The 115,897-nt window shown below is 46.8% G+C and overlaps 2 protein-coding genes and 1 non-coding gene across 3 annotated transcripts; all 3 read left to right on the top strand.

Annotated features, from left to right (window-relative positions):
- Positions 1-14,138: 14,138 nt before the first annotated feature.
- Positions 14,139-14,245, top strand: LOC126929966 (U6 spliceosomal RNA). Its single transcript, XR_007717392.1, has one exon. It is a non-coding gene; the product is annotated as a U6 spliceosomal RNA (small nuclear RNA).
- Positions 14,246-16,921: 2,676 nt separating this feature from the next.
- BPI (bactericidal permeability increasing protein) lies at positions 16,922-51,108 on the top strand. The gene is made up of 15 exons (XM_050807138.1): positions 16,922-17,145; positions 20,373-20,487; positions 21,735-21,863; positions 23,284-23,445; positions 24,364-24,427; positions 30,975-31,038; positions 32,785-32,876; positions 37,318-37,494; positions 38,228-38,287; positions 39,733-39,900; positions 41,075-41,142; positions 44,685-44,727; positions 48,035-48,098; positions 49,206-49,282; positions 50,757-51,108. The coding sequence occupies exons 1-15, from the start codon at positions 16,932-16,934 to the stop codon at positions 50,793-50,795; spliced, it is 1,536 nt and encodes a 511-aa protein (XP_050663095.1). The 5' UTR covers positions 16,922-16,931; the 3' UTR covers positions 50,796-51,108.
- A 9,175-nt stretch (positions 51,109-60,283) lies between these two features.
- Positions 60,284-98,786, top strand: LBP (lipopolysaccharide binding protein). Its single transcript, XM_050807151.1, has 15 exons — positions 60,284-60,562; positions 63,779-63,893; positions 65,061-65,189; positions 68,763-68,918; positions 69,827-69,890; positions 76,138-76,201; positions 79,104-79,195; positions 79,703-79,879; positions 81,885-81,944; positions 84,080-84,247; positions 85,807-85,874; positions 86,348-86,390; positions 88,151-88,214; positions 89,020-89,096; positions 91,757-98,786. The coding sequence occupies exons 1-15, from the start codon at positions 60,439-60,441 to the stop codon at positions 91,799-91,801; spliced, it is 1,446 nt and encodes a 481-aa protein (XP_050663108.1). The 5' UTR covers positions 60,284-60,438; the 3' UTR covers positions 91,802-98,786.
- The last annotated feature ends 17,111 nt before the right edge of the window (positions 98,787-115,897 follow it).

Genomic DNA, 115,897 nt, shown 5'->3' with positions numbered 1-115,897 from the left:
TCCAGGGACCCCCGACTGCTCAGAGAACAAAACCCAGACACTTTAAAGTGACCTCCAAGGCTCTGCATGCTTCAGCTTCTGCATTGCTTTGTAGCAACTTTTTATCTTGAAATAATTTTAGATTGACAGAAGAGTTGCAAAGACAGTATGAAAAATTCCAGTATACCTTTTCTCCGGTTCCCCTCATGTTAACATCTTACAACACCATTAGCACATTTATCAAAACTAAGACATTAACATTGGTACAATGACGTGTTACTTTTGTAGGAAATGAAAGTAATTATGGATTTTTTTCGTTTTGATTGTGGAACATGCCATAGAGACAAAGGCACATATGTACAGTCTGAAGAAAAACAATAAATACCCTTGAACTCACTAATACATTTAAGAAATAGAATATTACTGTTACCCCTGACACTCTGCATGCTCCTTCCTGATCAAACCCCCCTGCCTCAGTGATTGAAGTAGGAATGTTAATTTATGGGGGTGACTGATGACATAGAGAGAAAGAAGAATTCATTACTTACAATTCCAAGACAAAGCATCACACAGTGCCACAGAGGGCCACGGGGGCAGCACCAGGAGGCCGTGCAGATGCCTGCGTCATGCTTCCTGTGCACCCTGTAGAGTGTACACCCTTGGGTGAGGAGGTAGAAGCAGGGGCAAAGACAGCACCAGGTCAGAGGCTTTATTGGAGTTTCCAGGAGAAAGGCAAGGCAAGGCAGACTAAACATCGTGCTCTCAGAACGGTGCACAATTTAAAACTTATGAATTGTTTATTTCTGGAACTTTTCATATATTTTCAGACCGAGGTTGACCGCGGGTAACTGAAACCACAGAAAGTGGAACTGCAGATAAGCAGGGCTGCTGTATAGTATATGATCGTCTTCATGTTACAATGTTTCTATTTTCTTTTTTGAGACAGAGTCTTGCTCTGTCGCCTAGGCTGGAGTGCAGTGGTGCAATCTCAGCTCACCTTAACCTCCGCCTCCTGGGTTCATGCGATTCTCCTGCCTCAGTCTCCTGAGTAGCTGGGATTACAGGTGTGAGCCACCAAACCCAGCTAATTTTTGTATTTTTAGTAGAGATGGGATTTCATCATGTTGGCCAGGCTGGTCTTGAACTCCTGACTTCAAATGATCCGCCGGCCTCGGCTTCCCAAAGTACTGGGATTACAGGCGTGAGCCACTGCGCCCAGCCAATGTTTCTATGTTCGATTGTTAATGGCTACCTGATTTCTCTCCAGGTGCACAATGCTTCTTTGAGTATCTCCGTATCTGTGGCTGATATCCAGATGCAAGGCTTCTTCTGGGCATCCCTGGGATTGGGAGTGCATAGACATGCATGGTCAAATTACAGCACAGCCTGTACACTTTTACTGAAGATGGTGAAGATGGAAAACTGTTTTCCAAAGTTTACATGTTCACCAGCTCCCTCCAGACCCTCATCTGCCTTTGGTGCTGTCTGGCTTTGTTTGTTTGTTTATTTATTTATAGAGATGGGACCTCCCTATGTTGCCCAGGCTGGTCTCAAACTCCTGGACCCAAGCCATCCTCCGAAAGTGCTGGGATTACAAGTGTGAGCCACCATGCCTAGCCTGACTTTAAAATTTTTGCCAATCCAGTGGGTATGTAATGATATCTCAGTGAGTCTTAATCTGCACTTCTTTGATTGATAATGAGATTGAGCATTTTTTTCATGTTTTTAAATCATTTATGCTTCTTTTGTGAAATTCCTGTTCTTTTGTTGCCCAATTTCTATTGTGTTATTTATTAATCTTTTTCTTATTGTTCATAGGCGTTTTTCTATATTATGGATGCTGCTCTTCGGTTAGTCACATGTGTTGCAAATCTTGCAAATTGTGACTCATCTTTTCATTTTCTGAATGGGGTCTTTTCATAACAGGGTCCTCTAAATTTTAATGTAGTCAAATTTGTCAACTATTTTCTTTATGGGTTAAACTTTTTAATCTCATGTTTTTTAAGTTTCATTAAAGAATCTTTTCATAAAGATGCTCTCCTATATTTTATTATAAAGTTGTAAAGTTTTACCATTTATATTTAAATCCTTAATCCATCTGGAATGGATTTTTAATGTGTGGGATGACATAAGGAATCATTTTCATTTTCTGCCATATGAATAGCGAGTTATTCTGGCACCATTTCCTGGGAAGACCATCCTTTTCTCCTGGATTTGTGATGCAGTCTGTGTTATCACCTTTTCGTATATGCATGAAAAAAAATGTTAAGGAAAAAGCCAAGCGAAATAAAATGGTAGAGGCAACACTTTGGCCCAGCAAGTCTATGTCTAAGTGCTTATCCTAAAGAAATAACTGTAAATGCAAAAAAAAAAAAAAAAAAAATTATCTCAAAGATGTGGTTTATAAGAGCCAAAAATTAGCAAACAATTTCATTGCATATGGAACAAAATAAATTGTTTAGATAAATTTTCTTACATCTATACAATGGAACATTATGCAGTAATCTAAAAAGATATGGTAGATTTTAAGGTGATGACATGGAAAGAAAAATTGAAAAGCACAGACTATGGAACCACATCCAGATACAGTATAATCCTCACTATGTAATCTAGAGGTATGTTCTTAGACAAATTACAAAAGAGGGAGGATATATACCAAACTGCAAGCGGTTTATCTGTATTATCTGGCTTTTAAAAAAGTTTGTCTTCTTAGCATCCCAGTATACTATATGAATTTTTATAGTGATATCAGGCAATTATAAATAAAACATAGTTCACTTTCTCCATGTTAAAAAAACATGATGTTGCATATGCTTAGGTTAATACCATAGGACCCAGCAACCCATTCCTAGGTATTTTCTTAAGAATCTAAGAACATTTATGTTGACACCAAAGCCAGTATGTGAAAATTCATCATAGCTCCATTCACCCAAAACTGGAGGCAACCCAGATGTCCTTCAACCAGTGTGTGATAAACAAGCTATGGTTCACCCACACAATGGAATGTTACTCAGCAACAAAAAGAAACACTATTGATGGATGCAATACCATGGATAAACTTCAGAGCACTGTGCTAAGTGAAAGGAGCCAGACCGAAAAGGCTACATACACTATAATTCCATTTGTTATATGGATATTCTGGAAGAGGCACACTTATAGGAAAACAAAACATCAGTGTTTGCCAGGGGCGGGGATGGTGGGAGAGATTTACTATAAAGGGGCACGGGGATGTTTTGGGGGTGAAGGAACTGTTCTGTATCTTGATTATGGTGATGATTACATGACTATGGGTTTGTCAAAACTCATAAACCTACTAACTAGAAACTACCCACTAGAAAGGATAAATTTTACAATATGTAAGTTACACCTCAATAAAGAATCGCAAGCTATAAAAGGTGCTGCAGGTAATACCTTTGTAAATTAAAATACAGCAACAATGTGAAAGCTAAAGAAAACATACGTGATGTAAGAACGTTTAATGATATGGAAAAACTTTCACAGTATCGTCAAATGAATATCCCTGTTGCATAACACTGTAATACACAAGTCTATGTACACAAAGGCACGCATACATGCACACACCGGTAGAAAGAAAAAAACTGCTGGATAAACACCGCAAATGGTGTCCACAGGTCTCTCTGAGTGGAGGCGTCACTGCTGGTCTTTATTTTCTTTTGCTCCCTGGGTTTGCTGTTTTCCCACGACGTTTCCCACATTGTGTTCCTGCTGGCGTCCATGGCTGGCTCGGGGAGGCTGGGAGGAGGTGGCCACTCCACAGCTGGGAAAACCGCAGCCTCCCGATGAACCCTGGCTGACAACCTGTCTATGTTTACTTTTCCATCCTGGGCAGACAAGGCGGGAGACTGGAAGAAGGGGCCAGAAATTCAGACTCAGAAGCCCCCTCCAGAGGCCACAAGGCAGCCTGGCCCTCCCTGAACCAGTGGCTCCCACTCACTGGCCCCTTGTCTCTGCCTGGACTCCTGTGGGTGAGTGGAAGGCCAAGAGGGCGCCCTCTGGTGCCCACCAGATAGAGTTAATCACTTAACTGTGTGACCCTGGGCCAACTATTCAACTTCTCTGTGCCTCGGGTCCTCCTCCAAACGTGGGGATAAAGACAGTGCTTGCCTCGTGGAGATGTTGTGTGTGTATACATGCATACACACATGTGCAAAGAGCTTAGAGCCCCACCTGGTACCATTTACACGCTCAGTAAATGCTTAGGAGGATTGTTGTGGCAACCCAGCAGCCTGATGTGTAAGCCTATGGTCCCATCTCAGGGCATGTGGGTGTCACAGGATCATAGTCCTAGCGGCCCAAAAATAATGTTAAAATGACTCAGGGACTTCACTTGTGCTTCTGAGCTTCCTGAAGGAAATAGGCACAGTCTATAGAACTACTTCCTAACACTCCCCTTAGTTCAACTGTCCACTTCTTCAGCACAGTCCCTGCCATGTCTTTGGAGGTCCCCCTGCTCCAGACTTCCTTCATTCAGCCAACAGTGTTTACTGGTCACGTGCTATGTGCCAGCTGCTGTTTTAGGCTCTTAGAATAAATCAGAAAACAAAATAGATGAAAAATGCCCATTGTCCACATGTAGATTCTAGAGGTCTCCCCAGAGTAAAGCCCAGACCCTTGGCCTTCCTCTGACCTGCCCCTTTCTTCCTCGTTCTGCACCCAGAACGCAAGAAAACCCTGCAGCCCTTCCTGGGAGGGCGGTGGAGAGGAAAGATCTGAGTTGGCCAAGCCAGGCTCTCCAGTAGGCAGGGCTCCAGCAGAGGCTGGGCACGTTCGGTCGTCAGCAACTGTGTCCCATTACCTGTGGAAAGCGCCAGCCCTGGCCTGGCAAACAGTAGGAGTTCATCAAGGGTGCCTTCGTTGTACAGTGGTTGCCTTGTACCCAGTTGGATTGGCAGCAGCTTCAGGGCACGAGGAGTGACTGTTCACTCCTTGGGGAACTTGCAGCACAGGGCAAGGTGCACAGTAGGCACGTGGTGGCCGGCAGGGCCCTCTGGGGCACCCTATAGGGGAATCTCTTGCTGAGTCCACGGAAGGCCCATGTCAGAATCCAGTAATGTGCTGGGGAGGCGAGCTGGGATTGGGTTGGAAGTGGCGCTCACCAGCCCAGTCAGGGTTCCTCTTAAAAAGCCAGCACAGTGCCTCACCTGTTTGTATGCCCTCTCCTGGCTCATCTCCCATCCATTAGTCCTCAAGGTACATCTGTGAGTCCCATGGGTCAGGTAGTGGGTACAATGGGAGGAGACGAGGGTGTGGACTTGTCTTCAGATCCACCTCTTAGTACCTGTGAGACGTCAGCAACCACCCTGACCCTCTGTGTCTTCATCTGTAAAATGCACGTATTAGTCTCTTCCTTGGTGGAAAGGATTAAATGAGATGCTGCATATGGAGACATGTTGGGGTTTTGTAAGTGCTCATGCTCCCTTTTCCCTCAGGAAGAAAGCCTCCACCTTCAGACTATCAGGCACTTGGGGACAGACCCCAGGATACTGCCTTTTGTGGCTCTTACCACCTATGGTCACCTCAGTTACTCAAGCCACACATGCATGTTCGTGTATCCCCCACGTATACACAGAAACTCATAGGCATTATATCAACCAGGGTTCCTAGTTGCAAGCAACAGAAAGAAACCATGACTGACTTAAGCAGAAAAGGAATTTCTCAAAAGGATATTATTTGATTTATGGAATCACAGGAAATTTTCCAGGTCTCCACCTGGAAGGCAGAATGAACCTTATTAAAATTAGTTGAGATGCACACTTAGCATTGTGCCTTGCACAGAGTAAGTGCTCAGTAACTCTTATCCAATAATAATGAAAGCACATCTTATGGTGTGACACCTCTGCTCAAAATCCTTTCATAGATCCAATTGTCTAACATGGAAACCCTGGCCTCTGGGCTGTGGATACTTGTGATGGGGGAGGAGGTGCAGGCTCCAAATTCTTTCCAAGAGCGTGCAAACCCGCAGACCCATGAAGCATTGTCTGTAGGCCAGCACTCATCCTCCACCCCTCTGCCTGCTTCTCCGCTCTCCTAGTTCCTTCTCCCTCCTGTAGGAATTCAGCATTGCCACTCTGATTGGCTGGATTTTGGGGCATTGATTGAGCCTTGTTTTCTAGTGGGCAGGAGGCTCTGTGGCTTAAAGGCCACGGGCCCAGCTGCCAATGAATCAGTACTTTGTTTCCCCAGGTAGAGTGGGGAAGAGGGGGCAGGGAACTGGCAGGGCAAGTTTGGGGCCTTCTGCTCCAAGATCCCTCTAGCCAAACTTTATCAATGTCATCCAACATGCCCCTGGCTCTCCATTTCAGATGTCTGTAAACTGGGGACTAAAAAATGCAAATGTGTTTAAAAGAGTTGCTAAAATTTCAGTGGCTTTTTCTCAGTGTTTTGCAAATCTAACTACTATCATAGGAGGACCTTTGTACTTGAAAAACTTGGAGTGTCACCCACCACCCAGAACAAGACCAAAGCATGGCTCTCAGTGCCTTTGCTTAAACAGTTCCCTCCACCTGGCCTGCCCTTCCTCCATGCCCCTCCTTCGCCATCACAGATGCCAGCTCAGAGAGGCAGTTCCTGCTGGCTGCATGGTGTCCCACCTGGACTGTGCCACCAGCCTCTTCACAGCCTCTAGCCTTCGGTGCTACCTACCTGATCCCACCCATACATCTAGCAGGCAGAGGGACTGGTCCAGAAATGCACACCTGGTCACCTTGATTGCACTGAGCCCTGCCCTGCAGCCAGTTACCTGGGTTTTCCACCAGGCATCCATTTAGCTTAGTCATCTTCCTCTGGGACACTGGCCGTTTGATGGTGACAGATTAGGCCCAGGTTTCTGAGAATCAGGAAGATGAAGCAACAGGCAAAGCAGGTTGAGCCTCACTTCCTTCCCCTTCCACAGGAGGCTCCTGCCCTGGCTGGCAGAGGAGGTGTGAGTCCTGCCATTTCCTGGCCTATAAGATGCCCCTCAAGGCTGGGCGCGATGGCTCACACCTGCAATCCCAGCACTTTGGGAGGCCAAGGTGGGCGGATCACCTGAGGTCAGAAGTTTGAGACCAGCCTAACCAATATGGTAAAATCCCATCTCTACCAAAAAAAAAAAAAAAAAAAAAATTAGCCGGGTGTGGTGGTATGTGCCTGTAATCCTCCTCAGGAGGCTAAGGTGGTAGAATAGCTTGAACCCGGGAGGCGGAGGTTGCAGTGAGCCAAGACTGCACCACTGCACTGCAGCCTGGGCAACAGAGGGAGACCCAGCCAAAAAAAAAAAAAATGCCCCTTAAGTTTCCCAGCCTGAATATATGCTGTCACCTGAGCCACTGAGAGGCTCCCCCATGGCTCCAGTTAGTGGGAGGAACTGGAGTCTCAAGAGAGAAGGAAAACGGAACCCAAACCTTTGCAGACACTCAGACCGGCTGCTAAGTGCCACGCACACATTTGATCACACTGACTCCTCTGGCAAGTCCTATAAGGCTGGTGTTACTATCCCATTTTACAGAGGAAGAAACTGAGGGTGGCTGAGGTAGCGACCCTTCCTAATGGGTGGAAGTGGGATTGAACTGAGCTGCACAGTCAGCATTTATCCCCTCGACAACGAGTAATAACTGCCCCCATGGTCCAGGCCTGGCTTGCCAAAGGCTGTACATTTTGTGTGGAATAAACCTAAGCTGCCGTGGGAGGGAGGGAGTTCAGGGAAGGCTTCCTGGAGGACGCAGTGTTGCATGCCAGGCGGTGAGAAATGCATCTTCGAAGGCGTGGAGGTGTGACAAAGGTTCACATGTTCAAGGTTATTTCTCTGTTAGTGTTTCTTGAGGGGTGGCATCAACTGGGAGCTTCCCAAGCCTTGTCGCCTACCCTGTACTTAGGATCAGGGTGTGGGACTTGCTTTTGAAAATCGGCATGGTCACAAGCTCCTGGGAGGTTGTACTTCAATGTGGCAGTGCGAGAACCCATGGGGTGGGATCTGGAGGGCCCTGTGGGCCTGTTAGGGAAGGGGGCCTTGCCCTGTGGTGACGCAGAGGGGGGCGGTGCTGGTGTCGGCTTCAGAGAGATCTCTTCGGCAGGTGTAGGTGACCAGCTTGGAGCCTGAGCACCTGAGACAAGGCCGGAGCGGCCATCAGGAGGCCAGACAGCAGGAATCAAGGTCTGGACTTCAGAGTGGTCAAGAGGATAGAAAGAATAGAGAAAGAGAGAAGGAGGGCTTGAAGAGGGCTTCCACGTTCCGGCTTTACGGAGGAGGTGACAGGGAGCTGGGTTTGGAGAACTGGTGGAGCCGAGCCAGCACTGCAGCCCTTACACCAGGGCAGGTCAGGACCCCACAGGCCCTATGCCTCAGGGTGCCCCACACCTTAGAGTGCCTTCCTCAGAACTTTCTAGGTCCCACCTGGCACCTAGAACCAGCTAAGGACAGCAGTGTCATCGGCGTGGGCACCCCAGGCCCGGAGTCAGGCCCCGATCTGCTGTCTCATTCCTCATTTATTCTCTATGGAGCACTTTCCAGCCCTGGACCCTGAGGATGGACCTGCCAGGTGCCCTGAGAGCTCTGGGACTCATCCTACGAGGTGTCCTGGGGCCCTGGGGCCAGGTCCCAGTTTCAGGAGGGTGCCTGGAGAGCTGATCATCGCTGCTGGCCAGCGCGATGTTACTTTGGTGGAGTCATGTGAAATTGGGCTGCCAGAATGGTCCTCACATGCTGATTTGAGATGACCCCAAACATTTGCCTGCCCAGGGCTCTGCCTAAGGACAGTCGTGGCTGCAGCCACACTTGCTGCTGGTTGGTACCTAGACACTGCCCTGAGATCCCTGGGTGCCTTCCTGCTACACCAGACGGGATGACTCAGGCGAGGTCCTTGGGGAGGCCACCCTGGCACCACTGACCAGTGACTCCCACCTGCTGGTCCCTCCTCATGTATTACACCTCCACCTTAATCAGAGAGTCAACGTCAATATCCCCAGCAACAGGACCGTTGAATGTCACATGACCTGAGGCACTGAGAAGAACGCAGCATCCCTTCTGTGGTTTCCTTGCTCAAAGGGCATGACCTGAGTCCAGTCCTGAGGAAACACAGCCAAACCCAAACTGACAGACATTCTGCAAAGTAGCTGGGTTGCCCTCTCCAAAAATGTAAGTCATGAAAACACCGAGAAACGGTTCCAGCTTAAAAGAGACCAAAAGCTGGGCGCGGTGGCTCACGCCTGTAATCCCAACACTTTGGGAGGCAGAGGCAGACAGATCATGAGGTCACGAGTTCCAGACCAGCCTGACCAACATGGTGAAACCCCATCTCTACCAAAAAGTACAAAAATTAGCCAGGCGTGGTGGCACATGCCTGTAATCTCAGTTACTCGGGAGGCTAAGGCAGGAGAATCGCTTGAACCCAGGAGGTGGGGGTTGCTGTGAGCCAAGATCACACCACTGTACTCCAGCCTGGGCAGTAAGAGTAAAACTCCATCTGAAAAAAAAGAAAAAAAAAGAGACCAAGAGACATGAGAAGAAACTGCAACAGGAGGTCCTGGATTGGAACCTAGACCCACTCACATCATTATTGGTACCACTGGTGAAATGGGAATGGGGTCTGTGGATTAGCTGGTAATACTGTATTAATGTTTGTGCTGTGATAGGCCAGGCATGGTGGCTCACACCTGTAATCCCAGCACTTTGGAGGCTGAGGCAGGCAGATCACAAGGTCAAGAAATCGAGACCATCCTGGCCAACGTGGTGAAACGCTGTTTTTACTAAAAATACAAAAAGTAGCTGGGTATGGTGGCACGTGCCTGTAATCCCAACTACTTGAGAGGCTGAGGCAGGAGAATCGCTTAAACCTGGGAGACAGAAATTGCAGTGAGCCGAGATTGTGCCACTACACTCCAGCCTGGTGACAGAGCGAGATTCTGTCTAAAAAAAAAAAAGAATGTGCTGTTTGTGCTGTGATTATGCAGGAAAGTGTCCTTGTTTTTAGGAAATACAAACTAAAATATTATGCATGCATTTACACCCAAATAATTCTGAAAAGATATTTACATATATACATCTATACACATATATATTCATATATAGATACACCTGTAAAGATAAGTTTAGTAAAACTTTACTAACTTGGACAATCTGTGTGAGGTAAATATAGGAATTTTTACTATTTTTGAAACTGTTCTGTAAGTTTGGTATTATTTCAAAATAAAAAATTGAAAGCAATTTTAGAGTCTTAACAACCACAAATGATAATAGACACGGCATAATTGAGCATCTCGTATGGACTCCAATGCGTTCGCTCGTTTAATCTAACATTAACAACACAAGGTAGATATTATTAATCCTGTTTTACAGAAAAGGAAAGAGTCTCAGAGTGGTTAGTGACTTTCCCGAGGTCACACAGCTTGAAAGCAACAGAGGCCAGAATTGAACCTAGGCCAAACTGGCCTAAGAACCCGTGCTCTCAATTTCTGAGAGGTGGAGAAATGGGCAAGTAAACAGATGACAATTACACAGGGTGGCAATTATGGAGACAGACTCTGAAGGGAGCCCAGAGAACCTGGAAGGCTCCATGTAGGAGGCGATATTTGAACTGGGCCTTGAAGCATGTATAGGAGTTTTCCAGTTATGGATAGAAAGTCTCCAGGTAGAAGAAATGGCATAGTCAATGGTGCAGAAGCTTGAAAGGATAGGTCCCTGGAGGTTGTTTTTCTGGGCCTCACCAATCTGTGGGTAAAAATGTGGTCACATTAAGTGTCACTGGATTTTGTCATTGCCTACAAAATACCCCTCATGCTTCTCCAGGAGTCCACAATCCACAGTCACCTCCATCACATAACGCAACAGGAGGCGCCCCCTCCCCTCATTTTGAAGTCTTCAACATCTCTTTCCCATTTTTCTGCTTGTGTGGCCTTAGGCAAGTTGCATAACTTCTCTGAGCCTCAGTGTTTTCATCTGTGAAATGGAGCCAATGATACCTACTTTCAGGGTTAGATAAGGATTAAAAGAGAATGTCAGCCAAGGGCTTGGCTTGGTTTCTGATATGGATTAAGCCCATCAAAGATGGTGGCTGTTCTTATGAATAAGGACCCTAGGTCCCAGAAAGGGGCAAAGACTGGTCCAGGTTCACACAGCCAAGCAGAGGCAAAACCAAGGCTCCACCCCAGGCCCTGGTCCTCACTAACCTCCCCCTAACCCCAGCCCGCCAGTATTCCCAGCTCGTGCTCTCCCCAGGATAAGGCAGAGCCAGGCAGCGAGCAGCTCTCTACCAGCTGCCGCCAGCAGCTCTCTCAGGGCTCAGCCGGTTGGGGCTTGGCTAATTTCCTCATGTGGCTGAGGGGAAACAGCCCCAAGTATCAGAGGCCGTTGCATATTTGGCAACAGCCAACTGCCTCTATTGCTTTTCTTCCCGTGATCCTCCCTCGGGCTGGAGGAGGCCAGGCCTGCCATGAGCCAACATTGTGACACAGGTGAAACACTCCAGTTTCCTGTGCAAAAGAAGCCGGAGAGGCACCCTCCCTTCCACCCACCCCTGAAGAGCTGCTCCATCTTGTCTTCCTTTCCCTCAGCCTTCAGCTCGTCCCAGAAACTGCCCTTTGTTCAGGGCTCAGGCCTTTAGTCTGAAAAACCACCCTCCTTCCATCAGCCCCCCGGCACCGAGGCAGACGCCCCCCACTGGAAGCCTTGGGGGTTTGCCAGGCCAGACTGAGCTTGTCCTTAGTCTCCAAGCACTTAGAGTCTGGAACTATGCTCTCACTCTTCTTTCAATGGATTCACTATTGAGAATATCTTGTGTCTCACTCTGGGATTGCTGTAATAATAATAATTAATGTTAGTATTAATAATAATGAAGAAGATCAGCCCCCACCCAGTGCCCCTTGGAGGCTCATATCCTTCTGACCAGATTACTCAAAGGAGCCCGTTTATGAGAAGTGAAGCTGGGAAGGAGACAGTGTTTTTTTCAGCATAACAAAGCAGGAGACACCCTCTTAAGAGTTTACGCCGTAATACAAAATGTACACAATGTTTGATTGTCTTTCTTTCTTTTTTTTTTTTTTTTTTTTTTTTTGAGATGGAGTCTCGCTCTGTCACCCAGGCTGGAGCACAGATCACAGCTCACTGCAACCTCTGCCTCCCAGGCTCAAATGATCCTCCCACCTCAACCTCCCAAGCAGCTGGGACTACAGGCGTGGGCCACCCTGCTGGCTAATTTTTGTATTTTTTGTAGTGACGGGATTTTGCCATGTTGCCCAGTCTGGTCTCAAACTCCTGGACTCAAGAGATCTGCCCACCTAGGCTTCCCACCATGCTGGCCTGATTGTCTTTTCCATACTGCACCTTGAGGCTGGATCTCCAGGAGGGCCTGCTCCTCTCCTCCCCTTCACCCTCCAGCATCTACCACAAGCTCCTCCTTCACCTGCAACCCCCACTCAGGATCAAAGAATGGCTGGCAGCAGAGCCTGGAAGCCAGACACACAGAGGAAGGGGGGACCCTGGTGGGTGAGGGAGGGAAAGGGCTAGAGAATCAGAGCTGAGGGGAGGGAGAGTACAGGGCCTCAGGTGACCACAGAGGTGACCTCTTGTTAAACCCGAGCAAGACCTGTGCCTGAGGATGGAGTGTGGGGACAAACGAGGAAACAGGTTCAGCAAGTTTAAGCAGCAAGCTCACAGTCACAGAGTGAGGAAGTGGCAGAGCTGGGATCTGGGCCCAGATTTGTCAGGTTCCAAACCACCCCTTAACAGCCTTGCTGTGCTACAGGGGCTCACCTAAGGCAGGCAATGGCTGCTGCTCCTCGCAGCCCCTGGCAGAGTGGAAGGCTCACAGAGGCAATGTCAGCCACAGATTCCTCTATCTTTGCACCTATCCAGTCCAAACCCAGAGGCCAGAGGGCCAAGAGCTCAGTTTCCAGTGCCCCCGGTGTGTTTTCCCGGGGAGTCTGAGGCTCTCCAGTCAGCTACTGATGAAGGTTGACTTATGATTATTTACTGAGCACCTTCTCTGTGTAAATCAGTTCACACCTATTAATCTCATTTCATCCTCAGGAACGACTTCCATGGGGAGCACTGTTTCCTCATCTTTAAACGAGGAACCCCAATTTCAGAAAGGTGGAGGAACTTGGCCAGGCTCACAGAGTAGGGTAGACTGGCTGGGACTATGAACCCAGGTCTGCCTGGCTCTAAACCCAATTCACTTTCTTCTGGAAAAAGTCGACAACCCAAGGACAGAAGAGCAGGAAAATAGACAGATCCAGCCCTTGAATTGACCAACTCTTGATCCACCCCATCTGTGAATTTCTACTGAGAAGAATATATTTTCCCTATGATTTAAGCTGCGTCAAATTGAAAGAGCAGGAGAGAGTTTTGGGGGACGACAGGATTCTTCTATATCCTGACTGTGGTCCTGGTTACAACACATAGCTATAGATGTATCAAAATTCCTAGAACTAAAAGGAACTCTAGGAAGCAAATATGGCAGAATGTTAAGGTATTATAAACCCAGGTGGTCTATTCTTGTCCACAGGTTTGAAATATTTTATAATAATTTTAACAAAAAGAAAAAACAAAAAGCAGGAGGAGGAGGAAGAGGAAAAGGATATTTGGGGGAAAGTCTGTTTAGATGGGACGGCTGGAGCTGCTGCAGCCATCTTGCAACCATGAAAGGAGCCAGTGTAACAGCAAATCTGACACAGGGGGATGGGAGAACAGAGAGATGGAAAGATGATCCTGTAGATGTCTGTCAGTTGCTGAATCAATCAGAATCTCAAGCCTGTCCTCCCTCTGGACTTCCTCTCTGCGGTCATAAATTTGTTTTATTGTTGAAGCAATGTGAGTTGGTGGTTTCTGATACTTGGGTTGAAGACACTGTCACTGATACAGGATACGGGGTCAGATCTGAAGCAGTGGGGCAGCTCCATGGCCAGCAGCAGTGCCGACAAGGAGGCGGTGGAAAGTCACTGATGGGCTCATCTAGATCTGCTGGGCATGAGACATCGGGGAAGCCAGTGGGTTGCTTGTTCAGAAACTTGCCAGCTGGTTTTTTTTGTTGTTGTTGTTGTTTTTGTTTTGGGGGTGGTGGTGGGGTGGGGAGCACAGGGTCTTGCTCTATCGCCCGGGCTGGAGTGCAATGGCATGATCTTGACTCACTGCAACCTCTGCCTCCTGGGTTCAAGAGATTCTCGTGGTGCTCGCTTTGGCAGCATATATACTAAAACTGGAACGATACAGAGAAGATTAGCATGGCCCCTGTGCAAGGATGACACACAAATTTGTGAAGCTTTCCATATTAAAAAAAAAAAAAAAAAGAGAGATTCTCGTGCCTCGGCCCCCTGAACAGCTGGGATTACAGATGCACACCACCACGCCTGGCTAATTTTTGTATTTTTAGTAGAGACGGGGTTTCACCGTGTTGGTCAGACTGGTCTCGAACTCGTGGCAATAAGTGATCCACCTGCCTTGGCTCCCCAAAGTGCTGAGATTACAGGTGTGAACCACCACCCCCAGCCGTCAGCTGGTTTTAAGATTCTAATTTTATAGCAATGTAGGTTGTTGTCCTGTGATTTCATCTTAACATTCCTTTCCTCCATCCTGGATAACACGGTGAAACCCCGTCTCTACTAAGAAATACAAAAAACTAGCCCTGCGAGGTGGCGGTCGCCTGTAGTCCCAGCTACTCGGGAGGCTGAGGCCGGAGAATGGCGTGAACCCGGGAGGCGGAGCTTGCAGTGAGCTGAGATCCGGCCACTGCACTCCAGCCTGGGCTACAGAGCGAGACTCCGTCTCAAAAAAAAAAAACAAAAAAAACAAAAAAAACATTCCTTTCCTAGCTGACACCCTCACTGATACCACATCTACCTGGGCCTTGGGGAACTCAGGAACTTCGAGCAACTAAGAACTGGAGGTGTTCAAAAATGTGCAAGATAATTTTTCAAAAATCTAATTTTTGTGACAAGTCATCAATCTATGTGTTCTCGCTGCTAATCTTCCCGGTACAGATGCAGACATCTGAGTCTGGGGGCTCAAATCACTTGGAAAAAGGGAGAGCCGGGGTGAGGGCCTACAGTCATAACTCCTCCTGGCACCTGCCTCAGGTAAGGGAAAATCTTCTCTCCATGAAAGGAGGAATGACCATGACAGTGATGTGATCGCTGCATCTCAGTTTCCTTGTCTCCAAAATGGGGAAGAGATCAGGCTCGGCCTTAATCCCAACACTTGGAGAGGCTGAGGCAGGTGGATTGCTTGAGCCCAGGAGTTCAAGACCAGTCAGGACACATAGTGAGACCCCCATCTCTACAATAATAATAATAATATTAAAACAAAGTGAGGAAGAATCATCCCTCTCTCAGGGTTGTTTTTTGGCTTGGAGATGATGCGTGTGAAGCATCTGGCACACAGTGGATGCTTCACACACGGCCACTGCTTTTATTCTGAAGCAAGCCAGAAGAATTCTAGCTGCTGCAGATGGAAGCAGGAGGGGAGACTCTTTTAGAACCAAACAAAGAGAGGAAGAAAAAAACTTTTAAGAAAAAGAGAAGAAAACTTCAGAAGGTCTCACGTCCTCCAGGCTCAGCGGACTTCATTAGACTTTCATAAAATCCAAAGTCGGGGAGACAGGGCACCAGGGGGCTGATGAGGACCCAGCGGGAGAGAAGCCGTCTGCCCCCTCTGCAGCCCCGCCCCTCCTCTCATCACCATGGAGACAGAGCAGGCTGCCCGGTGGGGTTCCTGCCCACCCAAGGCCTGAGGCTGCTGCAGAGGGAGGGGCAGGGGCTGAGCAGACAGGGACCTGTCTAGAAAGCTGGGTTGGCGGTGGGGAGTGTCTACATCCCCCCAACTCCCAAGGCGCTGAGCGATTCGGGCTGGTGTGGGATGCATCTGGAGGGCTGTGTTTTGATCCTCGCTCTGCTAGCAGCTTGCTGAGTGACTGTGGGAAGAACATTTCCCCTGGTGAAGCCTCAGGTTCTACATCTGCCAAAGGAATGAGTAAAAATGTACAAAAACAGAATGAGTAAAAATGTACAAAAACAGAAGCTTGGATAAGAAAGCTGTGGGATGAGGAAGCAATGAAATATTTAATGCTGGAGAAGAACATTCGCTACATATTGTTTATCAAAAAAAGGCAACTTTACCAAACTGACCAGGTGATCCCATATTCATTAACAAACATGGACCCTCTACCTATGCTTACCAACAAAAGAGGGAGAAAAGAAATGCCCTAAAATACACTTTGGCTTGTCTCTCGAAGAGGGAGTTACATGTAATTTGTATTCTCTTGTTTCTTTCTCAAATTTTGGCCGATAAACATGGATTACTTTTGAAATCAGGGTAACATTAACATTAAGTATTTGGATATTTATTTTGCACGGGCACTGTGCTAAATGCTTTACGTGGTTTTAAGCTCATTTTACCTTCTCCACAATCCAGAGAGGGAGCAGTACTATATATTTCTCTTCTACAAAGAGAAAACTGAGGTTCAGAGAGGTTAAAGGGTTTGCCTGAGGTCAGACCACTAGAGAAATAGACAGGGCTAAGATGTAAAACCACAGCCAAGATACTAGACTCTAAAATGTGAGCATTTAATCATTACCACTACTGCCTTTCAGGACAAGAAAACACTAAAGCATCTGTTTTCTTAAATGTTTTACTATCCAAAATACAAAAGAAATCAAAAGTAGAAAGAAAAATATGAATCCTTACGTCTGTGCCACCCAGCTTCAAGGGAGTCGGTAGGTGGGGGCATTTGGGTGGGGGCACAGAGCGGGGGATGGGGTGCTTAGGGAGGGGAACCAATCTGCACACACACATACACACATGCACACCCGTGTACACACAGGCATGCATCCATGCACATGCGAGTCTCCCAGGCTGCACTTCTCCCTGCCTGTGGGGCCCTAACCACAAAGGAAAACCACAGCTGCCCTCCCTCTCTCCCACTCTTGCCAGGTTCCTTCCTCCTTTCCGCATTCTACCGACTTGCATGTCCCCAGTGGACTCCTTTATAGCTCTGTGGTCCCACCTCAAGGCCTTGAGGTCTTGGCAGCTCTGGAGGATGAGAGAGGACGTGGCCAGGGGCCTTCACGATGCGCCGAGATGGGCATCCCTGCTGGTGCTGGTTGCTGTGGGCACCACCGTGACAGCGGCCGCCAACCCTGGCGTCATGGTCAGGATCTCCCAGAAGGGCCTGGACTATGGTAATTAGATGCCTTCCTTCCCTCCTCTCCACCCCTGAGGAGCAATTATTGAGCATCTACTGTGTACAGCCCTTTAGACCCATCACCTGGCATACTCATAGCTCCTCAGGGCAGGTCCCCTTGCCCCCATTTTATATATGAAGAAACTGAGGCAGAGCAAGTTGCCTAAGATCACAGGGCTGGGATGGTAGAGCTGGGATTGGGGAACTGGTCTAGAGGACTCCAAGTCCAGTGCTCAGACCCCTGAGGGTCCTCATGGTCCCCTCCTTCCCTCTTTGCAACCTCCATCTTGGACTTCTAAGCCCTTCTCTTCTTTCTAAAGCCAGTTCTCAGCCTTGCCATTTGCTTCTCGATGCTGAGGAGGCTGAGCAGAGTCAGAGGGAGAGTGTGGGAGGACCTCCCCACCCCGTGCTCTCCCCAGTGCAGGGACTGGTGGCCATACTGTGCACAGTGCTCTGCTGGGTGACACAAAGAGGGTCCCCCCAGACCACTCACCCAGGCCCAGGCAGAGGAGAGAAAGGCATGAAACAGCCCGTGCTGACCTGCTCTAACCTGTGCCAGGCATTGAGCTAGGAACTTTACACGCACCATCTCATTTACCCTCACTTCAGCCTGTGTAAGACAAACTGCTGCTGTCAACACTTGCACGCCAGAAGCTGGCAGCCTGGATTTGAGCCCTGGTCTTGCCTGATGCCCCAGCGTGGGGTTGCTCGATGCTGCCTCCTGGTGGCAGAGAGATGACCTGCAGAGCAGTGGGTGATAGCCAGCCCCAGGGAAATCAGACCAAGGGGAAGGCAGAGCCTCTCCAGTTGGGGTGCCCTCGGGAAACAGACAGGACTCAGGAGGAGCTGGTATCCCATCCCTGAATTCCCACCCTAGCCCAGCAGGACGTCTCTGAATCCTAGAGCCGCAGACAGAAGGCCACACAAGACAGAAGAGCTAGGAGGAAGGAGTATGGCCCTGAAGCCTGTCAAAGCAGAGGCTCAGTCAGGGTCTTTAAGTTCGGTGGTCTTCATGCTCCGTCATAGCAGCCTCAGTTTCCCCTTCTACCCAATCCCCTTGTGCCAATCAGAGTGAGTTTTCTGAAATGCAGCAAATCTGTTCATGTCCTCCCCTGGCTCACATTCTCCGTGGCTGCCTACTGCCTTCAGAGCTATCCTGACCCTTTGGCATGGCATTTGAGACCCTTCGAGGCCTGGTCTCTGTCAACTTACAGATCCTGGACACCACACATTTTTTTTCCCTCCACACGGTGACCAGTTATGTGTCATTTACTTTTGAACCCCCAGAAAGCCTTCTCTAGGGCATGGGCTCTGGGACCAGAAGGCCTGGGTTCAAATTCTGCTCCTTGTCAGCTGTGTGGCCCCTAGCAAGTCACGTCAGCTTTCTGAACCTCAGCTTCCTTATCTGTGAAATGAGGGTAGTGACAGGACCTACTTCCTAGGATTGTACAAATTCATACATGCCCAGAGCCTAGAACAGCGCTTGGCACAGAGTAAAGCTCAATACATTTCATTGATATTATTATTTCCTAACTGGCTCCGAGAAAACCCAAAGTCTGGGCTCCCTCATCTTACTATTTACTCCTTTTCAGGTAACGTGTTTGCCTTTTAATTGGTTCTTTGATGCTGTTAGCCACATCATAACTGGTGGTAGAATTTCTGCCATTAGGACATTATTTATTCATCTAATAAATCTTCTTTTGTTTTGTTTTGAGACCGAGTCTCGCTCTGTCACCCAGGCTGGAGTGCAATGGCGCCATCTCAGCTCACTGCAACCTCCACCTCCGGGGTTCAAGTGATTCTCCTGCCTCAACCTCCCAACTAGCTGGGATTACAGGCGCGCACCATCACACCCAACTAATTTTTTGTATTCTTAGTAGAGATGGGGTTTCACCATGTTGAACAGGCTGAACTCTTGAACTCTTGACCTAAAGTGATCCACTAGCCTTGGCCTCCCAAAGTGTTGGGATTACAGGCGTGAGCCACCGCACCCAGCCTCATCTAACAAATCTTAAGTGCCTTCAAAGTGTCAGGCACAATGGGAATGTGGGGGACACATTAGTAAATAGAACAGATTGCTGCTGACCTAAGGGGCTTACATGTAATAGGGGAGGGACATTAGTCAGAGTAATGTGAATAAATGCATGATTACAAATGGTAACGGGGGCTCTGGAGGAGCCATCCACAGCATCATGAGAATAACACAGGGTGTTGCTCTGATCTACTGGGCCAGGGGGGGTTCCCAGAGGAAGTGATAAATGAGCTGACTAGAGGCTGACCGGGTGAATATGGGAGGGAAGAATTTCTTAGGGAAAAGGAATAGCTTGTGCAAAGGCCCTGGGGAGACAGCCCAAAACTCAGAGAGGTGGGGGATCTGGGGGGGTGTAGCATAGAGCAAATAACAAATTAAGTACCCAACAAATACTAGTAGGATGCATAACTGGGTGTTTCAGGGGTGATATTTTAGACCACGGGTCAGCAAACGATAGCCCTCAGTTTTTGCATGGCCTATAAGCCAAAAATAGTCTTAATATCTTTAAATGATGGGGAAAAATCAAAAGGGTCCGGCATAGTGGCTCAGGCCTGTAACTCCAGCACTTTGGGAGGCTGAGGCAAGAGGATCACTCGAGCCTAGGAGTTCGAAACCAGCTGGGCAACGTGGTGAAACCCCAGATCTCTGCAAAAATGTTAAACAAATTTTTTTAAAGTTAGCCTGGTGTGGTGGCAAACACCTGTGATCCCAGCTGCTAGGGAGGCTGAGGTGGGAGAATCACCTGAGTCCAGCAGGTCGAGGTTGCGGTGAGCCGTGATCATGCCTCTGCACTCCAGCCTGGGTGACGCAGAGAGACCCTGTCTCAAAACAACAACAAAAGAAGAAAAATACTATCTCACAACATGTGAAAATTATATGAAATTCTCATTTCAATGCCAACAAATAAAGTGTTATTGGAATACAGGCACACAGAAGACCATGATATTGTCTATGGCTGTTTTGTGCAGTAACGGCAGAGCTGAGTATTTGTGACAGAGGCAGTTTGGTTTCCTATAAAGGGTCAGTTTACTATTTGGCCTTTTCTAGGAAACCTTAACTGGTCTCTGTTTTTGACCCTTCCAGTGCCACTGTTCATGCTATGAACAGGCGCCCAGGGTCCAGAGCCTGCCCTGCCCCTCTGTCCCCTGCTCCAGGCCGTGCCTCTGACTGTCACCCCTGCCTTCTCCCTTCAGCCAGCCAGCAGGGGACGGCCGCGCTGCAGAAGGAGCTGAAGAGGATCAAGATTCCTGACTACTCAGGAAGCTTTAAGATCAAGCTTCTTGGGAAGGGGCGTTATAGCTTCTACAGGTGAGGCCCGCCAGAGCTCAGTCCTTGATTTGCAGGACTTGTGGTGTTCTGGGACCACCAAGAGCTAGAACGCAGAGCCACAAACTCCTCAACTCACAGAGTTTCATATCCCAAAGCCTGTGTTTACATCATCCCAAGGAGAGGCAACCTCCCAGCTGAGCGTGGAGAAAGCCACACAAACCACAACTCCCAGGAAATGTCATGAAACCCCAAACTCTGTGCCGTTTATCAATTAGAATGTGCCATGTTTCAAGGTCAGAAAATCTTTTCCAAAATGGCTTAAGGCAGAATGCATTGGCTCACATGACTGAAAAGTCACTGGAAGAGCCTGGCTTCAGGTTCAGCTTGAGGCAGGCTTACATGCCACTGGGCCCTGTTTCCTCTCTTGCCACCTCTCAGCATCACTTCCTTGGACAGGCCCAATTGGCAGGCAGTGTATCCCCTCCACAGGCAAGACAGTCACCGGTAAGTCTCGCTAGATCTCCTGCTCAGCACTCTGAATGGAGAGCCCTAAGACTCACTCTGACTGGCCCACCTTAGGTTACGTACACAGCCCTGAGCCAATCACTGTAGCCAGGGAATGAAATACACTACCTGGCCGAGCCTAAGTTGCAAGCTCCACCCCCTGAAGATGGACATAAGATCAACTTTCTTTGGAGTGGCATGGAACAGATGTGGGGAGGGGCTTCCCCTAAATAATCTAGTAGTTCTGTTATCACAAGAAGGGGGTTGTGCACTGGGCAGAAAACCCATGAAAGTCCTCTACAGAGTTTTGTACACCCATTCATTCACAGATATTTTGAGCACCCACTGTATGTCTGACACAGCAGGCTCTGGGGCTGCAATAGCGAAACAAGACAGAGCTATACAGACTTCTCCTATGCAGTTTCCAGTTAAAGGGCCTCCTATTTTATCTTCATTGATTGTCATGCACCCTGCAAAATAGAGATCATTGTGCCCATTTTACAGATGAGGAAACTGAGGCTCATGGTAATTATGCCCAGGGTAACCCAAGAGTATATTAAAGAGCAGGATATAAATGCAGGTTTTTTCTGACTTCAAAACCTAAGCCACTCCAGTTGCCTACATATTTGTCAAGGCTGCTGTCTTAGCTTTGGAACTCCTGGAATGGACGGAGTGAAGGACCAGGTGGTGGGGGATGAGTCTGCATTAACCATTAACCAAGTCCTCATGTGGGCACCTAGGATTATATGAAATTATATGAAATTCACATTTCTCCTTTGCAGCATGGACATCCGTGAATTCCAGCTTCCCAGTTCCCAGATAAGCATGGTGCCCAATGTGGGCCTTAAGTTCTCCATCAGCAACGCCAACATCAAGATCAGCGGGAAATGGAAGGCACGAAAACGTTTCATGTGCGTTTCTGCGCTTGCGGTTTGTTGGGTGCGCTCTTGGTGATATTTGGACGGGATTAGAGAGTCAGGGCCTCTGGAATGCCCAATGTTTGCCTTGCCTGTGACCACCTATTGCCACAGGGTTCCTCAGGAAATTCTACACATGAGAAGATTTTACATGACCCTTGGTTAATAACTGAGCATTTATCCACATCTCAGTGCAGGATACTGGCAAGGCTGAGTTGGTGCATGTGGCTTCCGGTGGAAAGCTAAGTGGAACTTTCAATTTCTTCTGTTTATCAGTTAGCTATTGCTGTGTAACAAACTATCCCAAACTCTGTGGCTTAAAACAACAATCAGCTGTCATCACTTATACATCTGTGTGTTGGCTGGGGCTCAGCTGACCTGGGTTGGGCTTAGCAAAGGAGGCTTGGCTCCACCTGTGTCTCCTTCTCCTTGGACCAGTGGGTTATACAGAGCATACTCTTGGTGATAGCAGAGGTGCAAAAAGGGAAAGCAGGAACACACAGGTCCTCTTAAGGCCCAGGCTCAGAACTTATATAACACTGGCCAAATCATTTCACGTGGCCAAGCCCAAAGTCAAGGACAAGCAAAGGCACCCTCCTCAACCCCGCCATGATAGGCAATGGTAAGGGTATGAATGCAGGGGAGGGTGAAAAATAGGGGCAAATAACCCAAACTACAACTCCGAATCTAAATCCTGGGCTCTCCCCACAGCTACCCTGTCCACTAACAGTGGTTCAGAGTGACCGTCGCTTTAGGAAGGTCTCCTTTCTGGGGAATCTAGGGAGGAAAATGGAGGAGAAACCGCCCTGGCGAATGAAAGGGGCGTGAGTCTGCCTGCCCTTACAAGAACTACTCGGTGTGTCTCCTCCCCACAACAACGATCACTTAACTCTCTCCCTGGGGCCTTTTGCATCTATCTTTTCCCTTGCTGATCACACACAAAAACAAAAGAATGTCCACTGTCTTATCCAAAACCCATTGCATCCCTGAGGGAGGAGTTATTAACCTCATTACTGAATTAATGGTGCCATTAATTAATGCAAGTCATTGGCCCCAAACACCCAGCTTTTTAGTAGCAAAGCTGGGACACACACTCTGGTGTCTGACTGCTGAACCAGGGTCTGAGGGAGGAAATGGAAGCTCAGAGAGGTAAGAAACATGCCCAAGGCCACACAGCTGGGGCGGCAGCTGAGGCAGTGGTTAAGAGCAGGTTCCTGCCAGTCAGACATGAATTCAGAGTTCAGGTTGGAATCCTAACTGTCCCACTCAGCTGCTGTGTGCCTCTTCTCTCTGAACTGCATCTCCTCGCCTGGAGTGGGGATAATAACAAAACCCGCCCTCCCGCACTGGGGTAAAGTTTGAACGGCAGTGGGAAGAAAGGATTTGTTCCACGTTCCTCTTTGTTTTTCTCCAGAAAAACAAGCGGCAATTTTGACCTGAGCGTAGAAGGCGTGTCCATTTCGGCTGATCTGAAGCTGGGCAGTGACTCCACATCAGGCAAGCCCACCGTCAGCTGCTCCAGCTGCAGCAGCCACATCAACAGTGTCCACGTGCGCATCTCAAACAGCAGAGTGGGGTATGGACTCCAAAGGGCGGTCAGGAAATGAGTGACCAATGAAAATCTGCACCAGGCTTGTGCAATGTGGTCAGGAAATGAGTGACCAATGAAAACTTAGTAAGAGTTAATATTTGTCAGAGGCTGACTGTGCCCAGCACTGATTTGAGCACACTCATTATCTCATTCAAGCCACACCATGACTCTGTGAGATCAGTCTATTATTACCCCGTTTTCTGGGGAGAAAACCAAGGCATGGAGAGATAGGCAATAGCTTAAGTTGCTACAGCTGGTGAGTGTTCAAGTCCAGGTTTATTTCACCCCAGACTCAGCCACACAGTCCTGTTCTCTTAAAGTTTTCAGCCCAGTGGGGAAGAAAATCATTAACCAAAGCATTGCATGAATGAATGGTTCACACAGAATTACAAACTTGTATGAACACAGAGAACCGGAGGCTCTGAAAAAATGACATTTGAACTGAGATGAAAGGATAAGTAGGCATTAGTTAGGGAGGTGTTAGGGACGAAGGTGTTTTAAGCAGAGGGAACAGCATGTGCAAAGGCACGGTGGTGGGAGGACACACAGGAGAAAATTACAAATATCTGAACTGATCTGAAAGGATAAGTAGGCTGCCGAAGGTGTTTTAAGCAGAGGGAACAGCATGTCAAAGGCTCCAGGACCCCAGTGTGGTGGTGTGCAGTGAGGGAGGGGCTTAGGAATAGCCCCAACCACGCAGGGATTCAGGAAATGGCCTCATGAACAGGTCACTAAATCGGGGACAAGTGTCTGATGGGGTGTGTGTGCAGTTAGAGCTCAGGGGCGAGGGTGCCAAGGCCTGTTTCCAGGAGGGAAGAAAGCTTTTGAGACGATGCAGCCTCCTGAATCCAGCCCAGGGACAACCGAAAAGCCTCATCTATCTCCCTACTTGTCCATCTCTAGGTGGCTGATCCGACTCTTCCGCAAAAAAATTGAGTCTACGCTTCGAAACAGGTTGAACAGCCAGGTAGGAGGGGCTTGGAGCCCCATCAGCGAACAGAGGGGAAGGGCCCTCAGTGACCACACACTTCCCCCTTCTCCGGACACTCTGCTGTCACTCCAGACCCCTTGGTAGTGCTTATAGCCCTTTGAAACCACAACCCCAGCTCTAAAAGCCAGTCGTGTATGTTTTGCTGAAGAATCCACCAAGAGACCAAGAGATGATCACTTCCCACACTCCCAACAAACTTTCCCTCATGCCTGCTTGGGCCACCTCTGCTTTTCCCCAGCCTTCCTCCCTGCTGAGAAAATGCCATTCCCTTCCTGCCTCCCTCTCTTCCCATACCCCTGGTAGACTCCTTCCTCCACCCCACCCCGAGTTCCTTCCTTGATGCTCCCCATTCAGACAAATGCCATTGATGAAGCTACATTTCTGGGCTTTGGCCAAACCCCAGTAGTAGCCCATTCCCTGAGGCTGGAACTAATATAAGGGACAGGTGTCGGCCAGCACTCCTCCAACCATGCCCACAGCCTCAACCCGCAACCCAGATACTTCAGATAAGGGACAAGGCCATTCATTCAGCTGGTTTTCCATTAACAAATTATAAATTTTTAAGAATCATCTGAGCCTGTCTCAAAAAGCAATGAGTTTTGGCTCTCTCCAGAGGGCAATGGAAGTCGTTGAAGGTTTAGGCAAGGGGGTGACCTGGCCAGATCTGTGCTTTAGAACAATTTCCCTGTCCGCTGTGGGAATGACTGGAGGGGCCAAGAGTAGGGGCAAGGAGACCACTGAGGAGGCTCGTGCAGTCTTCTAGGTGGAAGACGTTGGTTTCCTTGTTAAAGACACTAAACAGGTAGGGGGGCATCAATCATGTGAGAACATCTATCTGAAGATACTGTGTCAAAAGCTTAAAAAGCAAGAAATCAATGCATGTTTGTCAAAATGCATAACACAGTGGACTATAGAATGGGTTTTAGAGTCACATGGCAAGAGTGGAGCCAGTGGCTCGGTTGGGATTAGATGGGACAGTTCCAATGAGCAGGACAATCCCCAGCCAAAGTCTCAGGATAGCGTCTCAGGGTAAGTTTTGGCCCTGGCTCCAGGGCTTAACTAGCTGTGTAACCTTGAGGAAATGACTTGACCTTCTTGAACCACAATTTTACCATCTGTAAAATGGGGACATTAGGCCAGGCGTGGGGCTCACGCCTGTAATCCCAGCACTTTGGGAGGCCGAGGTGGGTGGATCACCTGAGGTTAGGAGTTCAAGACCAACTGGAGAAATCCTGTCTCTACTAAAAATGCCTGACCAACATGGAGAAATCCTGTCTCTACTAAAAATGCAAAATTAGCCGGGAGTGGTGGCACATGCCTGTAATCCCAGCTACTTGGGAGGCTGAGGCAGGAGAATTGCTTGAACCCAGAGGTGGAGGTTGCACTGAGCCAAGATCATGCCATTGCACTCCAGCCTGGGTAACAGGAGCGAAACTCTGTCTCAAAAAAAAAAAAAGAAGAGGACATTAATACTTTCTTCACCAAGGCACTATAAGGATTCATGAGATAATGCAGAAAATGTGCTCACTCACTAGGCTAGCTCACCCACAGTTCAGCTGTCTGTATAATCAAGTAATAGTCTGAGAAGAGTGTTGAGATATATTTAACATTTGGAACAATTACGATTATTTCTTAGTACCATTTAAAAGTGGCCCCTATAGCAGCCAAGCTAATAAGTAGTAAAGCTGCTGCTACTGTTGATGGTGATGATGATGGTGAGGTTGACGATAGTGATGGTAATGGTGGGGATGATGATGATGATGGTGATGGTGAGGATGATGATGGTTATGGTGAGGATGATAATAGTGATGGTGATGATGGTGATGGTGAGGTTGATGATGGTAATTATGAGGTTGATGATAGTGATAGTAATGGTGGAGGTGATGAGGATGGTGATGGTGATGGTGATGATGATGGTGATGGTGAGGTTGAGGATGATGATGGTGATGATGGTGATGGTGAGGTTGATGATGATAATGGTAATGGTGGGAATGATGATGATGATGGTGATGATGAGGATGGTGATGGTGATGAGGATAATGGCGATGGTGAGGTTGATGATGGTGATGGTGATGGGATGATGATGGTGGTGATGGTGATGGTGAGGATGATGGTGATGGTGATGGTGGGGATGATGATGGTGATGGTGAGGTTGATGATGGTAATGGTAATGGTGGGGATGATGATGATGGTGATATTGAGGATGATAATGGTGGTGGTGATGATGGTGATGGTGAGGTTGATGACGGTGATAGTAATGGTGGAGATGATGAGGTTGGTGATGTTGATGATGATGATGATGGTGATGGTGAGGCTGATGATGGTGATGGTGGGGATGATGATAATGGTGATGATGATGGTGGAGATTATAATGATGATGATGGTGATGGTGAGGTTGATGATGGTGATGGTGATGGGATTATTATGGTGGTGATGGTGATGGTGGGGTTGATGGTGATGGTGATGGTGGGGATGATGATGGTGATGGTGAGATTGATGATGATGATGCTGGGAATGATTATAATGGTGATGGTGATGGTGAGGATGATAATGGTGATGGTGATGATGGTGATGGTGAGGTTGATGACGGTGATGGTGGTGATGATGATGGTGATGGTGAGGTTGATGGTAATTATGAGGTTAATGATGGCGATAGTAATGGTGATGATGATGAGGATGGTGATGATGATGATGGTAATGGTGATGGTGATGGGATGATGATGGTGGTGATGGTGATGATGGGGATTATGGGGCTGGTGATGGTGAGGTTGATGATGGTGATGGTGGGGATGATGATAATGGTGATGGTGATGGTAGAGATTATAATGATGATGATGGTGATGGTAGGGATGATGATGGTGAGGGTGGGGATGATGATAATGGTGATGGTGATGGTGGAGATGATGATGATGGTGATGGTGATGGTGAGGTTGATGATGGTGATTGTGGGGATGATGATGATGATGATGGTGATGGTGAGACTGATGATGGTGATGGTGATGGTGATGGTGGTAAGCATATGCCTATTTAATAGACATTTTCTTCCTCCAAGGCAGGAGCTCATCCTGGGCAGTTTCAATGGTGATAGTGAAGTTGATGATGGTGATGGTGATGGTGATGGTGATGGTGGGGATGGTGATGATGTTGGCCCATATAATATACGGAGTGTTTACAGTGATCTGACACTATGTTAAGAACTCTTTCCATGGATTCCAGCATTTAATCCACACATTTTGGCACTTAATCCCCTGTGAGAGAGATTCCATGATTATCCCTATTTTACAGGTGAGTAAACTGAGATACAGAAAGAGGAAGTAATAGTGCTTGGATTCAAATCCAGGCTACCCTGCCTCAGAGATGAACCTTGCTCTTAATCATAAGATCCGATTTAGAAGCAAGTACTGGCCTGAATGAATGAATGAAGGAATGAGATGTCATGATACCAGGAGGGGCTGGAAATGGTGAGGAGTGAGCCAGGGAGTCTGCCCCCAGGGAATACAGTGTGTAGGACGGGTGTCTGAGAGAAGGAAGAGCCTGTGTCAGTACAAAGTGTGCATGAAGGGAAGAGCAGGGAGGGAGCTGGGATCCCATCAGGATTTGCTGTGATCTGGAGCCATCTGTTGGCCCTGATAGGTGAGCAACACTGGTGACAATGCCTGAGGTGCAGCTCAGGAGTCCAGCAGGGCCCCAGCTGCCAGCTGTGCGGCCCTCTGTTCCTGGGTCATTTGGAGAAGAGGCGCAGGTTCCTCGGAGAATGCCAGTCCAGGTCCTCTTAAGACTTCAAGAGCCTTATGTGGTAGAAACACACTTCAGGGAAACCAAATTTTCTCCTTCCCTCCTTCCCACTGCTGTCTTCCCTCCTTCCTTCCTTCCTTCCTTTCCTTCTTCCCTCCTTCCTTCCTTCCTTTCCTTCTTCCCACTCTTCTTCCTTTCTTTTGTTTTGTTTTGTTTTGTTTTGGTGATGAAGTCTCGCTCTGTTGCCTAGGCTGAAGTACAGTAGCACAATCTCAGCTCACTGCAACCTCCGCCTTCCAGGTTCAAGAGATTCTCCTGCCTCAGCCTCCTGAGTAGCTGGGATTACAGGCATCTGCAACCATGCCTGGCTCATTTTTGTATCTTTTGATAGAGACAGGATTTCACCATGTTGGCCAGACTGGTCTCGAACTCCTGACCTCAAGTGATCCACCCACCTCAGTCTCTCATAGTTCTGGGATTATAAGCATGAGTCACCGCGCCCAGCTCTTCCTTTCTTTTCTTTCTTTACTGTTTTTCTACCTTCCTTCCCTTTCTCCTTTTCTCCCTTTCTTCCTTCTTTATCTTCCCCTCTTCACTCCTTCCCCTTCCTCCCTCCATCCCCCAGGAAAAATAACTTGATTGACAGTGTAGAAGGAGGGATAGGGGGAGGATAGAGGTGACCTCTAGGCAGATGGTGCAGCCAACCCTAAGGAGGAGTAGGAACCTGAGGAGTTTGGTTTGGGATGTGCCAGCCTTGGGGACCAGTAGGAGACCCAGGGACAGTTGTCTATGAGGCATCTGGGTCCCCAGACTGGAGCTCAGATAAGCCTGGGCTGCAAAGTAGGGCCTGGGTACTGGCCACATGTTGGGAGCAGTGGGGGTGACTTCACCTGGGCTCCCAAAGACAGATGCTGAGACAGGGTTTGAGTGCAAGTCATTTATTGGGAGGGGTTCCCAGGCAGTGCAGTGAGGAGGTCGGGAGGCAGGGAAGGGGCTTTACTGAGTGGGTTGCTGCTATGGGCAACTGGGACTCAGTCCTGCTGGCAATTCTCAGAGGAAGGGTGGGGAGCACACCTCAGAATTGTTCCAGAAGCGGGAAGAAGGCTGGGGTATTTGTCTGCCACCTCCTAGCCTTCTTTCGTTGAAGGCTGTTCTTAGAGACCTAACTTCTTGGCACTTCTGAGCACAGTCCAGAGAGTGTGGGCGGGGCGCTGCAGCACCTGCCACAGGGGCCATGGGGATGCCTGAAACAGCTCAAGAAGAGGGCCTAAGTGGAAGGGACAGGGAGCCAGGAAGAGAGCCCAGAGAAGCTCCCACGTCTTCAGTGAAAGAGGAAGAGCTTGCAAAGGAGTCTGGGGAAAAGCCTGTAGGGGATAGGAAGAGAGCAGAAGGTCTTGGTCACAGGTCTCTAGAAGGAGTGTTTCTAGAAGGGAATGGGCAACCACACCAGGAGCTACCCAGTAGTCGAGAAAGGCAAGGACTGAAGAGACTCTGCTGGATTACTGAGGGGAAGGTCGTTCAAGAACAACATCGGGACAGGGAGGGAAGGAGCTTGTCTGACCACCAGCCCCAGCCCCAGTCTCTTAGTGAGGGGAAGGCTGTGGTTTCAATCCTATATTCCAGCTATCTATTGCTTGAAAACAAACAACTGAAAATTTGGTATCATAAAACAACCAGCATTGTTAATGTTCATGGATTCTGTGCATCAGGAAATCAGATGGGCATGACGGGGATGGCTGAGCTCTCTGCTCCATGAGGTCTGGGGCCTCACCTCAGAAGACTCAAAAGTTCCATGTTAGAATCACCTGGAGGGTTCCTCGCTCCCATCTCTGGTGACTGGGCTAGGAAGACTTGAAGTCTCAGCTCTGCTAGGACTATTGACCCAAGCCACTACCATGGCCCCTCCACGGGGCTTGGGCTTCTCATATCATTGAGTGGGTTCTGCATAGCCTTTTACGACCTCACCTCTGAAGTTACACAAAGGTGAGGTGTATTGTTGTGTACTGTTGCTTAGAAGCAAGTCACCAAGCCCAGATTCTAGTGGCAAGTTCACAGACTCCATCTCTTCGTGGGGGTGTGGCAAGGCCACATTACAGAAGAGCAAATGGAATGAAAAATATGATTTGCCACATTCCATTTTACAGATGAAGAGAGGTCTAGATAAATGGAACAACTTTCTCAGTGTCAAAGTCAGTGTGTGACCCAACACAAATCTTCTCAGGCTAGTGTTTGTTCCATTGCGAGTCACGGGCTAGGGGACAGGGGGATAGGGGTGGGGTGGCAAAGGCAGGTAGGGAATGGCTTCTCTGGCCATACATATCAAACGTGAGGGTGCCCACCTAGTTAAGTAGAAAGCCTGCCCATGCTCCCAGAAGCCCAGATAAGGGAAGGCTGGCCATTGACTACCTCGTATTTGTTTACTACCTCATTCCACAAAGGATCTGAGACAGCAAAATCAAACAGAAACAAAAGAAAAAACAAAACAGCAACAACAACAACAAATCACCTTATAAAATAGAAAACATAAACACCCATCAGGAAAGTTCCACACACAGGGCAGGAAGTAGAATGCAGTTATGTAGGCCATACAGTCATATACAGTTATTATTGCTAAGCTACATGTTCAACTCTGAGCTTCCTGGTGGCCAAAAAGAAAAAGGAAAGTTGATTGGCTACATAATTTTCAAGAAAACATTCAAGGAAAGCAAGGCATATCTGGCCCACTATTGCCAAGGGACGTTTTTCACTATGGGAAGACCTTACTGATTACTTGTTTGGTTCTCCCCAGGTCTGTGAGAAAGTGACCAGTTCTGTATCCTCCAAGCTGCAACCTTATTTCCAGACTCTGCCAGGTGAGGGCTGGATGAGGATCAAGGATAAAAAGGAACAGAAGGGGGAGGGTGTGAGGACGTCATGGTGGATGTGATGGGGCCGGCAAGTTTCCCAGACAGCCCTGGGCCTGGGTGGGAATGAGAAGAGTAGTAGGTTATGTTCAAGTGGCAGCTAGCATCGGATCAAGTCCTTGTGCTAGGTCCAGAAGTGAGGAGGACAAACAGCCCATACCGCCTCATTCCCTTAGCTCTGCAAGGGCCAAACAGCCAAATACTCCCAGCTCTCTAAGGCCAGAGACACATGACTGCCCTGAGATCTGATATTGGTCACTTCTTTTTGGATCTCAGTTTCCATGTCCTTAAAATGGGGACAATAATCTTCACCCCCAAGTACTTGGCAAGCTGCAAAGAACTGTGGCAGGCACTCAGGAAATTGTCCCCTCTCAGTCTCCCAACACTTCCCTGAGAGAAGCATTATTCTCCTCGTTTTTCACCCCATCCCCCTGTTCCCTAGCCCGTAACTCACAATGGAACAAGAGTAACCTGGCTGGGCTCACGCCTGTAATCCCAGCACTTTGGGAGGCCATGGCAGGCGGACCACCTGAGGTCAGAAGTTCAAGACCAGCTTGGCCAACATGGGAAAATCCTGTCCCTACTAAAATTACAAAAATTAGTCAGGCCTCATGGCAGACGCCTGTAATCCCAGCTACTTTGGAGGCTGAGGCAGGAAAATCACTTGAACCCAGGAGGCAGAGGTTGCAGTGAGCCAAGATCATGCCACTGCACTCCAGCCTGGGTGACAGAGCGAGACTCTGTCTCAAAAAAAAAAAAAAAAAAAAAAAAAAAATGAGGAACCTGAGGCTCAGAGAGTAGGTGAGACTTGTCCAGAGTCATGAAGCCATCAAGAGGCAGAAGCAAGATCCAAATCTGCAGCTAAGGTTTCCTTCACTCCAGAGCTGGGGCTTTCAGCTGCTCTCAGGACTACCTCGCTGTGAAACCTTGCATGGTTGGCACATAGTATATGCCCATTTAAGAGGCATTTTCTTCCTGCAGTACAGGAGCCCATCCTGGGCAGGTTCAATGCAGCTGCACTGCCCAAGGTTTGGCCTCACGAGGCAGGAAAAAGATTTTGGTCTGAATCCCAGCTTCATCCCTCACCAATCATTGGACAACTTGGATTTCTGAGCCTTGGTTTCTTCTCTGCTAACTGAGAAAAGGGATAAAGGAAGGGCTGATGTTTATTTAACTCTCATTGATTACTACTGGGAAACAGAGAAACTCTTCAGACTTGAGCCAGCCAGGGCTCAGCCTGGGCTATTATCAATGATCCGGACAATGATCCTCCCTGGCTTTTGCATGGAAAGGGCATTGGGCATCCACCTTCTCTCAAAACCCTCCCAGCATCTTTGAGGTCACTAGGATTCTCTCATTCTACAAATGACAAAAAAATGACTCAGAGAAGTGCAAAGACTTGTCCAAGGTCATCCAGAGTTTGGTTCAAGCCTAAGTCTCTCTGTGCCCTTGACCGTGTGTCTTAGCCACTCATCTCAGGGCTGTTGGAAGAAGAGAGTAAGGGGGTGTCTGTGAATGTGGGGTGTGGGTTCATTTTCCCTTAAGGTGAGCTCCCTTAAGGAGGGCTCCCTGGAGGAGGTGGGAATGGAACTTGCACTGTAGTTCTTGATCCAATTTTAGGGGATTCTTATCCTGCATTTCAGTTTCCAGGGATGATGCCATGGAAGCTAACTCATGGTCCATCTTTCTCTCTAGTAATGACCAAAATAGATGCTGTGGCTGGAATCAACTATGGGCTGGTGGCACCTCCAATAACCACGGCTGAGACCCTGGATGTACAGATGAAGGTGAGGCTGACACTGAGAATCACACACCCTCACACTTCTGTCTCAGACACTCCAGGGCTCCCCAGTCCTTGGAAACAAATTTTATAATGTCCCCCACTTCCTATCTGACTCACCACCACCCTCTCTACTCTCCCAGCCTCTCCCTGCTCCAGTCACACTGGCCTCCCCGCCATTCCTGAAACACACCATGCCTGCCCGTCCCCAAGGCCTTTGCCCTTGCTTTTTCTCTGCCTGGGTGCCCTTCCCCAGGTTTCCACACAGCTCTCCCTTGCTTCCTTCAAGTCTTTACTCAAATATTCCCTTCCTAGAGAGGCCTTCCCAGATCACTATCACTGAAATAGCTCTCTCCTCTTCCCCTACATCCTGCTTTATTACCAATACACACACACACACAGTCTCAAGTCTGTCTCCCTCACTATGATGAGAGAGAAGGAACTTCAACTGCTTTGTTCACTACAATATGTGCAGCACCTAGACCAATGGTTGGCACATAGTAGGTGCTCAATAAATTATTTGTTGGATGGATGAATGGGTGGATGGATATATGGATGGAGGGGTAGTTTGATGGGTGGGTGGGTGAATGGATGGGTGGGTGGGTAGACAGGTGGATGGGTAAGTGGATGGGGGGGTGGGTGTGTTGGTGGATGAATGAATGGATGGATAGATGGATGGATGGATGGATGGATGGATGGGTAAGTGGGTGGATGTATGGGTGGATGAAAGAATGAGTGGGTGGGTAGATGGGTGGGTGGGTAGGTGGATGGTTGAGTGTGTGGGTGTATTGGTGGATGGATGGGTAGGTGGATGGGTGGGTGGATGAATGGATGGGTGGGTGGGTAGATGGATGGGTGGGTGGGTGTATTGGTGGGTGGGTGGATGGATGGATGGATGGATGGATGGATGGATGGATGGATACATGGATAGTTGGGTAGGTTGATGGGTGGGTGGATGAATGGATGGGTGGGTCGGTAGTGGGTGGGTGGGTAGGCGAATGGGTTGGTGGATGTATTGGTGGGTGGATGGATGGATGGATGGATAAGTGGTTGGATGGGTGGGTGGATGAATGAATGGGTGAGTGGGTAGATGGGTGGGTGGGTAGGTGGATGGGTGAGTGGGTGGGTGTGTTGGTGGATGGATGGGTAGGTGGCTGGGTGGGTGGATGAATGGATCAGCGGGTGGATGGGTTGATGGGTGGGTGGGTAGGTGAATGGGTGGATGGGTGTATTGGTGGGTGGATGGATGGATGGATGCATGGATAGATGGGTAGGTGGATAGGTGGGCAGATGAATGGATGGGTGGGTGGGTAGATGGGTGGGTAGGTAGGTGGATGGGTGGGCAGATGAATGGATGGGTGGGTGGGTAGATGGGTGGGTGGGTAGGTGGATGGGTGGGTGAGTGTATTGGTGGATGGATGGATGGAAGGATGGATGGATGGATGGATGGATGAATGGATGGATGGATGGATAGATAAGTGGGTAAGTGGGTGGGTGGGTGGATAGAAGGAAGGATGTATGTTTGTATGTACGGATGGATGGATGGATGAATGGATGGATGGAGTTTTATTGCATGCTGCTCCCTCCCTTACTCACCACCCTCCAACCAGGCACACTGGCCTTACACTTCCTCAAATAGGTTAATCTTCCTCTCACCTCAGGGCCTTTGTCCTAGCTGTTCCCTCTGCCTGGTACTCCCTTTCTTCCCAATGCCCATCTGTACCCTGCTGGCTTCTTACAGTACTCTGCATGGATCTTCGCTCAGCTGTCACTCCCAGAGCAGCCTTCCCTACCACCCCAGCAAGGCTGGGTCCCACTCTGAAATTCATCCTGGATTGTGCCTCCTTCAGTCCTTCCACATTGGTGATTTCCCTCTTTGTTTACAGTTTGTTTGTTTCAAAACACATTCAATGTGAAAAAGAAAATTTAGAAACTGCAGAGGAATTCAGAAATAAATATAGGAAAGAAGGAAAAGATAGAAAAAGAGAGAGAAGAAGTACCTGAGTCTACAACCTAGAGATAAGCACCATCAATAAACAAGTGTAGATCCCTCCAACCCTTGTCTTTGCAGAAACAGAGGAAGATACACACACACACACACACACACAGAGAGAGAGAGAGAGAAACAAATGTACACATATATAGGCATAAAAACAAATACACACAAAACCCACAATATAGAAACAGGAAAAAATGCACACACATGTACTCACATACAGACAACAAAATACACGCAGACATATATTTTGCATGTGTCATATTATATATTCTGCTTTACAACTTTAAAAAATCGATATGTATAATAGGAACATCTTTGCCATCCACAAAATATCCTCTTGCAGCCCTTTACTGGCTGCTTGGTTTTTCAGCGGACAGCTTGGGATAAGGTACGAGTACAGTGCTCCCTCCTGGGACACTTGGGCTCTCCATTTTTTTCTACAAACGTAACCAAAGCTGCAGTGATCATCCTTGCAATTGTGTCTCTGTCCATCCTTGAGCATTCCCTAAAAGAGGAATTGCTAGACCAAATGGCATACTAAGAAAAAAAAAAAAATGAATACCCACATATATCTAAGTGATACAACAGAGGAAAAGATTAAAACAATAGGTAATTATCTTCAGTGAATAAGAAAGGTCCTGTTTATCTCCTGGGCTCCTGCCCAGAGTTGATCACTGACAACCATGGAGTGTGTTAACTTCCCAGGTCCCTGGTTCTAAGCACTCACATAAATGCATAAGAAAATCCATCTAGGGGGGCCGGGCGCGGTGGCTCAAGCCTGTAATCCCAGCACTTTGGGAGGCCGAGACGGGTGGATCACGAGGTCAGGAGATCGAGACCATCCTGGCTAACACGGTGAAACCCCGTCTCTACTAAAAAATGCAAAAAACTAGCCCGCCGAGGTGGCGGGCGCCTGTAGTCCCAGCTACTCGGGAGGCTGAGGCAGGAGAATGGCGTGAACCCAGGAGGCGGAGCTTGCAGTGAGCTGAGATCCGGCCACTGCACTCCAGCCTGGGCGACAGAGCAAGACCCGTCTCCAAAAAAAAAAAAGAAAATCCATCTAGATTTTGCTGATGATCTACATGAATGGGTACACACTGTTCTTCCACTTGCTTTTCTCACTTAACAAGATGATTTCTAGTCAGTACATAGGTCCATCTTTATTATTATTATTTGAGATAGAGTTTTGTCTTGTTGCCCAGGCTGGAGTGCGATGGCGTGACCTCCACTCACTCCAACCTCTGCTTCCAGGTTCAGGCGATTCTCCTGTCTCAACCTGCAGCAGCTGGGATTACAGGCTCCCGCCACCACGCCTGGCTAATTTTTTGTATTTTAGTAGAGATGGGGTTTCACCACGTTGACCAGGCTAGTCTCAATTTCCTGACCTCTGGTGATCCACCTGCCTTGGCCTCCCAAAGTGCTGGGATTACAGGTGTGAGCCACTGCGCCCAGTCCATCTTATTATTATTAAGAGTTGCATGTATTCCATAATATGGAGGTTATGTTTGTTAATTTTAAGTAATAAAATAATTATAAGGTACAGAGAATGCTATACACTTCCAAGTACCCAACACACAGATTTAAGAAATCTTACCATTTTGTCATATTTGCTTCTGATTTTTTAAAAAATAAAAAACATTGTAGAAATAACTAAGGAGGCCCCCTTGAGTGCCTCTCCCCACACCCCAGAACCGTGCTGATGATGTTGGTGTGTGTCCTTCTTGCCTGTGTTTTTATACTTTTTATGGGCCTTTAAATTTTACATAAGTGGTATCCTACCATATGTATCCATCTATAATTTGGTTTTTTAAGCTCAACATTTATTTGCTAAAAAATGATCTGCTTTTGCAACATATTGCCAAATTGCTTTTCAGAAACATAAAGAGCAACCCTAGAAACTTATGAAAGCTCTCACCAAACACTAGATAGCATCAGTTTAAAGCACACACAACACTCAAAACAATTGACCTCTTTTCCCATTTTGCTAACTTCACAGATGAAACAAACAAGATTTCACTGTTCTTTTCATAGGGCTTCTGTGCTTACTAGCAAGGTTGAGGTTGAGACAATGGAGTGGTTAGGAGAATGTTCACTGGACATTGGAGGCTTGGGTTCAATTTCTGGCTCTGCCACTTACTAGCTGTGTGACCTTGGGCAAGTCACTTCACCTCCGTGTGCCTCAGTGTCCTCTCCTATACGATGAGCAAAATTATACCTGCCTTCCCAGGACTGGCATGAAACGCACTTAGAAACTAATGCCCAGGAGGCATTTGATGCTACTGTTAACTTCTGATCATTGCTTTTTCTTTTTCTTTTTTTTTTATTTGGTCATTCCTTTTTCCTTTGCGAGTGTACAAATGGTGTCTTCAGCCCATTTTTCCCTGGGTGGAGATGCTGACTTATAATTCCTGAAGAACACCTGGGCTCACTCTGTTGCCTCTACCTCCAGGGGGAGTTTTACAGTCAGAACCACCACAATCCACCTCCCTTTGCTCCAGCAGTGATGGAGTTTCCTGCTGCCCATGACCACATGGTATACCTGGGCCTCTCAGACTACTTCTTCAACACAGCCGGGCTTGTATACCAACAGGCTGGGGTCTTGAAGATGACCCTTAGAGATGACATGGTAAGGCTGGGCTGTGGGTGGGTGTGGGAAGAACACTGGACCCAGAGTCCTGCAGCCCTTCCAGACAAATCTGGAAAAAGCTTTTCTCACATTGAGGGAGGTTAAGGTGTTGACTCTAGAGTCAGCTAGAGCTGAGTTCCAATATCGGCACCCCCCGTCTCCAGCTGGGTGGCCCAGGTCAATTACTCTACCTCTCAGAACTTGTTATGTCTTCTGTAAAACACCAATAACTGGTTTTCTCCAAAGGGTGTCATGAAGATTCAATGAGATAGTAATGCCTGATTAAACGAGATATTAGTCTATGAGAGGACCGAACACAGAGCTTTGAACGTAGAAAGTAATGAATAAGAAACGTAAGGGCTACATTGACGAGTACTTGTCAGACTCTGTTATCCAGTCCTAGCATCACACTAAGGCAGAGGCAGACTCTGCCTTAGCCTTAATGTGGCATCCTATGAGATTGGTTTGAGGGCAGATTGGGCTTTCTCAGGAGCAAAAAGCAAGCAGGCGGTCACTGACTAGCTCCTAACCATTCTGGGCCAACTGCTGCAGAAGGTGTGGCTTGGCTTCCGGGCTGGTTGCTGCAGAATTTGTGGGTCAGTGCTCTGTTGTCACATAGGGGCTGGCCACTGTCGGTGTGTGCAGTCAGCCTCTCGCCCCCATATAGGACTTACCCCCTCCACTCCGTCTATAACAGCATCCTCCGAGATCCTTTTCTCATCTCTTGCTACAGATTCCAAAGGAGTCCAAATTTCGACTGACAACCAAATTCTTTGGAACCTTCCTACCTGAGGTATGGAAGACCTTGCTTTCCTTTAGTGAGCCCGGGGGTTCTGGGAGGACAGGGCTTTGCTGAGTGGATAAGGAGACCCTCCCCTCCACCCAACATACACACACAAGATCCAGAAGCAACCCAGCATGAAAGGGTGGAAACAGCTTCATCCCCAGAACAGAGAAAGGCTGCAAGTGCCCAGTTGATCAGGTGTGGGAGTAGATGCTGGCTGGAGGTAGAGGGAGGATCTTTCATGCAATAAATTTCTATTGAATGCCCACCATGTGCCTGGGGCCCTGTGCTGGGAACCCAACAAAACAGGCCACCTCCCTACCCTCCTGAAGCTCCCAGACCAGTAGAGAGAGAAAAATATATCCAGACACCCAAAACAATAACAAAAATAATGTGGACTGTTACCAGTGAAGCCAACAGGTGGATGAGGTTACTTTAGACAAGGTGGTCAGGGAGGGCCTCTGTCTTTTTCTGCTCAGGCTACCATAACAAAATGCCACAAACCAGGTGGCATAAATAACAGAATTTATTTCTCATAGCTCTCGAGACTGGAAGTTCAAGGTTAAGGTGTCAGCAGATTTGGTTTCTAGTGAGGGCTGTCTTCCTGGCTTGTAGACTGCCTCCTTCTTGCTGTGTCCTCACAGGGCCTTTTCTCAATGCATGCATGGCAGTGGGTGGGAGAGAGCTCTCTGGTGTCTCTTCTTATAAGGACACTAATTCTATCGGATCAGGGCCTGACCTACCATTATGAACTCACTTAACCTCAGTTACTTCCTTAGAGGCCCTTCTCCAAATGAAGCCACACTGGGAATTAGGGTTTCGACATATGAATTTGGGGGAACACAAACATTCTGTTCATAGCAGCATCTCTGGTGGTAAAACCCCATAAATTTCTACACAGAGAAGCTCTGGTTGGGGGGAGAGGTGCGGCCGGCAGGGGTATCCAGGAGTGTTGTCTTGAACCTTCTTTGCATAACAATCACTTTATTTTTACTCAGACTGTGGGTTTAACTGGGGGAAGATCAGAGACTAAGAGAGACGGGAAGAAGGTCACCAATGCCCTCCTTAGTTCCCCCTTGAAGCCGCTACTGCTGTCTGAGAAAGTAACATCTGCAGAGACCTGAAGGAAGGGAAAGAGCCGAGAGAGAAGAATGCAAGGAAAAGCATCTAACAAGGGGGAACAGAGAGGGCAAAGGGTTTTAGATGGCAAGAGAGTTTGTTGAGTTTGAGGCACAGAAAGAGTTCCGTGTGGCTGAAGATGGAAGACAAGAGGCAGAGGCACATGTGGTAAGGCTGGCAGGGTGCCAGCTGGCAGACTGTGCAATCTTAGGATTTATTCTAAGAGCAATGGGAAGACAATGAAGGTATTTAAGCAGGGGCAGGCCAAGATAGGATTCATAAACATTTTAACAGAAACTCCTTCTTTCGTTGGTTGTCTCCACTGGGGGCTGCAGGTGGCCAAGATGTTTCCCAACATGAAGATAGAGATCCACGTCTCAGCCTCTGCCCCACCACACCTGTCCGTGCAGCCCACCGGCCTTACCTTCTACCCTGCCGTGGATGTCCAGACCTTTGCCGTCCTCCCCAACTCCTCCCTGGCTTCCCTCTTCCTGATTGGCGTGGTAAGCTGTTCCTGGGTGTGGACAGATGAGGAGCCCCAGACAGTCCCAAGAGCACTGTCTTTGGAGTCAGGAGATCATGTGAATCCTGTCTGGATTCAGACCTGGACTGTCACTCCAGAGCCTGAGACTTGAGTCACTGTACTCAACGGTGCCGGCTCCTGAAGGTATTCATCCCCCCAGCCATTCACTAGTGCATTTGTTTACTTATTCATTCTATTATTCATTCGGTCAATTTCTCATTCATTCAATTATTCATTCCATGTTGGCGTGAAATATGTGTACTGTTTCCAATTCATTCACTTATATCTTTAGTCATTCAATTATGCATTTGTGTATTTGTTCATTCATTCAATTATTAATTCATTCAGTTATTTATTAGATTGTTGACTTGAAATATGCCTTTTCTGATTCCCACACGCATTCATTTATTCAATTATTCATTTACTTATGCCTTTGTTCAATTGATCATTCATTTGTATATTTGTTCATTTATTCATCCATCATGTATTCATTCATGCATATCTTTGTTATTCTTTCATTCACATATTTTTTAATCCTTCATTTACCTCAGTTTTCACTCCATTGTTGATTTATCCATTCATCCCTTTGATCACTCCATCACTCCACAAAGATTTGATGGCACCCGTACGGCCACTGAGGGTGTGGTTCAGACACTCTCTGCACCAGGAAGCACTTAGAGGCCTTAGGCAAGTCCACGTGGTCTCCCAAGCTGAGACCTGTTATTCCCACTTTGCGCACAGAATAGGTCCTGCGGGGTCATCCAAGGCCACACAGACTGCACAGAACAGCTGAGGTGGGAACCCGGGACTTCCTCCTCCTATTTTTTGAATGAATTAATGAATGAGGGATTGTGAGAACAGGGCTGGCCTGGACTGCAGCACTGAAGTCTGCCTTATGTAGCCCCTCCAAGAGTGGCCCAAGAACTCTGAAATGGTCCTGGAAGTAGAGAGAGAAAATGGAATTTGGCTGACAGTTTAGGACTCAACAGCCACAAAGCCAAGGGAAGGGTCCCCACTCCTCCGGCTCTGCAGGCCTGACCCCACGGTGTGCGCTGCCCTGCGGAGCCGCTGTGAAGCTGACCCTTCTCGGTTTGGAGGCCTTGCAGCCAGGCGCCTGGGTCAGGGCACTTCACCCTGGGTTGTTGTTTTGGCAGAGCACGACTGGTTCCATGGAGGTTGGCGCCAAGTCCGACAGGCTTGTTGGAAAGCTCAAGGTGGATAGGTAAGTGGGCCTGTGAGGGGAGGAGGGGGCTCCCCCTCTGTCTTTGGTGTCCATGGGATGGCAGTGGCCCTGTGATGTACAGAAGCACTGCATTGTTGCTTTCCTGTTGGTTCATCACATTAAAACCTCAAAGAGTGTGCAATGGCCACAGTATCCCCATTTGGCAGACCATGAAACTGATGCTCAGAGAAAAAGTGATTTGCTCGAGGTCACACATTGTAGGTGACCAACCATCTCAGCTTACCTACAAATGTCCCAGTTCTAGCAGTGACAGTCCTGTGTTCTGGGACATGGCCAGTCCTCATGTCTGGGAGGCATCAGCTGATGATCCCCACTGAACCACAACAGCATCCAGCTGCCCCATGTCCCTGGCTTTCCTTGACACTAGAAAATCCCACTTCAACTTCTTCTCACCCCATCCTCAGGACTTTAACCACCATCCTCTGCTGGGAAACTCTAGAATCCACATGGCCCTGATTCGAGTCCCGGCAGGGGAGTTTGTGGTTAAGAGTGTGGCCCTGACATGAGGCTGCCTGCGTTTGAAGTGCAGCTCACCTTGGCAAGCTCCAAAATGCTGCCAACTTCAGTTCTCTGGCTGTGAAATAAGCCCAGTAAGGCCGGGCGCAGTGGCTCACGCCTGTAATCCCACCTCTTTGGGAGGGAGGATCACCTGAGGTCAGGAGTTTGAGACCAATCTGGCCAGCATGGTGAAACCCCGTCTCTACTAAAAATACAAAAATTAGCTGGGCGTGGTGGCGGGCGCCTGTAATCCCAGCTACTGGGGAGGCTGAGGCAGGAGAATGGCTTGTACCTGGGAGGCGGAGGTTGCAGTGAGCCAAGATCATGCCACTACACTCCAGCCTAGGAGATAGCGTGAGACTCTGTCTCAAAAAATAAAATAAAATAAAATAAGCCCAGTAATTACTTTGCCGACAGCATCATTGTGAGCTGAAATGAGGTATTAATATGTGTTGAAGTGTTTAGAACACTTCTAGGGACAGAATAAACACTCAATATGCAAGAGGGAAAGAGAAACAGAAACTCAGAGAGAAATACAGGCCAGGCAAGGTGGCTCACGCCTCTCTCCCAGCACTTTGGGAGGCCATGGTGGGAGGATCACCTGAGCCCAAGAGTTCAAGACTAGCCGGGGCAACATAGTGAGACCTCGCCTCTACCAAAAAAATTTTTTTAATTAGCCAGGTGTGGTGGTGCATGCCTGGGGTCCCAGCTACTCGAGAGGCTGAGGTGGGAGGATCAGTTGAGACTGGGAGGTCGAGGCTGCAGTGAGCCATGTTCGAGCCACTGTACTCTAGCCTGGGCAACAGAGCAAGACCCTGTCCCAAAATAAATAAATGGATTTTTTAAAGTAAAGAAATACAGAAAGGGAGGTTGAGACATAGAGAAAGAGTCAGAGGTACAGAGAGTGACACTCAGAGGAGACAGACACGAAGGAAGGGAGGGAGGGGAGAGATGTAGAAAAGGAAAGGCAGAGACAGAGGGAGACACTCAGAGAGACAGAGGAAGGGAGTAGGGGGCAGAGAGAAGGAAACACCGTACGCAAGCAGATGTGATGGCCCCCCGCAGGGAGACCCGGCACCTGCCTCTTCAGCACGTTTGCGCTGTTTTCACGCAGCCTTGACCCACATCCCTGCCCGGTCCCGCCTTCTCCCTGACACCGAGCCGTCCTTCTTCACCTTGAGACAGGCCCCAGAGGTTTATGCGCAGCTCATTTCTCCTGGCATCGTGTTGACAAGCGTTACTGCTTCAGAAACGTATAGATCCAATTTCTCCTGAAACACCCATGGGCCTCTCGAGTAAAGGAGCTGGAGAGGATACAGCTGGGTGTGGGCTGAGCACAGGCTTTCTGGAATATGCAGGGGATGGGGATAGGGTGTGAGAGTCCATGGAGCAGAAATCCTGGGGCTACTGACTCTTGAGGAGCAAGGGCAAGTTTTCAAGCTTTGTACAGTGTTGGAGACAACCCGGGCTTTGCCTTCGAGGAGCCCTGTTTGAAACCCTGCTGTCTTTCTTTCTTGCTTACTTGCTTGCTTTCTTGCTTTCTTGCTTTCTCTTTCTTTCTTTCTTTCTTTTCTTTCTTTTTTCTTTTCTTTCTTTCTTTTCTTTCTTTTTTCTTTTCTTTCTTTCTTTCTCTCTTTCTTTTCTTTCTCTCTTTCTTCCTTCCTTCCTTCTTTCCTTTCTTTCTTCCTTTTGTCTTTCTTTCTTTCTTTCAGAGTTTTGCTCTGTCACCCAGACTGGTGGGCAGTGTGACATGATCTCAGCTCACTGCAACCCCCACCTCCCGGGTTCAAGCGATTCTCCTGCCTCAGCCTCCTGAGCAGCTGGGACTAGAGGCACACACCACCACACCTGGCTAATTTTTGTATTTTTGGTAGAGACAGCGTTTCCCATGTTGGCCAGGCTGGTCTTGAACTCCTGACCTCAAGTGATCTGCCTGTCTCAGCTTCCCAAAGTGGTGGGATTACAGGAATGATTCACTGTGCCTGGCCAAAACTCTGCTTTATTACAGCCTGGGCAACATAGTGAGACCCCGTCTCTACAAAAAAAATTTTTTTAATTAGCTGGATGTGGTGGCATACACCTGTAATCCCAGCTAGTTGGGAGGCTGAGGTGGGAGGATCACCTGAGCCCGGGGGGGGTCGAGGCTGCAGTGAGCTGTGATTTTGCTGTGCAGTGCAGCCGTGACTACACTCTAGCCTGAGCTAGTGAGACCCCATCTTAAAGAAGAAAACAAAAAAGAAACCCTGCTTTGCTGATTGTTAGCTGTGTGACCTGGGACCATTGCTTGACCTCTGAGTGTCAGTTTCATCATATGTAAAAATGGATGTAATGGCCCTTGCCTCTTGTAATATTACTGGGATTCAGTGGGATAAAGCACCCAACACAGCTAATGAAAGGTTGGGTTTCAATAAACAGCCATATGTTCCCCGCTTCCTCTGAGATCACTGTTAAAAATGTCATAAAGGCCATAAAGGAAAAATACTATATTGGCTCAGATAACTGAAAAATCCAAGGTTTTCAGGCAAGGAAAGACCCAGTGCTCAAATGATATCCTTAGGAATCTGTCTCCCTCTCTTGGCTTTGCTATCCTCTGTGCTGGCTTCACTGCCCAGCAGGCTGTCACCAAGTGGCAGCAAAATAGTCACCAGGAGTTTCCTTATTTTCCCAGAGAAAAGAGATTACCTAATTCCCAGTATTCCCAGCAGAAGTCCTGGGACTGACTTGCACTGGGCCAGCATAGGTCAGAGGTACATTCTTGCAGCAATGACTGTGGCAGGAGAGGTGGACTATGCCCTTTGGCCAGCATGGCCCAGAGCTCAGTGTGGGGTCAACAGCACTAACAATGCAGGGACTGTGTGAATTCTCCGAAGGAAACATTGGGGGGCTGTGACGGTGGAAGGGGAGTGGATACTGGATGGGAAAACCGGGCAATGTCCACCATAGTGGGTCTCTCCTCTCTAGAAACTGGGTTCTCACGCTAGTCGGGCATCTGGTGGTCTCAGTCCCCCCTCCCCCTCTCACAGGCTGGTCCTGGAACTGAAGCACTCAAATATTGGCCCGTTCCCGGTGAGTCTGAGGCCCTTGGTGGCTTCTTCCTCCTCCTGACCTGGTGGTGGGGAGAGGGACATGCCATAGGCTCGTAGCATTATTTAAGAAGCTACTGGCTCATTTGCATTTAATTTGGTTGTGAATTAATGATTCGAGAAGCTTGGTGGGCAGAGGGATCTGAGCCAGAATCCCTGCTCCGTGCCTACTAACTGTGAGGCCTTGGGCAAGTCACTTCCCTTTTCTGAACGCCAGACCTTCCCACCTAGGTAAGTGTAGAATGGTTTAAATGGGATTAAACATGCACAATCTGGTAGAGAAAATCTGCTCAACAAATATTTGTTGGATAAACAAATGAATTACTTTATCGAGCACCTATTATGTGCCAAGTACTGCTCCAAGTGCGGAGTAGGCTGATGCACAAGACGGGGAAGTGATGCCTTCTCAGAGCCTTACATGGCAGCAGGAACACAGCACAATAAGAAATGAAAGGCCAGGCACAGTGGCTCACGTCCATAATTCCAGCACTTTGGGAGGCCAAAGCAGGAGGATTGCTTGAGGCTAGGACTTCAAGACCAGCCTGGACAACATAGCAAGACCCCATCTCTTATAGAAAATAAAAATTAAGTGCGTGTGGTGCCATGCACCTGTAGTCCCAGATACCTGGGAGTCTGAGGCAGGAGGATGGCTTCAGCCTGGGATTTCCAGGTTACACAAGCTAAGATCATGCTACACTGCACCCCAGCCTGGGGGACAGAGTAAGATCCTGTCAAAAAAAAGAGAGAGAGAGAGAAATCATTTCAGTCCCAATCAAAGCTATAAAAACCAAAGCAGGGATGGGTGGAAAGTGGTGGTGGAGAATGAAGTCAGAGGATGTGATCAGGGAGGGCCTCTCCGAGGAGGTGATGTTTGGACTGAAGGAGGAGAAGGAACCCTGTGGTGGGGACAAGCTTGGCATGTTTGGGGAATGAAGGGAGCCTGTGTGTCTGCAGCAGAGCAAGTAGGGGGCATTGGAAGAGATGTGGCCAGAGGGGCAGGCATAGGCTGGCTCATTCAGGGCTTTCCGGGCTGGGCTAGAGGAGGGGAGATTGTTGTATTGCACAGGCAGTGAGGAGCCAGTGCACTGTTTACCGCAGGGAGTGCTGTGGGTGGAGTTATACCTTTGTAAGAGCTTCCCCTGGCTGGGGTGGGGGGATGGATTACAGACAAGGGAGTCAGTGGGAGGCTGGTGTGTTTGTCTACGTGAGATGCTGGGGGTGGGGACTCAACCAGGAAGAAGAGAAAGATGGTGGATTGGAGACATATTTTGGAAGTAGATTTAGACAGAACTTAGCGAGAGATGTGAGCCTCTTTTATAAGGTGTATTTAAATATTTAACGCATATCAGTCGCACACCTTCTTCTGCACCCAGCATCATACTAGGCACGGTGGGGTGTAACATGTGGTCCATGTCTGGCAGATTTAGACACAGCACAGAAGCCTCCCTCATGGCTGTGTGGTGAGGGAAAGGATTGTCCAGGTGACTTCCAGGGTTTTGGGTGGAGCAGCTGGATAAATGGCAGAGCTACGTAGTGACATGGAGAAAGGGCTGGTAGGAGAGGGAGGAGCAGGGAGAAACCCAGCTCACGTCGGTGGTTCCCCTGCCCAGGAATCACTGCTCGTCATTAGGTAGATTTGCCCCTGCTGCCCTCACGAGGGGCATTGATGACGAGTTGCCCCTGTTAGCAGTAAGTAGTCGCCCATGTTGTTCAACACCAGCCACACAGAGTGCCTGCCCTGTGTCTAACATCAGAAGCTGCAGTCTGCTGATCCTGTCCAGGGTCTTGCTACATTGACCTGAATCTCCTGCTGGCCTCTGGTTGAATCCCAGTTTCTGCTGCTCTGGAGAACATTTCCTTAAATTCCCGAGATGCCCCCAAGTTCCCCACCAAGTGAGTGCCTTGTAAGCCCCCCAACCCCAAAGTCATACCATCCCAGTGTCCCCTTTAAATCTGATAAAAATCCAGCCAGCCATTTCCACCGAATTGAGATTCCAAAACGGAAGGACCAAATGTAACCTCACTGTATTTTCATGGACTTAGTGGTTCCAAGGCTCTCTTGGTGGCTTGACTAAGTCCATAAATAATTTCTACTTCTGTAGAAAATAGAAATTTAAAGTTCCCAGGATTCATAGGAAGGAGGGCACGGCATTTGGTGAGGCCAGGGAATAACAGACCAGGAAAGGAGACTCGATTGTTCCAGAAACAAAAATGTCTATATTTAGAAGTTGTAAATGTCACAACTACAGGCAAGCCTCTTGAGGGTTTTACAGTATTTTTAAATTTTTTTATTATTGCCAAAGCAAAACATATGCACTATAGGGCAATCAGAACCTACAGATTTGGAAAAGAAAGAAAATAAAAACCACGCATATTTTCATCACTTAGTTAATAATTTGGAGTATATGCTTCCTGACCTTTTGCTATGCCTATTTAATTAAAAAATGAAATGATGTGATTTCTATAGCCTGGTTTTCCTCACTCAAAAACATATCATGGTTATCTCTGTGTTGATACTTACATTTCTGCAATATCATTCTTAACAGTTGCATAATATTTCCTTCTATTAAAGTATTACCATTTTCCACCAAGTGATTCCCCTATTGTTGGACATGGAGGTTGCTTTTAATGTATTGTTTTGGATACATTTGTTGCTTTGGTCAACATTCTTGCATCCACATTTTTTCCTACACCCTATGTTATTTCCTTAGGATAAATCCCTTGGAGGAATCTTTGCTAGCCCAAAAGGCACACAGGGGTCTTGTTATGTTGCCCAGGTTGGTCTTGAACTCCTCCTGGTCTCAAGTGATCTACTCGCCTCAGCCTCGCAAAGCACTGGGGTTACAGACATGAACCACCGAGCCCAACCAGGCACACATAGGCTTTTGATGAACATTGCGCCAAATAGCCCTCGAAGAGGTTGATTCGATTTGCCCTCTTACTGCAGTGTCTGAGAGGACACATTTTTTAAGCCGAGCTTTTCCCATTTGAATACTCTCTGATGACCTTCCTCATCATTGTCGTGAGTTGTAAGGCCTTGCACCTTACAGTTGAGAACATGCTTTACATCTGGAACCATCGGAGCAAAAGAAAGCACTTCCATGACCTTGACTGGGCTGCCAAGTGTTCACATATCACTTGCGTCCACCTCTCAGCAGTTTTCCCAGCTGTGCGGTTGCTGAGCAGCGCTAGGGGAAAGGGGGGTGACAGAGGTGGGGAGATGAGGACTGCTGGTCCTGCAGGGTCCTGGCGATGCAGGACCATCCTCCCATCCTTCCTCTGATTTCCAGGTTGAATTGCTGCAGGCTATCATGAACTACATTGTACCCACTTTTGTGCTGCCCAGGGTTAACGGTAAGGAACCTTGAAGAAACCATTCATTTTTAGTCATGGGGGAAGATGGTGGGGTTGATTACCTACAGCCACCTAATACCTGGCCCCAGGTGTGAGGGCTGGGCAGTGGTGATGTCCAGTGAACCTCAAATGGCATCTGACCCAGAAACGGATGGAACAAAAAGGGAACTCACATGGGTTGACTTACTACACATGGGTTGATTCATTATTGCATGAATTTGTCCTTCCAAAACCCCCATGAGATGAAGGATTATTAACATCTCCAACTTTTATGGGAGGAAGTGGAAGAACAGAATGATTTAGTGACTTAGGTCACAGAGCAGACAAGGGGTGGGGCATGAGTTTGATCCCAGCTGTGAAGACAAAGCCCAGGGTCTTTTTCCAACTCTGGAAGAAGGATGAGGGGGTGCCCTGATAACCCTTCCCAGAGCTTAGATCACCACGCTGGTAAAAACTTCAGGCGGGCCTGCCCCTGATCTTTGAGAGCAAGGGGCAAAAGTACAAATAGAGGCCCATATAACCTGTAACTAGGATATTTAGAACTTACCGATTAATCCAACAAATTATCATATGAAATATGATACATCAGTCCTGGGATCTGTCCTCCTACCTTGACAAATGTAGCTTTGTAATGACCTGGGAGGCCACGTTCTAATTTAGATTTCTCCAGAGTTCCATGTCAGAATGTGGCGGTATGTGGGGCACAAGCCCTGGCCACTGTCCGCCTCTGGCTTTATCCTTAACGTTGAGGAGTTTCATGCACACATGCATTAAATACCCCTAATTACACACCACGCTCTGTCCACACCATTGCAAGCAGCAGATTTTTGGTTTAGTGTACACCAGTGGTGCTGCACCCTCAGGAGGGCCGTCGTGGGGACAGAGTCCACTCAGGTCCTAGAGGTAGACTTGGGGCTGATGGACAACGGGTGAGAAGTACAGACTCCGGGGCAGCCTTCCTTTCAGGCATGTACGCCCATGCCAGTCCCTACCTAGGGCCAGGCGTGCCAGTTCAGGGAGGCTTTCTACCCAGGCTCTCTGGCCTTCCCTCCTCCTCTGCCCTTCTCTTTCTTTTCTGCTGGTCCTCACCATTGGTCTCTGTCACAGAGAAACTACAGAAAGGCTTCCCTCTCCCGACGCCCGCCAGAGTCCAGCTCTACAACATGGTGCTTCAGCCTCACCAGGTGAGTCCCAGGGTCTTTTCCACACATCTCCCCTAATGATAGTGACCAACAGCAGCCCATGGCCGCAATGCTTCCTGCATGCCAAGCCCTGTGTCAAGTGCCTTCTACCCTTACAACAACCCTGGGAGGTGGGTGCTGTTAAAAAACAGAGAAGACAGACCAAGTTTCAGAAGAGCCACACAGTGTTAAATGAAGTCCAGATTCAAAGCCAGGTTCCTGGCTTTGAACCATTGCTGCATCGTTCCCACGCTACACTCGGCAAAAATGAAATACATTTATTGGCCAAAGAACCTCTTTTATAAGGTGCATTTAAATATTTAACAAATACATGTTGCATGCCTTTTGCACCCAGCATCATACTAGGCACTGTGGGGTGTAACATGTGGTCAATGTCTGGCAGATTTAGACACAGCACAGAAGGTTCCCTCGTGGCTTTCACCCAGGCCTATCTCCATCTGCATTTGACACGATGCCTTTCCTGGGCATGCTTTCTTCTCTTAGTCGCCAGCACTCCCCTAGCTCCTGGTTGTCCACCTGCCACCTCCTCTGCTTGTTCTCCCACCCCTTCTCTGCAAGCTGGAGATCTCCAGGACCCCTCCCCAGGCCTCTTCTCTTCCCCCACCAGTGGCTGGCCTTCATCACTCTCGTCAACCTCTTCAGGCTTAGCTGCCATGTGTGTGCCACCCAGCGTCCCAGACATGCTTCCAGTCTTTATTTTTTCCAAACTCTCAGCTTGTGCATTTGCAGGCTCCCTCAATGTCTCCACCCTGAGGCCTCTTAAACCCAGCATGTCCCCACAAAGCTGTCACCTCTGTAGCGAAACCATCACCCAGTGTTGCATTTGTTACCTTGGTCAAAGGCTTTCCTGATAACTTGTGGCCCTCTTGGGTAGCCTTGCATCACCCAGATCCCGCCCTCTCCCTTTCCCCCAATGTCCAGTCCATCAATCCTCAATTCTTCAGACCAGGGAGCTAATTAATGGGGCTGAGAGACTGTAGAAAAATAGCCAAGAGTGCAGAGGAAACACATACCGCATGTTCCCCACCTTATACCAAGTTCATGCTTTTTTAAAAAAATGACCCATGGCACAATTTAATTTCTTCATTTCTAAAAATCCTGAGTGAAGGGCACAAAGGAGCAGAGAGAAGTGGTTTTGCAGCCTTGATTGTAACAAGCACTCCCTTGAGCTGCCATAAGGCAGGGCTGACAAATGAAGGCCTCTAAAACAGCCTGGGGGGGTCTCCGTGTCTGAGAAGGAGGCAGCTTCCAGGGAAGCTGCTGACAGATTCGCAGGTGTTGGCAGCTGTTGATGTGTAGATCCAGGCGGCGAGACACTGAGTGACCCCCACTGGCCCTACCTTTCTCCTTCCCAATAGGCAGGCTCCCAAAATGTCCTTCTTAAAACTCCAGCAGCTGCACACTCACAAACAAGGGGTGCATCTTAACTGGTGACGACATTCTCATCTCTCCCTAGAACTTCCTGCTGTTCGGTGCAGATGTTGTCTATAAATGAAGGTGCCAGGGGTACCAGGGGCTGTCAGCCGCACCTGTTCCTGATGGGCTGTGGGGCACTGGCTGCCTTTCCCCAGGGAATCCTCTCCAGATCTTAACCAAGAGCCCCTTGCAAACTTCTTCGACTCAGATTCAGAGATGATCTAAACACGAGGAAACTTTATTCGTTGGAAAAGTGCATGGTGTGTATTTTAGGGATTATGAGCTTCTTTCAAGGGCTAAGGCTGCAGAGATATTTCCTCCAGGAATCGTGTTTCAATTGTAACCAAGAAATTTCCATTTGTGCTTCATGAAAAAAACCTTCTGGTTTTTTTTTTATTTTTTATTTTTCCTGTGAATTCTGTGTGCTGGTATTGTTTCTTGTTTTATGTTCATTTATTTATTATTCATTGGCTGTAACCAATGTGGCCGGCAGTGCCAGTTTACAGCACAGATACAATCATCTCTTTTTATTTCTGTAATTAATCTATTGAGTCCCCACAGCCTCCATTAACAGAAAGTCTCATTGTTCCAACTGTCCTTGGGATTTTCTTAGTCCAAATTCCTAATGTCACACAGAGAGGGTCTGGAGAATGGATCAGTCCACTATGCTGTTGTTCTTTCCATTACCACATGGTGTCGCTGTTGACCGGTCATTCTGCACAGCCCATTGTCCTGTGTAGTCACCCGTCCACTAGGACTGTTGCTCCCGTCACCACCACACAGTGTCACTGTTGAACAGCTAACCTGCACAGCCCGCGTTCCCTGCCCCACTCTTGGGCTCCATGGTGATGACCCCCACTTCATCCATGTTCTCCTGCCCAGCCATTGTCCCCAAAAGCAGAACACTAGGCCAGGTGACAGAGGCCATTAGGGTTTTCTGCTTCAGTCACATATTTGGGTGCAATTAGCACTTCCCCGTGACTCTCCCAGCCCTGGTGTGGAAGCCAGATCACCAGTCCAGACTGTCTTTGGAATTCTGGGGAGTTTCCTTGGGGGCTTTGGGCCATTTCCTGCCATGGGACATCAGAGGGGGCTATCTCAGCCCATTAGATGGGGTTTTATGGATTGTACTTCAAATTGATTGAGGAGTCCTGGAAGTCCTTTCTATGCTGCTGACATTTGCTCTGAGACCAGAAGGATGAGTGACAACACACTGGAGGAGTTTGATGCAGATGGTGGAGTGGGGGACCACATGACCAGATTTAGTTTTTAAAATGTTTTATTGTGACTTCTGAAAGCATCAGAAGGACAAGAGTGCAAGGAATGGGCACAAATTAGGAATATGTTGTTATTCAAGCTTCAACCAGGTTGGTGATGGTAAAACTGAAGAGAAGCATTCGTAGCGAGCAAAAGCAGATAAAGGGTATTTATTTTATTTATAAAGAAAAATGTACACAATTCTGCTGACATCACTGATTCTCTGTTAAATGGAGGTAAAGGCTCTAGGGCCACAGAAGAAGAGGGGACCATTGATCAAACACTCTCAGGAGTCAAGCAAAGGGCATAAATGATCTAATTGAATCCTGATAGCATTCTTCATCCCCCAAGATGGGAATTGCTCAAACCTTTTTGGCTGCTGTTTTTGAGACAGAGTCTTGCTCTGTCGCCCAGGCTCGAGTGCAGTGGTGCGATCTCAACTCACTGCAACCTCTGTCTCCCAGGTTCAAGCGATTCTCCTGCCTCAGCCTCCTGAGTAGCTGGGACTACAGGCATGTGCCATCATGCCTGGCTAATTTTTGTATTTTTAGTAGAGATGGGGTTTCATCATGTTGGCTGGGCAGGTCTCGAACTCCTGGCCTCAACTGATCTACCTGCCTTGGTCTCCCAAAGTGCTGGGATTACAGGGGTGAGCCACCGAGCCCAACTGTTCAAATGTTTTAAATTGAGTTACCCTTCCCTGATCACACAGCCAGCAGGTGGCAGAACTGGAATTCCCACCTAATCTATACCCACACGTCAGAGCCCACGCTCTTTTCGCTCCTCCCAGATGTCAAAATCTTGTCTGTTCTGGGGGAGTTGGCATGTTTAAAGCAGAACTTCTTTGCTCCGTGGCATAGGTTGTACACTGTAAAAAGGTACCAGGTTGAGGAAACAAAAGTCTTTCTCTAATTTGTCCACCAGGAGGATGCATCTTTTTCTCCACTAGCCAGGGGCTAGTGGAGGCCCTGAATAGAAAGAGAAGAGCAGCTAGCAAGGGCGGAAGGAAGAGAGAGAAGGGAAGCACAGTGTGGGATAGACTGGGAGGCTATGAGGACTGTTAAGGACTCTAGGTTTTGTTCCAAAAGATAAGGCAAGGCATTGGAGAGTTTTGAGCAGAAGAATGTCACAATCCAATTTGCATTTGAGCCCTCTGGCTGCTGGGGAGACTTGCTGGTAAGTATGGAGACACACCTGCCATCCCCATGCTCATTCTCTTTGGAGTTAGCCCCCTTCTACACCTGCCCTCTACTTTCTGTAACATACAGGCACCCCTGCTCCATGCTCTATAGGGGAAAAAAAAAAAAAAGCAATTATTAGGTTGGTGCAAAAGTAATTGCGGTTTTTGCCATTACTTTTAATGCAAAAACCGCAATTACTTTTTTTTTTTTTTTTGAGACAGAGTCTCACTCTGTCACCCAGGCTGGAGTGCAGTGGTGTGATCTTGGCTCACTGCAACCTCCACCTCCCAGATTCAAGCCATTCTCCTGCCTCAGACTCCCAAGTATCTGGGATTACAGGCACACGCCACTCTGCTCAGCTAATTTTTTTGTATATATATATTTTTAAATATAGACAGGGTTTCTCCATGTTGGCCAGGCTGGTCTCAAACTCCTGACCTCAAGTGATCCACCCACCTTGGCCTCCCAAAGTGCTGAGATTACAGGTGTGAGTCATGGAATCCAGTCTTGGCCATTACTTTTAATGGTAAAAAAAACATAATTACTTTTCCATCAACCTAAATATTTCTTGGACCTGAAGACTGGTGCATTGTGCCTGGGAACTTCTCTCTAATGGTTGAGAAAAGGCAGTTGCTTGGGGGTTAGGGTTTGAGCAGCATTCGCCAACACACTCCAAAGGTTCTGCCAAGTTGGTTACAGAACCACTATTTGAGCAGCTTCTCCCTTCAGGCTAAGCATTGTCTGCTGCAAATGACTGCAAATGTGTATTCAGGGTTTCTTTGGGTGGTGTTGAAAATGTTCTAAAATTAAATTCTGGATTGTACACTTTAAATGGGTTAATTTTATGGTATATTAAATGTATGTCAAAGTGGCAAAAAACAATTGAAGGAAAAAAAAGGAATTGCTCACTCCAAACCGCCTAAAAGCTCACCATCAGAGCAGCTTCCCTTCTGGGATAAGCATTGCCTTCTTGGGGTCCTTTTGGAAATGCTGACTTATTAAATAAACATGAGGGAGGAGTACCCTATGCAAGGAGAGAAGGTGGGAAGGGGCACAGGAAGACTAAGCACTGTCTTCATCATTTTGCCATATCCCGCTAGCGGCCATAAGCAGCCCTGGCCCTGGGTCTGTCTCTTCAGGCTTATTATCCTATTTAATCCTCATGACAACTGCTAAAGGTAGACACATTGCCCTCCTTTTTCAGATGAGGAGTCTCTAGAAAAGTTGTGTGGCCTGCTAAGCTAACTGTTTGGAGCCGGGGCTCTGGAGTCACCTGGCAATGGTTTCAAACATAAATCCAGCCCGCCCCCCCACGAGCTGTGTGACTTTGCAAATGTTCCTTAACCTCTCTGGCCCTCTATTTCCTCCTTTGAAAAGGAGAGTTAAAACCTTGCCCTCTTCTTTGGCATGAGGTTATTGGGAAGAATCAGAGGTATGATTGATAGGGTCGTGGCACAATGGTTAAGACTGTGAACCATGATCCCAAATATCTTGGGTTTAAATTCCACCTCTGCTATTTGCCAACTGTGTGGCTTTGGGCAGTATACTTAATTCTCAGGTTTTCTATTTCTCATCTATAAAGGGAACATCATAATATTACTTACCTCATAAAGTTGTTATGAGAATCAAATACATGTCAAATCTGCGGTACAGGGGTTGACAAGAGTAATCCAAGTTTACTCTAATTTGAATAAACACAGTTCTTCTTACTATACCGTAAAGGCTATATCTGACCAGGTGCAGTGGTTCATGCCTGTAATCCCAGCACTTTGGAAGTCTGAGGCAGGCAGATCACTTGAGCCCAGGAGTTCGAGACCAGCCTGGGGAATATGACGAAACCCTGTCTCCACTAAAAATACAAAAATTAGCCAGGCATGGTGACAGACACCTGTAGTCCCATCTTCTTGGGAGGCTGAGGCACAAGAATCACTTGAATCCAGAAGGCAAACGTTGCAGTGAGCTGAGATCATGCCACTGCACTCCACCCAGCCTGGGTGATGCAGTGAGACTCTGTCTCAAAAAAAAAAAAAAAAAAAAAAACTCCATCTGGCTTGCTACGGTAGTATTCCCAACACCTGCCACATAGTAGGTGATCAATAAGTGTTTATTTTTAAAATGATCTGGGATTTCAACCCACATCTGCATAACTCAAAACCATTATGCCAGTGATTCTCAAAGTATGATTCAGGGCTGTCTGCCTGAATGGGCCTGACCCCAAGAATCAGAGCCCCTGGCGGGCCAGAAGTCTGGGTTTATCCCCGCCAGTTGAGCAATAGGCTCACAGTGTGACCTGGGCCAGTTCTCCCTCTCTAGGTCTGTTTCCCCATCTGTAAAAGCAAGGGCTCTCTGGGGTGAGGAGCTGTTTATCCACATGGCCAGTCCTGCTCCAGGGGGGCTCCTGGTATCTCAAGACATGCAACCTTCAAGCCACAAAGGATCGTCACTGACATTACTACTTTTATTTTGTAAGCCTGCATGTCTCAGGGCTCATGTGTGTGTGCCTGTGTGTGTGTGCACACAGGCACACATTCAGATCTGCAGGTGATGTGGCTTGGGGAGAGGCTGCCATAAATATTAAACTCCCAACTCCAAAGTACCCTGCAGAGATTCAGAACTGCAGGAATTCATAATATCGTTCTCTTTCAAGACTCAGTGTTCTCAGGAGTGTGGGCACCGTCATAGAAAACTATCGAAAAGGAGAGTGAAGAGTTAGAGAACTGCTGAGCTCAGAGGGAACTCAGAGCTCATTTAGTCCCTTGTTCCCAAAGCTTCAAGCATGATCCATGGTCAGCAGCATCACCCTCACCAGGGAGCTTGTTAAAATGCAGAGGCTTAGCCCCCAGAGGAACGCGATGGATCAAGATTTGCATTTAAACAAGATCCCTGGGGGACTTGACTGCACGTCTTTGTTTCTGAAAAGTTGTCCTAGTCCCCAGCCCTCATCTGCATTTGGGGGAAACTTGAGGATCAGAGAGGGGTGGAGTTTGTTCCAGGTCCCCCAGTCCATTAGCAGCAGGGCCTTGACAAAAACCTGTGCAGACTCTATTAAAGGATTCAAAGCTCTCTACAAGAGATAGGCGTTTGCACAAAAGATGAGTAAGTGCAGAAGAAACGCACAGTGTTGCTACTTGTATCCATCAGGGTTCAGGCAGGAAAAGAGAATCCAACTGCAATGGTTCTTGGGATTTGAATAAAGTGGCTATTTCTAGAGTTGGGGGACAAGCTTGAGGAAACCAACCAGGGACTGTTATCCCTAAGGCTCAAGCAGCAAAGAAAAGCATCTGGGTATCCCAGCCCAGGGAGATAATGGGAGCCACGGACAAGGGCTTATCAGGAAGGACACAGCCAACTGCCACACTTGTGATCAAGAGAAGACAGCAGAGAAAAGTGCCCTGACATCTGGCCTCCTGCCATGCCACCGTCTGGCTGAACCCAACTAGAGATGAGGAAACTGAGTCACAAAGTGCCCAAAGTCACCCCGTGGGGGAGTCAGGATTCAAATCCTGGCCATCTGGCCCCAGAGTCCATAAAGATAAACGTTAAGGTTTGTTTATTCCTTTGGCAATTATCTACTATTTGCTGCTCAGTATTCTAGACACTACGGATTCCAAATTCTGGGTTTTTCAAAATCTTTTCGGTAACACTTTTGTAGTCAGAATGGTATCCGCGGCGAGTCCGCAGCACTGCCAGCCCTTGTCTTCTCAGAGGAAAGAATTCAATTGAGAGATGGAGGCAAGTTTTAAAGCAGAGGCAAAGGTTTGTTGAAAGAAGCAAAGTTGGGCGCAGTGGCTCAAGCCTGTAATCCCAGCACTTTGGGAGGCCGAGACGGGCGGATCACGAGGTCAGGAGATCGAGACCATCCTGGCTAACACGGTGAAACCCCGTCTCTACTAAAAAATACAAAAAAAAAAAAAAATTAGCCGGGCGAAGTAGCGGGCGCCTGTAGTCCCAGCTACTCGGGAGGCTGAGGCAGGAGAATGGCGTGAACCCAGGAGGTGGAGCTTGCAGTGAGCCGAGATCCGGCCACTGCCTGGGCGACAGAGCGAGACTCCGTCTCAAAAAAAAAAAAAAAAAAGCAAAGTGCAATTGAGAGATCAAGTGCCCCGCTCAGCCTTTGGCTCGGGGTTTTTATACACTGGCTTGGTTCTGGGGTTCCTTCCTTGGGCGGGCTGTTACGTCACCCCTGCGTGCGCAGTGACCTGCCAGCCCTTGGGAGGGGCCGCATGCGCAGTGTGTTTACTAAGGTTGTGCGCATGCTCACTTGGGGCGATTTTCCCTTACTGGTCTGTCGCACCAAGAGAAAGATCATATACAAGTCAGACTCCTCCATTTGCCCTTCTGCTCATGGTTAAGACCTTACCAGGGAATTGTGGTTCGCTGGCTCCAGATGACGTCAACTATCTGTTAGGGAACTCCTCTCCCTCTCGGCGCCATTCGTGGCCACTTATGTCAAAGGGACAGTTTTATGATTGCCTGTCCATCATTTGATGCACTGCCATTTCTGGGGACCCTCTCCTGCACAAGAACACAATAAACATCCTCGTTAAAAGAGCCCCTATTTCACTGCAATAAGACTGAGTGGTGGCCAGAGTGGTAGCAGCTGTTGCTTTTGTGGAATTGGATGGACAGCCTGGTAGGAGAAAGGCCCAGGGGTTCTGACCAGCACTGGGGTCATGCTGCTCCCTGAGGCCTCTGCTGGGTCCTGGGCCATCAGCAGGGACCTTAGCCAGGAGTGGGAACCTGCAGGGGTGGAGGCTGGGCCTGGGCCACTTGGCAGCTCTAAGGTTGCTGCTGTGGGAAATTCCCAACCCTGCAAATGACCCCCAGCCAGGGACATCCTTAAACTGCGGCCAGAGGAAGAGTGACATCTGTGTCCCCATAAGATCCTTATGCTCCAGAATGTCCTCCCCCACTCTCCTCCGCTCCTGGGCAGGCTGAGGTCCAGGAAGCAAAAGCCCCTAGGCACACTGGGGATGCACCTGTGAGCCCTTCCCTGCTCCAAAGCCTCCCAAAGGCTGGCTCCTCACCCTGAGGCCTCTGCTCAGCTTGTTGCCTCCCAAGAGAAGCCTGCCCTGACCAGCGTTTTGGAATGGCATCCCGCAGACCTGGACTTAAATTCCTGCTGAGTGACTGCGGCCTACATCACTTCACCCTGCTAAACCTCAGTTTCTTCATCTCAAGACAAGACTAAAATATGCACCTGGGGTTGCTGATGCAGGGATGAGAGGAGACGTGCAGCTTAACCAGCAGAGCACCTGCACATAGTAGGTGCTCAATAAATATCAGTTTCTTTTCAATTCCTGCCAGGTGCTGCAAGGATCTCAGGAAATGGAAGACTCAGCCCTGCCTGCAAGGAGCCACCAGACTGGTGGGGTGGGGGCTGGGGGGAAGGACAGAAGAGGACCCCAATAAACCTCAGCCCCAGTGACGGGAGCAACGCGGTACAGAGGAACAGAGAGGCCTGGACTGTGGGGTTCCCTGGGCTTAATGTGGGATGTCCTGATCTTAACCTCAGTGCCTGCCTGTGCTGTTTGTGACCTATTGGGACTCACCCTGTTAATCCCAGCACATTCCACTGGTTGAGGCCATCATGAAGACCTGCCCAATTTCAAGGGAAGGGGACAGAAACACTGTCTTTTGATGGAAGGAGTATCAAACAATTCGTGGGCATATTTTTAAAGGACCACAATTACCAAAAAGCAGAGTGGTTCATGCTGTGGTGGGGAAAGTGCGAAGGGTTCTGGGACCTCAGGGGAAACCCTTTCTAGAATCCAGAAAAGCATGGGAGTGGTCAGGGAAGGCTCCCTGGGGGTGAGGGCAGAGCAGAACTCCCAAATGTAAGCAGGGCTGGGGCAAAACTCTAAAAATTAAGCACAGTCCGTACTATAAATTTTGTTTTCCAGAATGAAATTTTACTATCTTTACTTACGACAAATATATGCCAGGGACCATACCCCCAAGAAAATAAAAATTTTAGAGGCTGGGCATGGTGGCCCAAGTCTATAATACCCGTATTTTGGAAGGCCAAGCAGGAGGCTCACTTGAGCTCAGGAGTTCAACACCAGCCTGGGCAACATAGCAAGACCTCGTCTCTACTAAAATACAAAAAATTAGCTGGACATGGTGGCTCACGCCTGTAGTGCCAGCTACTCAGGGGGCTGTGGTGGGAGGATCACTTGAGCCCAGAAAGTTGAAGTTGCAGCGAGCGATGATCGTGCCACTGCACTTCTGCCTGAGCAACAGAGTAGACTTTGTCTCAAAAAATGAAAAAAGAAAAAAATATTTACATATCAACAAGCAAAACCTTTTTTTTTAACACTTATAATTCTACCCCCTAACCAGAGACAAGGCCTCATGAGTCCTTTCTAAATATTTTCCAGATTGTTGAATATGGAAGCCTATTTTGAACCCCCCCAAAATAGAACCTTACTCTATGGTGCCATTGGAAACGGATGCCTCATGAGACCCCTTTCCTTGCCAAGAAATACCTTTATTTCTGCAGCCTCACTTTAAAGTGTGTGTCATAATTCATTTAACCAATGACCTTCTGTGGGATACATGAGGTTGGGTCTCACTTCTCCTGTTTCACACAGCATAGCAATGGTATCTTAGAGCAGTGATTTACTGGCACACTGACGCAATTATGTGCTTAGGGGCAAGTCCCTGAAATTGAATTCCTGGGTCACAGGGCATGTAGCTGTTTAAACATTTGCCAATTGCCTTCCAGAAAATTTTATCACCAGCAAGGTTTCAGAGAGGCTTTTTCCCATGGGGGAAAACATTTATTTTTTAAATAAACAGAGCCGGTATATTTAAAAAAAAAAAAAAGAGAGAGAGTTTGGATGGCGCCAGACGTGGCTTCACTCTCAACCCTGCCGTCTGCTGGGTGTAAGATCTTAAGGGGACTATGTGGCTTCTTTGAGCCTCAGTTTCCTCATCTGCAAAACCAAGCCTTCCTAGCCGAGCTCTTAAGAGACTGGCTGAGATGAGGCAAGACGAATGGTGATGAATGTGGGTCTTTCCGTGGGGAGGGTGGACAGGGATGATCATAGAAGCCAGGCTTCCTCATCCACTGATCTGGGCAGTGAAAACTGGCTTCTAAGTATGACCTTATGACTTCAGTGATGTCGCAAGCAGGTTCCAGTCCCTGTGCCTCCCCTTCCCGCTCCCAGGAGCCCACCCACCCTCAGGAACTGCCCCCAGCCATCGGACCTTGGCCACTTAAGGGACCTGGGCCCAGTCCACAGCTGGGACAGTCCCAGCCCACTGCACTGGGAATCTAGGATGGGGGCCTTGGCCGGGGCCCTGCCGTCCATACTGCTGGCATTGCTGCTCACGTCCACCCCAGAGGCTCTGGGTGCCAACCCCGGCCTGGTCGCCAGGATCACCGACAAGGGACTGGAGTATGGTAAGAAGCCACGTCTGCTGGCTGGACTTGGCAAACCCAGGCCCCAGGCTGCTCTGCGTACAGTGGGGACAGGGAGTGGGGACACAGACCAGACCCTCTCCCTGGGGCAGTGCCACCTTCTGGGTCAGGCAGCTCTGGCTCCGATTCTGGCCTCACCGCCTACCAGCTGAGTGCCCTGGGCACGTTATTTGTGGTATTTGTCCACCACCAGCCAACAGAACACAGCTTTGCGTGCAAGTGGTTGATTTGGGAAATGATCCCAGGAAACACTGTAGGGAATCGGTAGTAAGATGAGGAAGGGAGGGCAGCCAGGAGAGAGTGTGCGATTAAACCAGCCACCACCTCTGACGATGGGAACCACCCAGCTGGGAAAATTCTGCGTAAAGTTTGGAAACACATGCCTCTGAACTAGAAGTCAGAATTGTGGTCACCTCTAGAAGCAGGCAGAGACCCTGAAGGGCATGAGGGAGGGGAGCCTGCCGAGGTACTAGAAGGTGCCATATCTTGATCCAGGTGGTGATCACAGGGCTGTATAAACATTAAAAGCCGGGCATGGTGGTTCACACCTGTAATCCCAGCACTTTGGGAGGCCGAGGCGGGCAGATCACAAGGTCAGGAGATCAAGACCATCCTGACTAATACAGTGAAACCCCATCTCTACTAAAAATAAAAATAAAAATAAATTAGCCAGGCGTGGTGGCGGGCACCTGTAGTCCCAGCTACTCGGGAGGCTGAGGCAGGAGAATGGCGTGAACCCAGGAGGTGGAGCTTGCAGTGAGCTGAGATTGCGCCACTGCACTCCAGCCTGGGCGACAGAGCGAGACTCCGTCTCAAAAAAAAAAAAAACAAAATAAACATTAAAAATTATTTAGCGATACCTTTAAAATTTGTGCCCGTTAGGTACTTTATGTATATTATTCCTCAGTTTTAAAGAATGGGCAGGCCAGGCGCAGTGGCTCACACCTATAATCCCAACACTTTGGGAGGCCGAGGTGGGTGAATAGCTTGAGGCCAGGAGTTCAAGGCAAGCCTGGCCAACATGGTGAAACCTCGCCTCTACTAAAAATACAAAAATTAGCCAGTCATGGTGACGGGCACCTGTAATCCCAGCTACTTGGGAGGCTGAGGCAGGAGAATCGCTTGAACCTGGGAGGCAGAGGTTGTGGTGAGCCGAGATCATGCTACTGCGTTGCAGCCTGGGCAACAGGGAGACTGTCTCAAAAAAATAAATAAATAAAAATAAAACAAAGAATGAGCAAAAGTAGGAATATTTCTTTTAAAATGTTGAAACAAAGCCTCCAGACTATCCAGGTGGCAAGGGAACTGGGATATTTATACACCACAGTGATTAATTGAGGGTTTCTGGGCCGGGGGTTTGTCAGCGCCCCAGCACTTCTGTTGCATGTACCTGCTTTCTGCAGTTCCAGGACAAAGAGCCTCAGGACATACAGGCTCAGGGAGGCAGACACTGGCAGCTGGGAGTCAACTGTCACTTACTGGAAAGACTCAAGGATATGGACAGGCACTGACCACCTGTCTTCTCACATTCCTAGAGCCTGAATTGCCTTACCTATTAAATGAGATAACAACATTCCCTTAAGTAGGGTTGTTGGGAGCCCAGAGTGGCTCGAGGCAGGGAGAGGGAAATCAGGGAAGGATTCCAGGATAAAGTAAAATGGAAAAGACAGTGGGAATTACCCAGGGACAAGGGGTAGTGTTCCAGGCGGAGGGACTCCAACATGGGCGTTTGCTAGAGGGAGAAGAGCAAATTGGAAAGAGGTGAAAGGAGAGGCCGCTGGTCATCTGCGTACCCATGCCTGCCTTGGGGGCAGAAACCTGGGTCCCTCAGATCTGGGAACAGTGGGACCTGGTAACTGCTACTTGCATTGAAACCGTAAATCAGGAGAGTTTGTCTTTTGTTCCTTTGCACTGTGTACACACAGCATGTTTATGTAACCTGTCCTCTGAGGTTGGGCATTTTAGTCCTTTCCTTTTTTATTTTTATTTTTTATTTATTTATTTTTATTTATTTATTTATTTTGAAACGGGATCTCACTCTGTCACCAGGCTGGAGTACAATGGCACAATCTCAGCTCACTGCAACCTCCAACTCCCTGGTTCAAGTGATTATCCTGTCTCAGCCTCCCGAGTAGCTGGAATTACAGGCACGAGCCACCACACCCAGATAATTTTTGTATTTTTAATAGAGACAGGGTTTCACCATGTCGGCCAGGATGGTCTCGATGATCTGCCTGCCTCAGCCTCCCAAAGTCCTGGGATTACAGGCGTGAGCCACTACACCCGTCCCCTTTCCATATTTTTAATAATATAAACCCTGTTTACTGTTCCAGGCATTTACTGAGTGCCTGCTGTATGCCAGGCACAAGTTAGGAATGCTTGTTATCCTCCCAGCCCTCTTCTTGCTTTGCAGTTTCGATGCCAACCCAATGAGGAAAGTTTTGTTTTGTTTTGTTTTGTTTGAGGTGGAGTCTCACTCTGTCGCCCAGACTGGAGTGCAGTGGTGCGATCTCGGCTCACTGCAATCTCTGCCTCCTGGGTTCAAGCGATTCTCCTGCCTCAGCCTCCCGAGTAGCTGGGACTACAGGCGTGTGCCACCACACCAGGCTGATTTTTGTATTTTTTAGTAGAGATGGAGTTTCACCATATTGGCCGGGCTGGTCTCGAACTCCTGACCTCAGGTGATCCCCCTGCCTCAGCCTCCCAAAGTGCTGGGATTACAAGCGTGAGCCACCACGCCCAGCAAATGTATTGTTGTCATTGCTCTTTGACAGATGAACAAAGTGAAGGTTGTTTGGGGACTTTGTCAAAGTCACCCAGCTAGAAAGATGCCCGCTTTCTCTAGCCCCCAAATCCTTCCAATTTCTTCTACACAGACCAGATGCCATGGAGGACAAGAAGGAGGACCACCTGTCCAAGTGCACCGCACTTTTGCCTTCAGGGAGTTGTTGGCAAAGGCATTCCATTTCCTTGTCAGTAAAATGGGTATGAACCTAACAATGCCACAGAAATGCAGGGACGCCTCTGAATGTCCCTCATGCTACCTGGCACACAGAGGGGCTCATATCCTGTCAGTGTACTTAATGCTAATAACGATGTTGACCTCTCTCTTCAGGGCAGGTGGGAGCCACCGTAGGGTTTAGAGCAGGGGAGGAGGCAGGCCGATCAAGCTGACTCCCAGCTATTTCCTGTCCACAGCGGCCCAGGAAGGGCTATTGGCTCTGCAGAGTGAGCTGCTCAGGATCACGCTGCCTGACTTCACCGGGGACGTCAGGATCCCCCACGCCGGCCGTGGGAGCTATGAGTTCCGCAGGTGGGGCTCTCCCTTCTGCTGGGGCTCTGAGGTGGCTGGAGCTGGCTGTGAGGGCGAATTGGAGAGTGAGGAAGAGAGAGCCTCAGGATTGGGCTGCGGAGGGACCTCTTTGGGGCAGACAGTGGGATAGTTCCCTGAAGAGTTCAGAAGGAAATTCTGGGAAGGAATTGAGCTCCTCCACTCATTCATGCAGCAAATATTAAGGAAGACCTTAATATCTGGCTGTGTGACCTGAGCCTCGGTTTCCTTACCTGTAAAATGGGGTTTATCTGCTTCCTCCTTCAGAGTGCTAATCCAAGATCCAATCTGGCCACTGGATATAGTTTGGAAGAGAAGATAGACCTTACACTTTAAATCTAGTAGCCCAATGGTTAGAGCTGAAGTTTGTACTTGGGGGAGTCAGGGAAGGCTTCCCAGAGAAGATGGCATTTGAGCCAAGACTTCAAAAGATCACTAGACTTGAGCAGTTGATACTTTAAAATGGCGTCAACTGCTTTTCGAGGGCTGGGCAGTGAAGAAAGTACAATCAGGCCCGTAGCACATTGTACCCCTCCCCGCTCACTGCTATTGAGTGTTTCCTTCATTCCTGCCTTCTTTTATTCAGTCCATCAGCAAACATCTATTGAGCACCTACTATGTGCCAGGCAAATAAAACAGAACTTGACCATTCTTTTCTCACTGTTGGCAACCTTGCTGACCCTTTTGGGTCTTCTCTTAAGGCTGCCACCATATTCCCTGAATCTGTTTCCCGCCTAGCTGGATGTATTGGGAGAGGGGTGGGTTAGCAGGAGCTGCGAACCCAAAGAGATATGTCTACGGACCTCCTGAGGATGCCACCTGGGGTCATTAGATTCATGGTTTCTGATGCTGACTGCAAAACTGCGGGTAATTGCATCCCTTCCTCGAGGTTCTATTTCCCCTTCTGTGGAAAGGAAACAAGAACAGTCCTGACCCCCTCAGTGTGGCCCAGATGGCATGAAGAATGTAATGTGCTTAGCATGGACACATGGTCGGTGCCTGGGACACACCTGCTGCTCACCTGGAGCAGATCCTGCTGGTCTAGTCCCCACTGTGGAGAGGGGAGGCCTGCAAAGGTGGGAGCAAGGTCCCTGGTGAGGCTGGGTCCAGGCCCAGGGCTGACAACTCCTTCCGTGTCTCTCCCTTCAGCCTGAATATCCACAGCTGTGAGCTGCGTCACTCTGCACTGAGGCCTGTCCCCAGCCAGGGCCTGAGTCTCAGCATCTCCGACTCCTTCATCCGGGTCCAGGGCAGGTGGAAGGCGCGCAAGTCATTCTTGTAAGTTGGCCCTGCTCCCAGGCCCTGGAGCTCTTGGCCTTGGCCTTCGCCCCATCCTTCTTAGGTCCAAGGTGTTCCTAGCTCATCAGAAAGGCCACGTGGTGGACAGATGGAGTCCAAGCCCAGAGGTGGCCTGGGGATTGAGTCCTGGCTCTTGGATATGAGTGTCTTTCCCTCTCTGAGTCTCTACTTCCTCATCTCCCAAGGGGGACAGGCCTGCTTCCTTGATGGAGTCACGGGAGGGCTAAGTGCGATAATATCATGTCTCCTTGGTTTGCTTCCCACAGAAGCAGACCTTAGGGCAAGAATTCCAGTGCAATACTTTATCCTGGAAGTGATCTGAGGAAATCCACAGGGGAAGTGAGGAAGGGAAGGGAAGGAAGTCAACCTGGTGGGCAAGTGAAGCTCTGTCTAGCTGGGGGACGGGGACGGCGGAGAACACGCCTCTGAGTTACTCCAGCCCCACCCTGTCACCCCTTCCTCCTGTTTGTCATTGGCCAAAGGCTGCTTCCAGGGGCTCTGGCTCTCAGGCACTTTGAACAGATCTCTGACCTCAGAGGCACTTGGATGGAAGGGTATTCGTGTGCTAGGGCTGCCATAACACACATAGACCGGGTGGCTTAAGCAGAAATGTGTTTTCTCACAGTTCTGGAGGCTGGGGGCCAAGGTCAAGGTTTTGGCAGGCCTGGTTTCTTCTGAGGCCACTCTCCTTGGCTTGCAGATGGTTGCCCTTTGGCAATTGTCCTCACGTGGTCTTCCCTTTGTGCTTAAGAAATCCCATTTCTGAGGCCATGCACATTGGCTCACCCGTGTAATCCCAGCACTTTGGAAGGCTAAGGTGGGAAGATCACTTGAGGTCAGGAGTTCGAGACCAGCCTGGCCAACATGGCGAAACTCAGTCTCTACTAAAAATAAAAAATAAATTAAAAATTTAAAAACTAGCCAGGTGTGGTGGCAGGTACCTGTAATCCCAATTCAATTACTCAGGAGGCTGAGACAGAAGAATCCTTTGAACCCTGGAGGCAGAGGTTGCAGTGAGCTGAGATCACGCCACTGCACTCCAGCCTGGGGGACAGAGCTAGACTTCATCTCTTAAAAAACAAAAAAAGAAAAAAAGAGAAAAGAAACCCCATTTCTCTCTGTATGTCCTAATCTCTTTTTTTTTTGAGACGGAGTCTCGCTCTGTCACCCAGGCTGGAGTGCAGTGGCTGGATCTCAGCTCACTGCAAGCTCCGCCTCCCGGGTTTACGCCATTCTCCTGCCTCAGCCTCCCAAGTAGCTGGGACTACAGGCGCCCACCACCTCGCCCGGCTAGTTTTTTGTATTTTTTTTTTAGTAGAGACGGGGTTTCACCGTGTTAGCCAGGATGGTCTCGATCTCCTGACCTCGTGATCCACCCGTCTCGGCCTCCCAAAGTGCTGGGATTACAGGCTTGAGCCACCGCGCCCGGCCCTAATCTCTTTTTATAAAGACACTAGGCAGATTGGATTAGGGCCCACCCTAATGGGCTCATTTAAATGTAATCACCTCTTCAAAGGGCCTATCTGCAAATACTGTGACATTCTCAGGTACTGGGGATCAGAGCTTCAACATTTGAATTTGGGAGGCAGGTGGTGACACAGAGCAGCCCATAACAGAAGGAGCAGCCCAAATATGGGTGACATGGCCATATTCATACTTCAGATCTGCACTGCCCAAAATAGTAGCCACCTGCCATGCCTTTACTGAGTACTTGAAAAGTGCCTGGTACAGGTTGAGATCTACTCTAAGTATGCAACACTGGATTTGAAGATTTAGTATTTAAAAAAACAAAACAACAACGCAACAACAACAACAACAAAAACACTGGCCGAGCGTGGTGGCTCATGCCTGTAATCCCAGGACTTTGGGAGGCTGAGGCAGGTGGATCATTGGAGGTCAGGAGTTCGAGACCACACTGGTCAACATGGTGAAACCCCATCTCTACTAAAAATACAAAAATTAGCTGGACATAGCTGTGCACACCTGTAATCTCAGCTACTTGGGAGGATGAGGCAGGAGAATCGCTTTAGCCTGGGAGGCGGAGGTTGTGGTGAGCCAAGATCGCGCCACTGCACTCCAGTCTGGGCAAGAGAATGAGACTCTGTCTCAAAATAAATAAATAAATAAATAAATCTCATTAATAATGTTTATACTGATTACATGTTGAAATGATACCATGTATTACTAAAACCAATCTCAGCTCTTTCTTTTTATCTTTTTAATGTATCTTCTGGAAAATTTAAAATTACATGTGTGGCTCACATTCTATTGCTTTAGAAAGATGCCCGGTTTATATGTCACCTACACATGCACATTCTTTCTAGTTCCATGAAAGGAACCGGCCACACTCTCCTACCCTGTCTTTTGTCAGTGAAATATCTTAAATATCTCTTTATATGGGCATATGATGATCTACCTCATTTTTTTTCACTTTTTTGAATGTGCTTTTAAAAATTGATATGAAATTCACAGAACATAAAATTGATTATTTGAAAGTATACCTTCAGTGGCATTTATTACATTCACAATATTGTGCAACATCCACCCCTATCTAACTCCAAAACATTTTCATCATCCCAAGAGAAAACTCCTTACCCATTAAACAATCATTCCCCATTTCCCTTCCCCCAGCTCCAGACAACCACCATTGGGGTTGGAGACCCCTGGAATAGACCACATTTTGACCCATTGTTTTCAAAGTCTGCATAACATGGGTGCCTACAACTTATTCAACCTGTCGCTGCTGGTGGACATGTCGGTTGCTTCCTTTTTTTTTTTTTCTACTGCCCATGATGCTTCAGTGAGCTGTCCCACACCTCACATATATCTTGGCAGGAAGAGCCAGAGGATAAAGGCTTAGAAGTTAAATTACTGGGCCAAAGAGTATGTGTGTTAGAACGAGGAGCGATCTCACTGATTTGTGTTTCAGAAAGCTTGAGCCAATGTGCTCTCCCAGCCACAGTGTCTGGGACTTCTGTTTACTCGTACATTCAATAGCATTGGGTATTAAAACTTCAAAAGTTGTTTTGAATCTGATAGGTGAGAACTGGTGTCATTGCTATTTTCATTTTTAATGACTTTTATATGCTTATTTTACACTGCATTTCCTATTCATATCTTTTTTTTCCTTTTGAGTTGTTTTTCCTTTCCTTGTTAATTTGTATTGGCTTGCTCTTTGTATATTAAGGAAATTAGCTCATATATTAAGGAAATTGGCTCTTTGGATGTCTCATACTGCAATTTTGTTTTTTACTTTACATATGGCATTTTTTTGGTCCACTGAAGTTTTAGTTTTCTATGCCGACAAGTTTATTAAGGATTTCCTTTATGGCTTATGAGTCTTGGATCTTGCCTAGAAAGGCCTTCGTCCAGCCCTGACTGTAAATACTGGATCCGGGTTTTCTTCTAGATCTTTTATGGCTGTATTTGTTATTCTTAAATCTCTGCTCAGTTCCATCTATTAGGAGGTAAGAACTGAGACTTCTATTTTCCCCACAAATGGTGGCAGACCCTGGTCTAGGAACCAATCGTGGCTTCTCTTATCTCCTCCAGGAAACTACAAGGCTCTTTTGATGTGAGTGTCAAGGGCATCAGCATTTCAGTCAACCTTCTGTTGGGCAGCGAGTCCTCAGGGAGGCCCACAGTTACTGCCTCCAGCTGCAGCAGCGACATCGATGACGTGGAGGTGGACATGTCGGGAGACTTGGGGTAGGTCTCCATCGGGGCACTGCCAGCTGGACTCCTGGTTGCAGCTCCTGGCCGATCCGGCGCTCAGCCTGGCCTCTGATAATTGTAATGATCCAGGTGGCTTGCACAGGCACTTGAAGATCATTCTCTGGGGAACGATGTTGAGATGAACAGACTCAAGCCAGGAATATTGGTGCATCATTGTCATTAAAAAAATAAACTTCCATTTATTTGGAAGTTTATTTGGAAGTTTATTTCCAATCTGGCTATTGGAGGAACACAGAAACTTTGGTTAAAGGAGAGTTTGCAAAAAATATACAAGTCTTTGGACGAGTCATTTCATCTCTTCTAGTCTCCGTTTCCTTGATTAGAAAAGTGTGACCAGGTGTGGTGGCTCACGCCTGTAATCCTAGCAATTTGAGAGGCCAAGGCAGAAAATCACTTGAGCTCAGGAATTCAAGACCAGCCTGGGCAACATGGTAACACCTGTCTCCACAAAAAATACAAACATTAGCCAGACGTGATGGCACATGCCTGTAGTCTCAGCTACTTCAGGGGCTGAGTTGGGAGGATGGCTTGAGGCCAGGCGACAGAGGTCACAGTGAGCTGAGACTGTGCCACTGCACTCCAGCCTGGGTGACAGAGTGAGATCCTGTCCCTCGCCCCCTCCCAAAAAAGAAGAGAAAAATGTGGATTCTCAAGCCGCTTCCCCAAATCTACTGAATGTGATCATGCGATGATTGGGGTGCCACAGGCGCTGGGAAGCCAGACACACCGAATCAGGCTGGATGTACTGGGACACAGCAGGGCGCCAGGAGGGGGTGGAGAGGGCTCCCTTTGTGGACTGGCCTGGCCAGGGACCCGGGCCCAGCTTTCCCAGGAACCCGGCTGTCCCCAAGTTCAGTGGCAGGCTGTGCTTCTCTCCGCAGGTGGCTGTTGAATCTCTTCCACAACCAGATCGAATCCAAGTTCCAGAAAGTACTGAAGAGCAGGGTAAGAAGGTCCAAGCTTCTGGCCTCCCCCGAGCTTGGCGAGGGCTGAATGGAAGACCTCACTGACCGCTGGCCCTGGACCAGGCCATGGGGGCTGGTTTGGATGTACTTGGGCCCAAGGCTGAGGGAGGACAAATCATTTGCCCAGGTCATGGAGCTGTTGTGGGGCACTCTGGGGGCAAAGCTCCAAGTCCATTCAGTCAGGGCAGAAAATGGTCAACTTCTTGGCCAAGAGTTAAACAGCAGGGGCTAAGCAGAGACTCCAGCCCCTCTCTCTGCTCAGCCTTGCTCAGTGTCCCACACTGCCCTGCATTCCACCAAGGTCCCAAAGGAAACCATTCCTCAGGTGCCTGCAGGAGACCAGGCAGGAAAGCTCAGCGAGGGCGTGGGTCAGGTGGGAACTGGGCAAGCTCGTGGGCACCAGCCCTGGATGGGGAGGCAGCAACACTGTCAGACTGGCCTGTTAAAAAAGAATATGTGAGGCCGGGCGCGGTGGCTCAAGCCTGTAATCCCAGCACTTTGGGAGGCCGAGACGGGCGGATCACGAGGTCAGGAGATCGAGACCATCCTGGCTAACCCGGTGAAACCCCGTCTCTACTAAAAAATACAAAAAACTAGCCGGGCGTGGTGGCGGCGCCTGTAGTCCCAACTACTCGGGAGGCTGAGGCAGGAGAATGGCGTAGACCCGGGAGGCGGAGCTTGCAGTGAGCTGAGATCCGGCCACTGCACTCCAGCCTGGGTGACAGAGCGAGACTCCGTCTCAAAAAAAAAAAAAAAAAAAAAAAAAAAGAATATGTGAAATCTTCGGAGTTTGTCATCTTTAACTAAATCAAAAAGATGTTGTGTTAACTTTCAGTTCCTCTAAACACTCATTCATCCCAAAATCCCATTTCTGAGATACTAGCCAAAGGGTATCTGTAGCAATGACTGTGGGAAAGGAGAAAGTGATGAAGGAAGAAAGGGAATAATACACACAAACCCCACACCCCCCACACACTCCCCCTTCCACCCACCACACACCATACACACACTCTACACACACACACCCCACACACCACACCCCCACACACACCACACACACACACTCCACACTCCCCCTTCCACCACACACACACCATACACACACTGTACATACACACACCCTCACACACACCCCCACACACCACCCCCACACACTACACACATCCTACACACACACCCCACACAACACCCCCATACACACACCATATACACACCCTGCACATATACCCCACACACCACACACCCCCACACACCCCTCATACACCACACACCCCTACACACTACCCCCTGACACTCTCCCCCCACACACACCTGCCACATACTCCCCTACACACACCCCACACACACCCACATACCACACCCTCCACATACCCACACATACCCACACACACATCCCCACACTCACACCCCACACACACACCACCCTTCACATACCACAACCCCACACACGTCCCACACACCCCCCACACACACCCCACACACACCCTCCCACACACACTTAACACACCACATCCCCCTACACACATCCCCCACACACCACACACCCCACACACACCCTCCCACACACACCTAACACACCACATCCCCCTACACACATCTCCACACACACCACACACCCCACACACACACCCTCCCACACACACCTAACACACCACAACCCCTACACACATCCCCACACACACCGCACACACCACCCACACACACCCTACACATACACACCACACACACCAACCCCCCACACACACAACCCACACATCCTGCATCCCCCCAACACACTCACCCCTCACACACCACACCTCCCCCCAACACACACCCCCACACACCCTCACACATGTACCACACCCCACACAAACACACACACCCCACATACCACACACACACCCTACACACACACCCCTACACACACACCACACACACCCTACACACACCCCCTACACACACACCACACACACCACAGACACCACACACATCCTACACACACAAACACACCACCCACACACACCACACACACACCACACACACATGCACACACACCCCCACCCCCCAAGTCTGTAGGTCCAACCTCTGGTTTGGCTTTGAGTGCCCCCTCGTGGTTGAAGCAGGAACCGCAGGCAAACCCTGCACTTTGGATGTGGCCAGTTGTGCTGTTTCTTTTCTGGTTCTGGGTCCCTGGGATTAAGTGACCTTAAGAAATATGCCAACCTACTCAGGCACCCTGTTGCCATATTGCTGTGCCTAACAATAGTAATGTAGTACAATTATAATTATCATAGTAATCACGTACCATGATAATTATTGTTTTGATAAATGAATATAATTAATGCTGTACAGAATATATTATTGTATAACTATTCTGATTTATAACAAAAATGGCTGCTATTTCTTGAGGCTGTGGCCAGGGATAACGAGCTCAGCACTTCGTGTGCACAGTCCCATTGGATTTTTTTTTTTTGAGACAAGAGTCTCACTCTGCTGCCCAGGCTGGAGTGCAGTGGCACGACCTTGGCTCACTGCAACCTCCACCTCCCGGGTTCAAGCAATTCTTGTGCCTCAGCCTCCCGAGTAGCTGGGACCACGGGCACGTGCCACCACACCCAGTTAGTTTGTTGCATTTTTAGTAGAGACAGGGCTTCACCATATTGGCCAGACTGGTCTTGAACTCCTGACCTCGTGATCCACCCACCTCAGCGTCCCAAAGTGCTGGGATTTCAAGTGTGAGCCACCACACCCGACCAGTCCCATTGGATCTTAACCTCAACCTTGGAAGGAGGCGCCATTTTCCACATGGACAGAGGAGGCTGAGGGGTGGAGTAGCTTTCCCAGTGTCACCTTGCTGGTGAGAGGCTGAATCAGGAATGGAGCTTCCTAGGATGTGGAGCAGCTCATATCAAACACCTTCTGGGGCTGGGTATCTTGGGAAAGATGGAGATCTTACCTGACCCCTGATCCTTAGAGATCTTCAAATTCTCTTCCTTCCGGAAAAACTAAGAGCCTGGTGCAGGCCTTTCTAATTCCCCACTTGGGGTGGGATGTGACACCTGGACCAGCAGGGCTAAGGAGAACAAGCGCTCACAAATGCTTGCTCTCTGGGTGATATATACTCACTACCTCATTCCCCAGCTTCCCAAAATATTACCAGAAAGGGGTCCCGATCCGGAACCTCAAGAGAGGATTCTTGGATTTCGTGCAAGAAAGAATTTGGGGTGAGTTCATAAAGTAAAAGCAAGTTTATTAGAGAAGTAACAACAGAAAAGAAAGGCTACTCCACAGGCAGAGAAGCCGCATGGCCACTCAGCTGCGTATACTTGTGGTTATTTCTTGAGTCTATGCTAAACAAGGAGTGGATTATTCATGAGTTTTCCTGGAAAGGGGCGAGGACTTCCCAGAACCGAGGGTTCCTTCCCCTTTTAGACCATCTAGGGTAACTTCTGGACATTGCCATGGCATTTGTAAACTGTCATGGCGCTGGTGGTCATGTCTTTTAGCATGCCAATGCATTTTAATTAGCATATAATGAGCGGTGAGGATGACCAGAGGGCATCTTGGTTTTGGTTGGTTTGGCCAGCTTCTTTACCGCCTCCTGTTTTATCATCAGGGTCTTTATGACCTGTATCTTGTGATACCAATCCTGCTGACCTCCTAGCTCATCCTGTGACTAAGAATGCCTGACCTGGGAACGCAGCCCAGCAGGTCTCAGTCTCATTTTGCCCCTGTTCAAGATGGAGTCACTCTAGTTTGAACACCACTGACAAAAACACCCTGGGAAGCACTTGGCTTTGCCATTGTATCTTGTGGGTAAGAACCAAAAAGCAGAGAGAGGTTCTGCAAAGGTCAAACAACCACTGGGGACTGGGCAGGATTTGAACCCAAGTTTACCTGGCTCTCCTGCTGCACCCCTAACCACTACCCCAGCTGCCTCCCCAGGAGGCCCTGCTGTGTGTCTGCGACTCAGGCATCCTATGCCTCCCCTGCCCAGTCCTTTGGGTCCCTAGAGACTGGGGCATCCAGGTTCCAGGCTTTTGGGATGGTCTAACGGGCTGTTGTCTGAAGGAAAGGCAAGAAAGGAGCGGTCTTCAGGGAGATGGGTGGAGTTTCTTGGTTCCCTTGCAATCAGCCACGAACGTTCCTCACCACACTTGACCTTGCTTTCTGGCAGCTCCTCGCTGCTAAACTCCTCTCCCAGAAAGTGGAGCAGTTGCAAAGAGAGGTTAAGATATAGCCTTTTGCCTTCCCAGCCCCCAGCATCGCCCTTCCATCAGCAACCCAGTGCCTGATGGATGGTGCCTGCTCACCCTTTAGCACAGAAGCCATCTGTGACCCCTGCACTAGGCCAGGGCCCTGCATGTCCCTCTCCTTCACTGTATATGTGGATTTGTTGAACAATAGGTGGTAGCTGGCTGACAACAAGAGCTGTTTAAAGTGAGGACTTTCTCATCGCACATAAAGAAAATATTGACGTATGAACCCAAATGTTTTAATGGTGGAGTTTCCAACAGCATCTCCAATGCCCCCTCTTCAAGCTGTGTCAGTGAATGCCCACAGATTTTCTTTGAAAATGGTCTCTTGATTGACATTGCCCTTGGTCTTTCCTGCATAAAACATTAACCTGCTACAAATTCCATCCCAGGTTTCTTTAACCACAATGAGAATTTAAAGATACTTGCAAAGCCGTCCCAGTGTAGAATCCTTCTTGATCTTTATGATTTTTTTTTCCTCCTAAGATTTTCTGTTGTCTGGTCCAAATTTAACCATGTTTTTAGAGGGTTTTTTTTTTAAAGCACCTCCACTTTCCAGAGGATTTATCTTAGGTTTTCATAGAAAGAATACTTTTAGCTGGGGCCAGGCATAGTGGCTCATGCCTGTAATCCCAGCACTTTGGGAGGCCGAGGGGGGTGGATCATTTGAGGTCAGGAGTTCCAGACCAGCTTGGCCAACAAGGTGAGATCCTGTCTCTACCAAAAATACAAAAATTAGCAGGGTGTGGTGCACATGCCTGTAATCCCAGCTACTTAGGAAGCTGAGGTAGGAGAGTCACTTGAACCTGGGAGGCGGAAGTTGCAGTGAGCTGAGATTGTGCCGTTGCACTCTAGCCTGGATAACAGAGCGAGACTGTATCTCAAAAAAAAAAAACAAAAAACCTTTTTCCTCAATGATATTGCATTAGTGTACATAATAAATAATTGGAGTGATTACAAAAGCAAGTACAGCAAACAGGTGGTAGGCTTTCATGTGGGCCCCAGTAGGGCTCAGTTGGACTTTTCAAAGTCTATCCCAAGGCCGCATAATAAATAATTCGGGTGATTACAGTGGCAAGTACAGCAAACAAGTTTGGAAATGCACATTTCCTTCTCTTGAGAAGCAGGCCGCACAACTGGTGGCAACTGTGTGTGAGTAACCTACAGACCCCAGCATTCAGTCTTCCAGGAGTACCAGCGGGAATGGGGGATACTGATCAATCCAGCCAATCTGTTCAGGATGACCATGAAGAACTATCTTTGGCTGGGCACGCTGGCTCACGCCTGTAATCCCAGCACTTTGGGAGGCCAAGGCGGGTGGATCACCTGAGGTCAGGAGTTCAAGACCACTCTGGCCAACATGGTGAAACCCCGTCTTCACTAAATATATAACAATTAGCTGGGCATGGTGGTGAGCGCCTGTAATCCCAGCTACTCGGGAGGCTGAGGCAGGAGAATCACTTGAACCTGGAAGGCAGAGGTTGCAGTGAACCGAAATCGCGCCACTGCACTCCAGCCTGGGTGATAAAAGTGAACCTCCGTCTCAAAAAAAAAAAAAAAAAAAAAAAGAACTATCTATATTAACTGTATGCTTATTTGTGTGACTATTTCTAGTTAGTGTCTAGTTCTGCTATTAAACTCTAAATTTGGAGAGGCCAGGACCTCCCAAAGGAAAACTTGGTGACGGTGGAGTTTCAGGCACTGTCTCCAGCCGGCGCCCTCCTCAGGCTGGGTCAGTGACTCCCTAGCTCAGGTGTCCAGCCTTGGGACAGACTGAAAAGTCCAATTGGACCGTAGTGGAGTCCACATGGGAGCCTACATATTTTTATTGTTTCTATTTCCTTGGTACCTGGCTCATGACAAGCACTTATAAATATGTATAAACCAATGATCACTGAGCATGCACGTGGAATAATGTGACTGCAGTGATGGGCATGGGGCCAGACCAAAGCTGGGGAACTCACTCAGGCATTCTCTTTCCATGTTTTTCAGATTTGCGAAATGATCCAGAAATCGGTGTCCTCCGATCTACAGCCTTATCTCCAAACTCTGCCAGGTAGGACACTCCATCCACCCCTGGGACATTTTATTTCTATTTATTTCTATAAGAGCATATATATACCTTATAAAATAGTAAATGGGGCAAAAATATAGAAAGTAAAAATTAAAGGCCAGGCGCAGCGGCTCACGCTTGTAATCCCAGCACTCTGGGAGGCTGAGGCGGGTAGATCACCTGAGGTCGGGAGTTCGAGACCAGCCTGACCTACATGGTGAAACCCTGTCTCTACTAAAAATACAAAATTAGCTGGACGTGGTGGCGCATGCCTGTAATCCCAGTGACTCGGGAAGCTGAGGCGGGAGAATTGCTTGAACCCAGGAGGTGGAGGTTGCAGTGAGCCGAGATTGCGCCATTGCACTCTAGCCTAGGCAACAAAGACCAAAACTCTGTCTCAAAAAAAAAGAAAAGAGAAAAAGAAAGTAGAAATTAAAAGTTCATTTTTCTCCCCAACTTTTCTTCCAAGAAGGAACCTCTGTTTTGGGTGTATCTTTTCAGATATTTTCTTTGCATGTACAAATATAAATACATGTAAGCATATGAATAGACATTCTTATATGTATTATTTTGCTCATGAATCTATGTGTATATGCATAATTTAAAATATGTATGTTCATATACACATAGTATAGGCATTGTTCTAGATTTCTTTTTTTTGAGAGGGGGTCTCACTCTGTGTCCCAGGCTGGAGTGCAGTGGTATGATCTCGGCTCAGTGTAGCCTCAACCTCTTGAGCTCAAGTGATCCTCCTGCCTCAGCCACCTGAGTAGCTGGGACCACAGATGCATGCCACCACACCTGGCTACTTTTTGTATATTTTGTAGAGACAGGGTTTCTTTATGTTGCCCAGGCTGGTCTCGAACTCCTGGGCTCAAGTGATCTGCCCACCTCAGCCTCCCAAAGTACTGGGATGACAGGCGCGAGCCACTGTGCCAGCTTGATTTCATTTTTAAAAACTTTTTATTGAAGTATATCTATAGAGAAAAGTGCTCTAATCATAAGTGTGCGGCTAAAGAGTCTTTATATGCATGTAACCAGCTCCCAACCAAGAAACAGAACATGACTGTTTTTTCAAAGCCCCTGGTGTCCCCCTCGGTCACTGCCCAGCCCTCCAGGGTCACCACCATCCCAACTTCCAGCAGCAAAGATTAGTTTTGCACTTTGCACATGAATGGAATCAGACAATATTTTGAGTATCTTTTCAAAAGCCAGAAGGTTTTCTTTGTTCAACTTTAAAATATGAGGTCAGGGTTGGGCGCAGTAGCTCACGCCTTTAATCCCAGCACTTAGGGAGACCAAGGCGAGTGGATTACCCGACGTCAGGAGTTCGAGACCAGCCTGGTCAACATGGTGAAACCCTGTCTCTACTAAAGATACAAAAATTAGCCAGGTGCCGTGGTGGATGCCTATAATCCCAGCTACTTGGGAGGCTGAGGCAGGAGAATTGCTTGAACCTGGGAGGCGGAGGTTGCAGTGAGCCGAGATCGCGCCACTGCACTCCAGCCTGGGCAACAGAATGAGACTCTGTCTCAACAAAGAAAAAAAATAATAAATAATAAATAAACAAAGTAAAATATGAGGTCAGGTCAGGCGTGGTGGTGCACACCTATAATTCCAGCACTTTGGGAGGCCAAGGAGGGAGGATCACTTGAGTTCAGGAGTTCAAGGCCAGCCCGGGCAACATGGCGAAACCCCATCTCTACAATAAATACAAAAATTAGCCAGGCATGGTGGTGTGTACCTGTAGTCCCAGCTACTTGGGAGGCCAAGGTGGGATGATCGCTTGAGCCCAGGAGGTCAAGGCAGCGGTGGGCTGAAATTGTGCCACTGCACTCCAGCCTGGGCCACAGAGTGAAATCCTGTCTCAAAAAAAAATGAAATAAAATAAAACATGAGGTCAATGCATATCGTCGCATGCACCTGTAGTGCAGCTGGTTTATTCTCCTTGCTGCGTAGCATATCACCATGTCGATGCTTCCCCATTTATTTGTCCATCTTGGGGGGGTGTTCAGTTTTAGGCCATTATCCGTAGTGCTGCTATGAATGTCCTAGTACCTATGGTCACATGTCTTTGGGTATATACCTGGAAGTGAATTTGCAAGCTCATGTGATATGCCCAGATTCAGCATTATCAGATCCTGCCAAACAGTTTTCCAAAGTGGTTGTAACAGCCCTTATTATGTTAGCAGCCATGTAGTATTCCATCACATGGATGTGTCCTCATTTATCTAATAAGTCCCCCACTGATGGACGTTTGGGTGTTTTCCTGTCCCTTGCTGTTGCCAACAGGGCTGCAGGGAGCCATCAACAAGTGGAGTCCCTGGGTCCAGGGTGCACACATTAAGGTTGGAGGGGGAGACCCTGATAAATGATCTGAGATGCTCTCTGATGCCTTGGCTCCCAAGCCCCTATGCGGTTACTTGCTGACATCAATTTTACCAGAAGTCCAGGCGGGCAACCCAATACTGGGACCTGGAACATTCGTTCATTCAGGGTTTTGGAGGGCAGTGTCTGGGCCCTCTGGGCATACCATGCCTGACCTTCCTGGTTACTGGCTCAGCATTAAGCTCCAGGTGTGGCTGGAGAGGTGAAGCCTGGACTCATGGTGTGTGTCTGTGTGTGTGTGTGTGTGTGTGTGTGTGTGTGTGTGTGTGTGTGTGCACGCACTTGTCTGGGAACTACTTAGGCCCTAGGCTGAGCATACACCCCCACCACTGTTAACTCATCCAACGGAACCCATGTAGTCTCTTTCTTGAAGAAGCAATTCTTTGCCCCAGGGCCGGGCTGGTAGGGAGATTCTGAAAAAAGTCACAGAGAATGCGAGTCAGCCAGAGCCCTTGCCCCTCCTCCAGCAGCTGAAAGTGGCACCTGGCCCCTAATTCTGCCCTGTCGTCATTCACAGTTACAACAGACATTGACAGTTTCGCCGACATTGATTATAGCTTAGTGGAAGCCCCTTCGGCAACAGCCCAGATGCTGGAGGTGATGTTTAAGGTGAGGGTCCTGGGGCCGGGCTGGGTGGGTGAGGGTTTCCCTCAGGGTCAGCCATTCCCTGGGCCACCTGTCCCCCCAGCTTCAGATCTGTCCTCATCTTCCCAGTGGTTCCCGCTGTGTCGAGGGCCGGGTGATACGGAGTGGTGGGATGTGCTCCCAGAGCTAGGATTCTCCACGGCTGTCTTACACCTCTCAGGTCTTAACCCTTCCCTCCTCCTTCTTCCCCTACTTTGCCTTGCCCATCATGCAGAAGAGGCCAATCAGAGCGGGCCTAGGGAGTGTAGATGGGCCTAGGGCATATAGAGGGGCTGGCCAGGACATCCTGTGGGTTAATACAGCAAAGCTTCTGGGGAGCTTTTCATTAAAAGACATAACACTGCCTTTAATGGTGGAGTTTCAGGCAGTGCTCCAGCCAGCATCCCTTCATCAGACTGTGTAGGGAAATACCTGGCCCCAGCCCCGGGACAGGCTTTGAAAAGTCCAACTGGACCCTATTTCCCTCTCCAGGGTGAAATCTTTCATCGTAACCACCGTTTCCCAGTTACCCTCCTTGCTCCAGTCATAAACCTTCCTGAGGAACATAACAAAATGGTCTACTTCGCCGTCTCAGATTATGTCTTCAACACGGCCAGCCTGGTTTATCACGAGGAAGGGTATCTGAACTTCTCCATCACAGACGACATGGTGAGGATGGTGGCAAACAGGTCTCTCAAATGAACACGTAACCTCCTGCTCCTTCCTTCTTTCCTTTTCACCCCTGTGGACATCAGTCAAATAGTAAGTTATTACTAAGAGAAAAATCAAGACCAAGAAAAATATATTAGCACAATCTCCCTTTTTACTTTGGTAACCAAGAAACTCAAAGTCAAAGTTCTTTCTCCCATGGCCGGGTGCGGTGGCTCATGCCTGTAATTCCAGCACTTTGGGAGCCTGAGGTGGGCAGATCAATTGAGGTCAGGAGCTCGAGACCAGCCTGGCCAACATGGCAAAACCCTGTCTCTACTAAAAATACAAAAATTAGCCAGGTGTGGTGGTGGGCGCCTGTAATCCCAGCTACTCGGGAGGCTGAGGTGGGAGAATCACTTGAATCCAGGAGGCAGAGGTTGCAGTGAGCCAAGATCGTGCCACTGCACTCCAGGCTGAGCAAAAGAGTGAGACCCTGTCTCCAAAGGAAAAAAAAAGAAAAAAGCTCTTTCTCCCTTATAACAACCGTGGAAGACTTTGCAGCTTGCTTATCTGTGTTTTGGTCTTCTACACCTGTTTACTAGTCTAGACTTGTTGGTCTAATTCGTATTTTCTCTCATCCTGATGATTTCTGGAGGTTTATTCAAAAATATTTTAGTGAATGAGGCCGGGCGAGGTGGCTCATGCCTGTAATCCTAGCACTTTGGGAAGCCAAGGTGGGCGGATCACCTGAGGTCAGGAGTTCAAGACCAGCCTGACCAATATGGCAAAACCTCATCTCTACTAAAAATACATAAATTAGCCAGGCATGGTGGCACATGCCTGTAGTCCCAGCTACATGGAGGCTGAGGCAGAGGAATTGCTTGAGCCCAGGAGGCAGAGGTTGCAGTGAGCTGTGATCTCACCACTGCACTGCAGCCTGGACAACAGAGTGAGACTGCATGTCAAAAAAGAAAAAAATACATATATATATATGTGTGTGTGTGTGTGTGTGTGTGTATGTGTATATATATATATAAAAGTGAATCATATAGTTGCATATAGTTTCAGAGAAAAGGAAATAAAGATCAAGTGAAAATAAAGCACAATTATAAAGACACTGAGCCCATAAATTAATTTCTTTAACGTCTCAAACCTGTCTGGGAGCTTCCTTGTAGCTAAAGTGATAAGGGTACATGATTTCATGATTCATGGTGAAAAGGAGAGACAGCCTTCCTCACACTCCCAAAACAACTGTTTCCAATGCGGCTTTGCATAAGGGAGACTGAATTTTATAGTGGATCACACCTTTAATGGTTCTCTAGTTTCTCTAATATTTCTGGGTTTCAAAAAGTTGTTTCTTGAAGCACTTCATAAAAGTTGAGGCTTCATGAATGATGTCAGGATGGTGGGAGAAAGAGTGTGGTTCGGCTCAGATGGTCCAGCTTACCCTGGTGTAAGTCAGGGGCCGTCTGGTAGATGGAGGGTCGTTTTGTCCTTCGAATGGCCTCCTACACCAGTACAGGCCTTTGCTTTTGGCATTGTGTTTGGTTTACCCATTCTACCTGCAGCACAGGCCTCTCTTTCAATGGGATGATAATTGCTACGTTTTATGGAGCACTCACCATGTGCTGGGCCTTGTGCTAGATGCTCGTTTAGCCCTCACAATAATTTGAAGGTGGGGACTACTGTTATCCCCATTTTATGGATAAGGAAGTTGAGGTTCAGGGAGATAAAAGGGCTGGCCTGAGATCACAAAGTCAGGACACAAACCGAGGTCTGTGTGACTGCAACCCTCACCCTCGCAGACCCACACATCAGCTACACCCAGGGGAGAGCAGTCAGGTTGCTGGGGACCCATGTGCTCTGCTTGGGTGAATGCAGGGACAAGCATCTCATCCCTGCCAGGGTAACCCAGGTCGTGGAGAAGCGACAGTCTTGCACATCCTCCCGCCTCCCCAGTCTTCTTTAGACCTTCAGCTCCAGCGGGAGCACCCTAAAACTTCTTCGTATCTCTTTGGTGCAGATACCGCCTGACTCTAATATCCGACTGACCACCAAGTCCTTCCGACCCTTCGTCCCACAGGTAAGGAGTTCCTTAGTGCCCCATGAGTGCAGACCGAGCCTACTAGATGCCAGAGATTTCTCTTTAAAACCTCCTCATTACTCTCAGCTTGACCACGAGTCAGAAGGCCAGGATGAGACTCCCATGAAAGGCTGGGGTGCTGCTCCCTTCAAAGCCTAAATAACGGAGGCTGAGCCCCATAACTTGTGGGACCACAGCTTGTCCAGTCTTTTATTGGTGTTATCTAAGAATCCCAAGGAATGCTGGCATCGTCCCTAAAATGTACCCTAATGAATAGCAGCTAACAATTACAGAGGGCTTCCTAGGTGCCAGGCATGCTCTTGATGCTTTAAAAAATTAGTTTTTGGCCAGGCATGGTGGCTCATACCCGTAATCCCAGCACTGTGGGAGGCCAAGGTGGGCAGATTGCTTGAGCCCAGGAGTTCAAGACCAGCCTGGGCAACATGACGAAACCCCATCTTTACAAAAAATACAAAAATTAGCCAAGCATGGTGGCATACAGCTGTAGTCCCAGGCGCCAGGGAGGCTGAGGTGGGAAGATCACCTGAGGCTGGGAGGTTGAGGCTGCAGGGAGCTGTGACTGCACCACTGCACTCCAGCCTGGGCAACAGAGTGAGACCCTGTCTCAAAAAAAATTATTAAAAGATTAGTTTTTGAATGGATAATAGATTCTCAAGGTTCAACATTCAAAAGATCTAAAAGGTTATAGAGTAGAAAGTCTCACATCCACTCCTATCCCTTAACCACCCAGTTCCCATCTGAAGTTTGCCAATATTACCAGATTATGTATATCTTTCTGATGATATTCTATGTATATACAGGTTCAGTATCTCTTATAATGCTTGGAAAAGCAACTCTGCCCACCTTCTTAGTGAAGCATTTTACCCCCTCAGCCTTCCAAACGTCTCCGTTCTAGAAGAGGATGTAGGTTTTACATATCCATAACCAAAAGGCTCATGGGAGTACTGTTTTTCCACGAATATCCTCCTAAAAAGGAAGAGTCTTGCCCCAAATTAAACTCTGTACCTATCTCTAGTTACACAGAAAATTAAGAGCACTTTTGAAATGGTGGAGTCTAGGGCTGGTCGTGGTGGCTCATGCCTGTAATCCTAGCACTCTGGGAGGCCAAAGCAGGAAGATTGCTTGAGGCCAGGAGTTCAAGACCAACCTGGACAACATAGCAAGACCCTGACTCTATTTTAGAAAGAAAAGCTAAAAAAAAAGAGAGAAAAGAAAAAAGAAGTATTCTGTGGAATATCATATTAAAAGAATAATAAGAGAAAAGTAAATAGTTTTTTAAAAAAGAAACGGTGGGATCTAGCTATGTCATATTTCGAAAACACTGGCAATCTGACCTCAGCATGCCCAATTAGCAGAGTGTGATGAGGGGATGGAGAAACCTTGGGAGAGGTAGGGAGGGAGAAAAAATGGGCCCAACTTTTCTGGAGGACAATTTGGCAATACCTGCTGAAAGCTTTAAAAGCATTGCTGGCCAGGCGCGGTGGCTCACACCTGTAATCCCAAGACTTCGGCGGGCAGATCACCTCAGGTCAGAAGTTTGAGGCCAGCCTGGCCAACATGGTGAAATCCCGTCTCTACTAAAAATACAAAATTAGCCGCGTGTGGTGGTGCACACCCATAATCCCAGCTACTTGGGAGGCTGAGGAAGGAGAAATGCTTGAACCCCAGAGGCAGAGGTTGCAGTGAGCCAAGATGGCACCATTGCATTCCAGCCTGGGTGACAAGAGTGAAATTCTGTCTCAAAAAAAAAAAAAGCATTGCTGTTCTTCAACTCAGCAATTCCACCTCTAGGAATGTTTTCCTGAAAATAATAGCCAAGGTGGTCATTATAATGGCAAAACCTTGAAGACAACTTGATGCTTGATATAGAGTTTCATCCATCACAAGACCTGTACACAATGAAGTACAATGCAGCCATGAAATAGATGGCGCCGACTCTGTGTCTGACATGGAGAGATGGCCAGTTTTGCCGTTAGGAGAAAAGGGCACAGAGAATTTCGTGGGCAATAAAATCAATCAAAAGCAATTCCCAGCTTTATCTGACTCCCTCAGGCCTCTCCTGGCAGACTTGTATATTTTCTTCTCTTGACGTAATCTCCTAATTCTGCTCCCAGTTAGCCAGGCTCTACCCCAACATGAACTTGGAGCTCCAGGGATCAGTGCCCTCTGCTCCACTCCTGAACTTCAGCCCTGGGAATCTGTCTGTGAACCCCTATATGGAGATAGACGCCTTTGTGCTCCTGCCCAGCTCCAGCAAGGAGCCTGTCTTCCGACTCACTGTGGTAAGGTTCAGAGCCTTTGCAAATGCTGTTCCCTTTTCCCCACATGCTTTTCTCCCCACTCACCACCTGGATAATTCCTCCAGGTCTCAACTTAAATATTACTTCCCGGAGAGGGCTTTCTTGCTGGCCCTTACCCCCAATCTACCTATGCCCTTTGCCACTTTTTCTTGTAACACCCTATCATCTTTCTTCTCAGCATTTACTACCAAGGTACTTTGTAGCTGTCTGCACGTGTATTTGTTTAATGCATGTATCTCTCACTATGTTAGTCTGGGCTATTGTGAGGAGAAATGTAGACAGATCTTTGTCTATTTGCTTTGTTCTTTGTCTGTATTTGACCCTGGAAGACTACATTTCCCGTGCTTCTTTGCACTCTGATTTCCACCAGGTCAGCCAATGGGAGGTACTGTCAGGAGAATGAAGTCGGGGAGGAAGGATGAAGCCAGAGTACTATTTCCTCTTTCTTTGCCACGGCAGAGGCTCAGACTGTGACTCTGTCTCCTCTGTGGTGACTTCCATAATTCCGCCTCCACTCATTGTTCCCCTAGTCCTGGGGAACTGTGGATACAGCCTCCTGTCTCTGCTAATCTCTGGATGGCCTCACCAATGCTTTACTAGCTTCTCAACAATTCCATCACTTGTATAACCAATTCCCTATATTAAATTCCCTCTGCATTAAACATTGAGAGTTAGTTTTCCTTTTTTGATGGACTCTGTCTAATAGGGAAGGGATGCCGTGTCCTTTGGCGGCCCTGCTCGCTGGATGGAGAACTCTGCTCTCTTGTTTCTTGACTTTTGAAATCAATAAGTCAAATCTCTGCCAGGGTAATTCTTCCTAGAGGCTGTATCTGCAATTTTAATATTGTTGTTATTGTTATCAAAAGTATCATTATTAATATATTTTAAATTAAAATATAATTTATTGTCTGGGTGTGGTGACTTACACCTGTAATCTCAGCACTTTGGGAGGTCAAGGCAGGAGAATCACATGAGGTCAGGAGTTTGAGATCAGCCTGGGCAACATAGCAACACTCCATTACTACAAAAAAGAAAAAAAAAAAAAAAGCCAGGCCTGGTAGCATGCACCTGTAGTCCTATCTACTCAGGAGGTTGATGCGGGAGGATCACTTGAGCCCAGGAGATCAAGGCTGCAGTGAGCCATGATTGCACTACTGCACTCCAGCCAGGCGATAGAGAGACACTCCATCTCTAAAATAATAATAATAATAATTTATTATTGTTGTTACTAGGGCTGAATCTTGACCTGAGATAACTAGAAATGATCCTTTTTAGAGCTTTCCAAGAGTAGGTACTCTATACCTTATCTTAGTAGTCTGTTCAAAGTTTAACTGCTATCATGGACAACAATTTCAAGTAAAAATGTTCAAGTCCAAGTTCAAATATTGATTGAGCACCTACAGTGAGCCTTCTGGGAGGGGCAAATTTCCTGCTTTAGCTCATTGAGCTGTTTGTTGAGAGGATACAGTCCCTCGTCATCATCCTTCCTATACATACAACCTTCATCACTTACACCTGCTTCCTTCTACTGGCATTTCCAGGCCACTAATGTGTCCGCCATCTTGACCTTCAATACCAGCAAGATCACTGGGTTCCTGCAGCCAGGAAAGTAAGTTGGCCTCCTGCCCACATGCGGGTGCCCAGCTGGACTCCATCTGTATACTGTAGCTGCTTCTCTGTAGCTGGTGGGAGGGGGGAAACCATTTGGAAAGTACACTTACATTTCACCCCAATTGGCCCAATTCTTCTGCCCCACTGGTCCTGCCCCCACAAATCTCAAATTGTTAAAGAATTCACTAAGACTGTTACTTCTTAATGTATGAATTTTAGGCCCCACCTATATTAACTTCCTGAAATGATAAAGAGTGAGCTTTTTGACACTATTTCATCTGCCCTCTGACAGTCTTCCCGATATCATTGTATCACTGCTTTTAGTTCCTCAGTCATCTTTTCCACTCCTGTTCCCGCCCTACCTTTGGCCCTGTGCCTTCTCAAGCCCATCCTTTCTCGCTTCTGGGGACCCCCACATTACTTAGACTTGCATAAAGCTCACACCTTTGAATCTTCTCTGATTCATTACAGGGTAAAAGTGGAACTGAAAGAATCCAAAGTTGGACTATTCAATGTAAGTTGTTGTTTTTATTGATGACATGATTAGAATGTTAATTAATTTGGGGTGTTTCCTAAGCAATTGCTATGACACCTATAATAGGAAATACAAAAGGAGAAGAGTTGATTTTTTGCCCTGGAGAAGTGTAAAGTCTTGAAAACACAAGACATAGGGCCAAGGAACAGTTATATCCTAATATAAAACAATATGTAATTAAGTCATCTACTGAACAGAATTCTTTTAACTGCCAGAGACAGAAAGCCAATTGAAATTGTCTTAAGCAAAGAGGAGAAATATATAGGATTATATAACTGAAAAGCAAAAATAAATGAAAAAACAAAGATCAGAGGTTTCAGGCATAGCTGGATTCAGGTGTTCAAATTAGTGCATCAAGAATCTCTCTCCCATCTCTCTGTTCTGTTTTCATTTGTGTCAGCTTCACGCTCAGGCAGGCTCTCCCAATTGGTAGCAAGCCCCAGAGTTTCCTACCGTTTCCGTTTCTTTAAAAATTTACAAAAAAACAAACAAAAAAACTCCCTGCTCACTCTCATTGGACTAATCTTGGGCACCCAGTCTTAAGCCAAGCACTGTGGCCAGAAGTTGGGCAAGGCCAATCAGCCCAGAATGGATCTCATCTACACTCCAGGAGGCAGGATTTGCAGTCACCTACATCCAAATCACATAGACTAAGACTGGCGAGGAGGGTTGTTCCCTGGGGGGAAACAGACTCTGTTATCAAAACAAGAGGGATTGAGTGCTGAGCAGGTAAAACCAAGAAGTGATTTCCATAAAGTAGAAAAAGTAGTGAAGTAGACGGCCCCATATAAAAGGAGGAAAGAGAATGTGAAAATCAGTGTGGGCCGAAGTGATGGAGAAGAGCTTTCTGGAAAGAGGGAAGGAGGAGCTGGGTAGACTTTAACGTGCAGTCGTTGGCTTCTCTTTTACCATTCCATGATGCTGGCCTCCACTGACCACCTCCACCTGTGCCCTGCCTCCCAGACTTTCCCAAAGCACTTATGAAGTGGAAGCAAACACAGAAGCTGTGGGGAGAGATGCAGGGACCCTGAGGCTGACTCCTTGCAGAGAATAAAGGGTGAAGTGAATAACGGTACACTCATATTGTATCTGTGCATGTTTACTGCAAAGTAAAACATTCGAGTAAAAAGTTTCACAAAAATCCATCCTATTGGGTTTTCAGAGCATGAAATGTAAAAACAAGAACTATAGACTCAGATAAATTTAGATTCAAATCCTGATGCTGCTGCCCAGTTGGTAGTAAGTCCCTTTCATTCTGTAGGCCTCGGTTTCCTGATATGTGAAATAGGGACATTAATATGAATGTTGAGGGACTGTTGTAAAGATTGAATCAGACACACACACAAAGCTCTGAGCTCTCTGCTTGGCATATAGTGAGGGTTAAAAGTTGTGTTTCATGATTTTGGTAGAGCAGCTTATTTTGCTTTTATTAAATTTTTTAAATTATACAGGTAGTTCAGGAAAAACATTCTCACTGTAAATAAAATTGAACACTAAAGATAAGGCTAAGGACAAGTCAAACGTTAATGTTCTTCCTTTAGAGGAAAGACATTTGGGTGTGTAACTTTCCAAAATTTTTCTATTCACTTGCATAATAAATGCTCATCTCAAAAGAGTTTTATCTTATAAAATAGTAACATGATGTAATAATAGTTTGCTTTTTCCAAGCATTTTGCTATGTTGGCACACACAGAACCACCGTGTGGCCATGTAAGTGTACCTCTCCTGTTCTCCTCCAGGCGGAGCTGTTGGAAGCACTCCTCAACTACTACATCCTCAACACCCTCTACCCCAAATTCAACGGTAAGAACCACTGTGGATTTTTCCAAGTCAAAAGCGGACACTGCCGTCTGGAGGAAAGAGAGCTGGACTTGGAAAACAGGGCTCTCCTGGGGGCTGTATGACCGTGGGCAAGTCACTTCTCTCTGAGCTTAGCGACCTTCCTGTGACATGGGATGGTTGAAGTTGGCCTCATCTCCCTCCAGGGCTCTAATGAGGGTTGGGGGCTGGCACAGCTCTTTGGAGCACGGGAAACCTCCCTATAAGCGGCATAGAGGGACACATGGAAGTGCCCCACGTTCTGAAGAGGCAAGTCAAAGACTGAGGACCAAGTTAATATAGAAGGCACAAGGCAGCCGCCTCTGGACTCACATCTCCCAGTCAATTGCCCAACTGCCTAGTCAAAAAAGAAAGCAAAAGACTTAAACCCTGTTTCCATGAAGCTTTGCTTCTTTTGGCTGCAACAGAGAGCAGGACGAGGCAAAGGGCAGGGAGTGGATGCCCTGTTCCTTATCTTATCGTGAATGTGTTCTTCCTCCAGACAGCACCATGCCTGACAGCTTAGGCTTCCAAGCCAGCTTCCCTGGGTTTAAATTCCCTTTCTGCCACTTCCTAACTGTGTGACCTAGAACAAGTTATTTGACCACTCTGTGCCTCAGTTTCCTTATCTGTAAAATGGAAAGAATAATCACACCTACCTCATAGTCTTGGAAATCATTAAATGGGAATATAGCGAATATAGAGTTTGCAGAGAACATTTTCGGTAAAAATCTGTCTCTAATTATTATATATTCACCAATCTCTCTCAATGTTGTGCTTCAACCTCCAGATAAGTTGGCCGAAGGCTTCCCCCTTCCTCTGCTGAAGCGTGTTCAGCTCTACGACCTCGGACTCCAGATCCATAAGGTTGGTGGGTTCAGGGGGCTCTGAGGATGTGTGAGGGAGGAGGTGGTTTATATGCTAGCTTCAGAGGCCATGACTCATGGGTGACACCCAGCCCAGCCCTGCAGCTGGGAATGTCTGGCCAGGGGGAGGACGGGTGCTCCTGGGCCTTACCATATGCCACAAAACCATCCACGTGTCCTTCAGAAGTGGCACCTCTGCTGGTGCAGGCGGCATTTCACACAGCCTTATGCCACCACCACCTCCCATCCCTACCATGAGGGACCTGAGGGAAGTTCAAGACCAACTCGTTTTGAAAACACTGCAGGCCGGCGCGGTGGCTCACGCCTGGAATCCCAGCACTTTGGGAGGCCGGGGCGGGCAGATCACTAGGTCAGGCGTTTGAGACCAGCCTGGCCAACATGGTGAAACCCCGTCTCTACTAAAAATACAAAACTTAGCTGGGTGTGGTAGCAGGTGCCTATAATCCCAGTTACTCAGGAGGCTGAGGCAGAATTGCTTGAATCCAGGAGGCGGAGGTTGCAGTGAGTCGAGATCATGCCACTGCACTCCAGCCTGTGCAACAGAGCAAGACTCCGTCAAAAAAAAAAAAAAAAAAGAAAGAAAGAAAGAAAAAGAAAAGAAAAGAAAGAAAATACCGTAAGTCCTAGACATAGCATTTGGTCAGGTTCTGAAAGTCATTTGTAAGTTTTAAGCTTTTCTTCTAAATTTTTAGGTTGAAGAGCTTTATTATAAATATATGTTTGGCATGCCTCCCCATTTAAACAAGTACTACAACCATATGTACTTCTTTTTTTTTTTTTTTTTTTTGAGACAGAGTCTGGCTGGCTCTGTCACCCAGGCTGGAGTGCAGTGGCGCAATCTTGGTTCACTGCAACCTCTGCCTCCCAGGTTCAGCAGATTCTTGTGCCTGAGCCTCTGGAGTACCTGGAACTACAGTCTCCCACCACGACTCCCAGCTAATTTTTTTTTTTTTTTTTTTTTTTTTTTTTTTTTTTTTTTTTAATTTTTGGTAGAGACTAGGTTTCACAATGCTGGCCAGGCTGGTCTCAAACTCCTGGCCTCAAGTGATAGGCTCACCTCGGCCTCCCAAAGTGCTGGGATTACAGGCATGAGCCACCATGTCCAGCCAACACTATATACATTTTTAAAAATTATTCATAAGCCTATTGCTCCACTACAACCACAGTTTGAATTTTGGTGTACTTCTAGTGCTTTTTGTTTTAAGGTTTTTTTTTAAGTTTGTTTGTTTGTTTTGCACAGTTGCATTACTAGTGCTCCTGCCTGTTTTCTTTCTTTCCCTTATTTTTTAAACTTAAAATAAATTTTTTTTTAGGCCAGGAGCAGTGGTTCACACCTGTAATCCCAGCACTTTGGGAGGCCAAGGCGGGCGGATCATGAAGTCAAAAGTTTGAGACCAGCCTGGCCAATATGCTGAAACCCCATCTCTACTAAAAATACAAAAATTAGCTGGGCATGGTGATGTGCGCCTGTAATCCCAGCTACTCAGGAGGCTGAGGCAGGAGAATCGCTTGAACCCAGGAGGCGGAGGCTGCAGTGAGCTGAGATCATGACACTGCACTCCAGCCTGGGTGATAGAGCAAGACTCCGTCTCAAAAAAAATTTTTTTTAATTAACTTAAGGTTCTTTTTTAAGCTTAACTTAAAAACTATTTTAATATCAAGTGAAATAGTGAAAAACTATTTTTCACTACTCAAACTATGATTCTGACCAAGCATTTTGTGGTCTATCAGTGCTTGCAATTTTCAGGTTATCTTTTGAGGCGAGATGAACTGGGTTGGCAGACTCATTAGCAGGAGGGGGATGCTGCACTGTGCCTGGTACATTGTTAACATCAGAAAATAATAGTCATTAAAGGGAATGAAGGGCAGGGGGGGATGATTAGGAACCTAGAAACACTGACCAACTGTTCTATCTAAAAAACAAATGTCCAAAGCCCTTTTGGGCTCTGAGATACTCAGCACTTAACTGCTCTTGAGCATTCATAAGTAGTCAGACAGATCATTGTTCAAATCAAAGATTGAGTGACAGTTCATCTCATCGGCCTTAGTTTTCTCCTCTGTAAAATGGGACGTAACCTAAACGTCATTGAGCTTTTGTGATGATTAGAGGGCAAGTATGATAGCTTCTAGCTCAATGTTTGACATGTGGAAGGTAATTAGATTTATTATATATTATAATATTCATTAGAATTTTGAGGTCAACTCTGTCCATGTGTCTAACCATCTAAAATAAAGGATGGATCCCTGTGGGAAAGAATTGAACTTGGTCTTTGGTTCAGAATTCCTGCCCCTCTGGGTGATGGAAACATAAGAAAAGCAGGAGAGTACACCCTAGCAGTTCACAATTTTTCGTCATTTGCCAAGGAGAGAAAATTTAGGTGACACAAAGGACACTTAGAGGCCTGTCAGGCAGCAGCAGCTCGGGGAATGACAGATCGATCTCTACCTTGGAGAAGGCGGCTGGGAAAAGCTATGCTTTATGGAGAGCTTGGGGACTGAGGCACACTCGCGATTTATGCACTGACCTGGATTCTGGCAGAGCTTGTGTTTCACAAGACGTGGGCGCCCTTTCAATCGCAGATGCATCTTTTTGGAGTAGAGGATACTCTTTACCATCCTGTCCTGTCCTGTTTTTCCTAGGACTTCCTGTTCTTGGGTGCCAACGTCCAATACATGAGAGTTTGAGGACAAGAAAGATGAAGCTTGGAGGCCACATCTGGATCTGTATGTTGCATTTCCAGCTGTGCAGCACATTTCGGAGATTCTTGAAGAATGAAGACATTTCTGCTCTCAGCTCCGGGGATGAGGTCTGCCTGGCCTCTGCCTCCACCCTCCTCCTCTTCACCAGGTGCATGCATGCTGTCTCTGAGTCTGGACTTTGCTTTCCCCTCCAGGAGGGACCACCCTCCCCGACTGGCCTGGGATATCTTTACAAGCAGGCACTGTAATTTTTTTTTTTTTTTTTTTTTTTTTTTTTTTTTTTTGCCATCTGATCCCCATGCCTAGCAGAGTGCTGGCACTTAGTAGGTCCTCAATAAATATTTATTAGATGATGAGATGATGAAATCACTTGGCAAGCCTCATCACTGCCTGCCCTCTTCTGACCTCAGGGGTCTTTGGATAGTTAACCCCATCTATGGTCTCCAAGGCCCCTTTCTCATCGCCGCTGCTGTGGGAGCCTCAATGAGAGAACCAGGGATTCTGTGCATCACTTAGCCCTGGACCTGGCATCGGTGCTCGTCTCTAAGGCCCTTGTCCTGTCTCAGGCAGGGGCTCACTTCAACATCTTTCCTTCCCTCATTTCTCGCCTGCTACAGCCAGGGGAGCCAATGATCTCCTGGAGCAAAAGCTCAGCCTCCCGCTGCTTTTCCCCCATTGAAGCAGGTGTAAATTAGGAGGAAATGGCTCTGTCTAAGTTTTTGGTCCAACCCCAATAAAAAGCTCATCCAACTGTTGTTTATAAGCCCCAAGCCTGGAGGGAGAGGCCATGATTTCTAATTACTGAACAATGAGCCTTTGATCAGACTAATAAAGAGTCGTTTCCAAGTTATGTAGTTGGGCTCCCAGGGACTGGGAGTCAGAAGACTCGTTTGATAATTTTTTTATTGTGTTAATGAGCAGATGGATGGAGCTTCAGGCTAGCAGATAATTCACAGGGAATAGTCCCATTTACCCTGTGTGTGACAGAGATGTGTTCCAAGATGGGACGACGTGTTGTCGCCCAGCTGGTGGCAGGGTAAGCTGTGGCTTCGTGTCCTCTCTCCTCTCTACTTTTGTTCATTTGTTTTCCACCACTGTCCATCCCTATGGCCGACTGGTGAAGGACACAGGCTTCATCCAGTACTAGCCGTGTGGCTTTGGGAAGGTCACTTTCCCCCTGCGGTCCTTATCTATGAAATGATGATGATGATTATAGTAGTCACTTTCTGGGACTGCTATAATGACTGTATTGGGTAATCCATGTGGAAGGATTTATTTAGCCACAATGGGGATTCCATATTTCTTGGCTGGGTGTGCTTACTAAGCACCTTCTATTTGCCAGGCTTTGGGGTCCTCATGGGGAGAAATACCTGCAGCGCAGGCTCCATTCCTGTTCCTGCTTTTAAGAGTGATACTTAGGTATGCTGAAAAGAGCCAGTATTGATTCCAGTCTACCAGTTTTGGGTCCCTGGGCAAGATATCTCCAAGCCTCAGTGTCCTCTCCTGTCAAATGAGGCTGGAAAGAGCTCCCAGCAGGATTACTTTGGAACTTGATGGATTCATGTTAAGCTTCTGTAGGTGCCCAGGGAATAACCAGGTGGTGGTCAATGGATGACACAATTAGATCACCTGTCATACTTTGGTGTCCCCAAAAGTAGACCCTGAAACAAAGAGGTGAGTGCAAGTATTAGGGTGGTGCAAAAGTAATTGCGGTTTTTGCTGTTACTTTTTTTTCTTTTTTTTTTGAGACAGAGTCTCGCTCTGTCGCCCAGGCTGGAATGCAGTGGTGCGATCTCGGCTCACTGCAAGCTCCGCCTCCCGGGTTCACGCCATTCTCCTGCCTCAGCCTCCTGAGTAACTGGGACTACAGGTACCGCCACCACGCCCAGTTAATTTTTTGCATTTTTAGTAAAGACAGGGTTTCACCATGTTAGCCAGGATGGTCTCGATCTCCTGACCTCGTGATCTGCCTGCCTCAGCCTCCCAAAGTGCTGGGATTACAGGCGTGAGCCACTGCACCCGGCCTTTGCCATTACTTTCAATCGCAAAAACCGTGATTACTTTTGCACCAACCTAATAGTTTATTTGGAAGAAGATCCCAGGCGGTACCAACAGGAACTGGAAAATGAGATGGAGAAGGCAGCCTATAAATGGTGAGTGATGAAACCAATTACTACCATAGGTGACTGGAGCTAATCCCACTGGAGAAACTCTGAGACTTAATGTACAGCACATCTCATGGTATCCCAAGAGCAAGGGGAGCTGAAGTATATATACGCCACTTCCCATCAGTCATAGGTTGAGGGGAACTCCTAGGGGTTATTAGTTCTCTGGTTCTTCTATTCTGGGGAGTGGGCTATAGGAGTCATAGAAATCTCTCAGGCAAAGAAATGCAAGCACTGGTGATTAGAAGTCAGATTGGTGTGCATTGGTGGTAAGGTCTGGGAATCTGGGTGGGGCACTGATGTGGTCTATTCATGACCTTACAATAGGGTAGCAGCTCAGCTGGTCAAAACCCCAGCTGTACAATTAAAATGTTAGCCACGTTGCCTGGAAAAATTGTGATTTGTTCTCTGCATATTTTTTTACAACTCAGGTTTAGTTTGCAGGCAAGCTTGCATTCCAGAACATTCTAGGACATTCCCAGGGATAGCTCCAAGAAAAGGCTCAGGGAAGCTCAGGCAAGTCCTTGATGGGTATGAGGCAACAAGGTTTGCCATAAGACGAGGGAAAAAATACTTATTTGTGACAAAGGCAAAAGGTTTGTTATTCATAAAGCAGGAAAAGGGTATTCTTATTCCGTGAAACTAAACATTTTCATTTTGTAACAAGTGCTATAGGGGCCAAGAGAAAGCCTCCCCCTTTGCCCTCTGATAATTTGCTGAAAATGAAAGGACAATAGATACATTAATAGAAGAAAAAGGCATACAAAATTTATTTAACATAGACAGCATGGGGGAATCACATAAGAATCATTACCCAGGCTGGGTGCAGTGGCACATGCCTATAATCCCAGCAATTTGGGAGTCTAAAGTGGGTGGATCACTTGAACTCAGGAGTTTGAGACCAGCCTGAGCAACATGGTGAAACTCCATCTCTATAAAAAGTACAAAAAAAAAAAAAAATATATATATATATATATATATAGCAAGGCATAAGGGCATGCCCCTGTAGTCTCAGCTATCCGTGAGGCTGAGATCGCTTGAGCCTCACGGGAGGATCGCTTGAGCCCAGGAGGCAGAGGTTGCAGTGAGCCAAGATTGCGCCACTGCACTCCAGCCCAGGTACCAGAGCCCAGGTACCTGTCTCAAAGAAAGAAAAGAATAATTACCCAAGAAGCCAATGGGCACAGATGCTTCTCTACCCTTCTTCATAGGGAAGGGCATAGATTAAGGTGGGAGTAAGTGATTTTCAGGGGAAATGATTGAGCCCAAAGAAGAATGGCCTGGAAGAAGAAGTTCCTCTGTGCACTGGGGGAGGTGGCAGGAAGGTGAGGGGCAGAACTTCACAATGAACAAAGGTTGCCTTGTTATGCAGATGAAGGGCCCCGGGTAATCTCTGAGCTGCACTAAAAGGATAGATGAAGAAGCCTGTCTGGGCAAGATGATGATTCCCAGTCTTTTCTCCAGTTAATCTTTCTTGGCTCTTTGATGAGATTCCTAGGAAGGGGGTCTTAAAATAATTGCATTTCTTTTGGAAAGAAGTTTTCTTATTCAGAGAAGGAAATTCCAGACAGAGTCCCTGCTGGTGCTTCAGGAAAGAGGATCAGAGAGCTAAGGAGGTGAGGGAAGATCAGAGGAAGACCTTGAGGCTGCTTTTTTAGTTCAGCATATCAATGTGCCATGTATTGGCATATAGTTTTCTGAGCCCCAACAGTGTTATATCTTGATGGGGTAGTACAGGACAACACAGCTGGCCCTAGAGTCCCATTGCAGGTTCTGACACCCTGAAATCTGACCATAAACATATGAGTATCCCGGACAGCTCCAACCTGTAGAGAAGGACTGGCCTTGGGACAGGAGGTTCTGATCTCAATGACCAGAAGAACCGGACTGTCAAAGAACTTTCAAGAGACCACAGTCTCATTGCTGTGTAGAACTCATTCTCACACAAAACCAAGATGCCACCTTGGAGCGCCTCCTCTTGACTACAACCTGTTCCTCCCTTCTGCCCTTCACTGATTTCCCCTCTCCTCTCCTCAACCTGATCAGAACATCTAGCCCCACCGGTGTCTTCCAGGCCACTACTCTGATTTAATTTGTCTCCATACCTAAGCACAATTCATCATCTCTAACAGAATCCTTTCATCTCCTGACATTCCTACTTTCTACATCCCCAGCCTGGGGCCTAGGCTTAGGTAACAGAATTAAATCACTGGAGGAAAAGGCAGGCAGGCTATAGCCAGTTGAGGTCTCCTTCCATCACCAAAACCACAGCTCTGTCTGAATGGCCTAAGCAGCAGGAACAGCCTAGAAAATGGAATACATGATATTTCTAATGAGAATCTCAGGTAAGGTCTCAGAACCCATTCAGTCTCAAGACATGCTTTTTTTTTTTTTTTTTTTTTTTTTTTTGAGACAAGGTCTGGCTCTGTCTCCCAGGCTGGAGAGCAGTGGCACAATCTTGGTGAACTACAACCTTCACCACCCGGACTCAAGCCATCCTCCCACCTCAGCCTCCAAAGTAGTGGGACTACAGGCATGCACCACCATGCCCAGCTATTTGTGTGTGTGTGTGTGTATTTGTTGTAGAGACAGGGTTCTGCCATGTTGCCCAGGCAAGCCCCGAACTTGTGAGCTCAAGTGATCCACCGACCTCAGCCTCCCAAAGTGCTGAGATTACAGGCATGAGCCACCATTCCCAGCTGCATTTCTTCTTTCTTTTTATTTATTTATTTTTGAGATGGAGTTTCTCTCTTGTTGCCCAAGCTGGAGTGCAATGGCATGATCTCGGCTCACTGCAACCTCAGCATCCCTGGTTGAAGTGATTCTCCAGCCTCAGCCTCCTGAGTAGCTGGAATTACAGGCGCCCACCACCACGCCCAGATAATTTTTGTATTTTTAGTAGAGACTGGGTTTTGCCATGTTGGCCAGGCTAGTCTCGAACTCCTGACCTCAGGTGATCTACCTGCCTTGGTCTCCCAAAGTGTTGGGATTACAGGCATGAGCCACTGTGCCCAGCCTGCATTTCTTCTTTCTAAGGAGCCCGAGATGCAGCTTAGAAGAAAAGACACTAGCATGCCAGGATAGTCCATATTGTGCTGTAAGTGAAGGCAGCATGGAGAAGTCCTGGCAATGTAGGTAACAAGGTCAGGGGCAGCCACAGGTCTGAATAGGTGGAAAGATGAGAGCTGTGGGGTATAGTATCAAAGGGTTAGGCAAACAGTAGAATCAATAAGTGTGCATGTGTGGAAAGGGCAGGAGAAGAAAACAAAACAAACAAAACCAAAACCAAGTACAGCATTGGGCCCCAGGGATTAGAAAGTCTGGCAGGAGCTAGCACAGCGAATGTACTTTGCTTCTTTCACAGGAAAAGTCTAAAATGTATGTCCCTATTAGTACACAGAGATCTTCTGCATTTGATTTTTAAAACTTAACACAGCTTCATAATATTTCACATTTGTGTGTGTACAAAATAACTTCTTCATTCTTATTTAAAGATGAATAGGATCTCCTGGTGAAAGGTACAATTTATTTAACCAACTCCTACTTATGGGTCCTCAGGTTGTTTTAAAACTTTTGCTTTTGTAAATAATGTTTCAGTGAATACCTGTATTCATATGCCAATTCATACATGTGGAGGTACATTGCAGAATAAATGCCCAGAAATCAAATCCCATAACTCTGACTCTTCAGTTAATTTAGCAAATTGTCATTTGCTCACTTTCTCCTCTTTCCAGACTTTCCCCTTCTCTTGAGGTAGTGCCTGGGTATACAGGGATGTTGAAGGGGTCCATATGGTATCATGGCAGTGGAGTGAAGCAGGACATAGTAAAGAATTTAACCTTGCTCAAAGAGAGACATGGCTTTTGTCCTTGGCCCCTGGAAGGTAATCTCTAAGCCGTTGGAATGCTTGCCTGGTAACAGTGTCTTTGTTTACCTGGGGGCATTGGTCCATAACAGATAGTCTAACAAGGGGAGCCATGGCAGGGCTTTTGGTCACATCATATCAGCTTAACCTCTGAAGATGCTGAAGACTGAGCCCAGCCATATGGGCAGCCACAGAATTTTCCGTGGTCTGGAGCCCAGGAGAGAAAACTGGAAATTTCTCAAAAGCCAAATAGTGACAGGAAATTATTCAGTCGCTGATATGGTTTGGCTGTATCCCCACACAAATCTCATTCTGAATTGTAGTTCCCATAATCCCCAAGTATTGTGGGAGAGACCCAGTGGAAAGTAATTGAATCATGGGGGTGGTTACCCCCATGCTGTTCTTGCAATAGTGAGTGAGTTCTCATGAGATTTGATGGTTTTTTGTTTGTCTGTTTTTTTTTAGATGGAGTCTTGCTCTGTCACCCAGGCTGGAGTCCAGTGGCACAATCTTGGCTCACTGCAACCTCTGCCTCCCAGGCTCAAGTGATTCTCCTGCCTTGGCCTCCCAACTAGCTGGGATTACAGGCACCTGCCACCATGCCCGGCTGTTTGTATGTTTAGTAAAGACAGGGTTTCACCATGTTAATCAGGCTGGTCTTGAACTCGTGACCTCAAGTGATCCACCCGGCTCAGCCTCCCAAAGTGCTGGTATTACAGGTGTGAGCCACCGCACCCGGCTGAGATCTGATGGTTGTATAAGGGGCTTTTCCCCTTTTGCTCAGCACTTCTTACTGCTGCCCTGTGAAGAAGATAACTTTCTCCTCCTCGTCCTTCCGTGATGATTGTAAGTTTCCTGAGGTCTTCCCAGCGATGCGGAACTGTGAGTCAATTAAACCTACTTACCCAGTCTTGGGTGTGTCTGCATAGCAGTGTGAAAACAGACGAATACAGTCACCTTATTGAGGTCAAGTGGCCAATTTTTGCAACATTGCTAGATCAGGGTCTCAATGAAAAACCCCCTTTTAGGGAGAAGGCACAAATTTCCCATATAGAAAAATTCTAAGTAATGTATATAAACACTGCCCTGCAAGCAGTGGGGAGGATGACTCTCTGTCCCTTAAGTATGGCCTACACTTAGTGACTTGCTTCCAAAGAATAGAGTATGGAAGGGCGGTGGGGAGTAAATTTATCAAGAAACCTGACAAATACTACATTAGCCAGGTGATCAAGGTTAAGATACTCAGTGATAAGTCATGTTGATAGTAGGCGTCTTAGTTCAGTCTGCTCTAATGAATTACCATAGACTGGGGGACTTCAACCGTAAACCCTAGTTCTCACAGTTCTAGAGGCTGGAAGTCTGGGATTGGGATGCCGGCATGACCGGCGAGGGCCCTCCTCTGTGTGGCAGGTTTCTGACTTCCCACTGTCTCTTCACATGGTGGGGAGCAAAGAGAGGGAAGCAAGCTCTGTCATGTCTTGTCTTCTGATGGCACTGTTTAATCCAGGTTAGCGTAAAGCTGCCTTACATATTTTGAAGTTCAGCCTAAAGATTCCTCTGTACATCGTGAACTATAACCTAAATGGAGTTGTAAACAGACCATACCCTACTCTTGTGCCAATCACCGAGTTTTGGCCAATCAAAAGTAGCCAACTGTTGAAACCATTCAAATAAGGCAAACGTAGAGCTGTAACCAATCTGGCTGTTTCTGTACCTCACTTCCGTTTTCTGTACATCACCTTCCTTTTTCTGTCCATAAATCTTCTACCACCATGTGCTGCGCTAGGTGGGCTCTCTTGAGCCTGCTCTGGTTCAGGAGGCTGCCAATTCGCGAATTGTTCTCATTCCAGTAAACTCTTTTAAATTTAATTTAGCTTAAGTTTTTCTTTTGGCTGGATGCAGTGGCTCACACCTGTAATCCCAGCACTTTGGAAGGCCAAGGCGGGCAGATCCCTTGAGGTCAGGAGTTGGAGACCAGCCTGGCCAGCGTGGCAAATCCTGGTCTCTACTGAAAATACAAAAGTTAGTCAGGCATGGTGGCGTGCATTTGTAATCCCAGCTACTCAGGAGGCTGAGGCAGGAGAATCACTTGAACCCAGGAGGCGGAGGTTGCAGTGAGAATGAGAAGAGATCGTGCCATTGCACTCCAGCCTGCGCGACAGAGCGAGACTCCATCTCAAAAAATAATAATAATAAATTAAAAATAAATAAATAAATAAATAAAATAAAGTTTTTATTTTAACAGAGCTAATTCTATTCATGAGGGCTCCACCTTCATGATCTAATTACCTCCCACAGGCCCTACCTCCAGATGTTATCCTATTGAGGATTTAGATATCAACATATGAATTTGAGCAGGAGACATATATTCAGTCCATAACAGTAGGTGTGTTTGACATGCTGAGATGAGAATGGCACTCAGTGGTCTTCCTCCCCAAAACCCATAGTGAAAAACATCAGAAAAATCCAAATTCAATGGCATTCTACAAAAACTCTTGGCAAGTTCTCCTCAAAACTGTCGAGGTCATCAAAAAAAGGACAGTGTGAGAAACTGGCACAGCCCAGGGGAGCCTCAGGAGACTTGAGGACTAAATTCAGTGTGGCATCCTGGGTGGGACCCTGGAAAATGAAAAGAACATTAGGGAGAAAAATAATAAAATGTGGATAAAGTTGTGGAGTTAATAAGAATATGTCAATCATTAGCTGTAATAAATGTAATACTAATATAAGATGCTAACAATAGAAGAACCGAGGACAGGATATATGGGAATTCTCTTTTTGATCTTTACAAATCTAAATTAGTTTTAAAAATTTTTGTAAAGAAATTGAAAATTATTTTTTGTTTATTTACTGAGACAAGGTCTTGCTCTGTCGCCCAGGCTGGAGTGCAATAGTGTGATCACAGCTCACTGCAGCTTCCACCTCCCAGGCTCAAGCAATCCTCCCACCTCAGCCTCCCAAGTAGCTAGGACCACAGGTGCTTGCCACATGTCTAGCTAGTTTTTGCGTTCTTTGTAGAGACTGGGTTTCACCATGTTGCTCATGCTGGTCTCAAACTCCTAGGTTTAAGCAATCCACACGCCTTAGCTTCCCAAAGTGCTGGGAGCCACTGCACCTGGTCTGCTTTAGTTTTTTAAATCTAAAACTATTAAATCTTTTTCTGCAAATCTAAAACTATTCCAAAATGAAAAGTTCATTTAAATCTTACTGAGGCTGGGCATGGTGGCTCACACCTGTAATCCCAGCACTTTGAGAGGCCAAGGTGGGTGGATCACCTGAGGTCAGGAGTTAGAGACCAGCCTGGCCAACATGGTGAAACCTTGTCTCTACTTAAAAATTCAAAAATGTGGCCGGGCGCAGTGGCTCAAGCCTGTAATCCCAGCACTTTGGGAGGCCGAGACAGGCGGATCACGAGGTCAGGAGATCGAGACCATCCTGGCTAACATGGTGAAACCCCATCTCTACTAAAAAATACCAAAAAAAAAAAAAAAAAAAAAAAAAAAACTAGCCAGGCGAGGTGGCGGGCGCCTGTAGCCCCAGCTACTCGGGAGGCTGAGGCAGGAGAATGGTGTAAAGCCAGGAGGCGGAGCTTGCAGTGAGCTGAGATCCGGCTACTGCACTCCAGCCTGGGTGACAGAGTGAGACTCCGTCTCAAAAAAAAAAAAAAAAAAAAAAAAATTCAAAAACGTGCCAGGTATTGTGGTAGGCACCTGTAATCCCAGCTATGTGGGAGGCTGAGGCAGGAGAATTGCTTGAACCTGGGAGGAGGAGGTTGAAGTGAGCCAGGGTCACACCACTGCACTCCAGCCTGGGCGACAGAGAGAGATTCCATCTCAAAAAAAAAAAAAAAAAAGTTTCTTTTAAACTTAGAAAACGTTTTTCATCCATTGGTAGAATGTAGATGATCAGAAGTCACCAATTATCTACAGAGGAAATCGTGGGCCAGAAAGAAAGGTCATCAGCTCAGTCCTCCCCAATAGATGGTGATAGCAGTTAATTTGTTGGTGGCTACTTTGAACTTGGAAGCCAACAGAATCTACATAATAGGGTTTCAAACGCCTTTCAGAACCGATCTTGTATCACAGATGCAGGAAGAGAGCTTAGGTTTTCCTCTTTAGTGTGTCTTCTTTAGGAATGAAATCCTCATTGACACATTAGTGGGTGACTGGTATTTAATGAGAGGCATCAGATTGCTGTGATTGAAGAATTTAAATTCCCCATCAGGGCCGGGAGCAGTGGCTCACACCTATAACTCCCAGCACTTTGGGAGGCCAAGGCAGAAGGATTGCTTGAGCCCAGGAGTTCAAGACCAGTCTGAGCAATACAGCAAAACACTGACTCTTTAAAAAAAAAAAAAAAAAAAAAAAAAGCCCCATCAGGAAAATGCATGCCCAGCTCAGACTCCTCACACAATAAAAATAACACCAGGACTGATCCCCACACTCCTCCAACTTTGCTCCCAAAGACTGCTTCCTGTCTTCTAATCGACTTCGCTCTGCTCCTGAACCCAGGACTCTGTGAACTTCCCTCGGGCTCAAACCTGGGCCCTCTTCTCTTTTTCTGCCCTCTGGCTATTTTTAAAAAGATATTCTCACATTCCTAGGGGATGTCCGCCTCCAAAACTTTGAAGACTATCCCCAATTGTCCTGTTTCCGGTCCAGCCGTCTCTTCTGAGATGCTGGCCTGTCCCCTAATGGCAGGCTTGATGTCCCCTTCAGACTAACTGGATTCAGGGAGCTGCACCCAGCTGGTGTGCCAGGGAAAAGGTAGAGGCATCCTGGGGACTTCTCCTGGAGTCTGGCGCATAAATTCCCCCACAGCGCATCCAGCTGGGCCTGCATCTCCCAGCCCGCAGAGGAACGCTGGTAGTAAAACACAGCAGAACAGACGGCTGCTTTATGGGCCAGAAGAAAACGATTTCCCACCTGAGGCCACTAAAGAATCTAGGGCTCAATTCTCTACTTTCCCTTAGAAAAGGCTTTCCTCCCATCTCAAGTGATCTCATGGGGCCATTAGTACAGACAGAGCAGAGAAATCCCAGGGCCGGGTGGGCTGGTTTTAAAAGAATGTTCTCACTATCTCACCTTGGAATGGAAGGTTCGGCCCAGAGTTACCACCTGCATCCTCCAGATCCCATCAAGCCCAGATTTCAGTCCCACCCATCCATCCCACAGCTAGTTTTCTAGGACCTGCAGTTCAATCAAAAGTAGCTCTCAACCTGGAGGTGGAAGTTGCAGTGCACCGAGATCGCACCACTGCATTCCAGCCTGAGTGACAGAGCAAGACTCCATCTCAAAAAAAAAAAAAAAAAAGTAATTATCTAAGAACTGCCCCTGCACACTGCCATGTTAAGAGTCAATATCAAATGGCTGAAATGAAAAACACAGATAAAATCAAAGTATGTTGGCAAGAACATGGAATAAATGGAAAGTGTGTGCCCTGTTGGTGGGAGTGTTTCTTCATCAGTTTTGGCTGCTATAACAAATTACCATAGACTGGGTGACTTAAACAACCAACATTTATTTCTGATAGTTCTAGAGGCTGGGAAGTTCAAAATCAAGGTGCTGGCAGATCTGGTGTGTGGTAAAGGCCATCTTCCTGATTTTCTGGTGACCATCTTCTCCTGGTACCTTTACATGTCAGAGAGCAGAGAGAAAGGAAGCAAGTTCTCTTGTGTCTCTTCTTATAAGGGCACTAATCCCATCATGAGGGCCCCATCCTCATGACTTCATTACCTTCCAAAGGACACATCTCCAAATACCATCACATAGGGGGTGAGGGTTTCCACATGTGAATTTTGGCTATAGTCTCAGATACTCAGGAGGCTAAGGCAGGAGGATCATTTGAGCCCAAGTGTTCAAGTCCAACCTTGGCAACATAGTGAGACCTTGTCTCTTAAAAAAAAAAAAAGCACTGCATAATATTCCATTGGATGACTATTTCTCAGTTTGTTCAACTATCCCCCATTGATAGACATCCAGTTCTTCACCACTACAAACATATGAGTTGAAACATAAACACTTAGTCCACAGCATATTTATAATTTGCATAGTAGAGTGCAAAGTGGTACAACCATTGGAGGACTGTTTGGCAAGATGTATCTGCTAAAGTTGAACGTGCATGATGAGCCCCATGACCCAGAAACTCTACTTTTCAGTATATACTCAACAGAAATGCCTACATCTATTTAACAAAAGATGCATACAGGTATGTTCATAAAGCAGTTTTCATAATAGCCCCAAGTGGAAATAACCCAAACATTCAGCAACAGTAGATGGATAAATGGTGGCACATTCACACAATGGAATACTAAACAGCAATGAGCATGAATGAACTACAACCACACGCCACCACATGGGTGAATCTTGCAAACAGGATGCTGAGTGAAAGATGCCTGGCATAATTTCATTGACACAAAATTCAAAAGAAGGCAAATCTAATTTATGGAAGCAAAAGTTCGACAAATGGTCAGACTTCAAGGTGGGGAGGGGGATAGTAACTAGAAAAGGATGTGAGGAAGCTCCTGGGGTTTTGGTAATGTTCTACTTCTTGATCCATGTGCTGGCTACATTGGTGAGCTCACCTTGAGAACATCTGTCTCTCCATATACTTGTCTGTGTATATGTTACACTTCAAAATAAAAGTATCTATCTGAAGAGTATGTCTGTATTTATGAGACTCCTTATAGTGTCTTTGACTACTTAGGCTCACAATAAACAAAGCACCATTTTTCAGATTTTTGTCATCCAAATATATCAAGATTTACATTGTGTACAACTGCTTATTATGGCATTGTTTGTAATGGCAAAATAATAACAAAGTAAAAATAAAAGAAACCTCTATGGTCCTTAATAGGATACTGGTAGTTATATCATGGTATACAGCCATGCAAAGGAATACTATGCAGCCATTAAAAAGAATGAATGAATGAGGCCCATCTCTGTGTGCGGACATAGAAGAATGTGAAGACTTATTAGGTGGAAATAGTAGGCTTCAGAACAGTAGGTACAGTATTATGTTCTTTAAAAAGATATAGACACATGCATGCATGCTTATATGTGTACAGGAAACTACTAAGAGGTTACCTAAGATACTGAAACAGAAGTTACCTCTGGAGAATGGAAAAGAAGCATTGGTAAGGCTGGGAAATTTTTATTTTCTTTCTTGTACCATCGTACATTATTTGGATATTTTTAAGCAAGCAAATACTACTCCTTAAAAGTAAATTCTCTGGCCAAATTCAGTGGCTCACACTCAGCATTTTGGGAGGCCAAGATGGGAGGATTGCTTGAGGCCAGGAGTTTGAGACCATCCTGGGTGGCATAGGGGGACTCTGTCTACAAAAAATAAAAATAAAAATAAAATTAAATAGAATTTAAAAATGAATTTTTAAATGTATTCATTTCCTATTGCTGCTGTAACAAATTAGCCACAAACTGAATAAATTTAAACAACATGAACTTATTATCTTTTAGTTTTGGAGGTCAAGAGGGCTGCATTCCTTCAGGAAGCTCTGGGGGAGAATCTGTTCCCTTCTTTGTTCAGCTGCTAGAGGCTGCTTACATTCGTTGGCCTGCGGCCACTTCCCTCAACTTCAAAACCAGCAGCAGAGCATCTTCTCTCCTCTCTGACCTCTACTTCTGGCCTTATATATTCTTTAACTCTGATTCTTCTGCTTTTCTCTCATAAGGACCCTTGTGATTGCACTGAGCCCACCCAAATAATGCACAATAATCTCCCCATCTCAAAATCCTTAACTTAATCACACCTGCAAAGTCTGCTCACCATTCGAGATAACGTACTCATAGGTTCGGGGAATTAGGACATGGACATCTTTGGTGAGCCCATTGTTCAACCTACCACAAATGTATATCAAAGCAATTTAGGTACACATTTTAAAAAATCAGATGTGCAAAAGGGCTTAACATAAGAAGCAGTGGTCTCGGAGGTACCACTTTTAATTCCTTAAATTTTCTGGTTTTAGTTCCTTTGATGGATAGCTCAAGATCTCAAATAATGTTCCTACATTATTTTTTTAATTTACCAATTTTCTAAAACTTTGCTGAGTACATGAGGACTTAGCTTGTCACCCCATTTTCCTTTCCTCTCTCAAAATACTATGTAACATAATGTTTTTTGTTTCTCTATTGGTATGTTTGTAATTTTAGATAATACATTCACACATATTTTGTGCTCTATCAACTGTACCTATGTGACTTCCCTTTACTCACTGTGCGACCTTGGTGGGTCTCTCTGAGCCCAAGTTTCCACATCTAAAAAAGTCATAAATGTGCAGTAGTCTTACTAGCTGGCTGTCCACCGAACCATTTCTCTTTCCACCTGGACACATGGTTGAACTACATTTCCCAGCACCTCTTGCAATTAATTGTGGCCCATGTGACTGAGTTCTGACAAATCCATAAACACCACCTGTATGATCCCCCGCTCGCTCGCTCGCTCTCTCTCTCTCTCTCTCTCTCTCTCCCCCTCCCTCTCCCCATCAGCCAGCTGGATGTTGATATGTTGACACCCAAGGTGACTTGCGATAAATGTGTTGAAGATGGCAGAGCCTCCAGCAGCAGTCTAGGTCCCTGAATGATTGTATGGAGCAGAGCTTCTCCCATCCCCAACTCTGGCATTTGGGCTTTACAAAAGCAGCAATAAACCCATCACAGTCACTGAGATTTGGGGATTTAAACATTAAAGAGGAGCTAGTGTTAGTTTTAATTGGTACAGAAAGTATAGCAACCCATGAGACTGTTGAATTACTTAAATGTATGTAAGTATATTAAGGTTTGTAAATTGCTTAATCTACAGTAAATGCTCAACAAATGGAAACTATTATTATTAGTAACACACTCCTTGGACATCAGGGTTCTCCCCTGCTTTCCCTCCCAGAGCCTTTCTAGTTTGCCCTGTTCAGTTAACTCTTCCTTTCCCTAAGCAAGAAAATATGTGCCTATCAAACACCATAAATAACCAAATAATCTCTCCTTGTTCAGAACTCAGCTCCACAGTTCAATTGGCAACTGATCATGTGGTATTTTCGACTGCTATTTAAATATTTTGCTATCTAATTTCTCCTGGTTTTATGTCTAACATCCCTAAGTAGTTTATAATTGCCTTGAAGGCAGGAAACAGATATTACATGTCTTTGTATCACCCACGGCTCAATGCAGTACTGAGTCGGGCACTTAATATGTATCTGGTGATTTGATTTGAAGTCTCTTGTCACTTAACCTAGTGCTCCAATCTTTTCCCAAGTTATGGGCTGCCCTAGGCTTTTATCATATAGCTCCTTCAATTTATAGCCAGCTGTTAATTATCTCCAGATCCTTGCCGCTGCGCTCCTGTGCATGCTCAGCTGTCCGCACCTTTCACTTTAATTCCTCCTGTTCAGATCCCAGAGTCGCCCGCAAAGGATATCTTGCCCTGTTCTCACTGATGATGGTTCTAAGCTGTCCACTGGGGCTTTGAAAGGTACTTGGGAGGTAAATGAGCCACGAAATGTTAATCCAGGAGGGTGGAAACCCAGGGCAGCAGGAAGTAAGAGAGGACCTTGAGGGCCTCCATTTTGCAGGGTGCTCAAGGGTCAAAGGGAAGGGAGGCCCTGGCAGGTTGAGGTGACCTTTACTGTAGTTAACACTTTGGTGAGTTTCCTTAACAACTTCCCATTTCCGAAGAGCCTGGACATGGTTGAGGTCTTGCAGAGAGCAAGTAGAGAGTGGGGTGGTTTCAAATGAAATAGTCCCTGTCAATCTAACAGTCCAATATTTGTAGTTACATCTCGCTTTGGATTCAGTTGTGGTACCCCCAAGAAAGATATGCTGGCCAGGCGGGGTGGCTCATACCTGTAATCCCAGCACTTTGGGAGGCCAAGGCAAGTGGATCACTTGAGGTCAGGAGTTTGAGACCAGCCTAGTCAACATGGTGAAACCCTGTCTCTTCTAAAAATATAAAAATTAGCCAGGCGTGGTGGTGGGCACCTGTAGTCCCAGCTACTCAGGAGGCTGAGGCAGGAGAATTGCTTAAACCTGGGAGGCGGAGGTTACAGTGAGCCGAGATGGCACCACTGCACTCCAGCCTGGGCGACAGAGCAAGACTCCGTCTCAATAAATAAATAAATAAATAAATAAATAACAAAAAAGATATGCTGAAGCTTTAACTTCCAGGACCTCAAAATGTGATCTTATTTGGAATAGGCTCTTGATAGAGGTAATCAAATTAAAATGAAATCATTAGGGTGGGCTCTAATCCAATATGACTTGTGTCCTTTTAAAAAGGGAAAATTTGGACACAGACGCAGCTACACACAGAGGGGAGGTGATGTGAAGACAGCCATGTGATACTGGAGGCTGAGATTGGACTGATGCAGCTGCCATTCCAGGGATGTGTGAGGCTGCTGGAAGCTAGGAAGATGCAAGGAAGGATTCCACCCAGAGCCTCAAAGGGAGAATGGCCTGTGGGCACCTTGATTTCTGATTTCTAGCCTTCAGGACTGGGAGACAATCCATTTTTGTTGTTTTAAGTAACCCAGTTTGTGGGGATGGGGGGTGGTTAAGAAAGGGTCTCACTCTGTCATCTAGCAGACTGGAGCGCAGTGGTGCAATCATGGCTCACTGCAGCCTCAACCTCCTGGATTGAAGTAATCCTCCAATCTCAGCCTCCTGAGTAGCTGGGACTACAGGCATGTGCCACCACACCCAGCTAAGCTTTTGGTGTTTTGTAGAGATAGCATCTTCCTATGTTGCCCAGGCTAGTCTCGAACTCCTGAGCTCAAGCTACCCTCCTACCTCAGCCTCCCAAAGTGCTGGGATTACAGGCATCAGCTACTGTGCCTGGTCTAGTTTGTGGTATTTTTTATGGCAGCCCAAGAAAACAAATACACTTACTTTCCCTTATCCATGCTTCCTTTCCCATATCCATAAAGGGGCACCTAATTTCAACCTCTCAAGAGTGGGAGGATTTTAGCTGAAATAAAGATTTAAGTTAGCCATGCAAAAGTCAGCTTCTCACTGAGTTTCCAAAATAACTGCAGCTGTTCCAAGTATTCTTTTGAGAGGAAAACCTTTAGAAGTGTTCTCTAGGAGATGGGCTCCCAGGTTGCCAAACCCTTTTCTGGAGGGAATGTTCCAGACTCAGCTCCCTTGGGACTTTCCCTGCTGCCTGTACGAGTCTCAGATGTGCTGAAACCGAAAATCAGATGGTAGTGGCTGCTGATGTTTGGTGCCCAATGGTCTGGATAAATTCTTTTTGTTTCCATTAGAACATTCGGTTTCCCCAATCTATGTGCTCTTGGGAGGTGGGGAGAGAAAATACACTCATTCCATAAATATTTATTGAGGCAGCACTGTATGCCAAGTGCTGTCATTGTGCTTGGGATTTACCAGTAAACAAAACAGACCCAAAAAATTCCCACCTTTATAAACCTTACATCCTAGTGTGGGAAGAGACAGGCAATAAATGAGAACAAAAGTTAATTAGATAGTAGGTTAAGAGATGATAATGGTTATGGGAGAAAATAGAACACAGTTATAATCCAATCTTTATCCATTTTGTTGCTCAAATACTCCCAGCTTTAGTCGTTAGAAATGACTTCAGAATGGCCCCTACATCCTTTGACTATGTCCCTGTATTCGCCTGTTTTCATACTGCTATAAAGAACTGCCCAAGACTGGGTAATTTATAAAGCAAAGAGGTTTAATTGACTCACAGTTTGGCATGGCTTGGGAAGCCTCAGGAAACTTACAATTATGGCAGAAGGCAAAGAGGAAGCAAGGCACCTCTTCACAAGGCAGCAGGAAGGAGAAGTGTGAGCGAAAGGGGAAGAGCCCCTTATAAAACCATCAGATCTTGTGAGAACTCACTCATTATCATGATAACAGCATGGGGGAAACTGCGCCCATGATTCAATTACCTCCACCTGATCTTTTCCTTAACACATGGGGATTACGGGGACTACAATTCAAGATGAGATTTGAATGGGAACACGAAGCCTAACCATATCAGGCCCCATCATTTTCTGAGCACTTCTGCACTCTAGCACCATAGTACATGTGCCAGGTTCATCTTTTACTTCCCCTGCTCAAGACTTGCAATCTCCAAGGAGCTCTAGTTCCTTTTATTGGAAAATGGTATTTGGAAACCAAGATCTGGGTGCTAGATGTCTAGATGTGCTCACTGCTACTGGGATGCCATTGCCTCTAGGCCTTCTGAGAGGACAGAACTAGAACCTTTACATAGGACGATTACTAACAAGTATATACATACAGTCATATTTATTTCTATATTTATGCATCTGTATAAATGTTCAAAACCATGGGTTCATACTGATATTTCTGATTCTCATCCAGCACCACACAGGGTTCATTCTAGCTCTTTCCTTATTTCTAACTTTTTTTTCCAACAGTGAGAACCCTGGCTCTAATTATCCACAATCTGCTTTCCTTTTTGTTCAATCCAAACAGATACATATTGACTAAACAGAGCACAATATTTGTATGCAAGTCTTTTTATCTTTAGCCTTACAATATACAGTCAAAATGCTGTCTTCCAAAGTTGCTTAGTTGTTTTATTCCCCACACGCTTCAGTGGGATTATCTCATTCATTTGTAACACAGGTTCATTTGCTACAGCTTATACGCCATTTGGGGTCTCTCCCACATATCCTGGTTGGTTTTGATGATTTATTTGTTTACTGGGCATGTGAAACATTACTATGGTTCTGACAGTCAAGGCTATACAAAAAGGTGTGCTCGCCAGCATTTGGTATTATATATTTTTTTAATTTTAGCTATCCTAATAGGAGAATAATGGTATCTCATTGTGGCTTTAATCTACATTATCCTAAGAGCTAATGATGTTGAACATCTTTGGTGAATTATCTAATCAGGTCTTTTACAGATTTTCTCGTTGGATTATTTATTATCTTAATGTTGAGTCTAGAGAGGTTATGTGTTTGTGTGTGTGTGTGTATATGTATGTACATATATATATATATATATATATATATATATATATATATATATTCATTCTAGATACAAGTCTTTTGTCCGATACATGAATTGGCAAATGTTTTCTCCCGGTTTGTGGCCTGCCATTTCATTCTCTTAACAAGGTTGCTCATGGATTACAAGTTTTTAATTTTGATGAAGTCCAACTTATTATTTTCCTTTCATGGCTTGTGCTTTTGGTGTAATATCTAAGAAATCTTTACCAAGACCTAGGTTTTCTTTTGTGTTTTCTTCTAAAAGTTTTATAGTTTTGCATTTTATATTTAGATCTATGATTCCTTTGGAGTTAATTTTTGCATACAGCGTTCGGTTTGGGTGAAGGTTTACTTTTTGGCCTATGGATGTCCAATTGTGCCACCAATATTTTTGGGGGGCACTATTCTTTCTCCATGGAGTCGCTTTTGAACCTTTTTCAAGAATCAGTTGCCCATACTTGCATGGATCTATTTCTGGACTCTCTACTCTTTTCCCTGGATTTGTGAGTCTGTTCCTCCAATACCACTGTCTTCATTGCTGTTGTTATTATACGGTAAGTCTTAAAATCAAGTAGTGTGATTTCTCCAACTTTATTCTTCATTTCCAAAATTCTTTTAATGTTTCTAGCTCTTTTCTCTTTAAGAGTACACTTTGGAATCAGCTCGTCTATATTAACAAAAACTCCTGCTGGAACTTTGATAGGAATTATATTAAACATATAAATAACTTTGGAGAGGACTGTCATCTTTGCTGCGTTGAGTCATCCAATCTGTGAATGCAGATTGTCTCTCCTTTGATCCGGGTCTTTGATTTCATAGCACTTCATAGTTTTCAGCACACAGATGCTGTACATGTTTTGTTAAATTTATACCTAAGTGCTGCATCTTTTGGAGCTATTATAAATGGCACTGCATTATTAATTTCAGTTTGCAATTGTTCATTGCTAATTTACAGAAATATGACTGATTTTTGCATGTCAACCTCTCACTGTCTTACTATAATTTGTTATTCTCTTACTATACTACTGGATTCCGTTTATTAATCTTTTATAGAAAAGTTTTGTTTCAATATTCATAGATGAAATTAGCCTGTGAATTTCTTTCTGCTATCTTGTCAGGTCTGGATATTTGTAGCTTCATAAAAATAACTAGGCAGTTTATCTTATTTCTCTCTATGCTCTGGAATTTTGATGAGCTTTGGAATTACCTTATTGAAAGAAACTATGAAGTCCTCTTGGATGACTTCCTCAACTAATTCCATAGTTATCGATCTGTTCAGGTTTTCTATTTCTTCTTGAGTCAGTTTTGGTAATTTGTATTTTTTAAGCTTACTATGGTTTTAAATCAAGTTACTTTTCAAGGGGACTAACGTGAATTGTGTTAAATATGATGTTTTTTATAATTTTTTTCTCCCCTTTATCTTTATGCTGTATAATATCATGCAACAGTTAAAAAGAAAAAGTGAATCTGTATGTGCTAACACAGAAAGATCCACAAGACATAATTTTTAAAAGCACGTTTCAGAAAAACAGAGAATCAATTTTTCAACAGAAAATCTTATTTTGAAATTAGAACTCTGATTTCCATATACAAAATTGATGTAAAGGGGTCTGAAAAGATACCCACGAATACTTGATAGCAGTATCATCTTTAGACTGAAGCCAGAAGGATCCCTGCCTTGGGCTTTGATTTTGGAGGCACCTGCTCCAGTTCCCTCCAGATGCACCGTATCCCACAGGGGTATGCCAGAGGGACATGCCTGTCTGCAGCCACCACCCTCCTCCCAGACCAGGCTTCATGTATCTGGAACCCTAGAATTCCTTCCCAGGGCCTCTGAGGGGCTCACCTCAGGTATGTCCTCGTGGGAATGGAGCGCACCACTGTCGTGACCACTGCTAGGCCCAACTGGTAACTAATGGGTGGCTGTTTAAGGAGGGTGTAGAGGAATTTGAATGTGCAGGTTGGAGTCTCCATACACCGGTGCCTAAGGAGGCCATTGTGATGCAGACAGAGCTGGGTGTGGGAAGGAAAGGGAGGCCTTCCTGCCATATCCTGGCAAGGAACTGGGGGAGAGTCCAGACAGTTTAAATCCAAATCTGGCTTTCCAGCTCATTATGAAGGTATATTTGTCCAGACAGGAGGATAGAACATTTTTATTCAACTGTTCCTTAGCTGGGTTTACAGAAACTATCTAGACATGTGTAGCAATTACATTAAACCTACCCAGCCTCAGCTTGATTGCCCCACCAATGTCACAAGCATGTCTTGTTAATCATGTTACTTCTGGGGAGAGGTTGGGACTTGAGGGGAAACAGGAGAAAAGGGGTGTTGTGGGTTGAATTATAAATTCATTTCTCAAATCCCTAAATCCCAGTACCTCCGAATGTGATTGTATTTGGAGTTATGGCCTTTAAAGGGGTGATTAAGTTAAAATGAGGCCACTAGGGTGGGTCCTAATGCAATCTCAGTTCCCTGCAACCTCTGCCTCCGGGGTTCAAGTGATTCTTGTGCCTCAGCCTCCTGAGCAGCTGGTATTACAAGCACACACCACCACATCTAGCTATTTTTTGTATTTTTAGTAAAGACGAGATTTCCCCACGTTGACTAGGCTGGTCTCGAACTCCTGACCTCAAACGATCCATCTGCCTCAGCCTCCCAACGTGCTGGGATTACTGGCATGAGCCACCGTGCCTGGACATGATGTCCGTATAAGAACAGGAAATCTGGGCACACACAGAGATGTCAGGGGACTTGTGTACAGAGGTACAACCCTGTGAAGAGGCAGCAAAACAGGGGCCATCCACAAGCCAAGGAGAGGCCCCGGAAAAAAACCCAATCTCTATCACAGACTTCAAGTCTCTAGAACTCTGAGAATATAAATTTCTCTTGTTTAAGCCACTTCTCTTGTTAAGTATTTTGTTAGGGCAGTCCTAGCAAACTAATACAGAGGACTTTGGCTTTTTGCTCTATTATTTCTTACTTGACTTTTGTTTCTTATGCACATATATCCATGCATTATTAATGTAATTAAGAAATAACATTTGTGAGAGTAGGTATGAAAACAAAGAAATACATGTTAAGATGTTCTCTTCTCATGCTTATTTTTCTATTCTCATTTCTAATCGTGCCTTCTCCGCCTGTGTGTGTGTGTGTGTGTGTGTGTGTGTGTGTGTGTCCCCCTTGATTAGGCTAGATAGTGGCCTAATCTGTTCCACTATGTAGTTTTTTTCCACTATGGGTCAGCCCTTCAATTGATCAATTCTACTTTTATTTTGTTTTCTGATTCATTAATTTCTGCATGCCTTCATTCTGTTCTTCTTTTCTTAGATCTATTTTATTGCTCATTTTGTATCTTTCTCGGTTGAATGCTTGATTCATTTATCTTTTTCTTTTACTTTTCAGAAATACATGTTTAACTGTTGAATTTTTCCCAGGACTTTTTCCTCCCCCTTCAGCCCCTGGTTCTTTGGACAGATTTGGCAACAGCTTTGTAAGTGATATTAGAAATAGTTGGCTGGGCATAGTGGCTCATGCCTGTAATCCCAGCACTTTGGGAGGCCAATGCAGGTAGATTGTTTGAGCTCAGGGGTTTGATACCAGCCTGGACAATATAGCAAAATCCTGTCTTTACAAAAAATACAAAAATTATTTCCCGAGTATAGTGGCATGCACCTGTAGTCCCAGCTACTTGGGAGGCTGAGTGGGAGGATGTCTTAAGCCCAAGAGGCAGAGGTTACAGTGAGCCATAATTGTGCCACTGCACTCAGCATGGGTGATCGAGTGAGACCCTGTTTCAATCAGTCAATAGAAATAATCGTCTTCAATAATTAAAAACAAGATTTTTATTTAATTTTTTATTTTTCATTTTCCCTTTAGGCGTATTTAATATTTTCCCCCCAGGCCGATCATTCTTAGTGTATGAGCGTGTGTGCACATGTTACTAAGACAATTACCATGTTAAAGAAATATTCAATTTGAAAAAGAAAAAATATATAATTGTTTAATACTGAATTTTCCTTTCAATATGATTTTAGCTCTATCTCATCACTTGACAAATAGTGTTTTCCTTTTTTTCCTCAATCTGGCTTGAACTGGCAATTTTGACTTACTCTTGTTCTTAAATAGAATTGAAAAGGAGGTTTTAAATTTTTCATGTGGTTGAGTTTTTGTCTCATTTCTACTTTTCTTTTAATTTCTGGTTTTATTGCTTGGTGGTCAGAGGCCTCTACTATTTCTATTATGGGGAAAGCTACTAATATTTTCTTTATAGCCATAGTGTATTAGTCCATTTTCACACTGCTATAAAGAAATACCTGAGACTGGGTAATTTATAAAGGAAAGAGGTTTCATTGACTCACAGTTCTGCGAGGCTGGGGAGGCCTTAGGAAACTTACAATCATGGCAGAAGGCGAAGGGGAAGCAAGCTTGGACCTTCTCACATGGTGGCAGGAGAGAGAAGAGTGAGGAGTGAAGGGGGAAGAACTCCTTATAAAACCATCAGATCTTGTGAGAACTCACTATCATAAGAACAGCATGGGGAAAACCGCCCCCATGATCCAATCACCTCCCACCAGCTCTCTCCCCAGACAGGTGGGGGTTATGGGGATTACAATTCAAGACGAGATTTGGGTGGGAACACAAAACCTAACCACAGTTTCGTAGTCAACTTTTATCAATGCTTTCATGGGTGTTTCAATAGGAGGTATATTTTCTCTTCTTTTTTTTTTTTTGGAGATGGAGTCTCACTGTCACCCAGGTTGAAGTGCAGTGGTGTGATCTTGGCTCACTGCAATCTCCACCTCCTGGGTTCAAGCAATTCTCCTGCCTCAGTCTCCCAAGTAGCTGGGATTACGGGCGTATGCCACCACATCCAGTTAATTTTTGTATTTTTAGTAGAGATGGAGTTTCACCATGTTGGCCAAGCTGGTCTCAAACTCCTGACCTCAAGTGATCCACCCACCTAGGCCTCCCAAAGTGCTGGGATTACAGACATGAGCCACTACACCCAACCCAGAGGTGTATTTTCTGATTGAAGGATACACAATGCAATATTATCTCTTACA

Source organism: Macaca thibetana, chromosome 10 (genome assembly GCF_024542745.1).
Source record: "Macaca thibetana thibetana isolate TM-01 chromosome 10, ASM2454274v1, whole genome shotgun sequence".
NCBI lineage: Eukaryota > Metazoa > Chordata > Mammalia > Primates > Cercopithecidae > Macaca > Macaca thibetana.
This window is presented reverse-complemented; position numbering and strand designations above follow the sequence as displayed.

Coding starts and splice junctions, on each gene's coding strand:
- BPI (XM_050807138.1), top strand. CDS start 16,932: ATGTCCCCAGTGGACTCCTTTATAGCTCTGTGGTCCCACCTCAAGGCC. Junction 23,446..24,363: donor ATCTCAAACAGCAGAGTGGG/GTATGGACTCCA, acceptor GTCCATCTCTAG/GTGGCTGATCCGACTCTTCC. Junction 24,428..30,974: donor GAAACAGGTTGAACAGCCAG/GTAGGAGGGGCT, acceptor GGTTCTCCCCAG/GTCTGTGAGAAAGTGACCAG.
- LBP (XM_050807151.1), top strand. CDS start 60,439: ATGGGGGCCTTGGCCGGGGCCCTGCCGTCCATACTGCTGGCATTGCTG. Junction 60,563..63,778: donor CGACAAGGGACTGGAGTATG/GTAAGAAGCCAC, acceptor TCCTGTCCACAG/CGGCCCAGGAAGGGCTATTG. Junction 63,894..65,060: donor GGGAGCTATGAGTTCCGCAG/GTGGGGCTCTCC, acceptor CTCTCCCTTCAG/CCTGAATATCCACAGCTGTG.